We start from the raw sequence: 126,582 nt of genomic DNA on the forward strand, positions 1-126,582 counted from the left end.
ATTACCGGTCAGTCAGCCTGGCTTAGCTACATGTGCAAAGAGGCATTAAAGATCCCACCAGAAACTTTTAGCAAGCTCTTCCAAAGCAAGATACATTGCACAAATGGTGGCTCAATCTGGGGATGAATCATAATTTGGCAAATAGGAAGGACCTTGAGAAGCAGCTGAACTCCCTTCTCCCTGCCCTACTATGCCCGTATCTTTATTAAAAACCTAAACAAAAAAATAAAAAATAACAATATAAACAAAGATGCAAGTGGCATTATTTGAGTCTAATTTTCAATTTATTCAACCCTATCTATGTTATGAAGAAATAATGCCTATTTCATAGAATCATTTTGAGTAATAAATGAAATCAGTTAAAGTGTCTACAACAAAGCTGTAACAGGTGTTTAAAATACTCTTTAATCAGTGGAAAAATGGCATCATTTAGCATAGTTAAGGTATAATTTCCCAAGGTGAAGGGCCATACATACTTAAATACATGAATTCTAATGTTTATTTTTTAATTACCTCATAGCTACACATTATAACAGAATCTGTTTTTTTTTTTACCAGAAACATATTTACTTCAATGGAAAAGATTAGCATATATATATATGAAAAATAATATTTTCATATTTTGATATGAGTTCTATTTTTTATTTCAAGAAAAGTTAAATCAAGTTCAAGGCTCTATGGCCACATTTGCTCTATAAGAACACATGTTTCTCTCTATTACCAGGTTAAACATGTCAAAAATGAATAAGATTCATCCTATGTTTCATTTCAAAACAAAGGAAAAAGGATTTATAAACCAAGCTATATATGATCCAGAAGTATGTAATACTGCTTTTTAATATACTTTGCTTTTAATATTAATTTCAGATGATACCAATTTGGCAGCACAAATATTTCTTCTTCATGAATGATAATGATTCTCTGACTTCTAATCTCTATGAAATATATAAAAATTATTATTCCAGGAATATGAACTTTGTTTCAAATTAATATACATGACTAATGTGCTAGAATCTAATTTTCAGAGTGATGAAAATAATTTTATAGTATGTTACTTTTTTCTTTGACTTTTAATTAAATTTCTACTATAAGGATTTGGAGATCTGATTTGAAAAATAATTAAAAATGGGTTATTTTTATTCATGAATTCTATTGCTACAAAATGGAAAGGGTCAGTGCAAATTTCCAATTAGAGTGAAACTTTAATGGACTTTAGAATATAAGAATATGTCCAAAGTCCAGAGATAATTTTTTTAAAGATTTCACTTATTCCTTTCAGAGAGAGTGAGAGCCAGAGAATTCACACAGGGTGAGGGAGAGGGAGAAGCAGATGCCCCACTGAGCGCGGAGCATGACCTGAGGCTCAATCCTAGGACCCCAAGATCACCACATGAGCCAAAGGTAGACACCTAACTGACTGAGCTACCCAGGTGCCCCTAAAGATAATTTTTAAAATCACATTTTGTTCATTTATCCATGATATGGATATATGTTACCAATTATGAGTGAATTTGCTTGAAAAACTGCTTTAGGTACCCCAAGTTACATTCCTGTAACAAAACTGCTATTCCTACCAAAGTACTTATTAAACTCACTTCTCAGAGTTTACGCCTATTAAAAAAGTACAACTAGAATGTGTGCTATACTCTCTCTCATTCCAGCTATCCGTAACAGTCATGCCTGGATACATGTGCTCATTGAGAAAGTAATTTATCTATTTCACTATATTACAATGTATTTTAAAGACATTTGTATTTTTGGCAAAATGCACGCTATTACTCCAAGGACATCTATCAGGAAGAAACAATTTTCACACTTAAATGCTTATGTTCACAGGAGTTTTTAAAAAAGATTTATTTATTTATTTATTTATTTATTTATTTATTTATTTAGACCGAGCAAGCACATCAGCAGGGGAAGAGGCAGATGGAGAGGGATAGGATCCCAAGCAGGCTCTCTCATCGAGTGCAGAGCCCAGTTCAGGGCTCAATCTCACCACCCTGAGATCATGATTTGAGTTTGAATCAAGAGTTGGCCACTTAAGTGACTGAGCCACCCAGGTGCCCCATATGTTCAATATTTTGAACATTTTTAAAATGTTCAGATTAATTTTTTTTTACAAATTATTTTTCAATGTATAAAGTGAGAACTTCCAGTATTGGTGTCCAACTAAAGTAGTTGTGTAGCCTCAACCACCTTAGAGAGATGATAATTATAACAGATGACAGTTATAACAACTGGATAAAATAAAAAGTCAAGCTATGGGGGCACCTGGGTGGCTCCGTGCTGGTGTGTGCCTTCAGCTCAGGTCATGATCCCGGGGTCCTGGGATGCAGTCCCCCATTAGGTCCCTGCAGGGAGCCTGCTTCTCCCTCTGCCTGTGTCTCTTCCTCTCTCTCTCTCTCTCTGTCTCTCATGAATAAATAAATAAAATATTTTTTAAAAAGCTACTAGAAGTTGTCCAAAATCATACAGAAACCATAGGAAATTTCACTCTCATAAATCAGCTCTAAAACAGTAAGAAATGTGAGTTTGAGAATTTAGAACCTGAGTCTGTTACTTTTTTTGTTTTTTGTTTGTTTGTTTGTTTTAATAATAAATTTATTTTTTATTGGTGTTCAATTTGCCAACATACAGAATAAGAGTTTGTTACTTTTGAATTACTAGTTCTCTCAACCCCCTCAGCTATGATAATGCAAATAGGCAGGAAAAAAACATAGTCTCATATGGTCTAAGTGCCTAAAGTGAGTTTAGGATCAGAAGAGGCACTGGCAATTTAAAACAAAAATACTAGACATTCAAAGAAATAGTAAAGTGTGACACATATCCAGTAGACTGTCCTAGAAACTAATTCTAAATTAGCCCATACAGTAAGTTAGGAGAAGACCTCGAAGCCCCTCTTATAAGCATTTGGACATAATAAGACATGGAAATTGGGGAGGGAAGGAGGCAAGATAGCAGAAGAGTGGCGGGCCTCGGTTCACCTGCTCCCCTGAATTTAGCTAGATGATTGTCAAATCACTTGGAACACCTATAAATCCAATCTGAGATGTAAGAGAAGAATTGCTGGAATTCTACAAATAGAAAAACACTTTTTTTTTTTTTTTTTGCAAGGGAAGAGTGTGGAGAAGTGAAACTGATGAGAAGTGAAACCATCAGAAGATAGGCCCAGCCAGGGGAGGGGAGGGGGAGCCCCCGCAAGCCTTCTACTGGAGAGTGATGTAGCACCACAGCACACAACCAGAACCTCCAGAAATCTGCTCCAGGGAGGGACATCCCTGCCTAAGAGATGCTCAGTAGTGCCGTGGGAGCAGAATCCTAGGTGGGACAATGTGGTCCAGGATCCCCGGATCACAGAGAGAACAAGGTGCCTGAGCCCGAACAGTTCCCAAGCGTTGGACCTGGGCACCTGTTATGGTCTGTGAGAGAGAAGACAGCTCTCAGCTCGGTTCACCGTAAACCCCAAACCACTCAGGATCCAGTGACAGCTCTCGGTCAGGGGGCTTGGAGGTTTGCAAAGGACAAGAAAGTGGGGTCCCACTGCCTCCCCTCAAGAGGGGTGTGTGTAGTGTGCACGGTTAGGCAATTGCTCTCTTTGAGGGTCCCACAAAGAACAGCAAACAGGACCCTCCACCTTCCCCTAGGGAGGATCAGTGTGGGCACCAACCCCAGGAATCTGCAGAGTGTGACACCTACAAGAGTGAAGACCGCGTATCCCTGCAGGTTTATTAAGAAAGGGGACCCAGGTCTTTCCAGCTCTGGCTCAGCCATTTTTATTCTCTCGTCCTCTAAAGAGGGTGGAAAGCCTTCAGGGAATAAAAGCCACAAAAACAAACAAACAGAATCAGCTCACACTGAGCTCAGGCCTTTGGCAAGGGTGGCGTAACTGTTGGGGCAATGACACCTGAGAGTCAGCCCTGCAGGCATCTCCCCCGGACCAGCTGGAAGAACAGGGAACACCAAGTTTATGGAGCACTCAGCACTGTAACACCCCACCTCTAGAGGAGAGCACATATAGAATTTGAGAGTTTTTCTCATGATTCATTTAAATTTGTTTAAAATTTTCTTTTTTTTTTTCCTTTTTAACTAGTTTCTTATTTTATCAATTCTTTGTTTTTAAGGGTTTTTTAACTTTAATTTTTTAAATATTTTATAGGTATATTCATTTTTGGCATCTTTCACTGTATTCAATTTTATTTTTGTATAATATATGAGTTTTACTTTCTATAAAATTTGGAGATTTAGCGTCTTCTAACACACAGACCAAAATACACTCAGGACCAAGTGGGTCACCCTGTTTTGTTCACCTGGGAGATTATATACTCTCTTCCTTTTTTTTTTTTTTTTCTTTCGTAATCTTTTCAATTTTGGGATTTTGGTTTCTGGCCTCTTTGAAATTGTCTACTGTGTATTTCACTTGAGGCAGAGTTTTAATTTGTTCATATTTTATCCATTCTTCTCTGGGAAAAATGACTAGAAGGAGGAATTCACAACAAAAGAAAGAATGAGAGGTAATACTCCCTATCCCAGTTCTAAACGATACGGCTATAAGGAAGATGTCACAGCTGGGATTCAGGATATTTATAAAGTTACAAGCTGGGCTTGAAAAAAAGCACAAAAGACACTAAATAATCTCTTTGTGCAAAAATGATATCTAATCAGGCCAAAATTAAAAATGTTTTAAATGAGATACAGACTAAATTAGATGTTCTAATAGTTAGGGTAAATGAGGCGGAAGACAGAGTTGGTGACATAGAAGACAAGTTGATGGTAAGGAATTAAGCTGAGGAAAAGAAAAACAATGGACCATGAGGGGTGGCTTCAAGAAATCAGTGATGGCATGAAAATAAACAATATTAGAATTACTGGGGTTCCTGAGGGAAAAGAAAGAAGGGAGGATAGAAGATATATGGAAGCAAATCATAGCTGAAAACTTCCCTAATCTGGGGAAGGAAACAGTTACTCAAGTCCGAGAGGTAGAGAAGACCCCTCCCAAATCAACAAAAATAGATCAACACCTTAACATAATAGTGAAGCCTGCAAATTTCAGAGACAAAGAGAAAATTGTGAAAGGAGCTTGAGACAAGAACTCCTTAACCTACAGGGGCAGGGACATTAGATAGGCAGCAGACCTCTCCGCAGAGATCTGGCAGGCGAGAAAGGGCTGGCATGACATATTCAGGGTCCTGATGAGAAGAACATGCAGCCAAGAATACTTCATCCAGCGAGGCTGTCATTCAGAATGGAAGGAGAGATAAATAGCTTCCAGGACAGACAGAAACTAAAAGAATATGTCACTAAACCAGCCCTGCAAGAAATAATAAGGGGGATCTTGTAAGAGAAGAGAGAGTCCAAAAGTAACATACACCAGAAAGAAACAGAGACAACCCACAGAAACAGGGACTTTACAGGTAAAACAATGGCACTAATTGCATATTTTTTAAATGTCACTCTGAATGTAAATCGGCTATGCCTCAATCAAAAGATGCAGGATATCATATTGGATAAAAAAGCAAGACCTGTCCATATGCTGTCTACAAATGATTCATTTTATTTTTTTTAAGATTTTATTTATTCATGAGAGATAGAGAGAGAGAGAGGCAGAGACACAGGCAGAGGGAGAAACAGGCTCCATATGGGGAGCCCGATGTGGGACTGGATTCCAGGACCCCAGGGTCATGAACTGAGCCAAAGGCAGATGCTCAATGACTAAGCCACCCAGGCATCCCAACAAAAGATTCACTTTAGGCCTAAAATGTGAGGATGTGGAGAACAATTTATCATGCTAATGGACCTCAAAGAAAGCTGGAGTAGCAATCTTCACATCAGACAAATTAAATTTTAAAACAAAGACTGTAGTAATGAATGAACAGAGACACTACATCATATTTAAAGGGTCTATCCAATAAGATCCAACAATTATATAGATTTATGGTCCTAACTTGGGAGCAGCCAATTATATAAACCAATTAATAATCAAATGAAACAAACATTGATAATAATACACTAGTAGTAGGAGACTTCAATGCCCCACTCACAGAAGTGGACAGATCATGTAAGCAGAAGATCAACAAGGAAACAAGGGCTTTGAATGACACACTGGACCATATGGACTTCCAAATATAGAGAGAGCATTCCACTCTACAGCAAAAAAATACACATTCTTTTCAGGTACACATGGAACTTTCTCCAAAAGAGTCACATACTGGGTCACAAATCAGGTCTCAACCAATATGAAAAGATTTCTATCATTCCCTGCATATTTTCAGACCACAATGCTTTGAAACTGGAGCCCAATCACTAAAGGAAATTTGGAAGAAAACCAAACACTTAGAGGTTAAAGAGCATCCTACTAAAGAATGAATTGGTCAATCAGGAAATTTAATAATTTTAAAAATTCATGCAAACAAATGAAAACAAAACACAACTGTTCAAAACCTTTGGAATGCAGGAAAGGCGATCCCAAGAGGGAAGTACATAGCAATACAAGTCTCTTTTTAAAAATTAGAAATGTCTCAAATACACATGCTAACCTTACACTTACAGGAGCTAGAGGAAGAATAGGAAACCAAGCATAAATCAGGCAGGAGAATATAAATAATAAATATGAGCAGGTATCAATGAAATAGAAACTAGAAGAACAATAGCATAGATCAATGAAACTAAAAGCTGGCTCTTTGAAAGAATTAAGAAGATTGATAAACCCCTGGTCAGACTTATCAAAAAGAAAATAAATTAATAAAATCGTCAATGAAAGATGAGAGATCACAACCAACACCAGGGAAATACAGACAATTTTAAGAACATATTATGAACAACTATATACCAACAAATTAGGCAATCTGGAAGAAATGGATGCTTTCCTGGAAACTTACGAGCTACCAACATTGAAACAGGAAGAAATAGAAAATCTGAACAGACCCATAACCAGGAAGGAAATTTAAACAGTAATCAAAAGTCTCCCAACAGGAGTCTAGGGCCAGATGGCTTCCCAGGGGAATTCTACAAAACATTTAAAAAAGAACTAATACCGACTCTTCTGAAGATGTTTCAATAAATAGAAATGGAAAGAAAACTTCCAAACTCGTTCTATGAGGCCAGCATTACCTTGACCCCAAAACCAAAGACCCCATGAGAAAAGGAGAATTACAGACCAATATTCCCGACGAACGTGATGTTGAAATTCTCACCAAAATACTAGACAATTGGATCCAACAGTACATTCAAAGGATTATTCACCACAACCAAGTGGGAACCTGGGCAGCAAAGTTGGTTCAACATTCACAAATCAATCAACCTGAACCACCACATTAATAAAAGAAAAGAACCATATGATCCTCTCAATTGATGCAGAAAAAGCTTTTGACAAAATACAGCACCCCTTCTTGATTAAAACTTTCCATAGTACAGGGATAGAGGGAGCATATCTCAACATTACTAAAGCCATCTATGAAAAGACAACAGCAAATATTCTCAAAGGGGAAAAACTAAGAGCTTTTCCCCTAAGATCAGGAACATGACAGGGGTGTCCATTGTCCCTACTATTGTTCAACATAGTACTAGAAGTCCAAGCCTCAGCAATGAGGCAACAAAAAGAAATAAAAAGCATTCAAATTGGCAATGAAGAAGTCAAACTCTCATTCTTTACAGATGGCATGGTACTTTATGTGGAAAATCCCAAAGACTCCGCCCCCAAATTGCTAGAATTCATACAGCAATTCAGCAACGTGGCAGGATACAAAATCAATGCACAGAAATGAGTTGAACTTCTATTCACTGAGGCTGAAGAAAGATAAATTAAGGAATCAATCCCACTTACAACTGCACTCAAAAGAATAAGATACCTAGGACTAAACCTAACCAAAGAGGTATAGGATCTGTACAAACTACAGAACACTTCTGAAAGAAATTGAGGAAGACACAAAGAGATGGAAAAATTTTCCATGCTCATGGATTGGAAGAATTAATATTGTGAAAAATGTCTATGCTACCCAGGGCAATTTACATGTTCAATGCAATCCCTTAATCCTAAAATTTGTATGGAACTAGAATGACCCTGAATAGACTTAGGAATGTTAAAAAGGGAAAACCAAAGCTGGCAGCATCACGATGCCTGACTTCAAGCTATACTACAAAGCTGTGATCATCAAGACCGTGTGGTGCTGGCACAAAAACAGGCACAGAGATCAATGGAACAGAATAGAGAATCCAGAAATGGGCCCTCAACTCTGTGGTCAACTAATATTCGACAAAGCTGGAAAGACTATCCACTGGAAAAAGGACAGTTTCTTCAATAAATGGTGCTGGGAAAATTGGACATCCACATGCAGAAGAATGAAACTAGACCATTCTCTTACACCAGACACAAAGATACACTCAAAGTGGATGAGAGATCTAAATGTGAGACAAGATTCCATCAAAATCCTAGAGGAGAACCCAGGCAACACCCTTTTTGAACTCGGCCACAGCAACTTCTTGCAAGATACATCCACGAAGGCAAGAGAAACAAAAGCAAAAATGAACTATCGGGACTTCATCAAGATAAGAAGCTTCTGCACAGCAAAAGAAACAGTCCACAAAACTCAAAGACAACCTACAGAATGGGAGAGGATATTTGCAAATGACAGATCATATAAAGGGCTAGAATCCAAGATCTATAAAGAATTCAACAGCCAAAAAATAAATAATCCAGTGAAGAAATGGGCAGAAGACATGAACAGATAATTTCTGCAAAGAAGACCTACACATGGCCAACAAGCACATGAAAAAATACTCCACATAACTTGTCATCAGGAAAATATAAATCAAAACTACAATGAGATACCAGTTTACACCAGTCAGAACAGCTAAATATAAGGCAGGAAACAACAAATGTTGGCAGGGATGTGAAGAAAGGGGAACCCTCTTGCACTGTGGGTGGGAATGTGAACTGGAGCAGCCGTTCTGGAAAACAATGTAGAGGTTCCTCAAGAAGTTACAAATAGAGCTGCCCTATGACGCAGGAATTGTACTACTATGCATTTATCCCAAAGATATCAATGTAGTGATCCAAAGGGGCACCTGCACCCCAAAATTCATGATAGCAATGTCCACAGTAGCCAAACTGTGGAAGGACCTGAGATGTCCATCAACAGATGAATGGATAGAGAAGATGTGGTCTATGTATACAATGGGATATTATTCAGCCGTCAGAAAGGATACTTACATTTACACTGATGTGGATCGAACTGTAGGATATTATGCTGAGTGAAATAAGTCAATGAGAGAATAATTATCACATGATTTTACTCATGTAGGAAATATAAGAAACACTACAGAAGATCATAGGAGAAGGGAAGGAAAACTGAATGGGAAGAAATCAGAGAGGGAGACAAACCATGAGAGACTCAACTCTGGGAAACAAACTAAAGGTTGCAGGAGGGGAGGTGGGTGGGGGGATGGGGTAACTGGGTGATGGACATCAAGGAGGGCACGTGGTGTGATGAACACTGAGTGTTACACGCAACTGATAAATTCTTGAACACTACATCTGAAACTAATGATGCACTATATTTTGGCTAATTGAATTTAAATTAAAAAATACATTAATTTATGTTAATGATAAAAATAAGAAAAGATTGAAATTTGAGTAGCTTAACATTAAATCCATAATAGGAATAAACTTTACCAAGAATAAATCCAGACTAGTATGGCTTCACTAGTGAAATCAATCAACTACTACCGAAAGAAATAATATTAATATTACACAGATTCTTTCAAAATTAGATGAAAAAGAAACACTTCATAACTAATTTTATAAGGTCATTATTCCTCTGATAACAAAGCTAGACAAATCTATTATGAAAAAGAAAATACCAGGGCACCTGGGTGGCTCAGCAGTTGGGCATCTGCCTTCAGTCCAGGGCATGACTCCGGGGTCCTGGGATTGAGTCCCATGTCAGGCTCCTTGCTTGTAGCCTGCTTCTCCCTCTGCCTGTGTCTCTGTCCCTCTCTGTGTGTCTCTCATGAATAAATAAATAAAATATTAAAAAAAAGAAAAAGAAAATACCAATATTTTATCCTTTATGAATATTAGATATAATTTTTAAAGAAAATATTAGAATACTAAATTCAACAATATATTAAAAACACAATACATAGTGGCCAAGCAGAATTTTTTGCAGGAATAAAGGTTAACTTAACATTCAAAATAAATTACTATACTCAATATATTGATACAATAAAGGAAATAGTTCATTTAATTATCTTAATAGTTTCAAAAAAAGAAATTTTAAAAATCCACCAAACATTCATGATGAAAAAAAAAACCTCTCGGTACACTATGAATAGGAGACTGAAAATATATCTTTTAAGGTATATTTAAATATACATTAGGTAATATACTTAATGATGAAAAACTGAATACTCCCTCCTAGGATTCATAAAAGTTTAGGATGCCTACTCTACTATTTATTCAAAATTCTTAGCCAAGAAAATAGAGAAAAATAAATTTTAAAAATACAGATTGGAAAGGAAGGAGAAAAAATTATATTTTTTTCTTCAAACTGACCTGTTTATGTAGAATATCCTAAAGATTTATGAAAGAGCTGAAAAAACTAACAAATTAACTTAGCAAGGTCATAGAACACAATGTAAATATATACAAATCAATGCTATACCCATTTATTAGTACTAAATAACTGTAAAATAAAATACCAAATATAATATTATTTTCAATGGAATCAGAAAATGTGAGGTCTTTTAATAAAATTAAAATAAAATTAATGAACTAAAACCAACACAATATCCATGAAAAAAGTACATTTCAATAAATGAGAAATATACTGTGTTCATGAATTTGGAGATTAAATATTGTATAGGGATCATTTCTTCTCAAAATGACCCATAAATTCAGTACAATCCGAATTAAAAGAAATTGGCAGGCTGTTTTAAAACTCATAAAATAATGGAAGTAATGCACAGGAGCCACACAATTAAAAAAGGAGGCAGCGGAGAAAGAAGAACGGGAGTAGGAGAAAGAGAAGTATATCAAGTGTGAAAAATCACATTATTTGATATTAATTAAGACAGTGTAATATTGGTGAAAGGAAAGTGTAACGCAGAGCCTATTAATACATATATGGTAAAATAATTTTTGACTCAAGTGTCAGGATATATTAACGGAGAAAAGAAAATCTTATAAACAAATGGAGCTGTAAATCTGAGCTTCCCTATGGGGGGAAAGAAAAAATAAAGCATGACTCGTACTTTACATCATACAAAATATGAGTATTGATCATATCTCCTGTAGGAAATGTAACCATAAACTTCTAAAAGAAACACTGTGACACTGGAGTAGGCAAAAACCTTTTAAGACACAAACAGCATGAATCTAAAAATTATTAAGTGGACTTTGTCCAATTACTAATTAGAAATAAAGAAAAATTTCCCATTCGTAGGACATCATTTCAAAAATGGAAAGACAAGGCACGCACTTAAAGCATGCATTTGTGAATTGAAGATGATAAAGAAAAAAGATCTCTTATAACTCGGCACTGAAACCATCAACTCAGTTGGAAAATGGATAAAAGATTTGAACAACTTGCATAAGAAGATGTAAAAATGCCCATTTGGTATATGAAAAGACACTCCGTCTCCTTGGTCATAAGGGGATTGCAAGCGCGAAGCACAGTGTGGTACAGCCACACTGATAAAACTAAAATTTTAAGAGGTGATAATGTCAAGCGTTGGCATAAAAGCATCCTTACTTATGTGACCGCCAGGTGATCAACAGGTAAATGGGTGAATAATATGTAGCAGATCCACACAATGGAATATTACTCTGCAATAATCAGGAATGAACACTTGATATATACATGAAATCAATCCCAGAAATATTCTACTGGAAAAATCCAGACAAAAAAGAATACGTAGCCTACAATCCCACTTCTATGAAATTCTCAACAAATCAAACTAATCCAGAGTTGCGAAAACCAGATCAGTAGTTGCCTAGGGCAAGAGGTAGATGGAGGAAGAAACGACACAAAGATCGGGAACGCCTTTGTGAGGGATGAAAATGTCTTGAATCTTGACTTTGGTTTCAGTTCCACAGATGTATATACCTTCAAAACTTATCAAATAACACACTTTAGATGGATGTGGTTAATTGTAGATCATATAAAGCTGTTTATAAAAATAACAAAGATTAGGGGAAAGGAACGAGTAGCTTACAGATTTAAATGAAAATGGAAACCTACACAGGCAAGCTCAGAGGAAAAAAAATGTACACACGTAATTTAATAAGACGACTTTTCCAAAACATACATTACACTTCAGGACAGACATCTGAAAGGGAAATGGATGGAAATAGGAGGTCAGAGAGGCCGAGGAAGGATGCACAACAGCAACTGTTAAGGGCTTATTATATGTTTTTTTAATGACAGAGGGGATGGAATTGCTACGGTATTGGGATATCAGCGGAGGCTTTTCAAAGATTAGAAAGATACATTGCAGCTATCTAATCTTGAATAAAAATATTTATACAACACCTTTTAGAAGGATAAAGATGTACATAATTCTCCAAAACTCATTAGGGAAGGGGCGCTGGGGGGGCTCAGTCAGTTAAGTGTCTGCCTTTGGCTCAGGGTCCTGGGATCAAGCCCTCTCCTCCTCACTCAAGATCCCTGCTCAGCACTCTTTTTGTCTTAAATAAATAAATAAAAGTCTTTTAAAAAAAATCATTAGGGAATATTGAGACAAAACAGTTTAAAAACCACTGTTGAACTGGAAAAGAAATTTGTTCTATTTACAGCCATCTTCTCACAATTGTTATTTTTAGGTATTTTTGTAGTGCTCAAGGAGGCAATATTATTATACGAGTATAGACAAATTTATATCAAACAACCTACATTAATAAGCCTTTTTTGGAATCATGTATAAAATTGAAATCCCAAATTATTAATTGATATATATAAGCAGCACAAGGAAGGAAACTTTGTCTTGTTCAGTGAAGTACCCCAAGCACCTAGTGCCTTTCTAGGCACGTATCTGTTGCTTAATAAGTATTTGCTAATAAATGGAGTGAAGGATATATAAAATTGGCTCCTAGGAGGATTACATGATTGTTTGGTATGACATACTACACAGGGATTCAAATTTTATCTAGATGATCGCCTAGTGAATAATTTTCCAAAAAAAAAAAAAAAAACAGATTCATAAGGTCAAGGTTGAATTGCCTCCAGCCAGAATGCAGTGGTGAACGTTGCCCAGGTGAGGATTGCCTTCGATGCCTACTGCAAATCGAGAGGCCGAGGCGCCCCTGAGGCCTGCTGCCCCTGGGTTCTCACCTGCGTGTCTGCCCTTCTGGAGAGAAGGTGCCGGAGAGCACAAGCCGCAGACCAGACCAGCAGAAGACCTCCAGGTATCCAAAAGCCTGCGCACCTAACTCTGGGAAACGAAAAAGGGGTGATGGAAGGGGAGGTGGGCAGGGGGTTGGGGTGACTGGGTGACGGGCACTGAGGGGGGCACTTGACAGGATGAGCCCTGGGGGTTATGCTTTTTGTTGGCAAATTGAACACCAATTAAAAAAAAAACTAAAAAAAAGGATCTAATCCCACGGATCTAATGGATACGGATGTGGGAACATTGATGCAAAGATGTAAAAAAAAAAAAATTTAATTTGCAACATAAATAAATAAATAAATAAATAAATAAATAAATAAATAAATAAATAAATAATAAAAGCCTGTGCTCAGCCATACCATGCTACCCCCAAGTCACAATCCATCAGGTGGAGCTGGTCACATGGCTCAGCCCCAAATCAAAGGAACAGCGGAGTATATACGTGTACCAGAAATGAAGAAATCAAATGATCAGTACAGTAAAAACAATAACCTACACCACACCTAGTGTCAGGCCACCGCACCTCTAACTTAAGCAATTATTAGTGGGGTACAACCAATATTTGCCCCATTTGTCTAACTAACCCACCTGCCTTTGGATTTATCGCTTTTCTTTTTTTTTTTTTTTTTTTTTTTAAGTATTGACTTTGACAGGTTACAAGCATGTCTTTTTGGCCTCGAAGTCATTCTGTCTTTTTATACAGTTTTAGCTTATCTCCTCTCTGATCCAGCATGTGCTGATTTGTGACCAGGGACAACGTTAATTCCAATATATTGAACGCTGCTAGTATTCCTCCTTTGTAACTATAAGGTTGAATTTTAACTCAAATAAATGTAACAGGAAAAATTTGGTATAGGCCATATGTCACTCTTCAAAGTCAAATTTAGAATTAATACAATTACGGTACACACTTCAGACCTTCCACCTCCCTCCTCTACCCCCAAGTGTTTGTTTCTCCGTTTCTGCGCGGGAAGACCCTTTCCCACCTTCTAATTTGTATTTCAAATGCTACTTTTTGCTTTTCTCACAGCCAAAAGTAATTTGCTTTTTATGAAATTGTCCATAGTTTCCATAACCTGCTTATGGCATTTATCATTTCTCACCTTATATACTATGAATTTTACCCATCTACTAAAATATAAATACCTTTGAATCAAGAATATGCTTTTAAATTTTGTTCTATGTAATTCCTGTCTTATTTATTTATCTTTTGGGGTTTTTTTTCTTATTTATTTAACAGAATATCTTTATACCATAGACATTGAGGTTATAGTTTCTGATGTTGGACTACCTAAGCTCAAATTTCCACTGAAGCACTTCTTAGGGTATGATTTTGGGCAAATTTTCTGACTACATCGTACCTCAATATTCTCCTCATGAAAATACAGGTAATAGCGCCTAACCTATACAGTTGTTGTAAGAATTAAATTCACTTATATGGGTAAATTTGCTTGAAACAGTGCCTAATATAGAGTAAAAGCTTTATAACTTTTACTATTAGTAACTACTGTTAGCATTTCTTGTTTTCCATATGTTAAATATTTTAATCATATTTAAATAAGTTAAACTTCAAAAAATTATCATGAAAATTTTCAAATATAAACAAAAATTGAATTATCTAATGCACTGCCATCTCTTGAACAACTTTCAAGATTTTGTGATACTGAATTAACATTCCCCACGCCTTTTTCACATGAAATGTTTTAAGCAAATCCCAGACCTCATCGTTGTAACTAAGTTTATTTTTTAAAAAGTGGTGGTAGAAGGGGAGAAGGGCGGGGGGTGGGAGTGAATGGGTGATGGGCACTGGGGGTTATTCTGTATGTTAGTAAATTGAACACCAATAAAAAATAAATTAAAAAAAAAAGCTAAGTCGCAAAGTAATGATGAATAAAAATAAAATAATCATCATCTAGAAGGAAAGTAGGAAATATCACCAAATCTCTTTTCTCTCAATTATCTGATAATATTAGAGAAAATATGTTTGTCTCAAATATTTTGAAAATTTTCATTTCACGCTGACACAGTCTATAATTATAGCCACAAATCACACAACTTTTAAAAATAACCATAACAGAGAAAATGGTGGAACCTGCGTGGATCATTTGGTTAGGTGGCTGACTCTGTGACTCTGGATTTCAGCTCGGGTCATGAACCCAGGGAGTCCTGGGATCAAGCCCGGTCTCAGGGTCCACGCTCCCTGCCATCTGCTTAAGGATCCTCTCCCTCTGACCCTCCCCCCAAGTGCTCCTCTCTCTCTTTCTCTCTCTAAAATAAATAAATTTTTTTTAAAGAAAGAAAGAAAATGATATTTTTAGTTGAAAAATAAATTTTCCTTTGTTTTTAACCTTGAACTGTATACATGCAAGTATAAAGTTATTAGTAATTACTATATGCTCTTTACATACACACAGAAAAAACACAAGACAAATTCAGACATAAATACAGACACACGTACAAACACGTGTACACACATATACACAGAATGATTCATTTTTTGTAACTTTTTCATGAGCAGGCATAACATGGTACCAAGTATATTATTAAATTAATCAGAATCTTATGAATTGAATGCCCCAGATATATTTTTCTGCTCATAGTAAACATTGCATTATCTTGCTTAATGATTTTCATCCATATTTTAACAGTAGACTGATTTTGAGCAAAGTAGTTATGGAAGCTGCTCCACTGATACTTACTGTAATTTTATGTTCTTTTTTTTTTTTAATTTTATGTTCTTTCAATGAAAAATTATTTACCTGTAATTCACTTTCAAAATTTTTTAAAAATTTTATAGACTAAATGAATTCTGTGCTGTTCAATAAATGGCAGTAGAATGATATAATACATGTTTATTTGATATCTGGAATAATGTTTGAAACTTAGGAGATAGACATTTCCTAACAATTCATTAGAATTTGAAGGTATTTTTATTTTTTAATTTATTTTTTAATTTTTTTATTTTTTATTTATTTATTTATGATAGTCACAGAGAGAGAGGCAGAGACATAGGCAGAGGGAGAAGCAGGCTCCATGCACCGGGAGCCCGACGTGGGATTCGATCCCGGGTCTCCAGGATCGCACCCTGGACCAAAGGCAGGCGCCAAACCACTGCGCCACCCAGGGATCCCTAAAGGTATTTTTAAAACTATTTCCTTAAAATGTAATAAAATTAAATAGTAAAATGAAAATATATATGAAGTCCGAAAATGATAATGAATTTATAGTTTCTCCAAAGACTTATTGCTGTGTATTCAATTCTGACCTAAATATATTATTTTTTTTAATTTATGACCAGATACACGGTAGTTAAGAATACTTAATAATATAGATGCACATAGAACTTAGCAATTTGAAACATGAAGCTAGGGGCCTGAGTACCAGGAAGATTATCTAAAAATGGTAAAGCAGAAAATAAATCATTAACTTTGTGACTAATCAACTTGCCTTTCCATAAGTCATCTGCTTTTTCTAAAGATTACACTTCTTTCATTGGTTGGCTAATGTATGTTCCTTAAATCAACACAGGACCAGAGGTTTTATTTATTTTGTGCAATATTCCTACCTGGTCACCTATGACTGATAACTCAGGGTAAATACTGTATCTTGAGACATGAATTGACCCTATATTTTCTTTCCCGAGAGACTGAGGTGAACAGTAGACATATAAATTTGAACCGTGATCCTCGATTCTTTGTCTCCATAGGAAGACAAGCCTATGCAACTGATCACTTACTAAAACTCTTTTGTTTTACTCTGAAGTTAACCTCAATCATCAAAATGTTCTGCGGAGACTATGTAAGTATAACGGCTGCTTCTATAAAACGTTTCCAGTCTTTTGAGATTTGAACCTTATTTATAACATTTCAGTGTAGTACTTGACATTTTCACCAGAAAATATTGACATTTTAATTTATTTTCATTAAATTTTTAATTAGTAGGTGTTCAACATAGCTATTAAATAAAGTTAATATTATTAAATCTCAAACCTATGCTATTTTTGAATTTATTATTCCATAAAGGGAATTTAGATGCCGTTACTTTCATAAGTGACCTCTCTTTGATTTCTCACAGAAGTTATATTTCCCCATATGTATTTCTATAAGAAACTAAAAATAAATGTGATTGTTAATTTTTATTTTAAATCTATGTTCTCTACAGAAAATAGTTTATTTTTTAATGATTAGCTGTTGAATTTAGGCAAGGCATAACTCAGTTTAGTATTTTTTTCTCGTCTGAATCATTTTGATCCAACTGTTCTAAAGGCCACGAACTTTTGAAGAGCTGACATAGACACTCAGTTGTCTAAATGTACATTTTTAAAAGATACCCATTATGCATGGTCTTAGAAATTATATGTAACTGTGTTCTGTGTTGATGACAATTTTTTAAATCTATATAATAAAAAAATGTTCTCAGGAAGCTTATTAGTTTTACTGCAAAAAGTTTTATGCAAAAAAAAATCACAGCATAATTATTTGGTTAAACTTTGGCAAAAAAAATAATTTTATTTACTTATTTAAAAAGTATTAATTTTTGAGAAATTTCATTTATTTTGCTTTTCAAATTAAATATTGAATAAGGATCTAAAATGAGTCCACTTTTCATCACTGTTGCCTTACGCTTAATCTCGTCTTGAGATTCTAGGATCTCACAGGCAGTTAAAACTTAACATTACAGTTTTATTAATTGTGCAGCAGTTACATTTCACTACAGAGAAATAAAAGTGATGAGGTAATTTAGACCAGCATGGTAAATGATTTTACAAATGATTTAATTTGTAAAAAGCTACTGTTTTCTCACTTTATAGTCATTCAAATATAATTATTTGGAAATAATATTATATTCTATATGCCATGTATGCCAATTTATCAAAGGAAGGATATATAAGCTATATTTCAGGGAATATTAAAAGTTATGAAGATGATAAGATTTTAAAGAAATGCAACAATGGCCTAGGGTTCTATAGCAGATAAAGGATATCCGAGACTAAAGAGTTTGATTTGAGCATGCTTAAATATTCATTTTAAGTATTTTTGATCATTTAAGAGATAAATGTTAGGTTTTATGTATTATCTCAGCACGTTTTGATAATAAAATGGTTTTACATAATCAACTTCATTATATTTTAAGGTGATTTTTTATTATCTTGAGATATGTGACCCACGTGATTAGAATTTGGTAATAGTTGAGGTTAAATTCATCTGTTTAATCGCTGTTTGAGTCTGGTGTTCTCAGGCAAAAGACAAGCTTTTCCAGGCAATAAAGCAGAAAAACTCATATTATAATGTGGATGATTGTTGATTGGTTGCTCTTAGGTCCTCTACTGAGCCGTTTCTACTCAATATTTGACATCTGAACTTAAATGCTTGATATGAATATGTGACCATTTTTGAGAGGCACTGAGGTAACTCATTAGTATCAACTTAAAAATATAGAAAATTTAAATATAAGTCAAGCAAGAGACAAGATTCATAGAAAAGTAGTTGCACATCTGAAAGAAATAATCACATGTAATCCTTTAAAATTACTTTATAAAATTATGGATGTAGATAACCCTTAATGATTAAGGCTAGTTTAAGTGGGTTAGTCACATTAAGAAAGTAAATTTACCTTTAATGCAATGAGTGTATTTTACCTATGTGCTTGATGAAAAGGTTGTCTACTGAAAGCAAGATTTAATTAAAGGATTATGGAAAGTCTGAAATTGTTTTATTAATTAGTCAGATACAAATCACCTTTTAGGAAGATATTATTATAATATCCCTCCTACATTGAGGGAAACCGCACTGAAGAGTGCTAATATATATATATATCTGCCAAAACCCAGGATCCAAACCCAGTACCCCCATGTCATTTGAGCTTTTAGTCACCATAATATACTGCCTCGTCCAAATATATTGGTCTGATTCTTCTAGGAATATATTTGAAATTGTTGGCTGTTTTTGTTCTGTTTTGTCATTAGTTGATCCCCATTTTTATATAGTAGAATTTTATTTACTTTGGATTTATTTGATTATATTCTTCCTTTTTGACTCAAAGTAAACTTTACTCCTATTCTTTTTCCAATCCTTTTGACAACTTTCCTATTTCAACCATATTTTTTGATTGATAGAAAAATATTAATTGTAGAAGTATTACAAGCAATATTACATATTGATATCATCGTCCAATCTGAATTAACATTATGTATAATGCCTGAAGTAGAGAAACAGTTGTTAAAATTATCTGAATCTCTACTATACACCAGGAGCTTTGCACACCTTGTCTACTTTAACAGTCACAGAAAATCTTTCCACAAGAATACTCTTTGACATGCAAAAGTTTTAAAATTCTTTTTGGAAACACCAGATATTCTGTTCAGTGGTGCTACAGTACATTATTTTCAGTCTTCACAACCTTCAAGGAGAGTGTTCCTATTTTCCACCCAAATATACTGAGGCTTATACTTTCCTCCAAGTGAAACACCAGGAAGAGGTGATGCAGGATACTAATTCCAAAACTATTTCTAACACACACACAAGAAAAAGGTAAAAAATACCGAAGTGTGATTATCCTACATAATTACAGACTTCGTGTTTCAAAGCAAAAAGTAGGTCCTTTGGGAACCCAGTTAAGAGGTAGAAAATTAGCAGCAGTAAATTTACAAAGATGGCAAAGGATGGCTCTTTCTCATAAATCTGTCTCTAGAATGGCTCCCCAAAGAGCGTCAAAGCCAAACGACAGCAATTTAGGCCATTTCTAGTGTGCGTAACATGATAGTCTGCCTTTTAGCCAAACGAATGTGGACTGGTACTTAGCAGTGAAGTACATGTGAAGCAGGAAGAGCCCTCATAAATCCAACACAGATTCAGGGCATCCCATCCACAGTAACTGTGAGCTGAGAAGACCTCCCAGAGGAGCAGAAGCTGTTGATTAGGCAAGATTATTTTAAAGCAGGATTTTCCTATCGAAAGGTGTTCCTGAGAGAAAAACTTCCATCCAAGAAATCTGACTTTGATTATTTATCTACAGTATGACTTACTGAACAAATATTAATAAAAGGTTATTCATACGTTAGATTGCTTTCTACTATCACAAGACTACATTGTCTGAACTTTACACACTTCGATTCAACAAAAGTTATGAATCATGCTGGTTATGCTTCAACTCTTGCTGAAGCCTCTTGAATTAATGTATATTGGACTGGAAAAATTAAATGTGGTGACTTTTTCCTTGAAGCAACATAGAAGTATGTTGTTAAATTTTTAAGGCCCCATATACTAGCTATAGAATACTTTTAAACGTAAAGGCCAAGCAAATACAACTGTAGAATAATAATGAAATAAAGTCAGAGCCAGCCTTGCCCCCGTGGGACCCATATGACTGAGAAAAATTTACCTTTCTGCCTCTCAGTTTTCTACCTGTGAAGTGGATGTGATGATACCACCGGTGTTGAAAGAATTTCTTGAGAATTAAGTGGCAGATAAAACGCTAAGAAGACTTGAAGCATAAACAGTACCCCAAAAAGGCACACGAGTATTGGTGTTTATTTAGTGGCAGTTCCAGCACTTTTATCCCACTCTAACTCAAAAGCCCTGGCATTTAGCAACCCAGTGAGCTCCTTCTAGAGATGAAGCTGTTTTTACCAAGTTTAAGTCTACATAAACACACATATATGTGTGCCATCACTCACATATATATGTACACGCAAACATACACATACACAGGTATGTATGCCATTATTCATCAAATCTATTAATAAAATTGAATAACATCAAAAATTTCATGAATGGAAATACATAGTCTCTTAAACTCAGCATAATCACTATTTGTGAATAGCTCCTACCATACTAAAATTTTCATAATCCCACTTTTTTCCCTCACTGGTTACTTCCAGACTCTTTTTTTTTTTTTTATGGCAAAATTCCTTGAAAGTGCAATGCATTCATCATATTCAATTCCTCTCCTCTGATTCTCTCCAAACCCACTTTAACTGGGTTTTCACCCAAACCCACTTCGCCTTAGTTGTCCTTTTGAACATCAATGGTGATCTCCATGTGCCTGAACCCCACATCCAGTTCTCATTCCTCATTTTATTAGATATGTGAGTGTGGTTTGACATGGTCTCCTTTGCCAGGAATGTTCTAGCTTTCAACTGAAACTTTTCTTTTTCCTACTTATGGTCACTCCTTTTGTCATTATCCCAATATGATGGTTTGACTGTAATGTATAGACAAAGTTTCCTGATTTACATCTCAATTTAGCATCTCTGCTTCAATCCCAGTCATATGACCAGATGTCTACTCACTCAGTGGAAACTATCATCTTAACAGTTCAGGCCAAAAAAAAAAAAAAAAAATTATCTCTGACTCCTCTCTTTCTCTTGTGCCTTAAAAACAATCTATTATCAAAATCTTTTCTATCTACATTCACAATATATTCATTATCTGACTACCTCTCAGCACTTCCATTACAACTATCCTGGTCCAAGCTACAGCATCATCATCACTTGTCAACTTTACGAAATAGCTTCCTACCTGGTCTCCCAGTCCAATGTCTGCTCTCAATTCTAGGTACTAGGGAAACAACAGTGAATATGATTGTCAAAAGCTCTGACTTATTGAAATCTGTATCCCACTGATGTATAAGAACCATCGTTATTCCAGAATTAAACAAAGACATGAAGTAGGAGGTAAAAACATTAAAGAGGAGACTGTGAAAAAGAATTTGGTTCTGGCTTTCAAATTCTTAGAGCATTCACCATAATAACAAGACAAGCAATAAAACTTAAATTTGTAGGGGACGCCTAGGTAGCTCAGCAGTTGAGCATCTGCCTTTGGCCCAGGGCGTGATCCTGGAGACCGGGAATCGAGTCCCACGTTGGGCTCCTGCATGGAGCCTGCTTCTCCCTCTGCCTGTGTCTGCCTCTCTCTGTGTGTCTCATGAATAAATAAAGAAAATCTTAAAAAAAAAAAAAACTTAAATTTGTAGAATCTGTTCCACTCTCAAAAGTGCTTACAGTAAACAGATCATAGGGCCTGTGGAAGATGTGATTCCACTTATTGCTCACCAGATCTGTTGTTATGTTATTTTATCTCTTAAATGCCAGGGCCCAGATTATTTTAAAGTCATTCCGAAAGTTATTTTTCCATTATATTTCTATTAGTAACATTAATGCAATTCACTCACTTAAATAAACATTAGGTTAAAACCAAATCCTCTTCAAGTTTAAACAACATTGAAAGTTGGAAAAGCGACAACAGAAAAAAAAACACATGGCTAATTATATTTTTTTTTTTCTACTTAATCAACCTATATAACAGACAGCACAGGAAAAAAGTCATCGGATTATCACAACTCACTTTTAAAAACCTGTATTTCTCTTATTACACCACAAGATTAAAGTCTTAAGAAATGATGTTTGCGTAACAAGACCCAGTTATCTTAATGAGTCATACATTTCTGGGACTAGGTGGACTTGAGAAAGCAAATAGACAGCACGGGCATTCCCGGGTGATTGGCCCCTTGTAGCCCCACCTCCCGGACCCACACCCAGTCTTCCATCCACCATAGATTTCTTCTATCAGCAGAAACTCCTTGTAATCAGGGATAGTCCAGCTTGATTCACCAAAAAAGAATGGATTGCATTTCTTTTTAAGTATTTCAGAGTTCACACTATCAGTCCCTGACTCAGCTGCTTTTGAATTGTCTCCAAAGATTCTGAAAGTCTGCCTATAACTCGTGGACGTGCTTTTCTCACACAGGCATTTAAAGAAACTGCCTCTTGAGACCCATTTCCTTTGCCAAGATCCCACCTTACACCACATATAATTATGAATATATTCTTTCTCAATTACCCTTCTATTGCTGTTCTTCAGACATTCTGATAATCATGCTAAAAGGAACCAGAAAAACTGTTAACAGTATTATAAGTATCCTGTATAAAACATACAAATAATTATAGGCTCTTTGTACATAAGATGTGTTTCAGGTACCGCTGTGGATAAAATGGGAATCACTTTACTCATATGGGCTTTTCCTCTTTATTTTGTGGCAATTAATAATAAAGCAACAAGATGTCTTAATGTATTTTATCATCCTATTTCTTAATTGTAACGTTTGTGCTATTTTATTTTTAAATAGCCAGAGTTGGAAGCACTGTAGAAATATTTTTTCAAGTTAAAAAAAGCTTCAACCCCAGTAGACACATTGTTCTAAGTAATGTGTATTAGCAATCCTTTAAAAAATATAGAAACCATTGTATTTTATGGTCCTTATGTTGTTGCCATCACCACAATAGTCATCTTCTTGAATTACCATTCAGTTCTTTAGAATTGTTGAATATATGTACACATTCTTCTAGATTGTCATTTAGCTGCCAGGCTCAAAATGTCGGAGAACAGACAAAGATGCTGTAAGATAAGCCTTGGTACCTGGAGGTACACACACCCTCTGTGTACTTTTCATCACCGGTTATACTGACTACTGTGGGTTTAATCAAGCACGTAGCTCATATATATATAAAAGTAAATATTCACAGTGAGTGCAGTAGTCCCTGCAAGGCAAGAAAGGGTCAGATTTGTGAACCCTCAATATAGGCGAATCATTGGTTTTGAAATGAGGAATTTTCTGTGCAACAAGGTCGCAACTGAACCTATCACAACTTAAGGTTCACTAGAAGCTCGTCAAGATCTCACTCCTCTCCAGGTCTTATTTTATCTCAGATATTGTGAATTGTAGGATCTTCTTTCAAGATACTAAATGTCTTCTAATTTTACAGTTTAGTGGACTTGGTCTTTTTCTTATGTAGAATACTGATTTGGACTAAGTTGAATGCTTCAGAGTTTGAAATATGGTTTTAGAAAATATTATTTAACTCAGTTAGAAGAAGGAAGTATTAAATAAGAGCCTTTCTCAGAATCACTGGGTTATATATATAACTTGTCTGCCAATAACAACCAAGAAACAGGTGAGTCACCTCCCTCTCAGATACTATGCTTTATCTCCTCTCTTTAAAAAAAAAAAAAAAAAAAAAAGATATAGAAATGCAGCTTTATATTCTAGGTTTGTTTCCTTCTTAAGTCTCTTTGTATATTCAAAAGCAAATTCATGTAATCTAAGATTCAATGTAGGAACTGTTAGGATAGGTATACTGCACTCTAGTGTGCTAAGAGGTCTATTGTACTTTTTCCGGCCCCAGTCCTGGCATTAACCACTTCTCTGAGGATCCCTGATTCCCTTAATCGAATAATAATATTTTAAAAACTGAGATCTGAATGCTGGGTGGGCTCATTTCTACAGGGGAACCATTGCTTATAAACTCTTTTAGATGACAGAGCCATGAAATACGTGAAAATGCTAACCCATATATCTGCACGTATCTATATGCACGTATGTACATTTAGATCTTCCCACCTATTCACCTATCTATCCATCTACTACCCACCTTTCTGTGTGTGTGTGTGTGTGTCTGTCTCTCTCTCTCTGGCTATTATCTATCTTCATATCGATAACGTCAATCTAATCCAGCACCAAAATTTTATATTCCTCTATTATTTATAACCTCACACAGTAAAAATCTGCCAATACCTAAAACGTGTTTATTTGTTCAACACTAGCATAAGTACAGTTTAAAATGTGGTAAACCACAGCCCTGTGAGGACCAATTTTGCCAACAAAATTTTTATCTTTAGCTTTATGATATCTGGTTAAACACTATTTGCCAAAGTTAGGACATGTCCCTTCTCCCAAACCACTTCACTGTGGGTACAACACTCATTTATAAATTAGATTTGCTTGTTACGATCTGCGTTCCTTGTTGGATTCCCTCTACATTCTAGTCGATCTTATTAATTTAAATTTATGTGAGACAGAAGATGGTGTTTGAGCTATACAGTTGTATGAGTTATGAGTCATCATCCAATACTACATTTCCTTATAGAAGACTTTCATCACCCCAAATCCCTCCACGGTTCCCATTCATAGTCAACCATGTCCCCAAGCCCTCAAATCCTGGCAATTATTCATCTGTTTTCCATTCCTCTAGTTCTGCTTTTTCCAGATTGTCATATAAATAGAATCAAAGACCATGAAATCTTACGAATATAGCCTCTTTCATTTATTAGGATGCATTATCTCATTGTAGTTTTACTTTGCATTTCTTTGTGTATAATGATATTAGTACTTTTTCATATGCTTATTTACCATAACTTCACTGAGAATAGGTCTGCTTATAATGCTTACCTATTTTTTAATTCAGTATTTTTTTCTGTTTATTTCTCATTGTTCTTTATTGTGAAAAAAAGGTTTTCATGAGATATGTGATTTACAAATAGTCTCTGATTCTAGGACTTGTCTTTTCATTCCTTCAACAGTTTTTTTCACAGATCAAAAATTTACAAGTTTGACAAAGCCTAATTTTTTCCTCACAGATTATATTTTTATTGTCATTTCTAAAAATGTTTTACTAACACAAAGTCATGCAGATTTTCTCCCTTATTTTCTTCCAGATATTTTAGACAATTACATTTCTATTTAGGGCTAAGGTCAATTTGAGGTTAATTTTTGTGTAACATGTGAGCTATAGATCAAGTTTTTTTTTTTTTTTTTTAATGGACATCCTCATAGTGCTTTAAAAGCACTATGGACAGTGCTTTTAAAACACTGTTTCTTGGAAAAAGTCTTCTTTCTTCATTGAATTGCTTTACAACTTTGTCAAAAGCTATTTTTCCATATGCATGCAGCTCTATTGCAAGATATCCTGTTCTATTCCATTTATCTATTTTTCCAGAACATTAATCAATACCACAATATCATTATTACTGTGATTTCATAACAATTCTTAAAATCAACATTATTCTTCCACATTTTTCTCAAATCTGTTTCAGTTGTTCTAGGTCCTTTCATCTGTATGGGTATTTTAGAATCAAATTGTTCAAATCTACATAAAATGCTGATGGGATTGGGATTGGGATTGTGTTAAATTGACAAACCAACTTGAGGAGAATTGATATTTTAGCAATATTAAGTTTTTCTGCCATGAAAATGATGTACAAAATCTCCGTTAAGTTATGTCTTCTTTAATTATTGCCAAGAGTGTTTTTTTTCTTCTCTTTCAATATATATGCCTTTTTAAAAATATCTTGATTCCATGGGATGCCTGGGGGGCTCAGTCATTTAAGCATCTGACTCTTGATTTCAGCTCATGTCATGATCTCAAGGTCCTGAAATCGAGCCCCATGATGTGCTCCCTGCCCAGTGGGAAGTCTGCTTCCCCCGTCTCTCTCCTCTGTCCCTCCTCCTGCTCATGCATTCTCTCTCTCAAATAAATCTTAAAAAATATTTTGATTCCAGTACAATTGACATAAAGTATTATATTAGTTTCAGGTATACAATATGATGACTTAACAGTTCCATATATTACTCAGTGTTCATCAAGATAAGTGTACTCTTAATCCCTTTACATATTTCAGTCCCTTCACCTACTTCCCCCTTGATAGTCATCTGTTTGTTCTGTATAGTTAAGAGTCTGCTTTTGGGACACTTGGACGGCTCAGTCAGTTAAGCATCTGCTTTTAGCACAGATCATGATCCAAGGTCCTGGGATGGAGCCCTGCATCAGGGTCCCTGTTCAGTGGGAAGCCTGCTTCTCTCTCTGCTCCTCCCTCCTGCTCTGCTCTTTCTTGCCATCTCTCGTTCTCAAATCAATAAGTAAAATCTTTCAAAAGAAGTCTGTTCTTTGGTTTGTTTCTCTTTTTTTCTGCATTCATTTATTCTGTTTCTTATATTCCACATGTGAATGAAACCATATGGTATTTGTCTTTCTCTGACTGGCTTATTTTGCTTAACATTATATTCTCTACTTCCATCCATGTTGTTGCAAATGGCAAAATTTCATTCTTTTTATGGCTGAATAATATTCCATTGTTTACATACCACATCTTCTCTATCCATTCATCTATTGATGGACATTTGTTCTGTTTCCATAATTTGGCTATTATAAATAATGCTGCACTAAGTATAGGGGGTGCATATATCCTTTTCAATTAGTGTTTTTGTATTCTTTGGGTAAGTACCCAGTAGTCTCATTGCTGGATCAAAGGGTAATTCTACTTTTTTATATTTTTTAAGGAACCTTCATACTGTCTTCCACAATGGCTGCACCAGTTTTCATCCCCACCAATGCTGCATGAGGCTTCTTTTTTGTTCACATCCTGATAAACACTTGTTGTTGCTTGTGTTGCTGATTTTAACAATTATGACAGGGGTGAGATGATATCTCATTATGGTTTTAGTTTGTATTTTCCTAATTATGAGTGATGTTGAGCATTTTTTCATGTGTCTGTTGGCCATCTGAACATGCTCTTTAGAGAAATGTCTGTTCATGTCTTTTGCCCATTTTTAATTGGATTATTGTTTTTTTTTGAATGTTGACTTACATATATGTTCTTTATATATCTTAGATACTAATCCTTTATTGGATATGTCATTTGCAAATATCTTCTTCCATTCAGTAGGTTATCTTTTAGTTTTGTTGGTTGTTTCCTTTGCTGTGCAGAAGCTTTTTATTTTGATGTAATTCCAACATTTTTTGTTTTTGTTTCCCTTGTCTCAGGAGATATCAAGAAAATGTTACAGTTGATGTCAGAGAAATTACTGCCAATGTCCTCTTCTAGGAATTTTATGGTTTCAGGTCTCACATTTAGGTGTTTAAACCATTTTGAGTTTATTTTTATGTATGGTGTCAGAAAGTGGTTCAGTTTTGTTCTTTTACGTGTAGCTGTCCAATTTTCCCAATACCATTTGTTAAACAGACTTTTTCTCTTTGCATATTCTTGCTTCTTTTGTCAAATATTAATTTGCTATAAAATTATGGGCTTATTTCTTGAACTTCTGTTCTGAACCCTTGATCTATGTGTCTATTTTTGTGCCCGTACACCAGTACCATGCTGTTCTGATTACTATAGCTGTGTAATATAACCTAAAATCTGGAATTGTGATATCTCCAGCTTTGCTTTTCTTATGATTTCTTTAGCTATTTGGGGTCTTTTGTGGTTCCATATAAATATTAAGATTATTCTATTTCTGTGAAAAATGATATTGGTATTTTGATACAGATTGCATCAAATCTGTACATTGATTTGGGTAGTATGGACATTTTAATAATATTCATTCCTCTAATATATAAGCATGAAAGATCTTTCCATTTGTTTGTGTTGTCTTCAATTTCTTTCATCAGTGTTTTATAGTTTTCACACCTAACATCATATTCAGTGATGAAAAACTGAGAGCTTTTCCCTTAAGGTCAGGAAAAGACCAGTATATTCACTCTCACCACTTTTATTCAACATAGTAATGGAAGTCCTAGCCACAGCAATCAGACAAGAAAAAGTTAAGAAGGCACCCAAATTGGTAAAGAAGAAGAAAAACTTTTATTATTTGCAGATAACATGATACTATATATAGAAAACTCTAAAGACTCTACCAAAAAACTACTAGAACTAATAAATGAATTCAGTAAGGTTGCAGAATGCAAAATCAATGTACAGAAATCCAATGAATTTCTATATGCTAATAATGAAGCAGCAGAAAGAGAAATTAAAATAATAATTAAAATAATAATAACATCTAAGAATAAACTCAAAGAGGTGAAAGACCTGTATAATATACATGTTTTATTTTTTAATCTTATTATACTGATTTTCAGTAAGATGTTGAATAAATGATAAGAAAAGACATCCTTGCTTTGTTCCCAGTATGAAGGCAGTGATGGAGCAAGTGGTGGAGTACATTCATATTTCACCATTGAGTATAATGTTAGCTGAAAAGTTTTTGTAGATGTCTTTAATTAGATTAAAAAAAAGAAAGAAACTGAGGCCCAGAGAAAAAAAGAGGCCCACGATGAACCGGCTGGTCAACAGAGGATGAATGTAGAATATGTTCCACAGAGAATATGAAACTGATTGATTACACACTGAAAAAAAAAGGGACCAGGAAAAATAGCAGGAGTTTGTGAACAACGCAAGTCAGGAGAAAGGGCAGAGCTGGCAAGAGAAACAGTGCTTTTTCTCAAACAGGGCTTGTGCAATACACACCTACTATTTCTTAAGATGCGATTTGATTATCCTCTTTAGAATCCCTTCTGGGGAGGGATGATGTTTTTGCAGCCATTTGATGGATGCAATTCCAGGAAACAAAGTCATCTATGTGCTCAAATGCATGCACCCCAATTCAGCATGTGGTGCTGGCAGTTCCACTGCAGCTGGTTCCCACCCCAAAGCTCTTAACTGCACCAGTCAGTGGACTGGTCCCCTAGTTCCCTAGGGCTGTCAATACCACCTTGTAATTCTCTTATCACCGAGGGTGTGCTTGCTGTGGGCCAATAAAGAGAAATAATAATAATAATAATAATAATAATAATAATAATAATAATATTTTCTTAAAAATAATAATAATAAATAATAATAAAATAATAAATAAATTTTAAAAATATGTTGCCTTCTCTTTCAAGTTTGCTAAGATTTTTAAACATGAATGAATGCTATACTTGAGTTTTTCACATCATATTTTGATGATCATATGAGTTTTCTTCTTAGTTAATTAAAATGATGAAATAAATTGATTAATTTTTTAATGTAACCTCAGCTTTACACACTTGGAATAAAACTCACTTTGTCATGGTACATTATTCTTTTTATATATTCCTGCATTGCATTTTCTTATATCAGGTTGTGTGTTTTTGTATCTTTGTCCATAAGGATTACTATCCTATAAGATTTATTTCTTGTAATGTTGGTTTTATATTGGTATTAGTGTAAATATGTCTCTATAAAATGAGTTAGAAAGTGTTATCTTCTATTTTCTTTTTTTTAAGATTTTATTTATTTATTCATGAGAGACAAAGAGAGAGGCAGAGACACAGGCAGAGGGAGAAGCAACCTCCATTCAGGGAGCTGGACATGGGACTAGATCCCAGGTCTCCAGGATCACTCCCTGGGCTGAAGGCGGGCACTAAACTGCTGAGCCACCCAGTCTGCCCCTATCTTCTATTTTTCTATAAGAGATCTGGTAACACTGGTTATTATTCATTCCTTGAATGGTTGGCAGAAATCTCCAGTGAAATTATGTCCCTGAGGTTCTCTTTGTTGTCTATAGATTTAATTTCTACAAAAGATATTAGACATTTCATGTCATTTGTTTTTCTTGAGTGAGTTTTGATAGTCTTTGTCTGCTAAGGAATTAAAATTACATTTATGGGCACAATTGTTCATAGCATTCCTTCTGGTAGTGATGTCTTCAGTTATTTTCATATTTACTATTTTGTATTTTCTCTATTTTCTTTGTTAGACTTGCTAGAATTTTATCAATTTTACTGTCCAAAGAATAAGCTTATGATTTCATTTATTTTCTTTTGTTTTTCTTTTTAAGTTTTATTTTTACTCTTGTCTTTTTTACTTCCTACTCTCTGCTTGCTTTAAGTATAATTTTCATTTTTTTTCTAATTTCTTATGATAAAGCTTAATTTTTAAATTTGTTTTAACATAGGCATTTAAAGCTATAAATTGTCCTTTAAGTACTGAAACTGAGTACTGTGAGTGCCAAACTTGCATGGTTAATGTAAATGGTTGACTTTGTTTCTCCTGTCTTTTTTTGATTAGAAAATTTCCATATAGTCTTGAAAGCTGCTAGGATCTGTGACCAACTTCTCAATGTTATACAATATTATACAGTATATTTAGATCAATAATAGTTGAAAGCATTTATGAATTTACAAATTTCTAAGTATATAAGAAATGGGAAAATATTATAGGTATATGTGTGGGTATCTAAAAGACTGCAAGTTTAAAAAAATAAAAAATAAAATAAAAGACTGCAAGTTTTAATTTTACAACTGAATTAAGTTATTATTTCTAATTTTGCATCTAAATGATTTTTTTGAAAATGATATTGCCTCTTAGAATTCTCATAAGAACAATTAAAATCTAAGCAGGAGTATAGGTTGAAGCTAATGATGATAATGAGGAATAGGAAGAGGAGAAATAAGATTAATAAAAACTACTACTAACTGGAATATATATATCCCATTAATCTCCGTGACAACTCAAGCAAACAATGTATCTATGACTGTAATTCCACAAAAGGTGAATCAGGAGAGTTTAGGGAACTTGCTACATTGTCCAACAAGGGATAGTGATTATCTGAAGCCAAGCCAGCCTTACTTAGATATATGTGTTCATCAATAAGGGGAGTGGAAAGAATGTCCTAATTTTTACTGATTACACTTTATATTTTTTTATAATATCCAGAGAAGGCAATTATCAGATGTTTCCTAGCTAATGCTACATGATACTTGCTTTACCTTTTCACTTACTTGATGGATGAATGTCTTTTTTTAATGCCCCACCTCCTCTACTCAGGCATATGATGAACTATAGAAAATAAAGATGCATTAGATATAGACGTGGAGGCATCCTAAGCAGTGACATGAGGCACTGACCACTTCACGCAGTTCCTAGTATAGTTCACACTCCACGTTAGGTGGGGGAACTCATGACTTGTCTCTGGAGAGCCATCAAAACATCAAAATAGACCATGAAATCATTGCTATATCAGTATTATTTTCACACAGACCCCACTGGCAAAAGTATAAGCAGACCAACCAAAAAGAGAGTATGGATCTAATGGTTACAAATCAAAGATTGAATAATTCAATTTAAAATAAAAACAGGAAAGACAAAGCCTTGGGGTTTGTTTTGTTTTGTTTTGTTTTGTTTTAAGATTTTATTTATTTGACAGAGAGAGAGAGAGAGCACAAGCAGGGGGAGCAGCAGGCAGAGGGAGAGGAGAAGCAGGGAGCCCAGTGCTGGGTTCAGACCCCAGGACGCTGGGATCATGACCTGAGCCAAAGGCAGCCCTCAACCGATTGAGCCACCCAGGTACTCAATCAATTACAAAGCTTTGTAATTTGTAGTTAAAATGTCTATTACTTGGTTTCACTTCTCACTGTTAAATATTTCTTTGGGAATGAAAGAAATATAGACTGAGAAAGTCCATTAAGGCAGGCAATGGGGTGAAATAGAACAAAGAATTTCAATGAAAGATACAAAGCAATTTAAGTTTTAGTTTTTTTAAAATAAGTGTCTCTGACACATTGTTAACTTTCTGATTATGTAAATTAATGCACTATTATATTATTTATCCTTTATTTTTGGAAAATAGCAAAATGACCTTCTAGGCAGTTAAGCTTGGGCTATTAATTAGAAACAAAAATATACGTGACTTTTTTTATTCTCACACCGTCCGTTTCAGCACCATGGGGCTAGTTTCCTACAGGTCCTGTCTTAGCTCAGGCTGCTATAAGAAAATGTAATAAATTGGGTAGCTTAACCAACACAGGGTTTTTGCTCACAGTTGTAAAGACTAGGAAGTTCAAGATGAAGGTTGACAGCAGATTCAGTTTCTGAAAGAGCCTGTCCCCGGGTTTGCGGAACGCTTTCTTCTCACTGGGTCTTCACATGGCAGAGAGAGACTGCTCTGATCTCTTCTTACAAGGATATTAATTCTGTTGCGGGGAGGGGAGACCCACACTTACACCTTATATAAATCCAATTACCTTTCAAAGTCTCCACCTCCAAATATTAATACATTGGGAATTAGGGCTCTATCATATGAATGTGGGAGACACAAACATTCAGTTCATAGGAGATATCATGAGTCTATTACTCTACCTAATTGCATATTAATAAGTCACTTCCACTAACAAAAATTTATAGATATTAAAAAAATGTCTGTTTGTGGAGGTAAAAATTTTGAACATCTATTTTTTTGTTAAGATTTTATTTATTTATTTGAGAGAGAGACACAGAGATAACAACAGAGATAGTGAGAGAGGGCAGGAGCGGAGAAGAGAGGGAGAAGCAGGCTCCGTGCTGAGCATGGAGCCCAACTCAAGGCTCGATCCCAAGACCCTGGGATCACGGCCTGATCCAAAGGCACATGCTTCACCCACTGAGCCACCCAGGCCCTCCTGAACATTTTATTCAAAGTTTCTCTCTCACCGGCTCCTGCAGGCCAAACTCCTACATCAGTAAAGAAGGCAAGACTGACTTTTTTATCCTTGTTTGGGTCTGTCCCTCATACCTGAGAGCAGTCTGACAGGCCTTCAATGCCTCCAGAATTAGGGAAGGGTGAGTATATGGGAAAAATGTTCCAGAAAATCTTCGGTCTAATTTAACAGGTATTTTAGTCATGTAGCACTAAAGTTCTCTGGCCACAGGAGATGTTTCTTTGGAACACAGGAGGTTTGGGGGATACCTCTCATGGCCAGGAATCCTCTGGAGTTTATCAGTCTGCTTCTAAAGTTCCTATCAATCCTCTGAAAGAAGATTTGGACCCAAATCCTTCAAAATGACTTATGACTAAATCTTCCTACTTTGTGGCTCTCAATTGGCCCATGGTAAACACTCAAGACGTCCTATGTCCCAACAAACTCTGGGAGTGTGACCACCTCTGGATGTACATAAATTCTTAGAGTTCGGGCACTCCTGGTGAAGTCACCCCTCTTCACCTAAAGCCGCTAGTTACCCATGTAGCCTCACCGTTAGCCTTTCCCAGTGAGAGTCCACGGTGTCCCCCAAACTCCAGGAACACGGATCCAGTGCTCTCTGTGGTCTCCGTGAAGATGGTATTAGCATCCTTCAGCTTCCACCTCACTTACCCTGGCATGGCAGAAAGGTCTTAGAGAACGCTATCATTTCTCCCAAAATAATCCCATCTATAATTCTAAATTAGACCCTCTTCAACTTCTCAAGGTTGCTAAGTGAGAGAAAACTGGTTCCTAGAATTTTCTTTGCAAGCCCCACCCAGGCGGCTTATCCTTCCATTTGGGATGTGGATGCACTTGGCAGCTGCTGTTTTGCCAGCAGGTTAGAGCCTTGATGAAAACTGAATTCTAAAGGGAGCAAAGTTAAAATCCTGTTCTAGTATTATATAATCATATGATTTTTTTGGCCCTTTTTTTTCCCCCTAGTATTTGTCTATCAAATGAATATTTCTATCAACTATCACTTTCCAAAAAGGAGATTAATGTATGTCCTGTGTGGAGCAATCCATACTGATTCCTATTTAACACACCATATTTATTTGGCAGAGATTTTCCCTTGAATATAAGATATCATATAAGTTTTGATGAATTTTAACATATGTTCTCAATTTTTGTACATTATCTAAGTACTAGTATTGATTTAGCTCTTACATTCAACTGTTACACGTTTTAAGTGAAGAAAAGTGATGTAAAAAACGTTCCAAATGCAATTTAGAACAGAAAATGGAATTGTACTTGAGTACATATTACAAAAATTTTAGATGGGTTATCAATGCTTTGAAGTATAAAAATAACGAAGCATTATTTTTAAAAATAACAAGACTAGATTTCCCCTTTATGTGGATGACTATCATTTCCTGAATCAGTCGTGGTATCATAGTGTAGTTTGGCAAACGGTTGACAGATTATTTCAAAAATTAAAAAAAAAAAAGTTGGGGGGCATCTTACCATATAGTTTAGTGACCATCAATATTTTCTGAATCATCTTTCACTTCCTAAAAATTTGATGACTTCTAAGATACATACTTCTCAATGAGATCACTTATTAATTGTTATTTATCAGAATATTGATGAACATTTGCAAGGAAAAGCATAATAAAACTTAAGTCCAATGACCTTATAAAACCAGGCACTCTTAAGAAATTACATTCTAATACTTTAAACATTTTTCAAGCCTTTTAGCTATTAATAAAATTAAGACATCTCACTTGTCTTAGATTCCTTACTCTAATGCCATCAGTGCATTTTATTAAGGAAGTAGAAAGCCAGGAGCCAATCGATAAAACCAATCAAGGTATAATGTGCTCCTTTTGTCTCTTCATCTCCAGAGCAAACTACGGCTAGATGAACAACGAATGTCTATAAAGAAATTTTCCAGTAATTAATGCTTTCCACCTTTATTATTATACCACATTTTTCTTTCTTTCTCTTCTTTTGATATTTGTACATCTTCACTCACCAAACATAATAAAATGCCATACAGGACATTTATTTAAAATAATATTACCCTAAACAAACATTACTTTAATTTTAGAATATATATTAGTTATATGTGTATCAAAATTAACTCCAAAATTCTAAAACTTTTCTTTGGGTTAAATTTCCCTTAATACAGAAATATACAGTTTCCTTATTATATATGTAACCAACTTATTTATGGATTACCCAACCAAGATTTTATTTAGCTGCAAACTGGCTTTTCTTTGAGATCATATTCTCTTGCTTTAGTTAATATTAATTCAGAGAAAGGGAAAAATGTAAAACTAGCTAAAACCAAGAATTATTATAAAAGTAAAATTAGGTAGAAATAGAGCATCCTATTTTCCACAGTTGTCCTTCAGTGTCCTAAAAGGAAATAAAATGGTATGCAAAAGAGGCCATTTTTTTCTCATTATCATTTCAAAAACATGCAGTTCACTAGAAAATATTATCTTTGATTTCTGTATTAAAAGCTAAAGAAATTTTAATTACTAGGAGGCTGATTCTCTTTGTCAAATAGATTACTGAGCTTTGAGAGTACAGGTTACTAACCTCTCAAAAATATCAGATTAGAGGAAAAGTTGCTGAAATTTTAGAATCACTATTCATCTAAGGGTCGCAACATCATTTTGTAGAAATTGTTTCAATAATCCATGAAATCCAATTCTTCACACATTAAATAGCAGCGTAATCTCCATAGGTAGGAAATCCAAGACTGCATGTGTTACATGAGTATGAGAAATCATTTAGATCCTATACTGAATGTGCTTCTCATTTAACCTTCCAAATATGTGAAGTTATTATGTTTTATGCCCTCTAGATTACATTATCTGCATTAGAAATGTTTAACCACTTTGTGAGACATACACAAATATGAAAGCAGCATTAATGTTTTGAAATAGAGAAAAAAATCAACAAAGGAAAAAATGAATAGAGTTGAAAGATAAGATATACTGGAAAAGCACTAGGTTTAAAGTCAGAACTCTTACTATGCTGAGCTGGTAATTATGAAACCAACAGGTTTGTATAAAAACTGAGTTATTTTTTTTGTGATATAGAAATAAGAACACTCCCCTTGCCAGATATAGCCTTGCTGATAACTTCAAGATAAGAAAAGAATATAAAAATACTGCTTAAATCACAAAGCAGCTATACAAATAGTAAAAAGCAAAATCTCTCCTTCACCTCTAGAATACTATGGTTTGCAAAACACATTCACACATTATTTTATTTGGGGGCGTGGGTATGTTCATTTAGACCTAAGTGTTATTTTATCTCTTTTTAAATAATATATTATTAATGAAATTCAATAAGTGTTATAAGAACTTAATTAGACCATTCATAAGAAAGGTTACAAAGTATTTTTAGGTATGTCCATGATATTTTTACCTTCAAAGATAAGAAAATAGCAGAATAGACTTTAATACCCATGGAGTGGTACAATATGAAAAGAAAAAACAGATTACCACATGATACGTAATATATGATTCCACTTGGAAAAACATAACTATATGTAAAGATATGAAAAGCATAAGAAGAGCAGTTGGCAGATGTTTCCTTTTATTTACAATCATTAAAATATTTAACAAGAATTTGTAGATAATACCATAAATTATTTTTTTGACTTTTTTCTCAAAGATTTCCTTATTTGCCAAATCAGTTATATTGATAGTATGCTAATTATTTAATGATAAAAATTTCCCATCTATGTTTCTTCTATATATGGAGTCTAGTCTAGCAATTAAGAACACAGGCTTAAAAAAAAAAAAAAAAAAAAGAACACAGGCTTTAAAATCAGACAGATCTGGGCCTCTGGGAACCATTATTTACCAACCAGGTAACCTAGAAACAGAAGTTAACCTCTCAAAATCTCAGTTTATCTGTGGCAATAGTACCAATCTCACTTGTTTGCATATTTGATTGTTAGTTTAATTCCTGGGAGTTAAATAATACTATGTAAATTATTTTACAATTCTTGGTATATATTGAAAATTCAACGAGAGTTGACAATTTTTTACTTGTAGTATTAAGAGTATGAACCTACTTCTTTTGTTCACTTACTATGTTACCCTGATTCAGATTTCTCTGGGTTGGAATCATTCTTAAGTATTAGGTTTTGGAAAGGATATGTGTATGCTATTTTTCCTTTTTGCCCTTTCTCTTAAATTATAGTTTGGTCTAAAACTTCTAAATCCTAGATCTTTTCCTCTGAATTCCTCTGAAGACCCATCAAATGTCTTCTAACATTTAATTTTGTGGACGAAAATTATAATCCCAGTTTGATCATTCCTTATAAGCAAACTGAATATGTCTAAATGTTGTGTCTTAAATGTTAATCTTGACTTCTTCATTAATATTTGCCAATATGGGACTATCGCTTTTCACAAAGATGTGATTTGTTCATTACCTGATTTTGTTCTATCTTTTCTCTTGTATTACTTTTCTTCCATTGTTCTGCTCACTTCAGATGCATGTACATTAAATGTAATGTCCTCAATTATGCTTCCATGCTCTATTTTTTATTTTATAATTTACAGTCTCATCACTATATCTTTTTCTGATTAAATATTCTGGACTATGAACAGAATTTTCTACTAGAAATAATCTTTTATAATCCTCGTTAATTGACCTTAGTCACATGAAATTCTTCTATGATCTTTCACAGTAGTATACCTATCCTAGTAACTTCAGTGATAATCTTTATTTACTTATTGAACTTTATTAGCATTACCTTTTACTTATCCAGACAGAATATTACTTCAAATGTCATCATATCTTATTAAATGCTAGCTCCCCAAAAAAATGCTACCAAAACACTCTGATGATGAAGCAAATCTAAGGGGAAACTCTACCTTGATGGTCTTAATAGCATTCGAGTGGAGGGAGAAATGGATTCTGGCCTTTTCTAGCTTCTAGAAGCTCCCCACATTGCCTTAAGCCATGTCCCTTTCTTTCACCTTCAAAGCCAACAATATAGCATCTGGTTTTGATCATGATGTTCCGTTCTTCTATAGCCCACCCCCTGTATAAGGACATTTAGGATATTTATGGCCTAGCCACATATTTCAGGATAATCTCTCCATCTCAAATTCCTGAAATAAATTACACCCTCGAAATCCCTTTTGCCAAATAAGGTAATGTTCACAAGCACCAAGAATTACGAATTGGCTATCCTGAGCCTTAAAAAGTGGCCATTCAATGCTATCAATTTTACTCTAATTAGGTTAACTTTAGTAGTCTTCTGTCACATATTATTAAGATAAAGTTAATACTATCTGTACGAAGATAAGTTATTTTCAATCATATCTTCCTAGGAAATTGTTTCCTAAAAATGTTAAGTCATGTTAATGAAGAAACTTTCAGATCTTAGTTATAAGAAGCCGTGTGGGTGAATTCAATTCTCTCTTTCTTAAACTCCTCGACGTCTATTCACTAAGTTGTAAAGACTTTACAATGACTAATTTAGTAATTGGTTCATATTTATAAATACTTCTGCATCAATTTGAGAAATAATGTAACTAGGACTATCTTAATATCATTATCTGTGTTAGTCATCTGATCATTAAGGTCTATTTTGATTATATAATATATACAAATTTTCTTTGAAAGCATAGCCTAGATGTAGATCAAAGTCATAACTGTTCTTTAAGATTCAAACTAAGTCACAAAAATATTATCTCTGTGGCTGTTTCTCTAAAGATGGTTGCCTGAGGCTGGAGGAACACAGGAAATAAAGATGAACAGGTCTCTCCCTTCAGGCTGTGTTTCCATTTCTGTTCAGTCTATCTCTTCTCCATGGTGGTAACCCTATCATGGACAAAACCCTAATTATTCATTCTTTCAAAACACCATCAACAAAAAGCCATCCCAAGCAACCTTTTTGGGGGGTTCATGATAAAAGAGAGGTTATTATTGGAGTTCTGAAAATACCTTGAAGTTAAATATTACGTTCCATTCTTCAATGCATTTTGGTGACCCAGTCACTGGGAGTCTATTTTTGGCTTTTTCACATTCTCTCAATCCCTCCTTCTAACACACACACACACACACACACACACACACACCTCTTTTTCTCTTTGAACTGACTTGAGTAAGAGCTTATGCTTTTAGGGTTTTGTTTTTACCAGCAAGATTCTTTGCAACTAGATTTTTTTTCTTGCAAAGATGAGAAAAAGGCCTCAATAATACATGCTATTTTTATTTTACATCAATTATAGCTATAATGGAAAGGGCACTAGTCATGAAGTTAAATTTGGATTTGAGTATTGGCTTCATGACACATTACCTGTATGTATGGCTTTAAACAACTTTCTCAGCCTCATAATCTCATCATCTGTGAAATAAGATTAGTTTTATCAGTCTCACAAGACTGCTGAGGTGATTGCCAAGGAAGTGAAAGTGAAAGTATATAGAGCATAGCCTACTTATATGAGTAATGAATTTTTTAAAAACTACCGGATAAACTAAAATTGTTACTATAGTACATGTATTTTTATATTCTGTAAACATTCCAAGAGCCTATATTATTACATCTAAGGCACTAGCCTAAATTTTTGCAAAGCAAGAAAACAAATGTACCTGTCCTCCAGAAGTTTAAAATTTAGAGGACAAGACAAATGCAAAAACTGCAAGGCCATGTAAAATAGAGATGTAAAGTAAATGATAAATAATACTTGATACAATTTGAAAAGACTTCACACATAATATGCAGAACTTGAGGTGACTCTAGCATTTGGGTCAGATACGATCCATATAGATGGAGCATATGGAGATTTTTGTTTTTAAATTTATGTCTAAGAAGTACGTGGTCAATGAGTACTAAAGAGTCTACTGACAAGTATGAATGAAACCTAAAGACTAAGATTAGAGATTGACCCGCTTGGAGATTTTGCGCATCACTTATTCCAGCTTTCTTTCCCTGCATCTATCTCTCTGAGTACAAATTATACTTTCAGTATCCTTCCAGGCCAATTACGGTAAAAGATCAGTGGCCATTTACTTTCACAAAAAGTAAAGGTATGATGTTTACCACTGCCTTCTCTATCACCAGAATAATAGAGAGAAAAAAAAAAAAAGAATTAGTATCTTCAGATACCCCAAAATAAAAGAAATAAAATAAAAGGAATACCTTTCTGTGACTAAGCTAGTAGATCAGATATGTCTGAGAGTGACTGTAAATTAACAAAAGAAACTATTTTTATATTTCAATGCTTATTATACAGAGAAAATGTTGATTTGAAATAAAATATTCTAATAACTAAGAAAAGACTCTATAATGGTACAATGGTAGTGTTAAAAAATCTGTGTCATTCCTCCTGCGGGATGTCTACTAACCAAGGCTCCAAGTAAGGCAAATATTTTTCCATAAATTGGGATAGGTTTAAGACAAATCCAACCACAGTTTTTAATCCATTCTTTTTGTGGCCTCTCAGCTAAATGAAGTTTTGTTTATTGAAGCATTGGGTAATGAAACACTATCAATTTATTATCAAAATTTTATTTTTTAATTTAATTTTAGTAATTGCTTCCAGGTTCACTTATTTCAGTGTATTTTTCATCAAAAGAAAAAAGGGGAATTATCCAGCTATATTGCTTTACATATCCTTAGTCCTGCCCTTCAGCTAATTAGAAACATCAAATCCATCATTAATTGAAAAATATTCAAATAGCTCTAAAAGCAATACTGAAATAGTTGTCCCCCTAAGGATGTTTGAACAACTGGAATAATAGTGTGTTCTCCAAAATAAATTCTTTTAAAAATGCATCAGACTATCACATAATAAATATATATTGTATTCTTTCAGTTTTTAGCAGGAATAAATCATGTCACTCCAGATTTCTTATAATCTTTGTCATACTAGCTAAGTGCTAAGCTTCTGATGAACAAGGGACTCACCTACGTGTAGCTCGGCCATTCTAATAAGGGTTGGGCAGTGTTGTAAAGCTACAAAAGAAAAGGAGAAAATGTACATTTAGCCTTATTAGCATGGAACTTTAAACAATAGAGCTTTCAAAAAAGATCACATAAAAACACAGGTTCCTCTCTTTCAGCTGAACTAGTCACGCAGAGCGCCATCTGATGATCAGTCTCACAGTGGTTCCAGCCACGTGTTTCTATTTTGGGGAGGAAGCCTTGTAACCCTGCAGGTTCTTCCTCTTCACTTTGATTTATGCTGTGTTCTCCGGTCCTGAAAAATCCTTCAGACCAATCTGAGGGCCAAGGGATTCTAATGTGATTGCTGTCTCAGAGCAGGAGGGCTTGGTGGTGGTACCAGCATGCTGTCTTTTCCAATAAGTCAAACTAATGAACGGGGAGCTGTTGCCTAAATTATTCAGAATCCATCTGTTGTTTCATTCAAAGAAAGATATTAAGCCTTATAGGTTATATTCTGTTCTCTAGAGAATTTCTCCTTCAAAACCATTTCATGACGTGGAAGGAGATTTTCAGAGATTTGCTGGAAAGAAAGTGAAAAATATGTATATATTTTAGGTGACAAGAAAATAACTCTGAAGATACTGTTTAAATGCATAATGATACCTTTATGGCATATTCTATTATTTATTTGGAAAAAGAGAAAATATCAAGAAATAAAAATAAAATTAAAATATCAAAAATGTGATTATTTATATTTTTTGTAATTCTCTAAATGTTCACACCATTTATTCTAAACTATCTGGTCGATATAGAATATTTGTGCAGACAAAGATAATAAAAACTCTACTCGTTGGATAGATTTGAATCTTTAATGCTTGTTTTTATTTAATTATGAATGGCTTTATTTTTATCTGATATTTTTCTTAGAAACATCATATATAATAATATAAATATATGGTATGATAAACATTCTTTCCATAAGAATGGAAGATTATCTCATAGGTCTTTTGTTCTCTTAGTTTCAAGTATTTAATACTGTTTATACTGTAATACTGTCACAATAACGATGAGAAAATTTGGCTAGAAATAATATGAAATAGCAAAAAAGGAATAATGTCAGCCCATAAAACAATTTAAGGGAATGAGAGATAGAACCTCATGAAAACACATGAGACTTCCAAACAACACATTTCCACTTGTTGAAATCTAATCAAACATGAGGTTTTTGCCTCAAAACTTCTTCAAGAAAACTTCCCTTAAACTCTTTCCTATTTTCACTAGATTATCTCTTTCTCAAAATCTGTGATATTTTATTAGATTTTTATGATACAAGTTATCATCTGCCTTGAATCCGTTGTGTAGAAGCATTTCATGTACAGTAATAAAACTAATGATAAGATGCAGTACAATCTATTACACACATTGTGGTTTATTTTAACTTTCTTCAAAAAATAACTAAATAAACTGACAGCGGATATGATATTTTATTTCCTGGGTAATCTTAATTTTCCCCTTGAATATGTTTTTTAAGCAAATTCATTCTTTTTTAGTAGCTCAACTTTTTTATCCTCCATTTTCACCCCCTACTAATAAGACCCATTCTCTAAAGTCCATGTCAATTGCATTCTCTTTGGATCAGCGACATCTTGACCTTGTTTCCAAGCCTCCTAATCTCATAAGAAAAACAAGGGTTATAAAAGGAAAGAGAAGGTGCTTCTGACTGAGATAAGGTGATTAGGGGGTAATTACCATTTTATTGGATTGCCTAGTAATATTTTTTTCAAGATCTATTTATTTATTTGAGAGAGAGAGAGAACAAGTCGGAATGGGAGGGCAGAGGGATAGGGAGGGAGAGAATCCCAAGCAGACTCCCTGCTGAGTATGGAGCCCAGTGCAGGGCTCAATCTCACACCCCTGAGATCATGACCTGAGCCAAAATCAAGAATCAGATGCTTAATCGCCAGAGCCACTTAGGCACTCCTGCCTACTAAGTAATTTAACTGGGAATTTGCACATAAACTTGAAGCTCAGTCCACCACATTACATGCTGTAGAACTATGTTCCAGTTGTGAACTTTAACTTCTAAGAGGCAACGCTCAGAACCGATGTGAATTATATTATATTTAGCCGAATTTTAAGTCAATTTGGTGAAATCAAAATTCTCACACTCTATTGAAAACTTAGAGTCTATTGAAAAGGCTGAAACAGCAATGATGTCAAATCATATATAGCACCTCCAATAAAATAACACCATATAATCTATGTCTTTTAGGACAAGATGACACATAAGCCAGAGTCTGCACAGAGGATGTAGACATAAAACTGCCTTAAATACCCTGATTATGTGATGTAAAGTCTAAAGCCTTGTCTGGACTTCAAATTCTCAGCATTTTATGTTGTCAAGATATTTTTTTCCACATGAGACTGTACAGCAACACATTATTTTATTTACCCAAACTGAATCAAATAACTCATCCTTTTCCATAGTCTGAAAAAAAAATCCATATACAGTACCTTTTAACAAATATTAATGAGAAATTGTGAATAGCAGAGAGAAATCAAAGAAAGTAATTCAACCTCACTCTCCATTCCTGTTACTTATATCTTCCTAAATTGCTTCCTAGAAATCCAAATATTCTTCCTTTGTTCATGAGAACAGTTCGATCTCCAAATTTGCACAATCATTCACATTAGGGTTCATTCTCAACAAAACGAAGGAAGCCCAGTTAATATAACTCATTATTCCTAGAAACCTGGTAAAATTAGAGATTAGTATTTTCTGCTGATATTCCTACTGGTGTTCTAACAGGATATAGTACAGCCCTGGCATAGGATACATTGTGGGCACCAGAGAAGGAGCAGACGATTCTACTAGACGCGTCGGGAAGGGCTTCCTGGGAAAGCTGATACTGGAGTCAAAGCTTGGAAGTTAAATCTTGAGTAGATGTTTACAAGAGTCAAGAGATGGAGTGTGTGTGTTGTGGGAGGAAGGGGGAATATTCCACACATACGGAACAGAACGAACAGCGATACAGATGGCCCCCTACGCTGGAGTGTGCAGCTGTGTGTGTATGGTGTGGGAGTTGAGAGGTTTAGGAGAGAGAAAATACACATAAACTCAGATAATGAAGGACCAGCCATGAAGAGCATTGTTTATTCTGTTAAAATATTTGAACTGAATCCCACAAGTCATCTATTCTCAGTCATAGGAATGAGCAGCAATATGCCCCGAAGATAGATATTGCCGTTCATACTAATAAGCCAAAGAACGGATGTATCCTTCTATTCCTTACACCTCATGTTTTGCCCTATATTATGAGATTCTCATTCAGCATTACGATCTACTCTGCTGAGCAGGCGAAAATAAAATGTGATTAAGGCTAGCATACTGGTATGTGCTCATAACCCTAAATGTTCTCAGGGCTGTTTCTTTCATGTGAAAATCATCTATTCTGTGCACCACAGTAGAAAACTAATATGAGAAGCATTGCTTTGCGTACTAACAATTTTAAGCATGGGAAGACAAAAGATGTGTTTGATCTTTCAGAAGGATCATTCTGGAAAATTGAGCCTACTTAGCAGCCTATTGAAATAAACCCAAAAGAAAAGTGGTAAAGGCTAACGTACTAATAACAGAAACTTTAAAAAGGGGAATCACCTGAAAGCTATTGTGAGGACAGAGCTGACGGGACTGGACTGAAGGGCGGATTAGTCGTGGAAGGATAAGAGAGGAACAATGTGTCTGTAACGCATCTTTCCGTGTTGTGTTCAAAGCCACTGAAATCCCATCAGAACGACTCTTGTCAGATATAAGTCAGAGATCAGGTGGCCGAAGACCTTCTGGAGAGTTTAGGGCATTTGGGACTGAGGCAGTGGAGCCCCAAAAACCAATGCCCTAAAGGTGAATACCTGCCTGGCTTTCCCTATGGAAAGGAAATCCCAAGATTTCTGTAGTTTTTCCTTTCATGGCTCTAAAATTCCTAGATTAACTGGAGATCTAGTCCCCTCAACTAAACCAAAACCAAGGTATTTCGATGATGTTCAACCATTCATGGAAACCCGGACTCTATCAAGCATCCAGTCACTAAATTGTCAAACTGCATGGCTAGTATTCCAGAGTCCAAAAGTCCAAAAGTCAAGACTTTCAGATTTTGAATGTAACTCAAAAGCCACACGAGAAGAAGGATTAAAATGTGGAGAGCCTATGAATGTTGACTTTAGAAAGATACGGCCTTATGGATGCCGGCCCTGGATTAGCTGTGAATAAATGAAATATGATGTACTTACTGATGTACCTATTGATATGAGATGTTGCAAATAATTTTATCAACTTCCTGAGCAGAATAGATGTGAATTTTTTGTTTTCAGTTCGTATTCATTTCCAGATAATAATTTAAATTTTTTTGTGTCAGTTAAAGAAATCTGTTCATTATCTACTCAGGCTAGATTCTAGAACCAACTTTAAGTCTACAAATCACTCATGCTCTTCTGCTTAATGAGTTTATGGGGCAATTTATTCTGTCTTTTAAAAAGGGAGTATTTTGTATTCCTCTGTCAAAACCCGAGTTCACAAATGACTAGAAGCAAAGATTATATTTTGATTACCTTGTGGTAAGAATTTAAATCGAAATGACAGGCACTAGAATTTATTTTGCCTTTGACAAGTAATACTATTTCTAAATCTGCCAGTTTTCAGAGCAATAAAAATAAAATAATTTTACCATATGCTCATTATTTTCATGTCATACAGGAAAGCATCCAATTTTTCAAAATTTCCAATTAGCTCTAAGATGTGAAAAATTAGGAACATGTGTATTAAAAATAGCATTGCTTTAAAAGGCATATATGCTCAAAAACACCTGAAACAACAGGCTCTGACTCTTTCAGAAGATTTAACTACTGTTACTGTGTTGTTAAAATATATCTTAAAAATTACTGAGTTGAGTTACATCCAGTTGACTAAGCAATCTATCTTTATTAAGTGTATGCTATTTGTCTCAGTTCAGGGGTGCATTAAATTCCAACTGGGTTTCCAAATTAGCTATCTCTGCCACTTGCATCACTTCTGGTTATATCCTTCACATTGGAATACAGGGTTATTTGTGGGGTCAAATCAGACTATTTTACTCTCCTGCCTAAGAATCTCTAGATGTCCCTTGGTCATAATGTCTTTGCCGCTCCTCACCTCTGCTCTTTGCTCCTCACAGAAGTCAACTATCGAGACTCGCCATGTTCCCATTTCCCAGATCACTTCCTTGCTCATGCATATGGTTGGAAAAAATTCTGCCCTGGGAAACTAGGAACCTCTCCCTCCCCTGCACCCTCTCCTCCAGGGTGATTCTTGTTTGTCTCTCTCATTTATTCCTCTGTTCAGTTTTTCTAATACAAAGCAACAAATACGATAAACACAATGAATAAAAGAATCTTCTTAATTCATGTATGTTCTGCATTTGTAAAAAAAAATAAAAGTTGTATCATATTTATTGTGTATAAAGCTAGGTCATTCAGCCAAAAATCTCATTTTTTTAAATAAATTATTTAACGAAAGTGACATCGTCAGTGGATGAGAATATTTTTAAAAAGAATTCTCACTACATAGATTTGATATATCACAGTCAACCGGCATAAAACGTAACTAGAAGGATAATTAATGGACCCAAAGACTAGCTACTTAGCACAGCAATGTGTTATAAGCAACAAGTACTATATATGACTCAGTGAAATTCCCAATTTTAAGAATAGGTAGCTAATAAGAAAACATAAGGTTCTGATTTTAAATTAAAATGCAGTAAATTCTAGGGAGTTAGTAGAAGAAGTGGTGAGAATAGATTCATCTCATTGGAGAGCCTGGTGTTGGGTATTTAGGAATGCACAGACTATGGTTGAGCACAAATTTGGGGAAAAATATCCAAAGGAAAGATCAAATTACCTTAAAGTACATGAATATATTCCTATAGGTACATCATATCCTTTGAAAAAATGTTATGGCTCGAGACACCTGGGGGGCTCAGGGTTGAGCATCTGCCTTAGGCTCAAGTCATCATATCAGGTTCCAGGATTGAGTCCCGTATCGGGCTCCCCACATGGAGCCTGCTTCCTCCTCTGCCTGTGTCTGTGCCTCTTTGTGTCTCTCATCAATCAATCAATCAATAGATAAATAAAATCTTTAAAAAAAAAAAAAGTTTTATGGCCCAAACCATTAATCAATCTTTTTTTTACATAATTGTTTCATTCCAGGGACAAAATTAGAAATTAGTAATTGACTGTTTAAATAGACTTAACTGGTCAGTTTAGTCAAACCGATCATTAAAAGACTGGGGATTTCCAGGGGCTGGCAGGGGAGGGTGGGGCAGACTGGGAGAGGTTTGTCACAGTACAGACTTCGAGTTATAAGGAAAAGAAGTTTGGGGATCTAATGTATAGCACGGCGATTTTAGTTAGCAATACTGTATGATATACTTGAGAGTTCCTAAGAGTGACTCTTAAATGTTCTTATCAGAAAAATAAAAAGGCAACCGTGAGGCCATAGACGTGTCAGTCAACTTACTGTGATCATCTTGGACACGCTACACACGTACATGCCGTACAGCTTAAATCATGTTAAAACAACTTAAACTTACACAATGTTATATATCAATCGCCTCTTAGTAAAGCTGGAAAAATATTACCATTAAAGGATAAAATCAGTATCCCAATGACAAAATTAGTAAAAGGAACAGTATGTACCTTATATGGAATCATGTTGCTGACTTGAGCTTAAATGAAATAAATAATTAGCATAAAAATAAATATAATGCTTTCCTATTATATTTAAATAGGGAATATATTTAAATGGTTTACTCTTATATTAAAAATAAATATAATGGTTTACTATATAAACGGCCATAAATGACAAACGTTTACTAGAAAAATTGCATCCAGTGAATTACTAAGCATTTACAATTTTTTCTTTACTTTGTCTCAAATATTTTTTCCAAGACATTTTTAGTGTATTATTTTAATCCCAACTGACAAGGAAATAAGGGCTTTAAATGGCAAAGAAGGTGAGAACTGTAACAAAAAAAAAAAGAATGATTTTTATATTATATCATAAAAATATGTTGCACTAGTACAACCAACAAGGATCACCAACAATCAAAAACTCTAAAGGAAAAAACTGGACTTTTTCCTTTCACCTACAGATTGTGTCTGATAAATCACAATAAACATTTACAACTTCCTTTATCTATAGCTTTTTATTTATAACATTTAAAGATGTTTTTTCTTCTGTTTAATAAAGGTAAATGCTTTTCTTTTATAGCACTTTCTCCAGTAGAAATTCTGGAAAATTCTAGTCTAGCCAGCAATGAAATGCTCTGCTGTAAACATTTGCATACTCCGTGCTTTAAAACTGCCTGGATGACTTACGCCTATTTAGCAGAATGTCTTAAATTGTTTTCAAAACTATTTTCTCTTGTATAGTTTAAAACAGCCCTCTGGCTGATAGCAGTCAGCAAAATTAAGGTAAAAAATGGTTATTGTCCACATAAGACTTGTCCAAACAAATCATCCGAGTCCTAAAACAGGGGAAATAAAGTATCTCTGTTTCCAAATAAATCTTGATTGTCCCAATGGGCGGAAAAAACTGAGAAAGAACTATGTAGACAAAAAGGCAGTGACAAATAGCAGAAAACAATTTCTCGCATTCGATAGATGGCTGTTATTTCGAAAGTTTAAAGCTTTCATTCTTCTAGGATAACAAGATTTAAAGGAAGATGCTTCAGGTGAGGAGAACTCGGCCTAGGAATTTACATTAGAATTTGCTGCCGAGGCTTAATCTACTAAATGAAAGAAGAACCAAAGTCTGACTTCTTAGTAGAGTCCCAGGGGGACGTGTAGGGGATAAAGGAGGTGACAGTCATATGGCCTCTTAGTACACGGCCCACGGAGCTGAGGCCTGGCTCTGGAGAACTTGTCTCTAGATCACGTCCGATGGACGTGAGCATGGGAGCCAACCGCGTGCCCTCGGCGTGTAAGATGCAGACCACACTCTCACTGGAGTTACAAGCATCTGTGCACGTCGGCATTTAAAAAAAGGTTTTGCACTTATGAAAATACGACTGTATCCCAATGATTATAGGGTTTCCAGTCTACTTCAGACAGACAGCTTCATGACCACTGACCCTAATCAAAGGAAATCCGAACTGAATGTATTTTTTTTTCATTTTTAACTCAAGTGAATGAGTTTCTTAGTCCCCCTAAAATAGTTTCATAAATATTTTGCTGTCAGTATATGTCTTGGACTAGAAATTATGGTGCAATCTTCCCGTTAATTAATTAATTTTCTACAGTTAGAAAACTGCATCCTCAGCTGGGATACTATGCGCGTAGAAGGGCTTGGTGAAGGCCTGAGTTCTCGGGGTCTCGTGGACACACCTGTCGTGGGAAGTCGTTTCCCCAGGGTTTGTGGCCACACCGGCCACCGACGGGGACAGCTCCCAGCTCCCAGGCTTAATGGATTTTGATTGATCGTTGTCTTGTGCTGAGTTTGATGATGGGGGGCGGGGGGGTGGGGGCTAGTCCTGGCTGGCTCTGTCTGAGATAATGGACCGTGTGGGTTCAAAGCCTGACATATTTCGAAGAGAATCTGCCATGTTATTAGCAAATTATTTTATTTTATTAAAATAGCAAGTTCTGCTATTTTATTACTAGCAAGAAAGAAAATTTAAATGGAACTTCAGCCAGGTTTTTGCGTTTTCCTCCGCAGGGTAGGCCTCAGCTAAACAAATCTCTGCCTCATCTACACCACCTAGATTTTTATGAAGCTGGCAATCCAAATTCAAATATTTTGGCTTTCTCTAATATGATTGTAGGGCCCCTGATGGCTAAAAAAGCTGTGGTGGCAAGAGCCGCTCCTAATCCATGTGAATGTCGTGAATTCCCCCACAGAACTATCTTTTCAGTTTCTCTAAATAGCCACCAGTTCCTGAGAAAATGTTTACTGTTGTTACAAAGATTTATACTTATTTGATTCTCACATTTTCTCCTATTGGCCCTGGAATCTCAAATTCGTAGATAAATAATAGAACCAATATAATAGAGGCCGATGGATTAAAAAAAAAAAAAAAAAACACTCAACCAAATTTGCTCCCTACAATTAACGCACGATTAACACACTCGTTTAATAGACGTGAATGCATGTCCTGGGGTAATTGAAACATACAGAATGTATTTTTGTTCTCATCTATCTGCCCCCCAAAAAAAAAAAAAATGTTGGAATCTTTCTTGTAAAACACTGCAATCTCTTTCTCGTTGGCTCTTCCACCAGGTGCAAGGAACCATCTTCCCAGCTCCCAATTTCAACCCCGTAGCGGATGCCCAAATGCTGGCGGGGGCGCTCCAAGGATTCGGTAAGCCCCGTTACCCCTTTCAGCTCTGCCTGTAATCTCTTTCACTTTACCTTGTTTGGGATCTGCAGAGAGCTGCTGCCTAACAGAAGGCAAACAGATTAAAACAAAAAGCTGGGCAAATAATGAGGAGAAAAATAATAGAAAAGGACAATAATGGTGAAGTGACTTGTTCTCTCAATCGCAAATCTGATCTTGATGTGTTTCTGCCTTAAATCCTTAAATGTCACCTCATAAGTACATTAACTGGAATCCCAAACCAAAAAAAAAAAAAAAATCAATCAATCAATCAATCCATCCATCCTAGGGAAAAAAAAATCGTTCTTTGTCCTTGTTTGTTTACTAGCCTATTTCTTTTCTGCTTCATTTCCAGCCAAATTGAATTTTCTGCTACTCCCCAAATTGGATCTGCTTCTCCACGTGTCTGTGAACTAGCCCACAGTCCCCTGCATGGAACGCTTTCCTCTCCTCCTGTTAGTTTGAATCCCAATTCCTTCCAAGATTCCCTCCAAGTAATTCCTCCCCTTTGGACCCTGAATGTGGGCACTGCAGACTCCCGGGGCCCTGCCGGCCGGGCCCCCTCTCTGCTCCCCGGTGTCCCTCTGTGTCACCGCACACCCCAGAGCCCCCCGAGTGTGGAGCCTGGCATGCGGGGCCTCCGTGGACGGGTGCCCAGTGAATGGCACGAGAGTCCGGAAAAGGACTGTAGAGACAAGGGAGGCGAACCGTTGAATTCTTTCAACAAGTTTTAATCTTTAAGAAATGAAGTGGAGCTGGCGAGCACCCATGAGGTCTTCCTTACCTAAAACCTGCTTTCAGACCTCTGGTGAGCCTGAAGGTAAACCCTGAAATGTTTGCATAAAATTTGCACAGCCTTCCCGGGGGCAGCAAGCTCTTAACCTGAAAGACAGGGTGGCCTTGGGGCGCCTGGGGGGCTCAGCGGGTGCCCACCTGCCTTGGCCCAGGGCGTGACCCGGGTCCTGGGAGGAGTCCCCATGGGGGGGGGGGTCCCCACAGGGAGCCTGCTCCTCCCTCTCCCTGGGTCTCTGCCTCTGTATGTGTGTGTGTGTGTGTGTGTGTGTGACAGAGACAGACAGACAGACAGAGAGTCTCACATTTTCTTTATCCATTCATCTGTTAATGGGACTTAAGCGGTTTTCATCTCTTGGCTACTGTGAATCCTACCACATTGCATACGGAGGTGAAGATTTCTTTATGAGACAGTGACTTCATCTCCTTTAGACAAACACCCGGAAGCAGGACTGCTGGATCATATGGAAGTTCTGCTTTTAATTTTTTGAGGAACATCCATACCGCTTACCATTGTGGCCTTACCGATTTACATTCCTACCAAGAGGAATTCCCTTTTGTCCACATATATTGTCTTTCTGATGATGGACATTCTAACAGGTATGAAGCGACATTTCATAGGAATTTTGATTTGCATTTCCCTGATGATTAGTGATATTGAGCAGCGTTTCATGGACTTACGGGGCATTTGTATGTCTTTTTTAGGAAAATGTCTATTCAGGTTCTTTGCCCATTTTTAATGAGATCATTTGATTTTTTGCAATTAAGTTGGATAAGATTCTTATGTGTATAGATATTAATCTCTTATTAGGTATATAGTTTGCAAGTATTTTCTCCCTTTCTGTAGATTGCTTCTTCATTCTGTTGTTTCTTTTCCTCTTCAGAAGCTTTCTAGTTGGATGATGTGGTTCCATCATCGTTGTTGATTTTTAACTTGGCTATTATGGTTTACTTAGAAAAAAATCAGAAAGCAAAAAAAAAAAAAAAACTCTAAAACAATGAAAATGAGAGTTTTAACAAAAATTGTCCTAAGTTGTATAAAAATTCACCAATCACACTAAAAAGGAACAACTCTCAGTTAACATTCCTTAGTAGTGCAGCCCAACATCTAATCCCTTACCATTAGAAGCTACTTTCCCTATCTATACAATCTAAGAATAACTGTATTTATTTTGTCTCAATTAATTAAATTTATATATACAACATATACATTTAACATGTATAATTTCCAAATCATCCTTGTGAGATGCTGGACAGCTGGAACTATTTTTATCCTAATTGCCTAATTCTTGACAAAGCTGGATACAATTCAAAATTAATCTTTTTTGAAACAGTGAGTTCTATTTTGAGTGGACATCTTTGCTTTGTTCCTTATCTTTGTCCCAATTAAGTTTAATGTTCCCAATAGATTTTGCTGAGAGTCTTTATCTTGAACAGGCACAGGATTTTGTCAAATGGTTTTTTTCTTCATCTGTTGATACAGTCAACAGTTTCTATTATTTATTCTATTGATGTGATAAATTATGTTAATTGATTTTCAAATGTTGAGATAAGACTTGCTTATGTGAAATAAACACCACTTGGTCATAATCCATAATTCTTTTTATACTGTGTTGAATTCAATTTGCCAATTTTTTTGGAAGAACTTTTATATCTGTGTTCATGACAGATATGGGTGTATAGCTTTCCTTTCTCGTAATGCTTTCTCTGTTCTTGGTATTAGGGTTATGCTGACATTATGAAATGATTTAGGAAGTATTCTCTATGCTTCTATCTTCTGGAAGACACCGTAAAAGAAATCATATAATTTAATCTTTAAAACTTTGATAGAGCTCACCAGTGAACCCATCAGGGCCAAGTGCTTTCTGTTTTCACAAGTATTTAAATGTGTTTAATTCCTTTAATAGATATAGGCCTGGTTCATACTGTCTACTTCTCTTTGTGTAAGTTTGGGAAGACTGTGTCTTTGAAGAAATTTATCCATTTCATCTAGATTATCAAATTTGTGCCCACACAGTTGTTCTTAGTATTTCTTTCTTACCCTTTTCTTACCCATAGTATCTGTAGTAATGTAGCCTTTTTCATTTCTGATGTTGGTAATTGTGTCTTCTCTTTTTTTCTTAGTTAACTTGGGAAGAGGTTTATCAATTTTATTGATTTTTTTCCAAAGAATAAGCTTTCAGGTTAACTGACTTTCTCTATTTCTTGTTTTCTATTTAATGGATTTCTACTCTAATTTTTTGTTGTTTCTTTGCTTCTGCTTGCTTTAACTTTTTTTTTTTTTTTTTCTAATTTCTTAAGGTGGAAGTTTACATTAGTGATTTTAGGTCTTTCTTTATTTCCCACATATTTGTTCAAGGCCATAAGTTTTCCTCTAAGCATTTCATTTGCTGCATCCCACAAATTTCAATAGCTTATATTTTCATTTTCATTTAGTTTGAATTCTTTAAATGTCTTGAGCCTTCTTTGACACATATGTAATTTACAAGTGTGTCGTTTAATCTAAAATATTTTTTTTAGATTTTATTTATCTATTTATGGGAGACAAAGAGAAAGAGGCAGAGACATAAGCAGAGGGAGAAGCAGGCTCCATGCGGGGAATCCGATGTGGGACTCAATCTCAGGACCCCAGAATCAAGACCTGAGCTGAAGGCAGATGCTCAATCACTGGGCTATCCAGGTGCCATAATCTCCAAGCATTTTAGGGTTTTCCAATTATCTTTCTGTTATTCATTTCTGGTTTAGTGCCACTGTGGTCTGAGAGCATATTTTGTATTGTTTCTATTTTTTTAAGCTGATAAAGGTATATTTTATGTAGTCTATTTTAGCATTACATCTGTGTGTGAGAATAGTAAGTAATCAGTTGTTTTTGGATAAAGTATTTTATAGTTATCAGTTAAATCAAGTTGATTGATGTTGTTGATTTCAAGCATGTTCTGACAAGTTTTCCACCTGCTGGATCTATTTATGATAAAGAGGTATTAAACTCCTGATAAAATAGTGGATTCATCTGTTTCTCCTAGCAGCTCTATTAGTCTTTGCCTCATGTATTCTGATGCTCTTTCAATGGGCTTATACATATGAAGATTTATAATATCATCTTGGAGAATTGGTCCCTTTATCATTATGTAATGGTTCTTTTATCCCTCACAATTTTCCTTCTTCTGAAGTTTTTTGTCTTAAAATCAATAGAGCTACTCCAGCTTTTTTTTCTCAATATGTTAGCATAGTATGTCTTACTCTGTCCCATTACTTATAATCTATCTGTGTAGACCACTCACTGCTATTTAGATATAATTTGAAATTTCAGTAATAATTATGTTCTTGCTTAGTAGGCCACCTTTACTTGTTTGACCGTAAGTCAATGTTTATTATTCACAGATTCCACATTTGCCAGTTTGACTACTAGCTAAAATTCATCCATAACACCAAAATCAATACTTGCTGTGCTTTCATGGTCATTAACAGTCATACGCAGAGAGGTGTAAACTTTGAGTCCCCAGACTGCATATTTCCAGTTGACGTTAGACAAGATGATGCTCTCCCTCCCTGTCCCAGCTCTTATCCTGTTAACAAGTGTCCTTTTTGGGGTCTATTTAATGCTACATTATGCTTTTGGTTGGTGATTGTGTCCTCTAAAATACTCCCCCCAAATGTTGTGGGGAAGTACTGTCAAATGTTCTCAAGCACAAGAAGAAATATTATGGAAAAAATTTGTGTATCAGATAAGCTTCATTCAGACATGAGTTCTAATACTGTTAGCTATGCAATTAATGTTTATAAATCACTAATATAGTACATTTAGAAAAAAAGATAAAATTCACTGACCTACACATAAAGCTGTCCAGAAAAATGTGAAGTATTATCTGTTCTATAAAGCTATGGAAAAGCAGCTAAATTTGTGAGTTCATGACATGAAAACTGATAATAATATAAAAAGTGTAGTGATCACCTTTCTTTTGAAAGTAGTGATAGATGGCTTACATATTTCAAAAGGTCATACAGCATAAAAACTGTTAAACTTTCAGTTGAACAAGTTCTATAGATCAGTAGGTTATAGAAGAATGCCTCAAGAGTTTCTTTAAAAACACCTCCTAAATTTAATACAGGAAAAGCAAATGAGGAAAGGAAGGATTTCAATGCTGAAAAGACAGGCTTGTTTTATAAGGACATTCACAAACAGATATGTTATAAATGGCATTTCTGTTGAAAAAATGTTGTGACCAGTGGTTGTAGAAACCTAAATGTATATTTTCTCCCTAGCGATACTTCAGCATCTATTAATTCAGTGTTAATCCAACTTTATAGAAAACTATCACAAATAACAAGAATCAACTGTACATCATAAAAGCCTATAAAATTGCTATACTTTGTTATGCCAAGCTTTTCTACTAAACCAGAATATAAGAATTATCTATAAATTCTTGTCAGAATGCAATAGGTTAAGAAAGAAAAACCTATAATGATTGTAAAGAAGAAGTCAGAATTCTTATTATGTGCAGAGTATATTATTTATAACTCAAAATCTAAGCTAATCAACTAAAAAGTTACTAAACATTGTGAGAGTTCAATAATTTTCCTAAATACCAGATAATTTTATGGTCATAAAATTTAAAGTCATTTATTTAAGCAATTATGTGTTAAGAAACAAAATAAAAATAATATAGCTTTAAATGTCAACTTAAATGCAAATATTAATGTTGTTTAGCAAACTAAAGTTTCTTGCCATTTACAAAAACTCCACATATCTTTACTAAGTCTTTTTTTTAACTTCATTTTTTTTTAATTTATTGGAGTTCATTTTGCCAACATATAGCATAACACCCAGTGCCATTCTACAAGTGCCCCCCTCAGTGCCCATCACCCAGTCACCCCAACCCCCCGCTCACCTCCCCTTCCACCACCCCTTGTTCATTTCCCAGAGTTAGGTGTCTCTCATGTTTTGTCTCCCTCATTGATATTTTCACTCATTTTATCTCCTTTCGCTTTATTCCCTTTCACTAATTTTTATATTCCCCAAATGAATGAGACCATATAGTGCTTGTCCTTCTCCGATTGACTTACTTCACTCACATAATACCCTCCAGGTCCATCCATGTGGAAGCAAATGGTGGGGATTCATCGTTTCTAATGGCTGAGGAATATTCCATTGTATACAGAGACCACAGCTTCTCTATCCATCATCTTTTGATGGACACCGAGGCTCCTTCCACAGTTTGGCTATCGTGGCCGTTGCTGCTGTGAACATCGGGGTGCAGGTGTCCCGGCGTTTCACTGCATCTGTATCTTTGGGGTAAATCCCCAACAGTGCAATTGCTGGGTCATAGGGCAGGTCTATTTTTAACTCTTTAAGGAACCTCCACACAGTTTCCCAGAGTGGCTGCACCAGGTCACATTCCCACCAACAGTGCAAGAGGGTTCCCCTTTCTCCACATCCTCTCCAACATTTGTGGTTTCCTGCCTTGTTAATTTTCCCCATTCTCACTGGTGTGAGGTGGTATCTCACTGTGGTTTTGATTTGTATTTCCCTGATGGCAAGTGATGCGGAGCATTTTCTCATGTGTGTGTTGGCCATGTCTAGGTCTTCCTCTGTGAGATTTCTGTTCATGTCTCTTGCCCATTTCATGATTGGATTGTTTCTTTGCTGTTGAGTTTAGTAAGTTCTTTATAGATCTTGGATACTAGCCCTTTATATGACAGGTCATTTGCAAATATCTTCTCCCATTCTGTAGGTTGTCTTTGAGTTTTGTTGACTGTTTCTTCTGCTGTGCAGAAGCTTTTTATCTTTATGAAGTCCCAGTAGTTAATTTTTGCTTTTGTTTCTCTTGCCTTCATGGATGTACCTTGCAAGAAGTTGCTGTGGACAAGTTCAAAAAAAGGTGTTGCCTTTGTTCTCCTCTAGGATCTTGATGGTTTCTTGTCTCACATTTAGATCTTTCATCCATTTGAGTTTATCTTTGTGTCTGGTGTAAGAGAGTGGTCTAGGCTCATTCTTCTGCACTTAGCTGTCCAGTTTTCTCAGCACCATTTATTGAAGAGACTGTCTTTCTTCCAGTGGATAGTCTTTCCTCTTTGTCGAATATTAGTTGACCATAGAGTTGAGGGTCCACTTCTGGGTTCTCTATTCTGTTCCATTGATCTGTGTGTCTGTTTTTGTGCCAGTACCACACTGTCTTGATGACCACAGCTTTGTAGTACAACCTGAAATCTGGCATTGTGATGTCCCCAGATATGGTTTTCTTTTTTAATATATTCCCCTGGCTGTTCGGGGTCTTTTCTGATTCCACACAAATCTTAAAATAATTTGTTCTAACTCTCTGAAGAAAGTCCATGGTATTTTGATAGGGATTGCATTGAACGTGTACATTGCCCTGGGTAACATTGACATTTTCACAATATTAATTCTTCCAATCCATAAGCATGGAAAAATTTTCCATCTCTTTGTGTCTTCCTCTATTTCTTTCCAAAGTGTTCTGTAGTTTTTAGGGTATAGACCCTTTACCTCTTTGGTTAGGTTTATGCCTAGGTATCTTATGCTTTTGGGTGCAATTGTAAATGTGACTGACTCTTTAATTTCTTTTTCTTCAGTCTCATTGTTAGTGTCTAGAAATGCCACTGACTTCTGGACATTGATTTTTGTATCCTGCCACACTGCTGAATTGCTGTATGAGTTCTAGCAATCTTGGGGTGGAGTCTTTTGGGTTTTCTATCTACAGTATCATGTCATCTGTGAAAAGGGAGAGTTTGGCTTCTTCTTTGCCAATTGAATGTCTTTTATTTCTTTTTGTTGTCTGATTGCTGAGGCTAGGACTTCCAGTACTATGTTGAATAGCAGTGGTGAGAGTGGACATCCCTGTCTTGTTCCTGATCTTAGAGGAAAGGCTCCCAGTATTTCCCCATTGAGATCGATATTTCCTGTGGGCTTTTCGTAGATGGCTTTTAAGATGTCAAGGAACGTTCCCTCTATCCCTATGCTCTGAAGAGTTTTGATCAGGAATGGATGCTGTATTTTGTCAAATGCTTTCTCTGAATCTATTGAGAGGATCATATGGCTCTTGTTTTTTCTCTTGCTGATATGATCAATCACATTGATTGCTTTATGAGTGTTGAACCAGCCTTGCATCTCGGGGATAAATCAAGTCACGGTAAATAATCTTCTTACTGTACTGTTGGATCCTATTGGCTAGTATCTTGTTGAGAATTTTTGCATCCATGTTCATCAGGGATATAGGTCTGTAATTCTCCTTTTTGGTGGGGTCTTTGTCCGGTTTTGGAATTAAGGTGATGCTGGCCTCATAGAACGAATTTGGAAGTACTCCATCTCTTTCTATCTTTCCAAACAGCTTTAGTAGAATAGGTATGATTTCTTCTTTAAACGTTTGATAGAATTCCCCAGGGAAGCCATCTGGCCCTGGACTCTTGTGTTTTGGGAGGTTTTTGATGACTGCTTCAATTTCCTCCCTGGTTATCTCCCTGTTCAGGTTTTCTGTTTCTTCCTGTTCCAGTTTTGGTAGTTTGCAGTTTTCCAGAAATGTGTCCATTTCTTCTAGATTGCCTAATTTATTGGCATATAGCTGCTCATCATAGTTTTTTTAAATCATTTATATTTTTGTGGTATTGGTGGTGATCTTTCTGATTCATGATTTTATTAATTTGAGTCTTTTCTCTCTTCTTTTTAATAAGGCTGGCTAATGGTTTATCTATCTTATTAATTCTTTCAAAGAACAAACTCCTGGTTTTGTTTATCTGTTCCACAGTTCTTCTGGTCTCTATTTCATTGAGTTCTGCTCGAATCTTTATTAACTCTCTTCTTCTGCTGGGTGTAGGATCTATTTACTGTTTTTTCTCCAGCTCCTTGAGGTGCAAGGTTAGCTTTTGTATTTGAGTTCTTTCCAGTTTTTGGATGGCTGCTTGTATTGTGATGTATTCCCCCCTCAGGACTGCTTTTGCTTTATCCCAAAGATTTTGAATGGTTGTATCTTCATTCTCATTAGTTTCCATGAATCTTTTTAATTCTCCCCTAATTTCCTGGTTGACCCTTTCATCTTTTAGCAGGATGGGCCTTAACCTCCACGTGTTTGAGGTCCTTCCAAACTTCTTCTTTATGATTTAGTTCTAGTTTCAAAGCATTATGGTTTGGAAATATGCAGGGGACGATTCCAATCTTTTGGTATCAGTTAAGACCTGATTTGTGACCCAGTATGTGGTCTATTCTGGAGAAAGTTCCATGTGCACTTGAGAAGAATGTGTACTCAGTTGCATTTGGATGTAGAGTTCTGTAGATATCTGTGAAATCCATCTGGTCCAGTGTATCATTTGAAGTTCTTGTTTCTTTGGAGATGTTGTGCTTAGATCTGTTGATTGTAGAAAGCACTGTGTTCAAGTCACCAAGTATAAGTGTATTATTATCTAAGTATGTCTTAACTTTGATTATTAATTGATTGATATACTTGGCAGCCTCCACATTCCGGGCATAAATATTCATGATTGTTAGGTCCTCTTGTTGGATAGACCCTTTAAGTATGATATAGTGTCCCTCTTCATCTCTCACTACAGTCTTCGGGGTAAATTTTAGTTTATCTGATATAAGGATGGCTACCCCTGCTTTCTTTTGAGGAGCATTTGGATGGTAAATGGTTCTCCAACCTTTTATTTTCAGGCTGTAGGTGTCCTTCTGACTAAAATGAGTCTCTTGTAGACAGCAAATAGATGGGTCCTGCTTTTTTATCCCGTCTGAAACCCTGCGCCTTTTGATGGGGTCATTAAGCCCCTTCACGTTCAGAGTTACTATTGAAAGATATGAATTTAGTGTCATCATGATACCTATTCAGTCCCTGTTTTTGTGGATTGCTTCCTTGGACTTCCTCTTTCTACTACAGAGTCCCCCTTAATATTTGTTGCAGAGGCGGCTTGGTGGTCACATATTCTTTCAGTTTCTGCCTATCTTGGAAGCTCTTTATCTCTCCTTCTATTCTGAATGAGAGCCTTGCTGGATAAAGTAATCTTGGCTGCATGTTCTTCTCATTTAGGACCTGGAATATATCCTGCCAGCCCTTTCTGGCCTGCCAGGTCTCTGTGGAGAGGGCTGCTGTTATCCTAATACTTCTCCCCATAAAGGTTATGGATTTCTTGTCTCTTGCTGCTTTAAGGATTTTCTCTTTATCTTTGGAATTTGCAAGCTTCACTATTAAATGTCGAGGTGTTGGACGGTTTTTATTGATTTTAGTGGGGGATCTCTCTATTTCCTGGATCTGAGTGCCTGTTTCCCTTCCCAGATTAGGAAAGTTTTCAGCTATGATTTGTTCAAATACATATTCTGGCCCTCTGTCCCTTTCGGCGCCCTCGGGAACCCCAATTAAACGTAGGTTTTTCTTCCTCAGGCTGTCGTTTATTTCCCTTAATCTATCCTCATGGTCTTTTCATTGTTTGTCTCTTTTTTCCTCAGTTTCCCTCTTTGCCATCAACTTGTCTTCTATGTCACTCACTCGTTCTTCCACCTCGTTAACCCTCGTCGTTAGGACTTCTAGTTTGGATTGCATCTCATTCAACTGATTTTTAATTTCAGCCTAATTAGATAGAAATTCTGCAGTCATGAAGTCTCTTGAATCCTTTATGCTTTTTACTAGAGTCACCAGTAGCTTTATAATTGTGCTTCTGAATCGGCTTTCTGACATTGAACTGTAATCCAAATTTGTAACTCTGTGGGAGAGAGGACTGTTTCCAATTCTTTCTTTTGTGGTGAGTTTTTCCTTCTGGTTATTTTGCTCAGTGCAGAGTGGCCAAAAACAAGTTGTACTTGATAGAAGCGCAAACTCTTCTCACTGTAGCATTCCAGCTGTTCTCTCTTTAAATCTCAGACTGAATTTGTAGGTTTTCAGGATGATTTGAAAGTTATCTAGGTAAGTTGGTGGGGACAGGTGACTTGGGGACTCTACTCTTCTGCCGTCTTGCCCCACCTCTACTAAGTCTTTTAGAAAAGAAAAACACTGAAATAATTGAGCAGATATAGTGACAAAAAAAAGATAACTTTTCAAAATTGATTCCTAAATTTACATTTATCTGAATTAAAATTTTTAATGAACTTTTGAGATTCATATAAAATTAACCTGAAATATCCTAGAGGAATAAATAAACAAGAATTACTAGGAACACTTTGAAAAATGAAGATTGTCAGAGAGGTAGGTTGTAGATAATCTCAAGAGAAAAACACAAAAAACCTGAAGACTATTGCAATCATATAAATGTGATGATAGTAAAAACAAAAATGGATGTAACTGAAAAATCTATTTATTATTAAAAATGTATTCCTTTTGGAATTCCCATCATGCAGTTAACAGACTCCTACAGAACTGCTCTGCGTCCTTTGAGTCCAGGGTATTAACCAGCTAGCCCCAGGGCAATATGTTACTCTATGCCTCTCACAAACCATAAATTTCAGTATTTAGAGGTGATTCTAGCCTCCCTCCCCCCATTTTACACCTTCCGGTCATTCCTCTCACCTGCATAAAACATCCTGCTCTTCCTTTTGTTTCACATGGTATAATTATCTAGGTAAATCATAGTCACCTGCCTTCATTTACTGGCTATTTCAGCACCTGACTCTGCTTTCCTAAAAACCTAAGGGCATCCAAAAAGATGATTTGCTTAACATCCTAGCCTGTCAATTCCTTTTTTTCCTCTTCTCCAATAAATGTCTCCTTTTGTCAAAGAAAAATTATATTATACAGAATTGAACAGGCAAGGAAGACTTTATTTGAGACTATTGCAACAGAAATCAAGACATAAGCAATAGAGGAGAGAGACTGAACTTAATTCCTCTGAAACTAATGACAAGAGAGTTTTCGAGCGTTGGAGAGCAGTGGGGAGGGGACGACTAGCTGAAAAGTACTGGAGAACACTGGGAGTTGGGGGTGTTTGTCAATGTGATTAGGTCATCTGTGTCTGCTAATTATTATTTTTTTAAGATTTTATTTATTTATTTATTCATGAGAGAGAGAGAGAGAGGCAGAGACACAGGCAGAGGGAGAAGCAGGCTCCATGCAGGGAGCCCGATGTGGGACTCAGTCCCGGGACGCCAAGATCACACCCTGGGCCAAAGGCAGGTGCCAAACCACTGGGCCACCCAGGGATCCCTGCTAATTATTTCTTAAGAAAAGTAAGGTCCCTGTTCCCCCACAGAGACTGGGAGATAGGGATTCTCTCTTTCTTCATGATTATATTTCCAAGAGATGGCTTCCAAGCTTTTGGGAAAGACATTTCTGGGTTGTAAAACTGGGAAGTGATTGGCAGATTTATTTCTCAAAGGAGTAAAGAAGACTCTACAGTTGCAAATTTTCCAAAGCAAATGCTCCCAGAAAAGGGGGAACAAGAGTCTATAGTCAGAAAGAACCTGCCTAAATTTTAGTCAAGCTGAGGGAAATGTTAAGGCCTTCTTGCTCACTCTACTATGACTACAACTAGGGCTAAATTTGTCTAACCTAGCTGTGCATTCAGGTGTTATATCGGTACGGGGAGTTGGCATATAAGGAAGTGGAGGCCTCAGACAGCCCAGAAACAGCCTCGGCTACAGGAGGCGAAGGCCGTGTTACCTGGCGGCCACGAGATCCACACAGTCCCCCAGGAGGTCACGCGGCCCTCGCACTTCCACACTTTCCTTCTCCATTGCTCTTCCTTCTGGAGGTTTTGAACCGTAGCTGTTATTTCTGTCTTAGTGCATGTTCCTTACAAACTATGTCTCTTAACTGTAAGATGAGAACGATGCTGCACCCATTTGAGCACCGATCAGCTCGAAGGTCAAGGAAGCCTTTTTTGGTGGAGTGGAAGAGGCGGCTGATGAGAGACATGCATTTTATCCCTCTCCCTCTGTATTTCTTAAATTGGATCTTTTTAAGGGGAAATCAGTAGGAACAGCACTAAAATGAGAGGGAAGAAGAACGCAGCCCTCATCAAGTGTTGCTCTACGATTCCAATTTTAGTTAAAATCGCTCACTGCTCTAAAGCACCATCGGGGACGATGCCGGGGCCATGGCTTTTGATCCTTAGATGATGGCTCCTTCCAAAGTACAGAGCGGCACCTTGACTAATCTCCGAATATTCCTCTTCTCCAGGCTGCGACAAAGACACGCTGGTCGCCGTCCTAACTCAGCGCTCTACCGCTCAAAGGCTGACGATCGCAGAGGCCTACCAGAGCGTGCTCGGCCGGGTAGGGTCTCTTCCGCTTGACCTATTTTAGGGCAAACTCCTGGGAAATCCTAACCGTTTCAGAAAACAGGTACTGCTCTTCTCCTCGGTCTCACAATGACAAAGATCTCAGAGTCACCGCGTGTCGGAAACGGTTCCTATGGGTCTAACATGTTCCCAGGACTGTAAGAAAGACGTGTCCGTGTGTGAGGCACGTTCACACTCCTAGTGACTCTACCAACCAGCCCCTTCTCAAAGACCCTTCGGCTTCACAAAATAGACGTTCCGATAGCCCCACGCTGCTGCTCGGCCCAGTGAGACCAGAAACGTTGTGCTGGAAACGCCCCTGTGTCGAGCTTTAGGGAAAGCAGAGAAAGGGCTAATGATCACTGGGTCAGAAAAATAAGATCTTTCCTGCAATTCTCCACGGGTCTTCACCTAACCCTCAACCAAAGTGAATTCTGTACTAGCTTTTCTTCTCACAGCTTGCAGTGGCAGAGACCATTAAAAAAGAACGGCAGCAGTTAAAAATAGTTCAAGGCAATAAAACTATCCATCGTGCTTTAAAGTAATCACCTTCTAATTCCAAAGCAAGTGCCATTAAAGATTCCTTTCTTCTGTTATGCATTTAAACCACAGATTCAGAACAAAAGCTCTTCAGGCCAAAAGGGCCTGAAATACCAATTACTTTGTCAACTGAGCATTATGGATGAAGCAATCATAAAGCTTTCCCTATAGAGTTAGCTCTTCTAAATTCACTCCATCTCTAAACCTCAGTCTTTAACCAGCTCTAACACATGAAATAAAGGATAGCCCTCTGTTGCAGTATAAATTAATAATCAAAGAAGCTACCCCTTCTTTGGGGTAAATTAGTTGAGTTAAACCATAGAAGAAAACCAAGCATTCTTATTTCTTTTTTCCAGGTAAAACTGCTATGTAAGCTTATGTTCCTATGATCCCAGGGCTAGTTTCCTTTTGAAAGAGAATGTAGAAACCATCAAAGTTGTGGGTAGCACCACTAATCAAATGTAATTTTAATATGCATACTGTTATAAGAGTGGTCATTTTTCAGTATTTTTTAACCCCAAAGTGTACGTACATCTTTGCATTTTATACGTCAGGTCAATTTAGGTTGGAGGCATTACTTTACTACGTCCCACAAAATTACACTAAAACAGATTAAAACATTAAGAAAGGACGTACTTACACTCAAGGAACGTAAAATCCGTTAAACAACTCACACTCTCAGGGGTCTCAGGGTTGGTGGCCCCCTCCCTTCTGCTGAGCGGCGCACACTGCAAGGGAAAGCTGGGCTAACACCACAGCAGTGCCAACGGATGACAGTGGATCCTGCTGGCCCCTTTCCTCCAAAACACCCTTGTCATGCGATCTGTTATCCAGCCTTGAGAATTATTCTTCCTCTCACATTTCTTTCTCTTTCTCCCACTTGCACAGTCTTGATTCATCTGGTACCCAGACTAGTGGGAAACTCCTACCAGGTTCCTGCTACCCTCATGCCTTCCCGCTCTGGTCTATCCCCCACACGGAAGCCAGAACAATTCCAAATCCAGATTTCTGCTTTCTCGACTCGGGCCCTGAGTGTTTATCTCACTTCTGCCTCACAAATACCCACAAGTCCATAGAATACGCCAGTAGCTTCCCAGGACACACAAAGCCTTGCTTACTTTGTTTCTGTTCTCCGTCGTACTCCTTCCCTCCCGTCTTCACACACCAGTGACTGCAGACCATTGAGCTATCCATACTTCTGCAGACCATTGAGGCCCGTGCCCCCCCCTTTAATCAGGTTGCTTCATCTACTTCAGGGGCCTGATGTCCTCCCGCCACAAGCTGCACCCCGCTCTTCCTCCCGACATGCACAGTTCCTCACACCACTAACCCCAAACAGAGTGGAACGGACTCGTGCTGCTACTGTATTCACAAAACTTCCCCCTCAGGACCTAGGGGCACATCAGTGAGCTTGTTTATATGTGTTTCCCTTTACCGGAACCTGAATCTTTGAGAGTTGGAATGCATTCATCCGTCCCTACCGTCTAGCCCAAATGTCTACATAATGTGCTGAGATTGCTTAGTCATGTTTGTGCAATGACACTGTGAAGGCAGTTTCGGTTGCTTGTGTGGCCTTCCCCACCTTCCCCACCTGTCACACTCACCCTCTGCCCTGAGCTAGCTTCTTGGGGGGTGGGGGGGGTCACAGAACTCCCCATATATACTGTTACCATGGCCTTGCCACACTGGGTTGTGTCGGTTCACTTTTTTCTCTTGATGACTAGACTGAAATCCCCTAGAAAAGCAGGGACCAGGTTATTTGCTGCAATCCCTCCAGAGCTCGGCCCAGGGCCTAACCTAGAAGATGCATTCCATTTACAGAACAAGGGAATCTAAGGAATTCTATTTTGCCTACTTACATTTATGTTTAAAAAAGGGGAGGGGACATTCCTGTATCATCCACTTTAAACTTTTGCTATCTTTGCCTTTCCATAGTGAGAGTTTAGAGATTTCCTGTATGTTAGTCTTTGATATTATTTTTTATTAATATGGATAATCAAGATTTGCCAGAATTATTTTTTTAGCTGCCGCACAAAGCGCTAGTGTAGGCACGCTCCATAAATACGTACTACTTGACATTTTACACTAGTGAAGGATGGCTGACTTTCATCAACTCTTCCTCACCCAGAGCACACTAATCCCTACACCCAAATGAAAAGCCTTTTTGGAACGCCTCTGACTGACATATTAATTAACCGACACAATGATGAGGTCTCCCCTGACCTTCCACACCAAAGTAAACACTATGCTATCGCCAGTGCAGCAAAACCAGGGGAACAAGGAAACACCTCTGGGGCTAGGCAGAGAACTATACATGCCTGATAAGTTCAGCACTTGGACAATGATTCCTGGATGTAATCAACCTAATTTATGCTCTCAGTTTTCATCTGCAACAGGGATAATCAGCTCTGAAGTACCCGGGCATGTAGAATTCATTAAAATGGTGGGGTTGGTCATGCAATTTAGTGCCGAGGCTAACTTGCCCTGAGCAATACAAAGTTAGAACTTAAGCCAAGGTTATCCGACTCTAAATCATGTCTTTCAAAGTTCTCCATGCCTGTTGTTCTCAACCGAATGAGCACCAGATTTAACAAGAGCAGATACCTATCCTGCTACCCCCCTCATATTCTTCAAGGCTTTGGGCAATGTCTGCTACTCCAGAAGGCCCAGTCTGATTGGTCTGTTTAAAACTGTCATCCACCCAAAGCCTGTGCCAGGACCCACATCTCTTTCACCTATTTTTGGGTTTTTTTTTTTTTCTTTAACACTCACTGCTTTCTAACACACTACCTGATTTATTTATATGTACGTATTATTTATTGTTTGCCATCTCTCCCTAACACAAGCCCCACAAGGAGAGGAGTCTTTGTTTTGTTCATTACTGTGTCCAAAGCACTTATGACAGTGGCAGGCACAAAGCTGGTGTTACAGCCTCAACTGTAACATTTAAATGTTGAAACCCTAACCTCCCAAAGTAACTGTATTTGAAGATAGGGCATTTAAGGAGATGACTAAGGTTACATGAGGTCATAAGGGTGGGGCCCTAATCCTATAGGACTGGTGTTCTTTCTTCTAAGAAGAAAAAAAGATACCAGCAGTGCATGTATAAAGAAAAGACCATGTGGGACCATACAGCAAGAAGGCAGCCATCTGCAAGCCAGAAGATATCTCCCTAGAAACCAGCCCTGCCAGTATCTTGATCTAGGACTTCCAGGCTTCAGACTGTAAGAAAATAAATTGCTTTGTTTAAACCATCCAGTCTACGGTAAACTGGCAAGGCAACCTGAGCAGACTAACGTAGCTGATACTCAGTGCAGAAATGTGGAGGGCAATGCCTGGGTGGCTCAGGGGTTGAGCATCTGCCCTCAGCTTAGAGCATGATCCCAGGGAACTGGGATGGAGTCCCACCTTGGGGTCCCCACAGGGAGCCAGCCTGCTTCTCCCTCTGCCTGTGTCTCTGCCTCTCTCTGTGTGTCTTTCATGAATAAATGAATAAAGTCTTAAAAAAAAAAAAAAGGAAAAGAAATGCAGAGAGACGTTAAGAAAGCCAAAGAGAGGGGGGTGCTGTAGGCTGCCAGAGGTAGAAATCAGCCACCCTGTGGACAGCAGGAGCTGTGGAGAGTTGATGAGAGTTGATCTGGGGGAGAAAAGAATCAGAAGTGCTACAAAGGGGAGGGAGCCCTGGTCACAGAGAGAGAAGTGAGACAAAAAGAGAGAGAGAGAAAGAATGAAAGCACGCACAAGGAATCGCATGAGAAAAACTCTTCCCCAAAACCGCTGACTGGAGAAAGGAGAAGGCCTGTGTACCACAGGTGTTCATAAACAGTGGAGCACAAAGTTCGAAGTTTTGGTGGTCCACACCATCCCCAAGGTCATGCCTGTTGAGCTTGGCAGTGCTCTGGTGGGAAAAGAACGTAGAAACCTGGAGCAGGCAACAAGACCAGAGGATGCCCCGGGGCGCACAGGGAGGATACATTTCCCCACTTGAGTGCATTTGGGAGTGGTGGCACAGCCTCTCTGGGGACAAAAGAACTGAGGGTGCCAATGTGCTGCCATGTTCACTAGCACAGGAACAAAGACATCAGCTGGGGTCAGCAAACCTTGGTGCTGGCTTTTTGGTTGTGCTTTATCATAAACTTAGAACAGTTGAGGGGCACCTAGTGGCTCAGTCAGTTAAGCATCTGCCTTTGGCTCACATCAGATTGCAGGATCCTGGGATTGACCCCCACACCTCAAGCTCTCTGATCAACGGGGAGTCTGTTTCTCTGTCTCCCTCTGCCCCTCCGCACACAAGGCCTACCTCAAGAAGTAAGAAAATTCTCAAATATACCACCTAACCTTACCCCTTAAAGGGATAGAAAAGGAATAGCAAATAAAGCCTAACGCCATCAGGAGAAGAGAAATAGTAAAGATTAGAGCAGAGCTAAACATATAGAAACAAACAAATAAAAAAATCAGTAGAATTGATCAATGAAACTAAGACCTGGTTCTTTGAAAAAATTAATAAAACGGATAAACCCCTAGCTGTACTTATCAAAAAGAAGAGAGAAAGGACCCAAATGAATAAAATCATGAATGAAAGAGAAGAGATCACAACTGACACCACAGAAATACAAACAATAATAAGAGAATATTATGAAAAATTATACACCAACAAATTAGGCAATTTGAAAGAAATAGACGAGTTCCTAGAAACATACAAAATACCAAACCTGAAACAGGAAGAAATAGAAAACCTGAACTAACCCATAACCAGCAAAGAAATTGAATCAACAATCAAAAATCTACCAAAAAACAAACAAAAAAAAAAGATTCAAGGCCAGATGCCTTTCCAAGGGAATCCTACCAAACATTTAAAGAAGAGTTAATACCTATTCTTCTCAAACTGTTTGAAAAAACTAAAATGGAAGCAAAACTTCCAAACTCATTCCACGAGGCCACCATTATCGTGATTCTAAAACCAAAGACTGCACTAAAAAGGAGAATCACAGGCCAATATATCTGATGAACATGGATGCAAAAATTCTAAATAAAATACGAACAAATCGAATCCAACAGTTTATTAAAAGTATTATTTACCACGACCAAGTGGGATTTATTCCTGGGTGGTAGGTGTGGTTCAATATTCACAAATCAGTCAATGTGTTATACTGCATTAATCAGAGAAAGGATAAGAACCATGTGATACTTCAATAGCTGAAGAAAAAGCATGTGACAAAATACAGTATCCTTTCTTTAAAAAAAAAAAAAGATTATTTATTTATTCATGAAAGACACAAAAAGAGAGAGAGAGAGAGAGAGAGAGGCAGAGACACAGGCAGAGGGAGAAGCAGGCTCCATGCAGGGAGCCCGATGTGGGACTCGATCTCAGGGCTGAAGGCGGCACTAAACTGCTGAGCCACTGGGGCTGCCCCAGTATCCTTTCTTGATAAAAACCCTCAACAAAGTAGGGAGAGATGGAACACGCCTCAACATCATGAGCCATATACAGAAGACACACAGCTAATACCTTCTCGAATGGGAAAAACCTGAGAGCTTTTCCTCTATGGTCAAGAACAAGGCAGGCATGTCCACTCCCACCATTACTATTTAACATATTATTTAAATAGTCTGTCAGCAGTCAGGCAACACAAAGAAACACAAGGCACCCAAATCAGCAAGGAAGAAGTCAATCTTTCACTATTTACAGATGACATGATACTCTAGATAGAAAACCCAAAGACGCCACCAAAAAACTGCTGGGACTAATACATGAATTCAGCAGATTCACAGGATATAAAACCAATGTACAGAAATCTGTTGCATTTCTATACACCAATAATGAAGCAGCAGAAAAAGAAATCAAGGAATCAATTCCATTTGTATATGCACCAAAAACAATAGAATACCTAGGAATAAACCTATCCAAAGAGGTAAAGGATCTGTACTCTGAAATCTATAAAAGAGAAAAGAAAGAAATTGAAGAGGATACAAAGAAATGGAAAACCATCCCATGCTCATGGATTAGAAGAACAAACATTGTAAAATGTCCATAGCACCCAAAGCAATCTACATAATTAGTGCAATCCCTATCAAAATACTAACAGCATTTTTCACAGAGCTGGAACAAACAATCCTAAAATTTGAGTGGAGCTACAAAAGACCCCAAATAGTCAAAGCAGCCTTGAAAAAGAAAAGCAAAGATGGAGGCATCAGAATTCCAGACTTCAAGGTATATTACAAAGCTGTAGTCATCAAGACAGGTATGATATTGGCACAAAATCAGACACATACATCAATGGAACGGAAAAGAAAACCCAGAAGTGGACTCACAACTATATGGCCAACTGATTTTTGACAAAGCAGGAAAGAATATCCATTGGAAAAAGGATGGTCTCTTCAACAAGTGGTGCTGGGAAAACTAGATAGCCACGTGCAGAAGAATGAAACTGGACCACTTTCTTACACCAGACACAAAAATAAATTCAAAATGGATGAAAGACCAAACGTGAGATAGGAAGCCATCAAAATCCTAGAGGAGAACACAGGCAGCAACCTCTTTGACCTTGGTATGGTAGACATGTCGCCAGAGGCAAGGAAAACAAAAACAAAAATGAATTATTGGGACTCGATGAAGATGAAAAGCCTCTGCACAGTGAAGGAAACAGTCAACGAAACTAAAAGGTCGCCTACGGAAGGGAGAAGGTGTCTGCAAATCACATATAATAAAGGGTTAGTGTTTAAAATCTATAAAGAATTTATGAAACTCAACACCCAGAATACAAATAGTCTAATTAAGAAGTGGACAGGAGACATGAGTGAACATTTTTCCATCGAAGACGTACAGATGTCTAACAGACACATGAAAAGATGCTCAACATCACTCATCATCAGGGAAACTTAAATCAAAACCACGATGAGATACCACCTCACACCAGTCAGAGAGGATAAAATTAACAACACAACCAATACTGCGTGAAGTGTTAACTAACTAGAATTTAAATATAAATTTTTTGGGGGAAAAAAGGCAGACATGTGAATGTGTGAAGAGTCTGGTTCACTCTTCAGACCCATCTTGTTCTTACAACGCTATTTTTTTGCTATTATATCTCAGCTTTTGATTAAAAACACTGATATTGAACTATCAACATACCTAGGAAGTAGCTGTTTAGAAAATCACCCTCGCTACTCCCCAGGTAGGACTGTCTTGTCACGAGCACCAGCGATAGGCGCGGCACCTGTTCGTCTATCCTCACTTCTACCTTAGAACTGAGGGCTGATGTAGTTTTAGCCTCAAAAGCTTAAATTCATCACACAATTTATCACACATCGATTTCTTAAACGTGAATTAAGTAATTTAAAATGGTGCAACTGGGATCTCTGGGTGGCGCAGCGGTTTAGCACCTGCCTTTGGCCCAGGGCGCGATCCTGGAGACCCGGGATCGAATCCCACGTCGGGCTCCCGGTGCATGGAGCCTGCTTCTCCCTCTGCCTGTGTCTCTGCCTCTCTCTCTCTCTCTCTCTATCATAAATTAAAAAGAAAATAAAAATAAAATAAATAAAATGGTGCAACTAAAAAAAGAAAAAAGAAAATGGTGCAACTATCTCATCTTCCAAGTATATAATGGATTCAATATACTCCTTTCGGTAAAACTTAACTACCAGGAACGTAATTTATAATTTCAAGAAGATTTTCTGTAGAATCAATCAAAATTTTATAAGTTCAGAAAACCTCTGTGTATGCTCATTACAGCCTGAACTATTATTTGTCTTTAAAATAACATCTGATCTCTGCCAGGGAGGGATGGAGGGAAGAAGAAAGACGGAAAGTAGGAGAAAGTGAGATGCTGCGGAAGCCGGCTCTGACTGGGCTTCGAACTATCTGAAACATTCTGTAAATCTGCACTCCACCTGCTGCAAATATATAATGATTCCCATTTCCCTTAAATTTTCATAAAACTTCTGAAGTTGTGACCCATTTTATGGATATAAATGGGATCTCATTATGGTTTTAACTTGCATTTTTCCCTGGTAAAATGTAACATTGACCATCTTTTCATGTTTTTTTTTTGTTTCTTAATAGACATCCTGGCTTCTTCCCCTTTTAAATCTAGATTCTCTGTGTATTTTTCTTTCAGTAGTCTGCCATTTACTGACTGTAATTATTTATAGAATTTGGACGTCAGTTATTTCTTGTGTATGTAGACTATAAATATTTTCTCCAAACATATGTTTTAATTTCAAGTTGTGTTGTACAATGCGCCAAAAGCTGTGAAAGGTAATGAGACTTGGACGTCCGAGACAGTGGGAAGCTAAGCAGCCGAGAGAACGTAGATCCTGGTAGAAGACAAGAGGCCCCTGCGGCGAAGGCTAAGTACGGGTTCTCACTCACAGTCACAGCTGCCACAACGTCGAATGTTTGCACCAGTTCCCTGAGCCTCGATCCCAAAGGTCAAGGCAAAAATGAGTAGGTGACATTTGCACACACAGTGGGTTGCCCTGCAGAGAAGAAGCCATGTGATGAGAGACTTGACCCATTGACAATGGGCAGAGCGAAGGGCTGCCCCCTGCACTTAAGGTGAGCCCGTCTACCTGAGGGTGCCATTCACCACATGAACACACTTGGAAAGCTGGTCTAGAACACGCGACTGTCGGTGCCTCACTCTGCGCCACACTCAGAAACACGAGACCTACGGAAAACCGTCTTCCAGCAACATCGCCTGTCATCTCATTTCACTATATGCCCCTTCACCATTGGCTTTTCTCCTAGGAGCCCAGCATGCTCGAAGCCACTCCTATGATTCCAACGAAGGCTGAGACTAAAGCCATGAATTTGTCTCATATAGCATGTAACTATCAAAGATCCCAGCGGCAGGGGGAGGTCAACTGGCGGTATCGCTACCAGTCACTCCAGGGGCCTGGACCCAATGAACTCAACAAATCCCGTAAGTCATCAGGGCCTATTTAAAAAAGCTAAGCGGCTTGTTCCTAAGGTTTAGACATGACCTTTCCTCTTGAAGTCTTCATTTAGATACAATAAGATGTATTAGCGATGGCAGAGACCTTACCTTTGCCCACAAGGAGGAAGTCTAGAACCAGCCCATCGTCCACAATAACAACCTTGACCAGTGAGTTGCGGTCGTCCTACCTTCCAGAGCCGAGGTGATGTGATTAGGTATTTCCTCTGCAGCTGCCAAGGTTGTTGCTCTTGCTCCACCATTAGGAAACTGTCACTTGTCTAGTCGTTGAGACTTCATTTTTTGTATTATTTCCAACTCAGACTCAGAACTTTCTTTCAGAAGGGTCAGGTGCAGGAGGGACAAAGACGTTTTTATAAAACTTCAAAAAAAGCCATTATGTTACACAAGCAGTGTACCCAACGAAAGAGCTTTATCCTTATGATCCAGGACTGTGGAACTACAGAGGTAATTTGGTGGCTGAACTAGAATTGGTTCAAATCCTCAGCCCACTTCTGCTTAGACGGCCACCCACCGAGCAGAGTAACCAATACACTCCGAGGCTGACAATGCTGGAAGAAAGAAAAGAATCTTCATACCCAAAATTGGTCAGGATAGAATGCAAAATTTTCAAAATAAGTCTACATGATTAAAGGAAAACTCCTGTTTCTCTCTACACAGTTCAACACTTCACTTCTGATACCAAATGTGTGAATTACTTTCCTCAAACTGAAGATAATTCTCAAACTAACCACAGATCCTAGGTTACAGGCATATCACAAAAGTGTCTCCCACTTCAACGTCCTAGATTGTCACCTATACCTCTGGTTAACTGAAATTCGGAGGCTCCCACAACATCCTCCTTAGCTCAGTAATTTGCTAGAATAGCTCACAGAACTCAGGGAAGTGCCGTGCTTACGATTACTAATTTATTATAAAGGATACAGCTCAGAAACAGCAAAGTGTCAGAGGTGTATAGGGCAAGGCGTGTGGGCCAGGGTGCAGGACTCCCCGCACCTCGAGGCGTTCAGCAGCCTGAAAGCACTTCACACCTCTTTACAGTTTCTGTAGAGGTTTCACTATATAAGCACAAGTGATTGAATCATTGGTCACTGATGAATGAGATAGTCCCCGCCCCCCTGTCTTCCTAGAGATTAGTAGGGCTGCGGGTTCCAACCCAATCCTCTGGTAATCAGCCCCCTCCCTCTAAGATCACCTTCTGACCATAAACTTAGATCTGATTGAAAGGGGGTTTTTATGAGTAACAAAAGATCCTCTCACTCCTATCAGAAAAGTATAAGGTTTCAGGAGCTCTATGCCAGGCACGGGGATAAAAGCCAAATATATATATTTATTTATTTATATTTATTACATATATTAAATATATATTTTATATATAAATACATATAAATTATAATAAATTTATATATAAATAATATAATATAATATATAATATATAATATATAATATATAATAATATATGATTTATTATATAAATATTATATAATATTATATAAATATTATTTATTGGTAAATAATTATTAATAATTATTAACAAATAATAAATATATGATTACATGATTTATATAAATAATATAAATAATAAATATATAATGTTATAAATGTAACATATAAATTAAATATATATTTATATATGAGTATTTATATTTATATTTAAATATATTTATACATTTATAAATATATAAATATGTATATATTTATGTATGTTATTAAATATTATATATATAATCACAATATCACAGTAACCCTCTCCCCCACTTCACTATGATTATAATCCAGGAGGGAAAATTCCATTTGGTGACCAATGGCCCTACTAAGCTGTGTACAGCAGGAGGAGGTAAAGCAGACAGAGTCAGAAATTTTATTGAGTCAATCAATTATCACCAATACCAGAAACCAATGGATGGCAGGAACTATGGGAGCTCCATCAAATAGCTTCACTATCAGTCTATCAGTTGAGTGACTTTGATAATAAACATGGCACCATGTACCAGACTGCAAGTAGTCTGGAAAGGCAAACACATGACACAGATTAGTTTCAAGGACAATAATTGTGTCCAGAGTCAGCTGACTCAACAGGAACAGCAGTGCTTCTACTTGACAAAGTATTAACGATTTCCAGGACTTCTAGTAACCTCAAGAGGAAGTCAACTCTGGCGCGTCCCATCAGCCGCGGCTGTGCGGGAGCAGTGCCCTGTGAATGATGACTTGGCTCACACTGAGTAAGGCAAGTCAAGGCAAGTCAGCTCACAAAGCTGGCAAGAAATGCTCACCTTGGTTTCAAGCACATAAAACACTACACGCCCAGCGTGTGACAGTGCATGTGTTCTGATGTCCAGGAGGATGACGGATCCGGGAGCAACACTATAATACGGGCAGTGCAGGCTTGAGTCGGTCTTAGCAGGGAATGAGTCCTCACCATGGACGTCTGTGAGAGGGACACCCAAGTTCCCATCAGCAGCCACCGTTTGTCTTGATAGATTACAGCCCTCCAAAAAGTCCTTTTTCATATGGAATCTGTACATTTCCAAGGGTCAAACCAAAGTGATAGGTCTAACAACCCAGAGTGGGTTGAAAGACTAAAAAGTTTTTCAAGAGGGGCACTGGCCAGAACTAGGAAAACAGCCTTGATTTCTGCCCATTAAAAAAAATAAAAAGTCCCTTTTTGGTTCTTCACTGCTATTGCTGAGTTGAACAACCACGGCCACCCAATGGACGTCTTTTGGGTTTAGCATATTTGAACCATCAATAAACCAGTCAAGGCATTTAGGGCAATTGACTAAAGACTCCATTGACTCAGTAGCTTGTTTCAAGAAGCAGAGTGGGGTTAAAGTTTTCCCCAAAGGAATAGCTGCCATTTTTTTAATGTAAAACCATGATTCTCCTGGGCCCAGGCCAGCTGTTACCCTCAGTGTACCGTCTCCATTAGGTGAGATTGGTTGATTTCTTCCCACCTTTCCAATCATTGATCACAGTTGACTCCCCAAAATGAGATCACCAGGAACAAGTCATCCCCAGAGATCAGCATTCGGTTAAGTGCTGTGCATAGTTGTATGACGAAGGCAACAATTTTAAGACACCAAGAGGCACCTGTCGGATGCTGGCTCTTCTTGACCGAGACTCTCATCAACAAGCCATCCGTCACAGAGACGTACGGCAGATCGTGGTCATCGGGGTCATTGAACCGTCCCCATTGTGCTGTAGGCAGAAGCCCTTCCCTACGTGCGGCTTGTTTCCCACCAAAAGCATCTCCCTTGGCACGTGAAGGCACTCCCAGGGGAGACCAATGAACATCCATTCCAACCGTAGCCATCATGGAAGCTGTTCTCGCAGAAGAGTGAAAGCCGCCCAAAGGGCCTCGAGCACAAGCTCCCGTAGTTTTCCTTTTTCCACTGCAAACCTTGCCCACGCCCATCATTTGAATTGGAGGCAGCCCCAATTTCAACCGACAGGACCACACAGAACGGCGACCTGGCAGCTGTATCCAACAGATTCCTAAGAAATTGGGTCCTTCTGTTCCCAAGAGTCCGCCCAGCACGCTCCAACAGCAGGAATGCTTTCGTCCACCGTGGGACAAGACCTTGGTGCGACTCCTGATCATTCCTCTTTGGAAAGCAGCAGAGGCTGGGGTAGCGGGGAGAGGAAGGCAGGCACGGGAGGACAGCAAGAGGCTCTGCATCAGTCAGCAGGACATTTCCTCCCCGTGTGTCACCCGTGCGCCTCTCAGTCACACGGACTTCCATGGCTGGGGCCCACCGAAAGTTCTGCAGCAAGAAGTGGCAGCTTCATCCCTGCGGACCCCGTGTTTCGACCTTGTGCACTCCTGACTCGGTGGCCAGAGCCACGTTTTGTTCTGGCCACAGGCGCTGGCTTGGTCCTTTGGGCTGGTCTAGAGGAGGCTGACATTTGGAAAGGTTGGTACTGCGTCCACCCTGGGCATGGCTCCCGGGGCAGTGCCGCTGTGTCTTGGCGGTGGCCTCGCGGGCTGGGCCGCAGGTAACCAAGAGCTGGGGGCTTTTCCAGGCAGTATACTGTTATTGTTGAATATTTTTATCCTACCTTATTTTATACTCCCCCAACTTAATGATTATTGAGCTTTTGATGGGTTAATGTCTCTTCAGTTTTATTCATAATTTTCAACTTCTTTGTTTGTTTTTCTTCAAATACGCAACTCCGTGTTTCTGGTCTCAATGTCGTTTTTCAAAAAAAAAAAAAAAAAATGATTTCCTAGCATTTTTTTCTCCCAGAAATGACAAATGATTGGTGTATGATTTCAGTCCCCTCCTCAAGAATACCTTTATCATTTTATTGTTGAGTATTAGTTTAGATGGCTATAGCATTCCTGGCTGAATTCCAGTTACTTTTCCTTAGGTCTTTGCAGATATAATTTTTATTTTTTTCCTAGCCTTCATGGACAACTTTTGAGAAATCCCTTCTTTCATTAACAGTCTTCCTTTGTAGATTACCTCTTACTCTGTTTGTTTTAAAGTTTTTTTTTTAATCTTTGATATTCTGTAGTTTCACAGTATTAGTTAATAGGCTTGTGTATTTTTATCTAAATAACTGAGGATTCAGAGAGTATATGATATTTGAAATAGTATTGCCCTGGTATTGCCCACATTCTCTCCCGCGGTAGCAGTTGGTTCTTGCCATTCAGTCTTCCAAGTCCCTTAACCTTTTATTTGTATCGTCTATTCTTCTCTGTTTCTGCGGAATCTTTTACAATTTTTTCTGGTAGTTTTCCCATTTACTAATTCCAACTCAGTTGTTTATTAGCTACTCCTTAAAATATATATTACGTCTTTAAATTCTAGAACTTTTTCATTTCTAGAATTTTATTTACTTTCTTTTTGAGGTGTCATTTTTTCATAGTGTTTTTTCCTGTTGTTACCAATTGTCTCAAATTGATGAAGTTTTAATTCTGCGACATGTAGAGTCCACTGTCTATCCTCCAGGAAAATTGATTTTAAGTGCATACTATATTTTTGTTATGAGAACTTTTAAAGTGATGCTCTTTTTTTTAGCGAGATTTTTTAAAATTTTTTAAATTTTTATTTATTGTTATTTTATTTTATTTTATTTTATTTATTTTATTTTATTTTATTTTTCTGGAGAGTCAGAGAATCTCTGACTTGTTTGGCATTTGCTTCTTCCTGGTGTCCCAGGAGAATCACCAGCCCTGGATCAACTTTGATGATGGTTTCTCTTCATGGAGGTCTCAGTTCTTGTGCATACAGTAGAATAAATTTAAGAATCCTGCCCAAGGGAGACACAGCTCTATTATTGTGAAGGTCTCCGGGAAAATATCTTTCTACTTAAAACCCAGACAATGCAAGGTAAGCTTTCTGCTCACCTTCCAATGCTGGGTGATATATTTTTTTTTCCTATTTCATACTTTTACTGTGGGTATAATCCATTGAGGTTCCCAGCCTCATAGTTCCTTGCATTACAGTGACCCCATAAATGCTCTCTTGTCCTCATATAACATCCCATCCTGGGCACTGAAACCTAAAGCAAATCATTCTCAAAACCAACCCCTACTCTCCCCAGTCATCTGCAAGATCATCTCCAAGGTCAGCTCATTTGCTTATCCTCTGGTTTTCATTTATCCCCTGGTGTTGGCCCCCAGGGATTTCTCTTTATTCCGAGATCAAGCGTACTTTTAAAAGAATGTTACTCCTAACGTGGCGTTTGGAGGAGAGGACTTTAAACTTAATATACTACGTTTCTCCAGAAGACCGAAGTATTATCATCATCACTAGACAAAAATTAGTTCAGACTCCCGCTGAAAATTGAATCATTAAGTAAACTGTGAAAACGGCCGTTAAGTGGAGCTGTTCAAAAGAATATTCACTTACCACAGTGAGCTGACAATGCGGCTTGCACAAATGTTTTTATGATACGATATAAAATTATGCGAGTATTTATACAATGAGTATCGGGGTAGGTGGAGCTAAGAGAAATTCTAAGGCGCGCTTTAGAGGGGCCTACATCACTGAGGGTTTAAAGAGCGAGTATTGGTTCTTTATGATAATAGGAAAAGGCCTATAAGTTAAAAGCATACACAAATGTCGCCCTGAGCATGCTCAGACAAGCAAAATGTGGGTCATATGTCTACTTCCTGCCCCTGGTTACACATAATTATATATAAAGGTAAGAAGAACGAGGAAGAAGAAACTACCACTTCGCTTTCCGTTCAAAGGGAGCAGCGGGAAGAGCGGCCCCGCGGGTGATCTGCAGCTTCAGCGTCACCCAGAGCAGCTCCACTTGAAGAGCAGGCACCGTTCGCTTCGGCCGGGCCACACTGCGGTGCCCAGAGTCCCTTTAGGGCAGATCTTCGGCAAACAAGAAAGCAGAGGGGGCCGGGCTGGGGCGAGTGACGCTGCAAAGGTTGCATCCGCGAGGCTATTTCTATAAAGCCAAGTGCAAACGTAAGGCCTTGACTGGAGCACCTACTTGAAGGCTCCTCCTTGAACGTGCAGGTTTTAGCTCTTGAAGCATATTATTCAATATTTATCTTCCCCTCGGAAAGCAAGATCTCCTCTCAGATGTCCTGATAATATCACACCCCCTCCCCCAGGAGGGCGCTCAGCACACTTCGCATTGCGAGGCCGTTATCACTCCTGCCTTTCTTGATTCCCTCCGCTCGGAAAACCTGTCTGACGATAGGGCCCTTCCCTGAGCATCTTGGGAGAGCCAAGGATGACCCCACGCAGGTACGTGTTGAGTCCCAAGTGGGCTCCACTTATTTATTTTAGACCCACTCTGAGCGGGCTCACCCCGTGGCAGGCACAGTCCTGCAGGCTGGTGTGATCGCGGCGAGGAAACCAGGGCAAAGGCCCTGCCGCCAGGCAGCTTCCATCCCATCTTGGTGAGACAGATAGAAGAAATGGTAAACTGAGTCATGTTAGAACGTGACAGCGTCACGGAGAAAAGGATGAGGCCTGGTGAGGGACGCAGTAAGTACTAGGGAACCGGGTAGGATTTAAGATCGTGTGACAAAGGCCGGGCCACGAGGGCAGGAGGGCTCAGGAGGGCAGCGAGGGGCGACTCCCAGGACATCTAGAGGAAGAGGGTTGGAGGAAGAGGGAAGGGCAGACAGAGGCCCCGCGTGGACAGAGGCCCGCTCTTCCGGGCTCAGCGAGCGGGAGGCCGGGAGGGGGGTTGCAGGAGATGAAGGCCCAGAGGTGGCCGAGGACACCTGCGAGCCCCTGCAGCCACGTGCGCTTCCCGGACAACCACACGGCGGCCTCCCTGGTGGCCGGCCCTGGGCGAGGAGGGGACGGGCCTCTGAGCGACTGATGGGACTTGTGTGCGCTCGGGGTGGCTCTGCCCGGTGTGCCGAGGGTCGCTCCGGGCAGACGCAGGAGGGACGGTCCTTCGGAGGCTTTGACCTTCCCAGAGGGGGCTGATGACTGTGGCCGGGCCGAGCCCTGTAGCCGGGAAAGAAGGCGGAAGAGCCCCTGCTTCTGGGTGTCTTGCTAAGTTGAGACAATAGAAGCTACTGACGCTTGGATGACACAAACGTTGAGGGAAATAACACAGTAGGTGCGATCCTGACGTGGAGAAAGAGCCAGGGAGAGAGGACTCGGGGGGAGCCGGTCCAGACCCGGCCATTCCCTATCAGCAGCGAGTTACGGAATCCACTTTGAGGACAGGAAAGACACTTGAGTACGTCTGATATGGCCCAGAAACATCGTACGCTTTCCATCTGAGCTGCGTGTCCCTGGACTTAGATCAGGGCCGTTGGGTGCGCGTCACAGAGGGGAGCCGGCGCCGAGGGGCTGAGCACCCCGCCGGCAGGCCAGGATGCAACCCAGAGGCTCCCCTCCCGAACCCCAGACCCCAAGGCCATTAGAGGGCCTTGGCACGGTCTCCTTCACGGAAATCCTGGAAGCCCACTGCCGTGTGCCCCAGGCCCCGCCAGCCCGCGCCGCACCCGCCGGGCCACGGCCTGCCCACCCCAGCCGTGGCCTCGGGACCGTGAGGCCCAAGCCGTTGTCCCCTTGAGCGCTGACCCGATGCTCTACCTGCAATCAGTAAAAGGGGGTTTGCCCAAAAAAGGGGGGTTTGTCTGGGTGGACATCGGTCATTCATGCTTGCACTAGTTCACATGCTCACTCGTGAGCGAGGCGCACGCCCTGTGCTCGGCCCCGTCCCGGGCTCAACCGTGCACCTAGGAGGCCCGAGGGAGAGGCCGGGTCCTGCGGACTGGGGGTACCACACCGCTGTCGCCCGGCTGTGGGGGTCTGGAGCGATGGATGCGAGGACAGGGCAGGGTGGCAAGCAAACAACGGCCCCACTTAGAGGAGGGCCCTGAGGAGGGGTCACCCCAGTGTGCGCCTCTCCGTCGGCTGCCAGCCGCCCCGTCTTCTCCCAGTAGAAGGGGGTCGCCCAGTCCACGTGCACCCGAGCCTTCGGGGGGCTGCACCGGATTTGAGTGAAACAGCACTTTCGGCCCTGTGTGCTGTGCACACCGCCTGGCTGACCTGCCCCTGCGGCTCCCACGGCGCGTGTCCAGGGGAGACACGGGGAGCCGGACTCCTGGCTCCAGCACTTGCTCTTTGGCCACGTGGAACTTGCTCCTCGAGCTGAGCTCTGCGTGCCATGGCTTTGCCCCCTGTACAGTGGGATCTTCTGGTTCTCGTGGTAATGAACCATTAGGGTCGTTCCAACGTGCAGAGACCACCTGACAGGTGGGAACGGGGACGCTTGGTGGGCCACGTGGTCATCACGCTCCTCTGCTTAAATCTCCACGAGGAGGACCTTTGCTTTCCGGACTGGAAGGGACATTGCAATGACCGGCGGCCAAAGTCGCTCAGAGAACCTGCAGATTCCCAGGCCACTTGGAGCCAGGGGCAACTGCGGGTCCTGCTCCCCTCCATCCCAGCGATGCTCAGCCGGGGACGGGGGTGGGGAGAGCAAGCACCCCTGCTCCAAACAGGTGCTATACTACCGCTCTGGAGGGCCTCCCACCCAGGAGCCCCGCTCGCCCCCCGCTGCCCCCCAGGTAAGGATGCATTGCTGTGCGGCCCCAGTGTTACGAGGGGTGTTTGATTCTAGGGTGGGAAAAAAAATGCAGAAAATTACTAAATTAAATGATCATTTGAACCTGAGTGTTAACTAGCATAGCCCATAGATGCAGGAAAGGATCTATTTGAAAGAGCTACGTCAATCCAAGCTTTAGGAAACATCGGCTTCGCAGATGCCAAAGTAACACGCTAAAATAAAACTCAAAATCCACAATATTGAGGATATAAACTGCACGTTTATAAGAAACACTCATTTCAATACAACCTGATGAGTTTTCACAGGCACGATAGCCCTAAATGGTCCGCATCCTTCCTGTCACCCGCTTTTGGCCGTCTCTGTGATTTTAGACGCCCCAAACAACGTGCAGTGGTAGCGCATCGTGGCTTTAACTCCCTTTACTCTGATGACCAATGTGAGCATCGTTTTCCGCTCTTAGCGCTCATTTGCTTATTTCCTAGGTTAGCTAACAGCGCAGATCCCAGGTCCATGTTTTGATCAGGTCGTCTTTGCATTATTGGGTTTTAAGAAGTTTCTATGCCTTCTGGGCACAAGTGTTTTGTCGGACGTGTGAAACCAAACACGCGTGGTTTCCTTGGAAGAACGCAAGTCTTTATTTTGATGAAGTGAAATGCATCATTTTTTTTCTTTCCACGTGTGGATTGCTACGTTTACGTACTCTATCCAGGAATTCCTTGCTACACCAAGACCCAGGATTTGTTCCTACGCTTTCTTCTGCAAGATTCACAGTTTTAGCTTTTCTTTTTGGGTGTGTACGTCGTGCGTGACACGAATACAAGTGGCTTAGGAGCAAGTATCTCTGCCTTGTTCTCAGTCCTGGGGCAGGAGTATTCACTGTTCACGATCGCGTCATCTCAACTCTAAAGTTTTCAGGAATTCCCTCTATCAACATGAAGAAATTCCTTCTATCCATTCTTCCCTAAGAGTTTTTCCTATGCTTATATGTTAAACGTTTTCAAAAGCTTTTGCTACATTTATTGATATCTTGCAGCTTTTCTACTTACAAGGAATTGAGTTTATTGATTTTTTCAAGTGTAAATTGACCTTGCCTTCCTGGGATAAATCCTATCTCGTCGTTACATGTCACTCTTTTGACATATTTTACATATTGGATTTTATAGCTGATTCCACTGGGGTCTAGAGACTGGCAAGGTGGAGTTAATTATTGATTCAATCTCCTTGATTACTGTAAGGAAATTCAGATTGAGTGTAAAATTCTGCTTGAGTTTTCTCTGATAATTTGTATCTTTCAAGAAATGGGCCTTTTTCAATTAAATTTTACAATTTAGTGGCATTAACGTGTCCATAAAATTTCTTTTTCCTTTAATGTCTGTAGTATTTGTACATGACACTCTAAAATACCAAATACTGATATTTTGTATTTTCTCTCTTTTTTCTAATCAGTCTAATTAGAACTTCATTAACATTACTGATTTTTTTTTTTTAGAGAATCAGACGTTTTATTGGTACTTTCTTTTTTTTTTTAATTTATTTTTTATTGGTGTTCAATTTACTAACATACAGAATAACACCCAGTGCCCGTCACCCATTCACTCCCACCCCCCGCCCTCCTCCCCTTCTACCACCCCTAGTTCGTTTCCCAGAGTTAGCAGTCTTTACGTTCTGTCTCCCTTTCTGATATTTCCCACACATTTCTTTCTAATATTTATCAATTATCTATGTTACTGGTCTCTGATCCTATTATTTTTTCTTCCTTCTTATTCTCAATTTAATTTACTCTTTCTAGTTTTTTTTTTTAATGTGGAATCTTAGGTCATTTATTTCATATGTTTTTCTTATAACAAATATTTTAATATATTTATATTTATAAGTTCACAAAAATTTATATAAAATTTATATATTTATATAAAATTTATATAAAATTATATATTTATATAAAATTTATATAAAGTTTATATATTTATATAAATATGTATTTATATATCTTATAACATAAATATTTTCTTATAAATATATTTTCTTATAACATAAATATTTTAACATAAATATTTATATTTTCTTATAACATAAATATTTTAGCATAAATATTTATATTTTCTTATAACATAAATATTTTAATATTTAAATAAATATTTAAAGCTAAAAATTTATCTTCAAACACAGTCTCACCTGCATCCTACAAATTTTAACATGTATTTTTCACCTTCATTAAATTCAACATATTCTTTGACTTCCTTGTGATTTATTATTTGATCCTTGAATCATCCAGAAATATTTTTTTTGACTTTCAAATATCTGGGATTCCCCATATATATTTTAAAGTTTACTGCATTGTACGGAGAGAACAAATTCACGTGGAAGCACATTACCAGACATATTGAAGGGAATATCTCCATCATGTGTCAGTACAAGTAGGCAAGGACCTCACTGTTGGGAAAGAGCTACAGGTGGGCGTGGGGGGAGGGAATGGGCGGAAGGTTGAGGAAGCCAAGAGAGCCCCGTCAGGATGGCAGCGCTGGGGGTTAGGTCCTTGGGTTGCGTGTCTAGGACAGAAGGCACGATCCCAACAGCTAAGTTGAAGTTTGAGCGTAGGGTATCAAGACCCAAGTACCACACCTGCTTGACTTCACCCTTAAAACACCTATGCAAGGTAGGATTGACTTAAAAATGACAAAGAGTGATTAAAATTATCTTGTAATTCATTAACAAAAAGCAGTTATTAGATCTATCGCAGACTCCTAGATCTCCTGCATGAATATCTGATTTAAAAAAGCATTTTCATAATATTTTATCTGGGAGAGACCATTGTGCATCCTAGATATTTAGAACAACATAATAATGGGAAATTATTTGTGGAAATAATTTTAAGGGCACAAGGTTTTTTTTCATATAAAAAGTTATTACATTTTAATCTCTTAAGGAGTAGAACTCAAAGTTAGAATATTAATCAAAATTCATTCCTCTTGATGATGCATATTGAGAAAAAAAATATCATTTTTAAGAAGCTGTAATTATTTTGTGCCTTAATAGAACACAGGCTTAGAGTTCCTTGGCCACCAAAAGCTGCCCTGGGTCCCGAGTTCCTGCAGGAGCAAGGTCCCCTTGTCACATAATTCTGTGCTGCAAGTCTAATCTGACGCTCCTCTTCTCCTCCAGTGGGTCTTGCAGTCCTTCAGATGGACTTATCACCCGCGTGTGCAGACACACCTAAGCAGACACAAGGATTGCCCCCGCGGTGCACTCCTCCCTCACCGACCGACCTTCCGAAGGGATTAGTCAGGGCTGTCCAGACACGCAGGACCCACACGATATGCACACGTACGCCCGTGTGCTTGGCAGGCGGCCTGCACCTGGCCCCTTACAGACAAGCCTGGGAGAGGGTCCCTAGCATCGGGGTACTGGGGGGTTCTCATCACAGCAGTCCTCTGAGGGCCCTGGCCGCCCGTGGAAGCCCGAGGCCCCACGGGATGGGGCTCCCCTGGGGAGAGTGTTCACCAGAGAGCGCGCAGGCCTGGTTCACCTGAGCCACCCAGACGCTCAGCACGTCCAGCCCACCCCGGTCCTTCTGCACCATCCAGACCCACATCTACTCTTCCCACAGGTCTAATAAAAGGGGGAAAAAATCTCTCTCCCCCTTGAAGTCTCTCTGTCCCTCACTCTTTCCCTGTCCAGATCACGTAGGACCTTATAGCAAGGATAGGATAAGGTGCTCAAACGTCCTCATTAGAGCAATGGCAAGCTGTTTAAGGAGGTGGCATGAGCTAGCTCTGTCCGTCCAGCTAAAGAGAGAGAGAGAGATTTTAAGGAATTAGCTTATGGGATTGCAGTGACTGGCAAACTCAAAACCCATAGCAGGAGACTCAGGGAAGAGCCGCAGTCCAATTCCAAGGCTGGTCTGTTTGTAGGATTCTCTCCTCTTCAGGGGAGGTTAGGCTTTTTCTATTAAAGCTATTTCTATTAAAGACTGGATGAGGGCCACTAATATTGTGGAGAATATTGCTTTACTCAAAGCCTGCTGATTCAAATGCTGATCTCATCTACAAAATACCGTCACAGAAACATCTAGAATAATGTGTGACCTAACGTGTGGGTACTGTGACCCGACCAAGTCGACATATAAAATGTCACCTCTGGGTTTCTAGAGTGTGAATCTCCTTGAAAACAGAGACTCTGTTGCGTTTCTCCCAAACCTACTATGTCTTGGAAACAGTATTAAATCAAATGTGTTGAGTAACCGCAATCTTTCATTCAAACACAATTTTTGAGCTCCTGAGTGTATGAGAATGTGAGTTTCATAAGCTCATATGTTTATATATGTTTTATTCATTGATGTAGTCCCACCACCTAGAAGAGTGTCTGGCTCGTGTCACCTTAACAAGTATTTGGTAGAGAAATCGGAAATGGTCAACGGTGCATAAGGGGGGAATTAAATAGAATATAAGTTCTACAGAAGAAGGGATCTTATGCTTCTTGTATATACTGCAAGCACCGGAGTCACTGACCCTAGCAGAAATTCGATTCAGACTCTCTGTATTACCAGTTACCAACTTACAGATAAGTGCTTTTATTTACTAAAAGTGAAAACCCACAATGTAGGAATGGTGCTGTCAGATTATCTTAAATAAAATTAAAATTATGACTATCTTTTATTCTAATAAAGCTTATTATTCCTCATCATCTTTCACTTGAATCCTGTTGAGTTACCTCAGAACTAAAATATTGCATATTTTTTAAATAAAATTGAATGTACTCTATATATCTTGGTGATAAATGTTAAGTTTTAAATATCTTTCAAATATCTTTGTAACATTGCAAAAAATGTTTATATAACATATATTTTTTAATATTTAATTTTTAAATATTTATTTATTTATTTTATTTTATTTATTTATTTATTTTTTTGAGAGAGAGAGAGAGAGCAAGAAAGCATGAGCAGGGACTGGGGGGAGGACGAGGGCAGAGGGATGGGGAAGCAGCAGATCCCCCCAGCAGGGGCTCCATGCAGAGCTCAATCCCAGTACCCCAGGATCACGACCTGACCCAAAGGCAGACGCTTAACCAACTGAGCCACCCAGGTGCCCCTAACATGTATGATTTTAAAATGCCCATTCTACACTGGCAAAACAAAAGTCAAAATTAAAATGATCAATATCATGCTTTCATAATATGTATTCCAAGGACAAACATTCAACACGCTTGTTTTTCCTCCTTAAGGGTTTAACTTTCAATATTTTTTCAAAAATGTATTAATGCAGCTATTTGATGAAAGTTCTTGGATTACTCAGTTCATCTACACAAGTTGATTGAATCGTTGAACTGCAATGATAAAATAAGATGCATGCTCGATTTAAGGTCTAGTGCTTCATTAATTCCACGCAAGAAAACTAAACTCTCAACCACGATGTTTTTCAGCTTCAAATTTTTACTTATTTTCATAATGAGATCAACAGGTTGGTGTTGGGATTAGGGAAAGAAGATCATTTCATATTTACGTGACCGCAGTGTCCCTGTGGATGACCTCTCATGCAGAGATGCGACTACATCAGGCGTTCTCAGACCCTCAAGTCCATCAGTTCCTACAACTCATATTGGCATAGAAAAGGAAATCGTAGTCAGAAGACTTTCTGTAATTATCCCATTTCTCTTGTAAAATTGGTAACTAATATAATAAAAGTCTTTGCTCCTCCATCCATAGGACTTAATTGGGGACCTGCGGGAGAAGCTCTCAGATCACTTCAAAGACGTCATGGTTGGCCTCATGTACCCGCCGCCATCTTACGATGCCCATGAACTCTGGCATGCCATGAAGGTAATGGTTTGACAGGAAAACACGCCTGGAGGAAGCGCGAGTCAATATTTCAATAGAGCGGGAACTGCCTGGGATGTTGCTCTACGTGATCAGGTTTAGAGGAGGGGATATCTGAGCAAAATTAGAGCGATGCCCATGCTGTGCTCAGGACAAGTGACCCTGTTAGGAAGAGGGACCCCGAGGCCCCAGTGGCTGGGACCAGTCTGTTCGTTTGCTGTGCACACGCGGACCCACTGACCCAACTCTGTGCTGAACCACAAGGAAGAACGAAGTAAGCTTCCGGGGCTGTTCATCTCTGTCCCTCCCTAGTGTGTATTCATATATTAAGCAAAAATGTTCTACGTTGTGTGAACCTCTTTAGATTTTTGTTGAGTATCGGACTCACTACGTGGAGGTAGGATACTGAGTCAGAGATAAAATATAGACATCTTTATTTATTTCTGTGACCTTAAGTTACTCTTTTACAAAAACTGTTGCTCCAATGTATAAAAATCTTACTTCTGAAGAACCAAAATAATTCTTCCTTACAGTGAAGTCACGCCCACGAAATAAATTGACTACAGATTTGTTAGAGACTTTCTGGGCCAGGGATGGGGTGTGAAAGGCTTTTTATGTCTTTCCAAACACAGATATTAAACACCTGCAGAATTGTTGCAATCGTTCCAATATGATGCCTGCCAGTGATCAAGTTACTCGATCTGGGAGTGATGTGGGGCAGGAAAGAGGGAGCGGGAGGGGACACTAAGGGAACTTGGATTTTGGCCATCATTTTTGCAGATGAGAATAACCATTGTATAAAATTCATATGTACTTAAACCAATCGCTTTTTTTTTTAATGTGGCAATTCCTACCTCTTGCAAAATGATGTGCCTACAAACTAGAAGAAGGAAGTCTCAGGTTACTGTTTAGATAAAGGGTTATCGTTTATTAGGGTCACGTTGAATGGTAAGGATTTCTGAGACTTTCCAGAAGATGTGCGGTCTTTGCAATCACTGTAATAGAAAAACGTACGTGTACAGCTGTTAGAGACCCGAGAAAGTACCCAGTCCAAACCTTAGACAATTGGTACAAAACTCCACATTTAGGGAGAGGCAGAGACCGGGCCTTGAATCGTCTTTAGGAAACTCAGAGACCGAAATTCTAATTTCAGCTTTGCAAAGAACTGATATTCTAGTAGGAAAAAAAACAAAATCAGTGTCATGAGCTCAAACATCTTTTTTCCACATTATATAGAAATGTCCGTGTTGTTTTGTTCTAAATGAAGGAACAGGGATTCAGAAAATAGTATCTTCTCAGGGGCAAGTGACTAGTACACAGCAGAGCCAGAACTGAACCGAGCCCATCCTCGTCCCAAACACGCTTTCTTTCTCCTCCGCCCTCTCAGAATACCAGGAATGTTGTAAATCTTTATTATCTTTATCTTTATTATAGGAGATGCACTATTATTCCCAATACAAATGCCTTTCTATTTCTCCCTTTCTCTGTCTTTCAGGGAGCAGGCACTGAAGAAAACTGCCTCATTGATATTTTAGCTTCAAGAACAAATGGAGAAATTTTCCAGATGCGAGAAGCCTACTATCTGCGTAAGGAAATGCACATACGTGCCTATGCTTTACACACATATAAACTTTAGATTCTTCAAATGCACAGAATATTCCAGTTTAAACTTTTTTTTTTGTTTCTTTCTTCTAAGATACCCTTATATTTGAAATATTTATTCTCACTCAAGACCAATTAAACCCACTTAAGTAAACTTGATGATTAGGCGCCAAAAATGAAACGATTCTCTAGACAGTCAAGTTAAGAAAAGTTTCCAAGAAAATACGTACAACAGGGATCCCTGGGTGGCGCCGCGGTTTAGCGCCTGCCTTTGGCCCAGGGCGCAATCCTGGAGACCCAGGATCGAATCCCACGTCGGGCTCCCGGTGCATGGAGCCTGCTTCTCCCTCTGCCTGTGTCTCTGCCTCTCTCTCTGTGTGCGTGTGACTATCATAAATAAATAAAAATTTTAAAAAAATTTAGAGAAAAAGAAAAAAAAAAGAAAATACGTACAACTTACTACAAGCTAAGTGCTTACGTTAATACAGGCAGGTGCACAGCGCTGTGGCTCAGGAGCATTTATCTCTCACCCAGGAGAGACCGGGTAGAGACTAAAGCAAAGGGCGATCAATGACCTCTTCGCAAATTCGACAAATGTGGGTAACTACTGCACCGTACATACATCTCATAATCCCTGGGATCTATCTCAAAATCATATTTTTACGCATCGTAAAAGTAATAAAGTTGACTAGTTTTACTTTCCAAAAAAGCCTAATACCTCAAGCTGCATTGCATCAGGTATTACCTCTCACTGAATGTCAAGATACTAATCTAGACAGTCAGCTCGTGGCATCGAACGAGAACAAGAGGAAATTCCCAAAGGGAAGGAAGTAAGAACCTTCACCTAAAATATGAAAAGGAGACAAAGCACTTGGGACAAGTTACGGGCTGGGTCTATGGAAAGAGGATGCAGAATTCCAGACTTTGAGAATTAGAGAATGTTAAACGACTCTCGACGTTGTTTTTCAATTTTGGAATAAAAATAATAGGTTCTTTTTTTTTTTTTTTTTTTTTAAGAAAACAGACTTGTGCCTATGTTAGTTAGGTGTCACATTTCTTTGGTGGATTCTTTAGAAGATTGGCTTTATCCGAGGAGGAGGCAGTAAACGACAAAGAAGTGTCAATAGATTGATTGTATTTCCTGTACTTTCCACTCACAACTGGGACAATGACATTAACTGATTCAAAGTATGTTGAAAAAATTAAAAAAAAATGAAAAAAATGAAAAAAAATAAATAAAATAAATAAAAATAAAAAATAAATTTAAAAAAAGTATGTTGACATGTGGTTCTATAATAAATCATACCTTTAACATGGACGGTTATTTCTTCCTAGAATACGGCAGCAATCTTCAAGAAGACATTTACTCAGAGACCTCAGGACACTTCAGAGATACTCTCATGAACCTGGTCCAGGTACGAAATTCAAAATTTCACACCTTTTTGCACTAGTAAAAAATATACGTTTCATTTTCAAAAAATAGGACAGAAAACTCTAGTTTAACAGTAAATCCAGTATAATGACTTTTACTGGATACCATCCAAACTCAGAGCGCTATAATAGAAGCTTGGATTGGATATAGAAACAAACAAATATAAATAATACGCCATTTCTATTCTTAAAAAAAAATCTACTATATATATGATGATTATAATTATAGACATATACACGAGTAATGACATATTATGAGGGTGTTAAAAGGTTAAATTATTTTTAAAAGATTAGAAATTAGAATTCTAATTCTATTTTTTTAAGACTACTAAACAGGTTTGGTGCGTACTAGCTTCTGAGGTCCGAGTACGGCCTAGTGCCCTGGGAGGGGAGAAGTGCGTTTCTCACTTTAAAACTACAAAGTACTGTAATATAAATATTCTTGTAAGCATTTTTGGAATTAAAAAGACAAGAATCGGGGCACTTGAGTGGTTCAGATGGTTAAGCATCTGCCTTCGGCTCAGGTCATAATCCCGGGGTCCTGGGATCAAGCCCCACATCAGGCTCCCTGCTCAGCAGAGGGTGTGCTCCTCCCTCTCCTTCTACCCTTCCCTCTGCTATTGCTCTTTCTCTCTCTCTAATAAATAAAAAAAAAAATCTTAAAAAAAAAAAACAGAATCAAAAACTATTAGGCGTTTGCTCTCTGTCTAAAGAGGTAATAAGCAGAAATGCAGAATCTGAATTGAATCCTATAGACTCCCAAGGGCCAGCATACGATCTTCAGCGTTACCTTTGAAAATTCTGTGGTACTACACGTTCCCACAAAAGAACCCTACGGCTTCAAATTAAAATAATTAAAATTCGACCCTTATTTTATCTTTCTGTACTGACTACACGGGACGTAATTATTGTATTTCAACTAGTATTTCTTGAAAACATCCCAAACATTAGCATTGCATGATAATGTGTTTTAGATATAATCAGCCTTTGTCGGACGCATATTCTTGGATATTCCTGTCATCCAGTTCAGCAAACGCAGTCAAGGATGTAGAGGGAATCCGTGTTCAGCTCTTCACTCTCAAAAGAAAACGTGGAAGTCCATAGCTGGCAAAAATGTCTTAAGGACCAGTGTTTTGGTTTGGTTTCACGTTGTAGGAGTGTGCGTGCGTGTGTGTGTTTGATGAAACAAGCATTTCTGAATCCCCAAAACTTTTCTCTTTATGTCAAGAACATAGCCGAGCCGTTGGTAGTTGGCGTAACATCTCCCTAAGAACCCTGGGTGGATGGACTGTGGGGGTGGGAACGCGGAGCTCAGAGGAGACTTCACCGCCTTTAAAGAAAAAAGAATGGATGGGAGCCTCCTGGGGAGTACGGGGGGACGGGCCACACCTGGGAAGGTAGAGGAAGACCGAGAAGGAGGAGACCGGGTGAGGCCGCCCCTGGGCCGCCGGGGCCCAGGGCCCCACATGCTCAGGTGGGGAGTCATCACTGGACGGAACCGGGCCGCCCGCCAAGGTCCTTTCTCCCTCTGCGCTGAGCCCTCCGGTACCAAGGGCCTCCATCAGTCGCTGCCTATGTCTTTGTTAACCGGAACACGTGTGGGCCCAGCTGCCGGCTCCGAGGTGCCCTCCCTTGGCCCGTGGAGCTACGCCCGGGGCCTGCACCCCCCGCAGCCCACCTGGCGACCCGAGCGGCCCGAGGAGCCCCTTGTGTCCAGTGTGGCCTCCAAGACATTCAGAAGGACCCAAAAGCGACTGCTCCCAGGGAACGCTGCCTAGACCTCGCCGTGGCCCAGCATCTCTCCTGGGGTGCCCTCTGCACCCTCCCGCCCCCGACCACACCTGTCTTCTCCACAACCGAAGGAGGGCCAGTCCCTTGAACGTCCTCACATAATGAATGAACTTGGCCGGCCGCCCGCTGCAGGGCTGTCTGGGGGCGCCGGCCTCTCGGCCCTTCCTCAGCCCCAGCTCACGTGCTGGGGTCCCCAGTGGCCCCTTCGCCGCCGCACGCCCAGACCTCTCTACTCTCCCCTCTTCCTGCTTGCAGGGCAGCACCTATTCACCTGGCCGGCCCCTTGCTCGCAGCTCCCCAGCAGCGCGAAGCAGCTGCCACTCAGTAGGCTCCCAGGTGGCCCGAACAGGTGTCGCGGCCCGGCTGCGGCCCCCCTGCTAGTGCTGCAGAGACCGGCCCTTTCCACCTGCTGGCCCGTCGGTCCCCCCCCCCCCCCCGCCCGCTCCTCCTAAGCCCTGCAGGCGCACAGGTGCTGAGGCCGCCCGGGAACTTGGGGTGGCCTCGCTGGGATGCCTGCCACTTCCCCTCACGCTCCGCCGGCCAGACCTCCACGAGGTGACTCCCCTGCTCCCGGGGGGGTAGCCCAGAAGCCAGCTGGTTGTCCTCAAAGAAGATGAAACAGGTCCGGAGACCAGCTGTCAATATACAGACGAGACTTGAAAGCCACAACCAAGCAGGCCGGGGAGCAACAGAGGAGGGAAGATGAAGACACCTGGGACAGTAAGGAGGGAATCCAGGAGGATGACTACTGGGGCCAAAGCAGAGAATTTCCCGGAGGAGAGCAATATATACACAGACCAGCAAATAAAATGTCCTGCGTGATTTCTTAAAGGCACTTTATTTAAAAAAATACTTTAAAGGGTAAATTTCTTTCCATTTTTACCTATGCTTCGATTTTTGGCACATCCTTATCGCGTCACTGTTTAAAATGATCTTTAAAAGATCGCGGTGTGAACGATTCTCGGCCTTACTTCTAATCTTACCTGCAGAATGATGGTGTTCACCATACTATATGCTATGATGTGTATAATACACAATTTTAATCTGGATATATGTAAATTTTTATGTGATGAATCCTATCATGAATAATTCTTATGAGATGAACAAAAACCAACCCCAGTTTAATCTTTTATTTCTTCTGCTTTGTCTTTGGCCTCGATGAACTACGCATGTGCAAAAAAATGCATCAGCCCAACATTCACCTGTACTTGGTTGATTGATAGCTGAGTTGTTCCAACAAGCACATTTCAAAAATGCTAGTATGAGCGGCACCTGCAGGGGCTCAGCGATTGTCTACTTTTGGCTCAGGGCCTGACCCCGGGGTCCCGGGTTCGAGTCCCACGTCGGGCTCCCTGCACGGAGCCTGCTTCTCCCTCTGCCTGTGTCTCTGCCTCTCTCTCTGGGTCTCTCATGAATAAATAAATAAAATCATTTTTTAAAAAAATGCTAGTGTGAGAGCTAGTACGGGAGTTAGGAGTTCTCATCGGGCCTCTGATTGAACCCCCTCTTCAAAGCCCCATGCTACTCCTAGGAGCTGCTCTCTTCTGAGCCAGCCTTGGGTATTTCTATTCTATTTTACCATATAATGTGGGATGTGTTTACACAGCCACCTCTCCCAGTAGCTCAGCTTCCCGGTCATGAGAATGATGTCCCCCTATTCAACGGTAGAGTCTTAGAACAAGGTTGCGTGCAGGGTATGTGGAAAGCAAGTCGGACTTTTCGGAAATAAATGCTGCAAAGAACAAATTCATTAAAAACTCTGGGAGGATAATGTTCAGTGCTTGCTGAAATCACAGGCTTCCTACAAAATGGGTCTGTGCCAGGGTTCTGGAAACTGAGTGCCGCCTGCACCCCCGGAGAGGACGAGTGAAGGCGGTGCAGGGTGGATGGAAAGGTCCTGCGTGGGCATGCTGGCTGGCTCGCAGGACGCCCGCCCGCCCGCCCGCCCACCCGCCGAATGGGGCAGATTTGTCGGATGGAATTTCTGGCTGAGATGCGGGTTGACAAGTTGTCCGTAAGCAGTAGAGAGTCACAGGGGCATTCTTTGGCAGCATGCAAGACGATAAAATCGGGAGATTTTATCCATTATCATATCTGTGTAAGCAGCAAAAAATTAAGTTGCACGTGTCATGATCATTTACCACAAACAAATAGAAACATCCACTGAAAGCCCCGTTTGTGACTTACGAGAGTCTTACTTATGAAGAATAAAAGCTAATTTCCCCTTATTATCATCTTTAATTTCTTAATTCCATTCTCTTTGACTTCAAATTGATCAGATCAATCAGATGTAAGGTGAAGTGAGACAAGAAACAGTGAGAAGATGCAGCAGGAGGCAAGGGACGTGTATTTAGGCAAGAAAAAATTATTAACAAATTCCCTCTTTTATTACTCAGATTGTCTCACCGGCCATCTTCCAGCAGGGAGAGCAATCAGAATTCTTAGTTCCAACTAGATTAAAGAATAAAAGGAAGCAAGGAAGCATCCAGTTGAGGAAAAAATACAGCAAATTCCCCAGCTACTCGGGAAAATAGACCCACAGCCCTATGCTGATTTTTTTTCCCTAAAATCACAAATTCAAATATTTACCTTACAGAGATGTCTACATTTTTTTTTAATTCCGCAAAACTTTGCTTTTTAAACAACAAAGTTTGTAAGACTTTTCCGATGTTAAAATATTCTCTTACTACACACAAGAAATATGAAATTAAGAATGGTTTCTACCTTGTCTAGAAACATAAAGTGAGAACGTGAATATTTCCTCTAGGATAGCAAAGGCAATGCGCGAATTTACATGACTACTTTATTTTCCTTCTTTTCTTATAATGTTATTTTCCTGCCTTCTTCATCCCGGGTGTATTAACATGTCCAAACAGGTGGCATGGGTTCTCTTAATATGTGTTTCTTGTGATTAAAAATTTCATGTTGTACTTCACACATTATTTTGTATGATTGAATTAAAGAATAATTATATTAGATTGCAACACTAACTCTCCATTCATTGCCAGACAACACAGATTTTAATTCTCTTTTATCCTCTTTGTGTGGTAGGGGTGCGTGTGCCCAAGTTATTGCCAGTTTTGAATTAGGAATAAACATTCCTAAGGAAATCATTGCTGAGGAAACCAAGTATTAACTGCACTAGGTTTACGAGAGATTGGTAATTTGGACTTATTGGATTTTTTTCAAATTGTTCACTTTAAAAAGGTGGTATAGTACTAAGCAAATCCACTGGCTTTTCAAATAAATTAAAAAGTTTGTTAAATTAGATTAGATTAGATTAAATATTAAATTAAATTAATTGAAAAGCAGGGTGGCTAAGTATAGCAAGTGTCTGCCGTCCACTTGGGTCATGGCCCAGAGTCTTTTTGATGGGTACCCAATGTCTCACGGAAGTGTCGGATCATTGTGTTACGTATCTAAACCCAATATTAGACTCTATGTTAACTAACTGGAAATTAAACGAAAATTAAAAAAAAAAAAAAAACACCACACATTCTCTCAATTTAAAAAGGTCAAATAAATAAATAAATAAATAAATAAATAAATAAATATAAAAAAATAAAAATAAAAAAATAAAAAGGTCATAATATTTTTTTTTAAAAATTGTAACTAATGATGCTACAAAATATAACTTAAGACAACTATTTCCCTTGGGGCACCCGGGTCTCAGTCATTGAAGTGTCTGCCTTTGGCTCAGGTCATGACCCAGGGTCTGGCGATGGAGCCCTACATCCTGCTCAGCGAGGCGTCTGCTTCTCCCTCTCCCTCTGCCCCTCCACCTCCCCGATTGTGCTCTCTCTCTCTCCTGCCCTCTCTCTCGCTTGCTCATGCTCTCTCTTTCTCAAATAAATAAATAAAATATTTTGAAATAAATAGATTATAATAATAAAACCACAGTTTTCCAGTCAGAAATTCATATTAGCCTAGGCGTTGCCTCTAATAAAGGAAACCAGCAGTCCCACTGTAAATCCATGAGTTGCAGCCTAATATCAAACAAGTTTTTATTTTCTTAATATCCAAATAGAAATGTATTTCAATTTATTGGTGAAAAATATACGTTCTCTTCTAGGAAATGAAATGTATTTTATTAGATAATCTTGCATTCTCTTAGACTTCTATCAGAGATTTTGTTCCCAAATCCTGCTTTCCTCCTTTCTCTTCCCTAAGTGTTTCTCCCAAGCACACTCCATAATAAACAAGTCGAGTGCTCATCTGCGTCTCAGAATCAGCTTTCCCTGGAACCCAGCGGCCATATCCCCTCCTTGCAGAGACAAGGAAACCAAGGCTCGGAAGGATTCCCATTACACATCTACGATATGAAAACAGACCTAAGTACACTATCACCCCATTGTTTAAATCTAATTTCTCCTTCCTCCAACCCCATTTGACTCCATTCCAGTTCTACTTCTGTTTGGTAAAACGTCAATGACCAATATGCAAATAACCTCTCAAAATCTCTGTACTTCTTAAATGGTTGAGCTAAACACCACTTAAAAGTACTGACATCTAAGAATCAGGATTGCAGTGGATCTTTCAAAGCAAAGATTCTTCTAGTGCAGGGGAAAAAAAAAGCCAACAACACACAGGTTTGAAAATTAAGCATGACAGAAAATGGCAGGAAACACCAGTGACCCATGTTTTCTCAATGTAATCAGGCAATCGATCTTATTTGTTTGTTTTTTTTAAGTTATTTATTTTTAAAAATTTATTTATTTATTTATTTATTTATTTATTTATTTATTTATGATAGACATAGAGGGAGAGAGAGGCAGAGACACAGGCAGAGGGAGAAGCAGGCTCCACGCAGGGAGCCTGACGCAGGACTCGATTCTGGGACTTGAGGATCACGCCCTGGGCCAAAGGCAGGCGCCAAACCTCTGAGCCACCTGGGCATCCCAATCAATCTTATTTGTAATTGCAGTTCCTTTTCCCTGAAATTAAACAATAATACTTTATTATTGATAAAGTGTATATGTGTGTGTATTTGTATATATAGTGATATTATCTATAGAGACGTACGTATTTTAAAACAGCACAAGTAATTTATGTCATCATGGGGTTTTTCCTAATTTGGATCATGACTTTACAGTATAAAGTGTTACTTCTTACTTTTAATTTCTAGAGTTGGAACATTAAATTGCGTGTGTGTGTTTAACTTTGAAATAGCTTTTCAGTGTAGTTTACTTCAGCGAGTAAATGTTTCCTTCCAATAGAGAATATTAAGAAATGAGGGTGAAGAGACCTAGATTTTATAAGATGCCAAGGAAAATTAATAAAGTTTACCTAAAGGGGTGCTGGGGTGGCTTAGTCAGTTAAGCAAAGGCCTCTGGCTCAGGCCACGATCCCAGGTCCTGGGACGGAGCCCGCGTCAGGCTCCCTGCCCAGTGGGGACTCGTGCTCTCTCCCACCATCTCTGTCACTATCTTTGTCTTTCCCTCAAATAAGTAAATAAAATCTTTAAAAAATGAATAAACAAAAATAGTTTACTTAAAGACTAAATACTTATAAGGTTTCACAGTATATTTCTTTTAAAATCTAAAAAACACAAGTATAAAATAATACACAGTTTAAATTCCTTAAAATTACAATATTACAAAAATTCCTTAAATTACAATAGAAATTAAAGTAAGAGGAGGTATCTTAGGATAATCTCCTTTAATAATAGTCTTTTTGAAGATCAGGAGTCTCATGATAATTCATACTGTTTATGTATAAATGATCATATATATAATTAAATGTATAATTTCTCTTAGAGGTTTTAATGTTTTGAAGAGTTCCCACTGACTCCCGACTTCTACATCAGTGGCTCTTCAGTTTGGAGCTTCTGACCTAGCATTTCAATTAGTAAATTTGGTTCGGAAAAAATAAACAGTGAATTAGGGAACCGAAAAACCTTATCCCTTCTCCTGACCACTACCTGTGGTGTACACCACTTCAGAGAGAATCGATCTAGACATTTTACAAAAAGGAAATGGAATTTATTCCCAAAGGTTGTGCAATTTAGACTGATAACTTCCAACCAGATAACTGAGGGCTACTTCAGCGTGAACAAATCTCTTCCACCCTATAGTTGGGATCATTTCTCTCTCTGTCCAGCTCCTTCTGACTCTCGTGTGCGTGTGCGTGTCTCTCTCTCTGTTGGTCTGTCTTTCGCTTTCTCAATCTCCTTTTCTCTTTGTATATATATAAATGGTAGATGATAGGTACATAGATAGATAATAGATAGACTTTGTGTAAAACAAGGTATATATCTATATATCTTTTCCTCTTAGCTGTATTTAAGTCAGTTGTATGTCCTTATATTTATTATTTTACCTTCTTGAGATTCAGATTAGAGGGATTTGCTTTATAAATTAAGGAATGTGAACTCATTCCTCTCTCAATTCCCTCCCAATACAAATATTCTAAAATTATTCAATTATTGTAATTACATCTACTACTTGCCTCTGCATTTTATTTGATTTTCAGAATCAAAGTACCAACAATCTGTGGCTTTCATCTTTTTAACATCATGGAAATCAGGCTCACCTCTTTTGTGGAATTAATAGAGATTGAGAGGATTGGAGCATAGGAGCCTTAAGATCTTCATGAAATGGAAAATGTTGGAAATTATTGTCATATTTCCTGGGAGAGAAGATTTTTTACTTGACCTTTAAAGTATTTTCAAAAAAGGGTATTTTGAATAAGGAAACAACTCAGCCAGAACACCTTCTTCTTGAAAACTGCATGCCAGTCATTAAATGGGCTTACCACACTTCATGCATGCTTTTATTAAATTAGATATAAAAAAAAAAACTAGATATACAGGAGATCTAATTATCTGTCAAATAATACAAAATTATTCATTTGGAGATTAATCAATGAGTATGTGCAAATCACACTGGAGATGATAAGTGTTTCCATTTCATCTCAGCTCTTAGGATTTTCCTTACAATCGTTTCTCAAACTTGTACAATGAGACCTCTGGGGATGCCATTGCCATCAGATTTCAGTGATCATCTCTAGTCCACTTACCTGTTTCAAATATTTTCAGCCAGGTTTTCATTCCCTTAGTTTCTCCTTTCCACAATTTTATTTTGCCCCTACCTCAAATTCTGTACTCATTTATGTCATTTCTCTGGCATTTACATCAGCTACACACACCATGCTGCTGTTGTAGGATTTTTACATGACAAAACCAGCTTGACTTTGCCTTGGTGGAAAAAGCTAAATCACAAACTTACTTATTCACGTATATATTTGTTTTTAATCTACCAGTCTGCTTAGAAGTGCCTTTGGTAATTAACTGCAAAAGGAAGTAAATGGATAAGCACCATGTCAAGTTTAATGTCAAAAATCTAACGTTCCAAAAAATATTTCAGATAATCAGAACTGCAGAAAATTCTTAAATATTTCTCACAAACTTTGAAAGAGTAGGCATTTACTTAGCTATGCAGTGTGATTGGAAATCACCAAGAAAATTTCAATTCAATGATCTGTAAAATCTTCTTACATCTACTAGTTGATCTTTTCATTATTTATTTTAATTCCAGTGTAGTTAACATACGGTGTTATATTAGTTTCTGCTGTGCAATATGGTGATTCAACAATTTCATATGTTGATTCAGTGCTCGCCAAGATAAGTGTACTCTTAATCCCCTTCACCTACCCACCCATCCCTCACCCCCACATCCCCTCTGGTAACCATTCATTTGTTCATTTTAGTTAAGAATCTGCTTTTTGGTTGGTTTGTCTCTTTCTTTTCCCCCTTTGTTCATTTTTTTTTGTTTCTTAAATTCCACATGTGAGTGAAATCATACGATACTTGTCTTTCTCTGACTGACTTATTTCACTTAGGGTGATACGCTGTAGCTCTAACCACCTTGTTGCAAATGGGAAGGTCTCATTCCTTTTTATGGCTGAGCTAGGTTCCATTGTGTAAATAGACCGTATCTTCTTTATCCATTCATCTATTGATGGGCTGCTTCCGTAGTTTGGCTCTTGTAAATAATGCTTCAATAAACATAGGGGTGCATATATCCCGTCATATTAGTGTTTTTGTATTCTTTAGGTAAATACACATTACTGCAATTAGTGGATTGTAGGGTAGTTGTATTTTTAATTTCTTGAGGAACCACTATGCTCTCTTTCTTTCACAGTGCCTGCTCCAGTTTGCATGCCCACCAACAGTACACAAGGGTTCCTTTTTCTCCACACTCTCACCAACACTTGTTTCTAGAGTTTTTGGTTTTAGCCATTTTGACAGGTGTGCAGTGATATCTAACTGTGGTTTTGATTTGCATTTCCCTCATGATGAGTGATGTTGAGCGTCTTTTCATGTATCTGTTGGTCATGTGAATGTCTTCTTTGGAAAACTGTCTGTTCAGGTCTTCTGCCCATTTTTTAATTGGATTATTTAGGGGTTTTGATGTTGGTTGTATAAGTTCTTTACATGTGTTAGATACTAACCCTTTATTGGATATGTCATTTTGAAATATCTTCTCCCTTTCAGTAGGTTGTCTTTTAGTTTTCTTGGTTGTTTCCTTTACTGTAAAGAAGTATTTTAGTTTGATGTAGTCCCAATAATTTATTTTTGCTTTTGTTCCCTTGCCTCAGGAGACACATCTAAAAGGAGGTCATTATGGCCGATGTCAGATAAATTACTGCTGTGCTCTCTTCTGGAATTTTTATGGTTTCAGGTCTCACATTTAGGTCCTTAATGCATTTAGAATTTATTTTTTTATGGTGCAAGAAAGTGGTTCAGCTTCATTCTTTCGCATGTAGCTGTCCAGTTTTCCCAATACCATTTGTTGAAGAGACTGTCTTTTTCCTATTGGATATTTTTTCCCGCTCTGTCAAAGTTTAACTGACCATATAATTGTGGGTTTATTTCTGGGCTTTCTATTCTGTTTTATTGGTCTGCAGAAATCTGTTGTATTTCTATACACTAATAATGAAGCAAGAGAAAGAAAAATCAAGAAAACAATGACATTTATAAATGCACCAAAAATTAGATACTTAGGAATAAACTTAGCCATGGAAGTGAAAGACTTGTACTCTGGAAAATGTCAAACATTGTTGGAAAAAAATTGAACACAACACGAAAAAATGGAAAGACATTCCATGTTTATGGATTGGAAGAATATTGCTATAGTATCTATACTACCTAAAGCAATCTACATAATCAATGCAATCCCTACCAAAATACCAACAGCATTTTCATAAAACTAGAACAAATAATCCTAAAATTTTTATGTAACCACAAAATATCCCAAATAGTGAAAGCACTCCTTGAAAAAGAAAAACAAAAGTGGAAATATCGTAATTCCAGATTTCAAGTTATACTACAAAGCTATCAAAATATAGCTGATCTTTGAATTCTGTTATTTGAAAGTTATTCCTTTAGCTTTCCTATATTCTTTTAGTACTGACTCAATTAGCATTTGTCACGTGCCTACAACGTGCCAAGCATGATTCTATGCAATAGGAAATTATCAGTGAACAAAAGAGACAAAGACATCATCAATCTTTAAGAAGCTTACATTCTAAGGGGGAAGGAAAAGTTCAAGAAAAAATTTAATAAACAGGTTCATTATACAGAATGTTAGAAGGCAGTTAAAAGTATGGAGAGCAAGATCATGGGGATAGAAATTGTTGGGCTGGGCATGGCGGGTGGGTTGCAATATTACAGAAGTCAGGGTAAATCTCATTGAAAAGAGGAGATGTGAACAAACATCTAGAAAGAATGTGTCAGCAAATGAATGATTAATGATAGGGCATTCCAGGCAAAGAGAAAAATTAAGGAAAAGTCCCAAGGCAAGGGAATGGCTGACGGTTGTGAAGAACAGCAAAGAGGCCAGCTGGTGCCACCTGAGCAAGCCACGGAAACGTGTTGTAGGAGTGGTGAGTAATGTCAGGAAAGTAGCAGGTGAGGGAATTAGGTCAAATCTGCAGCCTTGTAAGGACTTTCATTTCTGTTGTGAACAAAATGGGGAGAGGAGACTCGTTCCTGGATTTTGAGAAGAGAAATGATTATATGATTTTATGCTTTAAAATATTCACACTAGATGCAATGTCAGGGAAGAAAGTAGGGAGACAGGTTAGAAACAAGCCTGGATGAAAAAAACATGGATGCGAGAGCAGCAACAAAGTCCAGATACGATGTTAGTCTGGACCCGAAGGAGAGCTCTGGCAGTGATGAGGTGCCCAGATTCTGCATGTACTTTGAGGGTAGTATCCATATTATTTCCTGAGGAGTTGGATAGAGGATGTAAAGTAAAAAAGAAGGGGAAAATATTAGCTTTTTTAGTCTGAGCAATAGGAATGATGGAGTTGATATAAACTGAGATCTGGAGGGTTATGGATATAGGAGGTTTTTGAGTTGAAGGGAGACCTGGAGATAGATTTTGAACGTGTTGCATGTGAAGACGTTGGGCTGCCAATTGGAATATATGTACCAGAAATTCCGATGTTAGATCTGAGCTAGGGATGTAAAATCAGGTATCGTTACGACATAGAATGTAAAGCCACGTGGGCAGCTAAGATTAATAAGGGAAGGATTGTAGATGCAGACAAGAACAGGACTAAAAACTGAGCACGATAACTTTCCAGTATTAAGAGATTGAAAAGTAAAGGCGGGACCAATACACAAGATTAGGAAGGAGTAACCCAGGGGGTAGAAAAAAGGAGAATGAGAGTGTAGGATCCTGGAACCCCAGTGATGGAGGCATAGCCAGGAGGAAAGAGTGAGCATCACATCAAATCTTACTGATGAATGAATGGATAAAGAAGATGTGGTTTATGTATACAATGGAATATCACTCAGCTATTAGAAATGACAAATACCCACCATTTGCTTCAACGTGGATGGAACTGGAGGGTATTATGCTGAGGGAAGTAAGTCAGTCGGAGAAGGACAAACATTATATGTTCTCATTCATTTGGGGAATATAAATAATAGTGAAAGGGAATATAAGGGAAGGGAGAAGAAATGTGTGGGAAATATCAGAAAGGGAGACAGAACGTAAAGACTCCTAACTCTGGGAAACGAACTAGGGGTGGTAGAAGGGGAGGAGGGCGGGGGGTGGGAGTGAATGGGTGACGGGCACTGGGGGTTATTCTGTATGTTAGTAAATTGAACACCAATAAAAAATAAATTAAAAAAAATAAAAAAAATAAATCTTTAAAAAAAACAAAAAACAAAAAACAAATCCTACTGATAAGTCAAATCAGATAAAGACTATGAAGTACCATAATAACTTGGTTATTAAAGAAAGGGCATATATTCATAGAAGACATAGCATATTTATTGCTTTCTGTCATTTGTTACTTGAGTAAATTAAAACCATAAGACACTGACCAGAGGATATTCTCTGAAAATGAGTTCTTTAGGCTAAGGAAGAGTATAGTAACCAAATCTCAGGCCAGATATGGCACTGAAATTTTTTTTAAAAAATCATCTTTTTCAAAACAATCAGACCTTGAGAAATTCACTTAGTATCTGTAAACTCATTTATTTTTTATCTTCGAGATAAGGGGCCAAACCATACAACCCCTAAGCTCCCTCCACCTCAAGACTTGTGCAATTTGAAAATAACTCCCAAAATTCTACCACTTAATGAAATGACATTCACATTTAAGTGTTGTCTTCTAGTGTTGCCCATCTATGTAGAAAGCACACTTGTATACAAAAATACACAGATTTTAAAAATAAGAATTTGATGTGTGCATTCTTAGTCACCTGATATTCCGTAGTGGGTCTGGACTGTGAGCAGATACACAGCGAGCAGCTACCCAACAAGGATTTTATCAAGTTTCCACAGGACCATGGTTCAGATTTGTTTCTTGTGGAACAGAATTTATTAGGAAACATTAAAAATGTGACTAAGACAGCTAACAAGACCCATCTGGTTACAGCCTATGACCATCTTTTTGAAAATAAGCATTTCAAAAGGTAATGAAAGGATGAGTATAAAGTGGCTATAAGCAGTGAAAAATGAGAAGCTTAATGAAGATAAATCCAAGGAAACCACGTCTGAAGAGACTCTGGATGAGGCTCCACCAAAACATATAAGATCTGTTCTTAGATATAAAACCAACTTCCCAAAAAGGGCAAAGTTGTTCACTGCTGGTTTAGAGGAACACTATAGGATGGGACTGGCTTTGATGCTAATATTCAAGAGTTCAGAGGAGAAGAAAAATGCCACACCTCAAAGTTTGCAGGTTGGAAAAGGCAAAGTCATCAGAGGATGGGATGAAGCATTTACTGGGAGAAAAGGCTCACCTGGAGATAGAAGGGGACAGGGCCTATGCAAAGGACAGCCTGATGCCAAAATTCCACCAAAGACAAAACTCATTTTTGAAGTGGAATTAGTGGATACTGATTGAATAGCAACGCTCCGGATATTAAGACATGGCCTTGAAGAAACGTATGTAGCTAATTAGAGCTGGTTACTATTGTGAGGGAAGAGTCAACTGGAAAATTCAAGAAGTTGGATATTCTTTACTCAATCCCCAACTTTTAGGATTTGTAATCCATTACAATTCCCTAAAATCTGAAACATTTTACTACATCTGTGTAAAATATTGGGTAGGGAGAACTGGCTTTCCCCTTTTACCTCATGTTGTAAACTAAAAGGCTCCATAAAAACCTATCCGGTGTCTTTCAAAAAAAGTTTGTACCAACTCCTCCTTAGGTGGACGAGTCTAGGTGATACACAACTTCTAAGTTATTGTTAAATAATAATAAATAATAATAATAATAAATAACAAGAGAGAGGTGGAGAGCCATGCGCGTGTGGTTTAGGAGATCTCTTTATGTGAGAGAGAGTCTCTCGATCATGAAGATATTTTCTGCATCTTGCTCAGCTTGGCTGTGGGGTGGTAGGTAGTTCTGGACAACTCTGGACACGTAGCTGACGAGAGAGAGACGTCCAGGGCATAAGCACTTCTCACCAGCAGCTGCCAAACCACGCGGCTGCTTAATTTATGCTCCTTTTTCTGTCTCATTTTGATCAGGGCCAAGTAACCGTCTATGATGGTTTAGCCTCATCCTCACTCTCACTGGAGGGGATTCTTCAGCTCTTTCGGACTCAGCCATTTCCAGAGTCCAAAAAGATGATAGCAGAAGCCACTGCATTCTCCGTGTTCTCTCTGCGTCGTTAAAAAGGAAAAAAGGAAAAGGAAAAGCTTTCCCTCCAGATCTCGACCCAAGGGAAGGGTTAAGTGAACTCTGTGATCACATGCCTCTCCCAACTTCTTCTCCCGCTTGTCATAGTCCTTGGAGACCAGAGTCTCCTGCTCTGGCTAGCCCTCCTGCCTCCGGGTTGCAATGGACATCTCTCCATGGGCGTGGGCCTGAAACATTTGTAAAGCATTCTTACTCCACAAAAGCTGGATTTCGTTATTATCTTATCGTTGCACATATCCTACTTGACAAGTCAGAGACTGAATATTATTAGCTCATGCATTCTCTCTGAGTTTTCACTCTGACCATGTTAAATCTATCTGTACTACCCACGGCCAGGCCTTGGGTGCTCAGTTCCACGGGAAGAAGATACTGTACAGAGAATCAGAAGAGAAAAATATTTCAGCATCTCTGAAAGATTACCGCTGGTGCAAAGAAAAGATAAAACCCACATTTTCAAAAAGGACCTGTATTTCATATTGTACTCAACAAATGTAGATGAACTCCAAATAATGACAGAATTTTCTCAGACTTTACCAAGGCACTTGGTGGTTCAAAGATTTGTGTCCCAATAATCCTATGTGGGTGGTTAATTGAGAAAACTCACAGAGGAAAACCTGTGCTTATTTTACAGGGAACCAGAGAGGAAGGATATACAGACCCTGCGATGGCTGCTCAGGATGCGATGGTGACTAGAACCAGATCTCAAAATGACTATGAAAAAAATGTGTTAAAATGGTCTGGGGTGTTTGGGTGCTACTTGCCAGCTCTGTGATGTTTCAGGTCCTGTGGGAAGCCTGCCAGCAGAAGACAGGGGAACACAAAACCATGCTGCAGATGATCCTATGCAACAAAAGCTATCAGCAACTCTGGCTGGGTAATCATTAATTAACTTTCTCTTCAGCCACTTAACTGATTGTATAATAAAAAGCAAGTCGTTAACTGGAAGGCAAGAAAGGGAAATGTCACAGACAAAGGAACTTTGAATTATGTGTATACAGACATGCCTCAGCTAATGACACTACTAAGGAATACAATTTTCTTCTGACTTTATTTTTTCCAATAACTGAATTATATAACCTTTAAATGTTGGATCTTTTAAATCATCTGTTTCTGGTGGAGAACTTACTCAAATAAATTAGCTATTTTCTCCTGGGTATGTTAAATGTTTTTGTGAAGAAAATAGAGTGAACATGGCTTAGCTAGTCCATTATAAATCAAGGAGATTATCATTAATGACATGATTTACATGAAGCTGCCATATTGGTCTTAGAGATACATTCTTATCAGTTTGTATGTTGTTTGACTTTTATACCTTTCTATTGCTTTTAGCTAAAAAAAACTGTTTTTTTCTGCATATATGAAATAGTATAAAAAATCTGTAAAAGCCTACTCCAACTCAGCCTGCACCCCTCTAGTTTATTTGCCTTCACTACTTCTAGCAATATAATCAATATTTATATTTTAAATTTATATTTAATATCTTTATACTAATATGTTTATAATATGTACAAAATCTCCTTTGAATTACATCAATCTGTTGAAGTTTTCCAGGAATTTCAGAATATTTCTGGGCAAGACATAGTAGATGCCATCAATGAATGCTATGATGGATACTTCCAAGAGTTGCTAGTTGCAATTGGTAAGTAATAATTTATTTGGTGTACAGAAGGCCTTTTATTCCACAATAAATGCTGATGAGCTCTGACCGAATTAGAGATGCATGAGTATGTTCTTCATTGAGTCACTTTCCCATTAATTTACTTAGTGAGGATGTTAACTCTGTAGAGGAGAAGTACATTAGCTACTGACACAATGCACTAAGCTGGCAAATTGTAACTTTAATAAACTAATACCCTCCCCTAAGAGCTGGTTCAACTTTCCTACTGGGAGACATTGAATTCTCAGATACTCCCTCCGATAACTGGGATCTCACATCTTTAAATTCATGTTCTACGTACTGGCTTCCAACCCCTTGTTAAAGAGCAGATTAATGCTAGCAACACGGCTTCCTTTTCTCCAAGAAGAGTTTTTTGCCATCATCTTTAGCACTTTGCCTTTAGGGGTAAGTTCTACCATAAACACAGATTTACCAAGCCGTTTCTCAGTAGTGATTTCTGCAGGCTTGTGAGAGAGACAGACATGCCTCCGTCTCTTTCCTAAGAAAAGATATCTTTCCACAGAGAGGAAAACAGTGGAGGTCACCCATAACAACTTCTCTCAAATTACCTATGCTGTACCTGTGCTGTGCTAGGACTTGACAGCCTACATCGTAGGAACTACAAGTGAAAGGTCTTTGTGAAATATCCCCGTAGAGTAATCACTTATATTTCTTCAATAAATGAATATTATGATTTTCCATTCCTAGAATGGCACAAACATACATGGGCATTGGAGAGGGTAGGTAACAGGGTTTTTATAACTTAGCTTGTAAAGGTGTTTTAAGCTAGGTTCCCATAAAAAGGTTTGGTGGGTTCTATGAAATCCTTAAAATAGTATACGATATATGAGTATTTATGTGTTTTCCTGGGAATTAAGTACATTTGTTTTGGCTAATTCTCAACATAGTTTAATAACCACGTATCATATCACAACTCATTTAGCAAACAAGGTCCAAGGAGGTTAACTGACTACTTCAGAGTCTATCAACTAATGAGCAACGAAGTTATGACTAGAACTCGTGTCATCTGAATTTCAAGATAACTTTTTCCACTGTAGACTGTACCACAAACAAAGCCGTGAGTGAGAGGAGATAGCGGACATGAGAAATACCAGAAAACAATTTAACTGATTCATTCACTTATTCAATAAACAGGTATTGAGTTACGTACTATTCCGGCCATTGAATTAGACATTGCAGATGAAACAGTAAAACAACAAAACCAGCAACAAAAGCTACTTCTCCTCAAGGTGCCGACATTCTAGCAGAGACTCAAGAGTACTATGAAGCTCACAGTTATTAAAAAAAAAAAAAAAAAAAAAGTAAAAGATGAAGGCGTAGTCTCACAGCCTAAAATTATCATTTGAACTACAGAGAAAACTCCACTGTGCTGATTTTTATTTTGGCCAAAAGTTATAACCTCACATATGTTATTCGTTTACTTATTAATTTGTTTACTTATTCAAATAAACACTATTGAATGGCAATAATCATCAACTGACCTCCAACAAGAACAACAGTTCACCGGGCTCTGAGGGGTTCTAATGCCACAATGGTTTTGAGTAGAAGACAGGATCCTAACACTGGTCCAGGCTCCTTATGGCCCATCCAGGTTTTCTTTAAGAGACCTCAGATTTGGGGCACCTGAGTAACTCAACTGGTTGAGGATCCGACTCTTGGTTTCAGCTGTGGTCATGACCCATGTCAGGCTCCACATTCAGTGGGCAGTCGGCTTGAGGTTCTCCTCCAAGCCTTGCCCTGCACTCTCCCTTCCCCCAATTTTCTCTCCCTCCCCCTCTCACTCTCTCTCTCTCTTAGGTAAGTAAATAAACCTTTAAAGAAAGAGAGAGAGAGGGAGAGAGAGAGAGACCTCAAATCTACTCATAAGTCTACGAGGGATTAAAAATAATGTTTGGGAAAATGAATCATTTGCATATTGTCACACAATAATAAAAATCTATAATAGTGGTGATAACCTGGGTCTCTTTGAAGTTTTATTTAATTTTCAGATAAAGAGGACGCATTTTTCTGTAGTAGGCTACGTGAAGGAACTAACAGATCACCACGGGGTAGAGATAGACTCAATGAAAACCTGAATGAGTCATTATAATATTGTTGCTTTACATTTTTCTATGGGTTATGGTTTTACCGCTATTCTAAATGGTGAAATTTTACTGTAGTGTGCAGTGAGGGGTCCCACACAGAACTCAAAAAGTATCACTCTTCCAAGATTTTAACAGAAAAAAAAAAAAGAAGTGTTCTCATTGTTTCCCAAATTCTGAAGGAAATATATATTGTCACTCTCACTGTCTTTGATTTCTCTGATTTTTCCTAGTTCTCTGTGTTCGAGACAAACCGGCCTATTTTGCTTATAGACTATATAGTGCAATCCATGTAAGTATGACCAACATATTTTTAAAACTTCTCCAGAAAATCATGTCTATTTTCTCAAAGCACTAGGTTTACTTTTATTATTTAAATATTTTTATTTAAATATAATTTAAATTAATTTAAATTTAAATATTATTTAAATATTTTTTGTTTGTTTCATTTCAAACAAAATATGCTCAAGTGAAAAAAATGTATCATACACTAAATGAGACCCACCAAACGAATGATGCTCTGCTCTCTCTCTGCATTGGAATGAGTTACCTGAGAAGCATGGCTCCTTCGGGACTGTATCCCCCAGGAGCTTTTCGCTCTTCTCAGCCTATGAAGAAACTGGCAAATCCAAATACTTTTATATTTTGCCAAAGACCCCACTTCAAGCTTAATGCAAGTAAAAAACATATAGTATCAAGCAGAAAATGTCAAAACATTATAAGCCCTTAGTAACAAATTGCTACATTTCTGAAGTTTAAAGACATGAAATAATGGCACTGGTTATTTTTAAACCTAAAGTGTTATTTAAAAAAAAAAAAAAAAACCTTAAAAAGAAATGGCTAGACAAGAATAAATTCTAAATCTATTTTAATAATTAAATGAGAATCTTATTCATAGTTTAGTGTGATTGCCAATCACACCTCCTTTGGTGCATTTATTTTTTAAAAACCAAGAGGTTTAAATTCATGAGATAATGCACAATTCACCCATGATGTGCATGACACATTTTTAGAAAAAAGAAAGATCCTGATACAAATCATTATACACATATTATAGCCTCAAAAGCTCAGTGAAAATTATTTTTTTTAAAAAATTAGTAATACGGTAGTTTTAGTAATCAGCATCCTGTCCTCAAAGTAATTTTTAGAGACCAACTTATTAAAAGTAGCTAGCACGCTGGGATAATACGATAATAGTCGAGACTATTTCTATCATGTATCTTGTAAAGAGTATTTTTTATTTATGTACAAGAACCAACCTATGTATCCTCAGAACACATATGCTCACAGCCTTCTGCTTCTATTTTATTCTATATGTTTCCAAGCAGAAAAAATTGACCTGATTTTAAAAAATTTTTAAGTAATGTATTGGTCAGTGCTATGGAATGATTTAAACAGTGTCCTTCTCCACAAACAGAAGTTTCACTTGCAAGAAAAAAAATAAAAAAAAAAAAGTTTCACTTGCGAATGATCCTGGGGAAGTAAGTGTAGTTAGTTACTCTGATGCCAAATTTGCCCAAGCTAAGGGGTACTTATTCCAATAATAAATAAAAATTCTATTCCTTCTGTGTGTGTTTCAATACAAAATTGAAGATACATGTACTCACAACTGGTTTGGAGGTAAAGAGGAAGATTGTACATTCAGGTAATTGAATTTTTGATATATGATGACCTCAAATGTAAAATATTGGTAAAGCTGTTTACACTACCCCTAACCAAAGAAAGTCTACAGAGATTTTTCTCTCGTGCCCTCTAAGTAAATGATATATAACTTAAATAAGGGAACTCGGGTGAGTCACTTAATTTAATCACCTCAAATTGTGAAAATATGGCTTAGAGGTCTATACACAGAACGTTTAGACATCAAAAATCTAATGCTCAAAAAAAATTTATATTATGCTCATTGGCCACTGGATGTCCCCATTACTCCATTTGGAAAGACAAATAGAACTTCGTTTGTAAAGTAATATTCTTTCCAGAGCTAGGATATAGAAATTGATTTTTGTATTTTTCAGTCCTTGAGTTTAAATCCAAAAATATTTCGAATGCTCAGAATTTTTATTTTTACAGTTTTTAATAATAGACCACAGAATAAAAACGTAACTGTTGTCTCACTCAGACATACCAACGTCCGTCTAACATAATTCTAAGCTCACCTCCTTCCCTGGGCTAGAATTTTTATCTAGAAAGAGCACATGATCGGACTTTTCTGCTATATCACGACGTGAAGGCGACAGTGTGAAGGTCGCTAGGCTACAAGTAGAAGGACCTATTTCAGGGTGAAAGGATGAGGCCCAGCATCAAGGCCGTGAGCCCGGAAATAGCATCCCTGAGGGGCCCGTGCCCAGACGCACCGTCCTGGCCAGTGAGGAAGCAGAAGTTTAAAGAGCATCTGGACTATAGGTAGAGGAAATCCATTCATTGACCTTAAAACGTCCACCAATGGGCAACAGACAGTCGAGGTCTGTCTAGGGTCAGAAAACCGGTCAGAGCGCCCGTCCTCAGCTCCCCGTCCGCCTTGAGAGCAGAGACAGGCCCAGGGCCCAGGGCCGCCACCCACCCCCGCTCTGGAGTCCCTCCGAGGGCCACTCCCCGGCGGCCAGCGGGCACATGAGCAGATGTCCAACGTCACTGGTCATCAGGGAAAAGCACATCACCAGTGCAGGGAGCCATCCCCTCACGCCCTCACGCCCTCACGCCCTCATGCCTGCCAGCCTGGCCGTCACTGCAAAGACAGAAGAACAAGCCTTGGTTGGCCGAGCTGTGCGGCAGAGAGAGGCCTCATCGGCTACTGGTGCGAATGAACCCTGGGGCAGCCAATGTGGAAACAAAGCATGGAGTTCCCTGAAAAAACCCAAAACTACAACCGCCATACAATCCAGCAATTCCACTTCCGACTGTTCATTCAGAGAAAACAAAAACACCGATTTGCAGAGGCGTGTGCATCCGTGCGCTCGGCGCAGTGGCCGGCAAACAGTCTAAGTGTCTGTCAGTAAGCAACGTGTCACACGCAGGCAGGCACATGCACAGGAATATGACTTAGTCATAAAATAATAATAGGATATTGCCATTGGCAAAACATGGGACATGGGTGGGCCTAGAGGGTATGAGGCTAAATTAAATAATTCAGACAGAAAAAGACCAATACTCTGCTATTTCATTTACGTGTAGATTAAAGAAGACGCAAACACACCCATGGCCACAGGACACAAGCTGCTGGTCACAGAGGGAGAGGGTGGGGGACGGCGGAGCCACTGAGGGGGATCAGGAGGCCCAAACTTCCAGTTACAAGGAAATAAATGGAGCCGATGTAACACGGCCTCGGGGACTCGGCAGCAATGTTGTCAGGATGACGCGGTGCAAAGCTGCCTGGTGAACACCCGATCTGGGGGCCCCTTGGTAACGCATAGACCTTGAACCACTAGGACGTACGAATAGGTAAGAGCGTGTCAATCGCACCTCCACGAGACGAATCCCTAGAGGGAAGGAGGCAGGGCACACACCCAGCACAGGGCACCAAGGGCGCGGGCGCAGGCGCAGGCCAGGTGCGGGGCAAGGCCTGGGCCCGGGCCTCGGGGCCCTGCAGGGTCTGAGCAGGAGGGCGCCAGCTCTGCCTTAGGTAGACTGACCTCAAGGCCCTGCTTTCTGATGTTTTTTCCTCTCCTTTTCTGTCTCTTTTAGGACTTCGGTTTCCATAATAAAACTGTAATCAGGATTCTAATCGCCAGAAGTGAGATAGACCTGATGACCATCAGGAAACGATACAAAGAGAGATACGGGAAATCCCTATTCCATGACATCAAAGTAAACCTCCTGCACGTGATTTGTTTGTGACCCACAGTTTAACCTTTTTGAAACTGAAATAAGAGCTTTCGTTTAAATGACTTCGTGCGAGAATCTAAAAAGTTAGCTCTTCTGGCCAGGATGGTCCGTGTCGGCACATGGCACAGCCTTCAAGGCCTCCCCGGGTAAACGAGGCGATGCCTTCACCTCAGCAGCAGTGTGTTTCCCTTTGATGTATTTTAAACAAAAATCGTTGATGGGTTCAGGTAGAATATCCATCGCCTCATGGCATGGTTGTGCCTTCTGGGACTTCAGTTCGAAGCATGAGCTGTGTCAGGAAGAGCACGGTTGGCTGTAAGGCCGCACGTAGTGGGAGGAGGCTTCTTCGGTCCGCTCAGCTGCCCCCTCAGAGGCACAGAGGGCAGGGCCGCCGGGAAACCCCACAACCGGTGACCCGGACAAACCCAACCTGGCCGCTCTGTGCTCTGGAACACTCTCCTCTCCTCTGTCCCTTCGGCCCCTGACAGCCAAGCAGCGGCGATTCAGAAGCACAGTCAGCCTCGCCATCCGATTCGCCCAACCTTTAGTCTGCATTTTGATAAGACCCAATAAAGAATTATTAGAATATAAGGACCGCCTATGTAATTTGGGGCACCCAACCTAAAATTAAAATATTTCACCTCTCATTCAAAAAAATCATAAAGAATTTCAGGATGAAATTCAGCAGAACGCTGAACCAAGGGACCTTTAGACTGTATCTTACCTTATTCTTCGCACGGAGAGCTAAGTGCTGTTACCTGTTCAAAGTGCTTTACACTGACATTTTCAGTGGCATAAAGTAGCTTTTCAGTTGATTAAAAGAGGGATCCAGAAGCAACTCGACAACCTAAGGACCAAAAGATCAGAAACACACACACACACACACACACACACACACACACCCCAAAGACCCTGTAGGGCTTTGCACAGCCAAAGTGGTTTCCAAAAGGAGGCATTGTGGCAGTTAAGAGAAATTTTATTTCTTTGTTTTGATAAAACCCTCCTTGCACCTACCTTCAAAACCCTAAGCTTTTAGTGGCAATGAATATTTCTCATTGAGAAATACATGTCCTAACTCATTTTCTAAATGAATAAAATAATTCTAATATAGATACCGCAACTCACCAGTCACCTCAAAGTCTGCATATAATTAATGTAACTTGACCACATTTAAAACAGTGAATTATAATTACATGACTTTGTGTGAGAGAACATTAAATATGATAGTTGATTTTTAACACAGGTTTTATAATTCCGTTTATTTATTTATTACTATTATTGTTTGGAAAAACTTAGAAACTGTAGAAGACCGTAAAAAGAATCATAAAAATTGCCCTTATTCTCCATCACACAAGATCAGTAACAAAATGTTAGATGCTATCTTTTTTAAAAATATATAAATATTGATATTTTACTACATAAAGGAATACTTTTATTGAATCATGGTATTCCACTGTTTGTTATAAAATACATAAACTACCCCACATTATTAAATATTGCTTTTTTTACTTTTTCACTATTATACAAAATGTCTATATTTTTTGGTGTAAGTTTTTGTGTTCATCAATAATTGATCATTTTCTTAGGCTGTATTTCTGGAAGTAGAACTACTGCATTACTGAGTACAACATTTTGAAGTCTTTGGAGGCATATTGTCAACTTGCCTTTCAGATTCTGAACTGATTTATAGCAATAATATTAGGGCACCTCTTTCAAAGTTGAGGAGAAGATTTAATTCTACTGTGAGTTATTCTTTTCATAAATACATATTAGAGTTCAATCAACTTTAGACGAACCCTATTGTATTGACTATAACCATGGTATTATTTTTCAATAACTTCCACTCGAAATAGTTCTCAGGACATACTAAATCTTTAGATGAGAAAGGTCAACAATTTTGGAAATGCTAATGGCCCATGGATCTTTCTCATAGCAGTTCAGAAGAATCATGCTTCATTTTTAGAAACACTAAGATATTTTATTTCAAATACATTGTTTTTGTTTGTTTGTTTCAGAATTTTGCTTCAGGGCATTATGAGAAAGCTCTGCTTGCCATCTGCGCTGGGGATGCCGAAGACTACTAAGTCAAAGGACACTGCACTCCTCTTCAGAAACATGTCAAAATACAGAGTTGCGATAAGTTTGCATCATTAGAAACATTATAGCAAAACTATAGAATCATATTTTCTTTTCTCTTTAAAATCATTGTAAGCCAAAGAAAAATCTATGGATAAAAGTACATGAGACTGGATTTGTACTTATCTTCGAAATCAGAAATTTACTGAATTGTGTCTAATGGAATAATAAAAATTTCACTGAAATATATTTTATTTATTTATTTTTAAAGATTTTATTCATTTATTCATGAGAGACACAGAGAGAGAGGCAGAGACATAGGCAGAGGGAGAAGCAGGCTCCCTGCAGGGAGCCCGATGTGGGATTCGATCCCTGATCCCGGGATCACGCCCTGGGCCAAAGGCAGACTCTCAACCGCTGAGCCACCCAGGCGTCCCCAAATATATTTTATTTAAATGTGAATTATAAATTCCCTACAAGAAAATCTACTTAGAGCTGTTCTTAGCACGCATGGGGAAAACACGGTGTGTAGCCAACCCCCTTGGAGAAATTTTCAAGATTTTCTTACAAATGCAATAAAGCTACAGTGAACGTCTAAAGCTGCCTTTATTTAAAAGAAAATGAAGCTATAAAACTGCAAGATGCAGCCAGGTAGACGCTTGTCAGGCGTAGATGTGTAAGAGAACCAGATGTGAAAATGGATGTCTATGTCTGTGTGGGAGTGCATACCTGAGTTGGGGGTTGAGGGTGAGTACATCTGACAACCATTCTGGTAAAGGCAGTTTATTTCTAGCCCATTTTTTAAATACGTGCACCTACCCAACCCAACATTTGCCCATGCAGTGTCATAAAAGTCATTGCTTATTGTTTTTGTCTTTCCTTCTTAACATCCACATCAAAGTCATTTGGAAGTTACTGTGTGCTTTGTACCATCAGGAAAGCCTGGCCCCTTGCATGTCTGAAGATTCAGTAAATTAGGAGCAGCAAGGGAAAAATACTCACAAGGTCAGTTTGGGGAGACCATCTAGATGGATGCCACAAATTAGCCAAGAATAAAAGCAGAAACAGGGACAGGTGAGTCCACAACAGAGGGCTCCCAATATACACAAGGGAAAAGACAAAACCCAAGATCCCAGGAAGCAGCAATTAATGAAGTCAACCAAGGAAAATGAGGACACATGCAATAAATCTAGAGGAACTGGTGAAGTTGATAGGAGTCCTCTATTCTACATGGAATGTTTTTTCAATAGCCTGTAGACCATTCCCTGTAGATCTGTCTCAATCAGTCTCAGAAGTGAAAAATATATTCAGAACCTGTTTCTTTACAGGCAAAAATGATACAGGACATTTAGAACACAGTGAATGGGCACAACATGAAATATTTCAGAATAATTAGACTTCTGAAATCATTTACAATATTTCAACTTGCTGCTGAGGTATATGTCATATTTTAAATTGGCTTTGATTTCTATCTTTTAAAAAAATATTTCAAAAAATAAAAAAATAATAAAAATAAAAAATATTTCATTAGCATTTCAGTCAAAGGTAGTAATTGTTTGAAATATTAAGCATAGTTATCCTACAATTTTTTTCAGCTAAGAGTTTTAAAACAAGCAAAATTGTTAGAATTCCTACTGATAATTTAGATATTTAAATTAAAATTTTCCTGGTTAGGACATTTTTGTGTAGTACTTTAGGACGTTGTGGAATTTATACTTTAGCTAGGTAATGCTTTTTCTTTGGTATGGCACAGTGTTGTCAAATCAAAATCAAATCTGGACTTAGATAGGGAGAGATTTTATTCAAAAAGACTATTGCAATAAATGGAGAGAGGAGCTGCAATAGGGAAAGAAGGGCTACTGCAACAGAAAGGATGCTCTGACCGTGAGGTTTGCAGGGGGCTCAAGAATCAACCAGCAAAGGATGTTTGATTTATGGGAATGAATAAACAAGGCTGGAAAGAATCGAGTGTGGAGGAATGGGATGAACTTGTGGTGTGACTGGACAATCCACGTGGGGATCTCTCTGGTTAACGTTGCCAGTCATTGAACTGAGAATGGACAGTTGATCTGGGGACGCCTCCAGTTAGTTTTCAGCAGGAACCAAAGGGTGGATGAAAGTCCAAGGAAAGGAGAAACCTGAGTAAAGTTTAGTCAAGTTAGCCTACAATTTGTCCAGATTGGTCAGTAGGGGAGAATAGTTCAATTAATCATTTATGAGACAAAGAGTAGGAATTTGAAGGGCGTGTTGAGGATTGTTACGGGTAAACAGGGGTCATGTGCAAGTCTTATCTAAGTCATATGAGAAAGAATAGTTCTATATAGTAGGCCATTTTCTGAAACACAAAAGGGTGGTATTTCTTCACCATTTCTATTTTCCAGGATCACAGCAATAAAGATTAACATTCTCAATGTCTTTTTTTTCCCCAAAGTTTTGTCTTGAATGTTTCACTTAGTTGTTTAAATGCCAACATAACATTATCATCTTCACTATCACATAATTCACTTAGTAAAATCCTGTAAAAAAAAATAAGTGTTTAAGTTATTATCATTGTTATTTGTACTTAATGACGTTTAGCTGTTTATATTAGCCCAAATGTTTACTATACCTGATGGATCGAATAACAAGTGAAAAATCTCTGATTAAATCAAAAGCATCTCCCATATTTAAGCTGTAGGGGAAAAAATGTTTAAAGGAATAAATTTGCTTTTGGTGTGTTATTAACTTCCAGTACAGGAAATACTAAATGACCCCTGAATTCCTGGCCATTCCAGAGACAAAATTAAATCAGATATGGAAAGACTGCAGAGAGGGATTTATGTCCATTGTATTCAGTATTTTACTATGCTCAGTTTAACCCTAAGGAGGTTAAACTTGTATGTGATGTCACTGAAAATGGCAAAGTAGTTTGCTTTAAGAGCCCATCCCTCCACAGAAGCATCCAAAACAATCATGCAAAAACTGTCAGAATTAACTTTGTCAGAACTCTGAAAAATAGTGACTCTGAATCAAGAAAAAAGTTACAGAAAGTAGGAAAAATTTGCGATATTTCTATTTGTTATTTCTCCATCCTCCTCCCAGCTCAGTGACAGTCTTGAAGACAGCAGCCTGCCCCTAATGTGGACTTCGGGTTCCTAGTTCCGGAAGGAGCAGATCTGGCTTATTTTTTTTTTTTTAAGATTTTATTTACTTATTCATTAGAGACACAGAGAGAGAGAGAGAGAGAGAGAGAGAGGCAGAGACACAGGCAGAGGGGGAAGCAGGCTCCATGCAGGGAGCCCGACGTGGGACTTGATCCCAGGACCCCGGGGTCACACCCTGGGCCGAAGGCAGGTGTTAAACCGCTGAGCCCCCCAGGGATCCACTAGCTTACTAACAAAGAATATGTTTATCTGTCTGTTCTGTCTGGGAGCTTCCTAAAAGACCAGGGTGAGGCACTTGTCTTTGTTTGGTCCAACTCAGAACTCACTCAAGGGGGGAAAAATCATAAGACAAATGAGCCACCTGCAGCTGTCTGGAGCAAAAGATTACAGTTGAAGCAGTACAACTGAGTAATAAAAACCTGTGAAGAAAATTTGGGAAATCTATACATTCCCCCTATACAGGGGGATGTAGAAGGCCATTCACATACCTAAGGCAGGACACACGGCTAAAAACACTTGAGAAGATCTTATGCTTTCAACTCATGAGCTCTAGGATTAGTCCAAGCAGAAAGTGGAAGGCGAGGCAGTAGACCCAAAGACACAAAGATGTTAAAAGTGAAATGATGGGGAAATATATTGCATACAAATAGCAAATAAAAGACAGCCGAGTGGCTTATACTAATATCAGACAAAATAAACTTTAAGTAAAAAAAAAAAAAAAAAAAACTGTTTCAAGAGAGGGGACCTAACTAACTGAAGTGGCTCAGTTGGTTAAATGTCTGACTCTTGATTTTGGGTCAGGTTATGATCTCAGGGTTGTGAAATCAAGCCCCACATTGGGCTCTGCATTCGGTGGGGGGTCTGTTTGGGACTCTCTCTGTCCCTCTCCCTTTGTCCTTCCTCTCTCTCTCTCTCTCTCTCTCTTTCCATTTCTGGAATAAATAAATAAATCTTTAAAAAAAAAACCTGTTACAATGGATAAAAAATACATTATATACTGATTAAAGGTTTAATTCATCTAGAACACATCACAATTAAAAATACGTAAATATCAAACAATAGAGCCCTCAAACATCCGAAGTGAACATTAGTAGAATGAAGGAAAGAAACTGATGGTTCTTGGGATCCCTGGGTGGCTCAGGGGTTGAGGGCCTGCCCTCAGCCCAGGGTGTGACCCCGGGGTACCAGGATCAAGTCCCCTGTCCGGCTTCCTGCATCGAGCCTGCTTCTCCCTCTGCCTGTGTCTCTGCCTCTTTCTCTCTCTCTCTCTCTCTGTGTCTCTCATGAATAAATAAATAAATTAGTTAATTTAAAAAAATATTTTTTAAAAAAGAAACTGACAGTTCTAAAATAATAGTTGAAGACGTCAACACCCTACTTCCAATAATAGACAGAATATCTAGACAGAAGATTAGTAGGGCAATAACTACTTAAACAATATCATAACCAACTGGACCTAAAGGACAACATACCCAATAACAGCAGAATATACATTATTCTCCTGTACAAACATTATCCAGAAGAGACCATATGTTAGTCTACAAAACAAGTTTCAATGTATTTAAAAATACTTAAGTCATACAAAGTATCTTTTCAGGTTATAAAGGAGTGAAGCCAAAACTCATTAACATGAGGGGCATTGGGGAATTGACAACTATATGGAAAAAAGTAAACAATGGGTCAGAGAAAAAAATCTCAGGAAAATTAGAAAACACTCAAAAATAAATGATAGTAAAAGCACAGCATACCAGAATTTATGAGATATTGATAAAGTGGTACTCAGAGGAAATTTATACCAGTTAATGCCTTTTTCATTGAAAAAAATGAAAGATCTGAATTCAACAAACTAATTGTGTACCCTAAAGAACTAGAAAAAGGAGAGTTATCTAAAACTTAAGCAGAAGAAATGAAATAAAAATGATTAGTTGGTCATAAATAAAACAGAATAGAAAAATAATAGCTCAATAAAACAAAAGTTAGATTTCAGAAAAGACCAACAAAATTGACAAACATTTAGTTATATTTACAGAGAAAAAAAAAGATATAAATAAAATTATAAATGAACATGAGGGCATTACTACTGATGCTACAAATATACAAAGGATTATACAGAAGTGCTGTGAACAACTAACTATACATATATATTATATATTATATAATTATATATTATATAATTAATATTATAATTATTATAATCACAATATTGTTGTATTATATAATTAATTATTAATGTATGTATTTAATCTGATATATGTATTTATATATATGTATGTGTATCTGATATATACATGTATCAGATTAAATTCACAAATTCCTAGAAGTACGTAAATTATCAAAACCAACTCGAAAGAAATAGAAAATCTAATAAAACCTATAATAAGCAAAGAAATTAAATCTGTTATCAAAAACCTCACAACAACAACAACAACAACAAGTCCATCCCAGCTGGCTTCACTGGCAAATTCTACTAAACATTTAAAGTAGAGTAAGTGCCAATCTTTTTCAAACTCTTCCAACCAGAAGAGGAAAAAATATGTCTTAACTCACTATCCTTTGAGCCCTGTATTGCCTGACACTAAAATCAGACTAAGAGATCAGAAGAAAAGAAAACTACACACCAATATCCCTATAAATATAGATTCAAAAATCCTCAATAAAATACCAGCAAACTGAGTCCAACAGCATATTTAAAAAATTATACTCTATGACTCAGTGGGATTTATCCAAGAATGCATGAGTGATTCAACATAAGACAATCAATCAATGTAATATACTATATTAATAGAAAGAAGGTGGGTAAAAAAAAGCTATATGATCGCCTCAGTTAATGAAGAATAATCATTTGAAAAAAAGTATTTTCATGATAAAAACACTCAGTACACTAGGAATACAAGAGAACTTTCTCAATATACTAAAGAACATTTATGAAAACAGCTAACATAATAATAAAGGACTGAAAGCTTTTTTCTAAAATCAGCAACACAACAAGGATGTCCACTTCCATCATTGCTATTCAACATTTACTGGTAGTACTAGCCAGAGCAATGATGTAAGAAGAATAAAAAGAAGACATCAAATTGGAAAGGAGAAAGCTAAACTCTCTACACACAGATGGCATGTTCCCATATATAGAAAATCTTGAAGAAGCCACAAAATAAGTATCAGAGCTAAAAAATTTTATAGCTGCAGAGTTCAATATCAACACTCAAAAATCGGTCATCTTTCTACACACAAGCAAGGCACTTCCTGGAAAGGATATTAAGGAAAAATATCCAGTTACAATAGCATCTAAAAAATAAAATACCTAAGAATAAATGTACCCAGTCTGAAGACTTGTATGCTAGAAAATACAGCATTGATGAAAGAAATTAAAGAAGAGATAAAAAATGGAAGTACACCTTTTGTTTATGGATTGGAAGAGTTAATATTGATAAGATGACAATGCTACCCAAAGTGATCTATAGATTCTTTGCAATCCCTATCAGAATTTCCACACGTCCCTTTTTAGAAGTAGCAAAGACAAACTTGTATTAATATGGAACTGCGAAGGACGTTGAATACCCAACACAATATTGAATGCAAAGAACAAAGTTGGAAGAGACATTTCCCTGGTTTAAAAGCTAGAGCTTTTAATATATATTGGTTTATATATATATTAATTTTTTAAAAATGTATCAATGATATTTCTCAAAACTTATTTAAATGGACTCAACAGCTAAACCTGAACATTCCCAGACGAAAACTCCTGGGGCCTCCGTTGGTTAAGCATCCAACTCTTGATCTCAGCTCAGGTCATGATCTCAGGATTCTGAGATCGAGCCCTGGTTCAGCCTTTGTGCTCAAGATTCTCTCTCTCTCCCTCTGTCCCCACCCCCAACTGTCTCTTGTCTTTCTCTTCCTCTCCGTCTCTCCCAAAATACATAAATAATTCTTTTTAAAAAAGGAAACAAAAGGTAGGGATAAATCTTTATTAACTTGGATTTGCAAATGAATTCTTATATATACACCAAAAGCATGAACAACAACAAAAATAGGCTGGATTACATCAAAATTAAAAACCTCGATGTACCAAAGAACATTATCAAGAAATGGAAAAGATACCTTATAGGAGAAATATTTGCAAATCATATATCTGGTAAGGGTTTATATCTAAGACATACAAAGAATACCTACAAATCAAGAACAAAGAGCGACTCAACTAGAATCGGGTGAAGGACTTAAAAACCCATTGCTTCAAAGAGAATATATACATTGTGTCATAACATGAATAGGTGCTCAACTTCATTATTTTTTAGGGAAATACAAATCAAAACCCCAATGAGATATGTATCACTTCACACCCCCCTAGAATGGCCCCCTAGAATTTTTTTTAAAAAAGGAAAATTACGGATGTGGTGAGATTTCTCCATAAGTTAAACTTACAGTAACTATATGACCCAGTCATTCTATTCCTAGGGATATACCGAGGCAATGAAAGCAGGTACTCAAATAAATATATGTACATGTATGTTCACAGGAGTTCAGGATAACCCAAAATTGAAACAACCTAAATATTCATCAACTAAGTAAACAAACTGTACATAACATACGAAAGAATAGCATTCAGCTATAAAAAGGAGTACAGTTCTGTTAATGCTACAACAGGTATGGGCCTTTCTGATAGTGGAAAAAGTCAGATACAAAAGGTCACATATATTGTATGATTCCTTTCCTGTTAAATATCCAGAGTAGGTCAATCCATATAGACAGAGAACAGATTAGTAAATGGCCAAAGGTTGCGGGAATGAAGGAATGAGACATTGGGAGTTACAATTTAATGGTACAAACTGTCCCCTTGGGTTAATGAAAATGTTTAGTAACTACATAGAGTTAGTTGTTGCACAACATTACGAATGCACCAAATGTTGTTAAATAGTTCTCTGCAGAATGTTTTTTTTATTTTATTTATGTGTACTTCACCACAATGATAATAGTAAATAGTATTTTTAAAATAGCCCAAAATAATTTGGATCTTATTCACCTCTTAAATTGGGAAGCTAGTGTCGCCAAAAATGCAAACTACATTTCATTAGGAGGAAATAATTGTGAATCTCCTAGAGATCTCCATTCGCTTAAATGTTTTACCTTAATTTTACAATTTTCTACCATTTCTAGAATACAGTGATGTAAAATCAAAGCCATTCCATAAGCATTCTTTTTTCTCTTTGCATAAATAAAAGCAATAGGTTATAAAAGGAGTATTACTTTTACATTAAAAGATTTCTAAGAGAAAAGAGTAAGGAATAAAATCAGAGGCAAAGCAAGAACCTCAATATAATATATTTAATATAATTGATATATTTGATATATCAAATATCAATTGATATTTAGCTACCATTGTAACTAAATGTAGCTACCATTTTATATTGTGCTTTGTATTTTAAATCTTTTTATCTGCTTTCTTGATTACTTTCTGATTGCCTTAGATGTTTCTCATGCTATTTATTTTCTTCTGTAGTTTGGACATTATACACTCAAATTCTGTTCTCTCAATAGATACTGACAAATGTATATAATTTATATAAATTTATTTAGTTTATAAAAGTCCAAAACTGAGATGCCTGGAGGCTCAGTCACTTAAGCATCCCAGTCTTGGTTTTGGATCAGGTCATGATCTCATGGGTCATGGCATTGAGCCCAGGCTCTGCGCTCAGCATGGAGGCTGCCTGAGTTTCTCTCTCCCTCTTCCTCTGCTCCTTCCCTTCTCCCTCTCTCTCATAAAACAAATAAATAAGTCTATAAAGGAAAAGAAGCCCAAATTTATCAATGATTTTATCCTCCCCTTGAATATTACCTCAAACAACTCTCATTCCTGAAATTTTTATTATTGTAACATATTTTATCTCTTTATTTAAGATGTTATTTGAATTTTTAAATTTAGATAATAATAATTTACCCCATTTATCATCATATATATATAAATAAAATAAAAATATATATGTAAAAACATACATATATATTCTTTATTGGAGTTCAATTTGCTAACATATAGTATAACACCCAGTGCTCATCCCATCAAGTGCCCCCCTCAGTGCCCGTCACCCAGTCACCCCATCTGCCCGCCCACCTCCCCTTCCACTACCCCTTGTTTGTTTCTCAGAGTTAGGAGTCTCTCATGGTTTATCTCACTCTAATTTTTCCCACTCTTTTTCTCTCCTTTCCATGTTAATCCCTTTCACTATTTTTTATATTCCCCGTATGAGTGAAACCATATAATGATTGTTCTTTATCTTCTTTGATTGACTTACTTCACTCAGCATAATACCTTCCAGTTCCATCCATGTCACAATGCCAGATTTCAGGTTGTACTACAAAACTGTGGTCACCAAGACAGTGTGGTACTGGCACAAAAACAGACACAGAGATCAATGGAACAGGATAGAGAATCCAGAAATGGACCCTCAACTCTATGGTCAACTAATACTCAACAAAGCAGGAAAGACTATCCACTGGAAAAAGGACAGTCCCTTCAATAAATGGTGCTGGGAAAATTGGGCAGCCACGTGCAGAAGGATGAAACTAGACCATTCTCTGACACCAGACACAAAGATACATTCAACATGGATGAAAGATCTAAATGTGAGACAAGAATCCATCAAAATCCTAGAGGAGAACACAGGCAACACCCTTTTTGAACTTGGCCACAGCAACTTCTTGCAAGATGCATCCATGAAGGCAAGGGAAACAAAAGCAAAAATGAACTATTGGGACATAGGATAAAAAGCTTCTGCACAGCAGAAGAAACAGTCAACATAACTAAAAGACAACCTACAGAATGGGAGAAGAGATTTGCAAGTGACCTATCAGATAAAGGGCTAGTTTCCAAGATCTATAAAGAACTTATTAAACTCAACAGCAAAGAAACAAACAATCCAATCATGAATGGGGCAAAAGACATGAACAGAAATCTCACAGAGGAAGACCTAGACATGGGCAACAAGCACATGAGGAAATGCTCCGCATCACCTGCCATCAGGGAAATACAAATCAAAACCACAATGAGATCCCACCTCACCCCAGTGAGAATGGGGAAAATTAACAAGGCAGGAAGCCGCAGATGTTGGAGAGGATGGGGAGAAAGGGGGACCCTCCTGCACTGTTGGTGGGAATGTGACCTGGTGCAGCCACTCTGGAAAACTGTGTGGAGGCTCCTCAAAGAGTTAAAAATAGACCTGCCCTACGACCCAGCAATTGCACTGTTGGGGATTTACCCCAAAGATACAGATGCAGTGAAACACTGGGACACCTGCACCCCGATGTTTCTAGCAGCAATGGCCACGATAGCCAAACTGTGGAAGGAGCCTCAGTGTCCATGGACAGATGATGGACAGAGAAGCTGTGGTCTGTGTCTACAGTGGGATATTCCTCAGCTATTAGAAACGATGAATCCCCACCATTTGCTTCCACATGGATGGACCTGGAGGGTATTATGCTGAGTGAAGTAAGTCAATCAGAGAAGGACAATCATCACATCGTCTCACTCATATGGGGAATTTAAGAAATAGTGAAAGGAAATAAAGGGGAAAGAAATGAGTGGGGAAAATCAGTGAGGGACACAGAACATGAAGACTCTTAACTCTGGGAAACGAACTAGGGGTAGTGGAAGGGGAGGTGGGTGGGGGGTGGGGGTGACTGGGTGACAGGCACTGAGGGGGGCCCTTGATGGGATGAGCACTGGGTGTTATGTTCTATGTTGGCAAATCGAACTCCAA

The 126,582-nt window shown here is 38.2% G+C and overlaps 1 protein-coding gene and 1 pseudogene across 1 annotated transcript; both read left to right on the forward strand.

Annotated features, from left to right (window-relative positions):
* Window positions 1-17,007: 17,007 nt before the first annotated feature.
* Window positions 17,008-115,937, forward strand: ANXA10 (annexin A10). The gene is made up of 12 exons (XM_038559158.1): window positions 17,008-17,178; window positions 50,626-50,707; window positions 63,622-63,716; window positions 87,926-88,039; window positions 89,532-89,622; window positions 90,974-91,053; window positions 106,663-106,716; window positions 106,812-106,905; window positions 107,575-107,670; window positions 110,024-110,082; window positions 113,472-113,594; window positions 115,628-115,937. Exons 1-12 carry the CDS (start codon window positions 17,161-17,163, stop codon window positions 115,694-115,696), a joined length of 975 nt encoding a protein of 324 aa, XP_038415086.1. The 5' UTR covers window positions 17,008-17,160; the 3' UTR covers window positions 115,697-115,937.
* Window positions 102,970-105,418, forward strand: LOC102155191 (annotated as a pseudogene).
* Window positions 115,938-126,582: the final 10,645 nt, after the last annotated feature.

Source organism: Canis lupus, chromosome 15 (assembly GCF_011100685.1).
Source record: "Canis lupus familiaris isolate Mischka breed German Shepherd chromosome 15, alternate assembly UU_Cfam_GSD_1.0, whole genome shotgun sequence".
Taxonomy (NCBI): Eukaryota; Metazoa; Chordata; class Mammalia; order Carnivora; family Canidae; genus Canis; species Canis lupus.

Coding starts and splice junctions, on each gene's coding strand:
- ANXA10 (XM_038559158.1), top strand. Junction 91,054..106,662: donor CTCTCATGAACCTGGTCCAG/GTACGAAATTCA, acceptor CTTATTTTACAG/GGAACCAGAGAGGAAGGATA. Junction 106,906..107,574: donor CTATCAGCAACTCTGGCTGG/GTAATCATTAAT, acceptor AATCTGTTGAAG/TTTTCCAGGAATTTCAGAAT.